The sequence below is a fragment of the Boleophthalmus pectinirostris genome, unplaced genomic scaffold (assembly GCF_026225935.1).
Source record: "Boleophthalmus pectinirostris isolate CB_2022bp ecotype Guang Dong unplaced genomic scaffold, ASM2622593v1 HiC_scaffold_2, whole genome shotgun sequence".
In the NCBI taxonomy this organism is placed as follows: domain Eukaryota; kingdom Metazoa; phylum Chordata; class Actinopteri; order Gobiiformes; family Gobiidae; genus Boleophthalmus; species Boleophthalmus pectinirostris.
Window position 1 is genome coordinate 4,947,254 of NW_026571152.1, and position 144,179 is coordinate 5,091,432.

General features: G+C 38.7%; 4 protein-coding genes across 4 annotated transcripts in view; 3 read left to right on the forward strand and 1 right to left on the reverse strand.

The window, feature by feature from the left end:
• Positions 1–9,321, forward strand: part of lamb4 (laminin, beta 4) — a 66,263-nt gene extending 56,942 nt beyond the window's left edge. Inside the window, exons 29-36 of the mRNA XM_055155370.1 lie at positions 154–356; positions 1,202–1,396; positions 2,261–2,405; positions 2,724–2,931; positions 3,862–3,997; positions 6,841–7,008; positions 7,195–7,348; positions 8,706–9,321. Of these exons, the coding sequence (XP_055011345.1) occupies positions 154–356; positions 1,202–1,396; positions 2,261–2,405; positions 2,724–2,931; positions 3,862–3,997; positions 6,841–7,008; positions 7,195–7,348; positions 8,706–8,842 (1,346 nt within the window). The 3' untranslated portion in view covers positions 8,843–9,321. The remainder of the gene's footprint in view (positions 1–153; positions 357–1,201; positions 1,397–2,260; positions 2,406–2,723; positions 2,932–3,861; positions 3,998–6,840; positions 7,009–7,194; positions 7,349–8,705) is intronic.
• A 12,671-nt stretch (positions 9,322–21,992) lies between these two features.
• Positions 21,993–91,854, forward strand: lamb1a (laminin, beta 1a). The gene is given in 33 exon segments (XM_055155827.1): positions 21,993–22,094; positions 28,607–28,812; positions 39,652–39,790; positions 44,776–44,849; positions 45,334–45,522; positions 46,347–46,410; positions 46,707–46,909; positions 47,510–47,630; positions 47,908–48,096; positions 48,524–48,700; positions 49,113–49,225; positions 53,733–53,812; positions 56,765–56,900; positions 57,360–57,518; positions 58,460–58,587; positions 59,580–59,700; positions 60,296–60,497; positions 65,700–65,843; positions 67,126–67,357; positions 67,817–67,980; positions 72,295–72,519; positions 74,117–74,334; positions 75,574–75,670; positions 78,912–79,284; positions 80,524–80,708; positions 81,559–81,800; positions 82,297–82,503; positions 83,052–83,196; positions 83,813–84,036; positions 84,537–84,671; positions 84,981–85,157; positions 89,127–89,286; positions 90,657–91,854. Coding segments are annotated over 33 exon segments (5,400 nt in total). The 5' UTR covers positions 21,993–22,063; the 3' UTR covers positions 90,797–91,854.
• Positions 91,855–93,318: 1,464 nt separating this feature from the next.
• On the reverse strand, positions 93,319–105,923 carry snx22 (sorting nexin 22). Its single transcript, XM_020928796.2, has 7 exons — positions 105,696–105,923; positions 101,182–101,265; positions 101,000–101,104; positions 99,545–99,639; positions 98,736–98,768; positions 96,457–96,524; positions 93,319–94,288 (listed from the first exon to the last, which is right to left on the reverse strand). Exons 1-7 carry the CDS (start codon positions 105,756–105,758, stop codon positions 94,194–94,196), a joined length of 543 nt encoding a protein of 180 aa, XP_020784455.2. The 5' UTR covers positions 105,759–105,923; the 3' UTR covers positions 93,319–94,193.
• Positions 105,924–122,277: 16,354 nt separating this feature from the next.
• Positions 122,278–141,965, forward strand: sh3gl3b (SH3-domain GRB2-like 3b). Its single transcript, XM_020928790.2, has 10 exons — positions 122,278–122,698; positions 124,094–124,162; positions 124,897–124,969; positions 125,110–125,256; positions 128,398–128,531; positions 130,327–130,485; positions 130,934–131,037; positions 133,038–133,156; positions 133,300–133,350; positions 135,083–141,965. The coding sequence occupies exons 1-10, from the start codon at positions 122,654–122,656 to the stop codon at positions 135,292–135,294; spliced, it is 1,113 nt and encodes a 370-aa protein (XP_020784449.1). The 5' UTR covers positions 122,278–122,653; the 3' UTR covers positions 135,295–141,965.
• The last annotated feature ends 2,214 nt before the right edge of the window (positions 141,966–144,179 follow it).

The following is a 144,179-nucleotide window of genomic DNA, read 5'->3' on the forward strand; positions in this document are numbered from 1 at the left end:
GTTCATTAATGCTATGTGCATTAATAATGCAAATGATAAATGATCTCGCAGCTGTAGAAACTATGTCAGGGTCTGCAGTTTGAGAGCCCTGCACTGAAGATATTAAATGAGTGCAGTAGAATAGAGGTTTAATTCCCCTGTGTTTTTCTGCAGATCTACTGGAGGACATAAAGAAGAGCTTTAGGTCGTTCCAGGCTGAGGAGAGTCGTGTGAGAAACGCCTCTAGTGCAGTGGAAGACTCGGCCGACACACGACAGGACACCAAGCGCAAACTGAGCACGTGCAGGGGCGAGGGGCTGCTGGGGCCGCTAGAGAAGAAGGTCAAAGCTCTGAGCGTCGTCAGCTTCAACAAACAGGTGAAATAAACAGCATTTAAAGGTGCTGTGTCACTTTTCTGGTCCAGGGTCTGTCTGTCTGCTCATGTTCAGGGACATGTTATTACTGAATCATTCAGTCTGATATTTCACATGAGATCCATGTTAAATAAACATGTATGTTTAATATTAGTCAAAGACATTGTTACTGGAAACAGACACGTCAGAGTTGTTCAGGGGCACATGCGCTCTCTAGTGGCACAGTTTTGTATTACAAGTACATAAAGGCATACAGAGATAGGGCATTTAAAGCACAACAGTTAGAGGCAGAGGGAGCCAAAAATAAAATAATATTACTCAAGAAGAAGTACAAAGTAATGGTCCAAGAAATGAGTAACAGTAAAAAAGTATTTTAGTATTAGCGGTGGGTTGAGTAACCAAAAATTGTACTCATGCAAGTTACTTTAATATAATTTTACTCAAGAAGAAATTCAAAGTAGTGGTCCAAGAAATGACTCAAGTATCAAGGGAAAAATACTACTCAAATAAGAGTAACTTCAAGAGTAACTATAGTAACATCTGATTTATAATTTAAAGTTAATATAATTGGAAGGACAAAACATTAAGTAATGCACAAAAGCTGCGATTTTCAAACGATAGACACACAAATGTAGTACAAGAAACACAGACAATATTTCATATTGTCAACATAAAGCTTACTAACATAAAGTCACTTATTCACAGTGGGAAGGGTAACTAAAACTTTTACTCAAGTAAGAGTACTGTTACTTTAAACAAAAATATTACTCAAGTAGGAGTAAAACTACTACTGAAAAGTACAATTTAGTTCTACCCACATAGATTGAGTGTGTGTTTGGTTGTTGCAGATCTGTGGAGGCTCCGGTCTGGACTGCTCTGCCTGTGGAGGAGCTCTGTGTCTGACCTGGTTCTTTGGCAGAAAATGTGGAGGTCCAGAGTGCGACGGCATCGTTTCCCTGAGCCAGAACACCATCGAGACGGCCAAAAAAACACAAGACACTATCAACGCTCTGCCCCTGAAGATACAAGAGGCCAAGGACAAGGCAGGTGCACGTTAGGGCTGTAGTATCACTATGATCTGACTGTGTATCTGACTCCAAGTGCACTCACAAGACTACAAGCGCACTGTTTATGCTGAAAAATATTGTATGTAAAAGGCTGGTTAAACGCATCATTCACTCTTAATCTTCTGCTACATCATTACATGCATCATATAGGCACTTATATAAGCCAAAACAGAATAATTAGCCGACAAATATAAAATTTTATAAAACTACTAAAGGACTATAGGCCTAGTTCACTTTACTACTGATGCATTGGAAAATCTCTAGTTATAACTCAACTCAAATACTCCAATAAGTCCAAATAGGTCCAAACCTTGATTTGAGCAAATGTTGGCTAGATTCCACTGTTTTAGATATTTGAATGTTTTTTTCTTTTGCTTATTTCGAGTGAAAAAATGCTTGTTTTTATTTTATGTGAAACAAGACATTTTAAACAGTCACAAATCAAGGTAAATATGATCAAATTGAAGCATTATTAAATATTTCTTAAGATTTCTGTTTGATTATACATATTAAAACTAGGCAAGGCAAGGTTATTTGTATGGCACAATTCATACACAAAGTGCTTTACAGAATTAGAAAAACATTAGAATCACAATGCAAACAAATCAATACAGAAATACTCATCAAATGAACACTAAATGAGAAGAGTGCAGAATAAAAACCCTTTAGTCATAGGCAGCTAAACAGAACAGTCGAGTCGAGTCCGACGAGTCAAAGTAGAATCCAGTCTCACATGTTCAGGAAGACTGTATCAAAACTAGATTCATTAGAACAAGCGTCCATACTGCAAAAGAAAACTACATTTACAGGTCAAAGTTGAGACTGTGTGCTGCTCTTCAGATGGAGAGAGTGAACCTGACGGCTCAAGAGACCAAGGTCCAGTCCAGAGACCTGCAGGAGCGGATCAGCTCCAGTAAAGAGTCCTACGAGAAAGACAAGAACCAAATCAAAGAACTCATCCAGAAAGTTAAGGACTACCTACTCGGTCAGTATAACAATATTCTTTTATCTCAAAATGGAGGGTCTGCCACCTTCAGTGTTTAATGAATACATATTTGTTGTAACTGTGACATCAGCCTGTCGGGGAACTGCAGGTGGAAATTAGCACCTATGTTAAACCTGAAACATGACATCTTTTCTTTTTTTATATATATTATTTTATTTATTATTATTTACATATTCAGATTGAGAAAAAAAGATTTTTATACCCTCCACCTATAAACTTCATATTTCCCCCTTACATTTAGGCGAAGGACTTCTGGTCCAACATTACATAGTTGTTGACTTCCTCTCTTGTGTGTAGATGATTTGCTTCCAGCTGAGGACATAGAGAAAATGGCTCGTGCTGTTCTGAACATAAAGCTGCCCAAGAGTCCAGAGCAGATTCGATCCATGATCCAGGAGCTCACTGATCTCATCAACAACGCCACCAACTCAGACAAAGACCTGAAGAAGCTGGAGGAGCAGGCTAATACTGCACAGGAGCTCAAGGAGCAGGCTCAGGAAGTCAAGTCAGTGTACTCATCTAAGCTTCATATTAAAGCCTCATTTGGGAATTATACTCAAGATTAGAGGTGCACTATATGACATTTATGGGATGTTATTATTTGTACAGAAATATTCCACAAATGACATCAAACTTTTTTTCAATTACAAGTGTTTTTGTACTTTGAAAAACGTGCTACTTACTGATGTGTTGTCTCTCTACAATTCTGACTAATTTGGCCTTCTTATCCTCATGAAGATAGATCAAATAAATGCCACACATGGTTAACACACAATCCTTGCATATTTAAGATCAGTGCTCCACTTTGTGCACCTTCACTAGAATCCTTTGGATAATTTCAGCCCTGGAATTGACAATCTCCTCTGAACAAAACGTAAAAGGTAGATTTTAACCTGAAAACGACCACTGCATGACATCACAAGGTGGAAAGGAGCATTTTGAGGTTTGAGAATGTGGACAGACTAATAATGCAGAATTACTCCAACATGTGTGAATGAAACAAACACAACGCCAGGTCTGTTTTTGAGGACGTCACTGCAGGGATGTAATTACACCTTCTTGTTTGCCCGAATTGTTCCGTACTGTGGCTTTAAACTTCAAGTGTGAAAGTGACAACAACTTTATTATTGAGGGACTTGCCTTAGATTTTAAAATATTGACAATGGCAAAACTGAACAATCAATCTGATGAGGGCTTTTTTTGCCATTTTAAAAATGGAAAGGCTTTTGGACATCGGCCATCTGAGTTTGCTGTGCATTTTTTCACTTTTGTCTTGCTGCTCCTTGCATTTGCACCTCTGCAGGAATTTTGGTGTTTGTTTTCTGTTTCTATTGAAAACTAAATAATCAGTCATAACAGAAAAATATGAATACACTATACATATTGTTAATGTTTAAAGTGTTTTTTGTTGTTGTTTTTTTTGTTTTGTTTTCAGGAATCGGACCAAAGACATAAATGTGGCTGACATCACGAAGGACCTTTACGATGCAGAGAAAGCTCAGGACAAAGCCAACGATGATTTGGACAATGCCAGCCAAGACCAGGACATGATCCGGGACCTGCTGCCAGAGGTAACCACCACAAGGATGAACTCACAGCTACACCATGTGCTAGGAAAGTGCATTTTCTACGTGAACTAGTTCAAAGTTCAGCCCACAAATTTCAAAATGAACTAGTTCGTTCATACTGTAGTACATAATTGTTTATAGTTAATAGTTCGTTCTCTTTCATAGTTCCAAAAAAACTGGTTCATAGTTCTTCTAGTTCTTTTTTTTTTTTTCCAGTGTGAGCGATTATTTTTTAGTATCTTTGCCAAAGCACCACAGAACCACAGACAGCAAATATTTGATCAGTTTTCACAATGAAACTCTGTGATAGATTTCATCTTCAGCAGAGCCGCTCCTGTACACTGTCAGTGGGATTTGGGTGGAGGATCTGTCTTGTCTTTTGGTTTCGTACATGCTTTCATAATCCTTGAAAGTCTCGCCGGGTACTTCAGTTCAATGTGTCATTTTAAGTTTACTGATGATGTGACTGAAGTGTGGGTTTTCTTTTGGAAAGCCCGTGGGCAAAGTTTGCACATACATGTGAGGTTATTCCCTTCCTCAGCTACCTCATCATAGAAGTCTTTTAAATGATGAATCTGTGTTGATCCTGGTACAGTTGCTTCCTTGCTGCTCTTTTGTTTTGTCTTATTTTGATGACACATGCAGCGATGCGATGCTGGTGGCTCATGTTGTTGCCAGATTGAAGGTTTTTCCACTAAATATGAAGGGCTCTTTATGGTGTGTTTAATTGTGTTTTCGCCTGGCATGTAAAAAAAATCTGGAACCCTATTGAACAAAGTTAAATAGATGGCTCATGTCGCTCACAGACACCACAATAAACGCGTTCACAGTATGTTTATCAGGCAGTAATACAGTGCAGTTCACGTTCTCCCAAAATATGAACACGTTAATTGAACGATAGTTCAACGCATTCAGGTACAACACTGGCTGTACCCCATCAGAAGTGTTGGGACATACTGGTGATAGCTGTTTTGGTTTGTCTCTGGTGATATTGTCTGAGTTTGTGACTGGAGGAGGGGATGGGACCACTGTAACTGAAGTGTTTTCTGTCAGAAGCAAATAGTCTTTTAAGCCTTGTGTGGGAAGGTTTATTTGGCCTTTTTTATGTATTTTATTAATGGTTTCACTGGACATTTTAGCTTTGATTTTTAATGAAGTTGAACTCTTCTAAATGTATGGAAATACCTTTGTTAGTGAGTAGTGCTCATGCTGGCGCCTAACAACAGGACACACATTTTAAATGTGACTATACAAAAATAATACAAATGTTTTCTTTTCAGCTGATGTCATCAACATTCATTGGGGGTGATGCTAACTGTAGACACTGCTCTGTCTGAAGCTCTGTTACTCAAATTAGACTTTAATCTGAGCTTTGTTTTGACCTGAAAGAGCTGAGTTAGTTGGAACTACATTAGGAATATGTCTGTGTGTGGTGGAACGTGTCTGTGTGTGGTGGAACGTGTCTGTGTGTGGTGGAACGTGTATCATGTCTGTGTGTGTGGTGGAACGTGTCTGTGTGTGGTGGAACGTGTATCATGTCTGTTGTGTGGTGGAACGTGTCTGTGTGTGGTGGAACGTGTCTGTGTGTGGTGGAACGTGTATCATGTCTGTGTGTGTGGTGGAACGTGTCTGTGTGTGTGGTGGAACGTGTCTGTGTGTGTGGTGGAACGTGTATCATGTCTGTGTGTGTGGTGGAACGTGTCTGTGTGTGTGGTGGAACGTGTCTGTGTGTGTGTGGAACGTGTCTGTGTGTGGTGGAACGTGTCTGTGTGTGTGGTGAACGTGTGTGTGTGGTGGAACGTGTCTGTGTGTGGTGAACGTGTGTGTGTGTGTGGTGGAACGTGTCTGTGTGTGGTGGAAACGTGTGTGTGTGGTGGAACGTGTCTGTGTGTGGTGGAACGTGTCTGTGTGTGGTGGAACGTGTATCTGTGTGTGTGTGGTGGAACGTGTCTGTGTGTGTGGTGAACGTGTCTGTGTGTGTGGTGGAACGTGTCTGTGTGTGGTGGAACGTGTCTGTGTGTGTGGTGGAACGTGTCTGTGTGTGTGGTGGAACGTGTCTGTGTGTGGTGGAACGTGTCTGTGTGTGGTGGAACGTGTATCGTGTCTGTGTGTGTGGTGGAACGTGTCTGTGTGTGGTGGAACGTGTCTGTGTGTGTGGTGGAACGTGTCTGTGTGTGGTGGAACGTGTCTGTGTGTGTGGTGGAACGTGTCTGTGTGTGGTGGAACGTGTCTGTGTGTGGTGGAACGTGTCTGTGTGTGTGGTGGAACGTGTCTGTGTGTGGTGGAACGTGTCTGTGTGTGTGGTGGAACGTGTATCGTGTGTGTGGTGGAACGTGTATCATGTCTGTGTGTGTGGTGGAACGTGTATCGTGTCTGTGTGTGGTGGAACGTGTCTGTGTGTGGTGGAACGTGTCTGTGTGTGTGGTGGAACGTGTCTGTGTGTGGTGGAACGTGTCTGTGTGTGTGGTGGAACGTGTCTGTGTGTGGTGGAACGTGTCTGTGTGTGGTGGAACGTGTCTGTGTGTGGTGGAACGTGTCTGTGTGTGGTGGAACGTGTCTGTGTGTGGTGGAATGTTCAGCAATGTTATTTTATGTGCAAGAGACATTTAACAGCAAAAATCAAATCACCTGTTGTAGTTCCAGTTTAATCAGCTCTTACGGGTCCGATAACTTTAACATTTAAAACAGCACTCAGATTAACATCTAAAAAGCCTCTGACAGATTAGTGCCTCTAGTTAGCATCACACCCCCAAGGAATGTGGATGACATCAGCTGCAAAGTATGAAAACAGTGCCATTGTTTTATATCTTTTTACTTTTACCCTGTCCTGTTCATTCCTTCCACAGGAAAGCAAGATGAATGAGTTGGAGTCAATGTTGATGGACCCAAGACTGGAGACTTTAAAAGACGAGATTGAAGCTGTGAAGAATAAAACTGAACAGAACCGAGAACAGGCAGAGGAGGCCAAGGAGGAGGCGGAGTCTGCTCTGAACAACGCATTGGACGCTGTACCGGTAAAAAAGAAGCAAATCATTTCACTATAATCTTGAGTGTTATCAGAACCCCTGCAGTTAGGAGTGAGTGACTTATATTCTATACAGTGATAACATCATGATTCTTCCTGCAGTCTGCCTGTTTTTCCTTATGACACGACCACCTTCCTTGTTCAATGTTGGTCACGTCAGTTTATCTCCTCTCAGGGTCTGGAGGACGTCCTGGAGAAATTTGATCTGTTGAAAAATAAAAAATCAAACCAAACACAGGACAGTGAAGCAGCCAAAAAATTGGAGGAGCTGAAGAAGGAGGCGGAGGCTCTAAAGACGGAGGTGGAGGACAAACTGCAGCAGATAGAAGGTACTGACTCCAACAAGCCTAGAACATATACAACATACAGATTAGGTCTATGAGGAAACAAGCCTACAACAGACAGATCAGGATTATCTATGAGAAAAGAGAACGTTTTTTTACTATTGTTGCTAAATTTCTTAGAATGATGATGAGAATAATGATGTTACAAGTCCGAGTCCGAGTCATTTGATTTTGAGGACCTGCCGATACCAAGTCCTGATCTGATACTTCGATAAAACATGAAATGAACTAAGAGCAAAGAATAAGATCCAGGATGTATGAGGGGATCAGAAAGTATTGATTTCAGTGTGTGGTATTTGGGCTGAACTTAGTGTGAAAAATCAAATGTCCAAAACTTTAATTTGATTAACTTTTCTAACCTTGCACCATCATTGTTGAAAACCTTGACTTTTCACAGTCTGGTCTTGGAATGTGTAACTTAGTAAATTTAATGAACTGGACAAAACAGGAACCAGACCAGAATCAGATCAGACCTGAGACTCGACTCTGCACAATCTACAGTTTGTACATTTGATATTATATGGAAGTCTGTGCATTACATTTGAAACATTTAGGCTCGTCTATAAAAGCCAAATAATACAAAATCTTACCAAATAAAAACGAGATGACAGAAGCCCCACAGCCTCTCTCCCCCGCACCACCACCACATCCACAAACCCACCGCGGAGCGCGCACCACAACATCGATCCCACTGCTCAAGAAACACTCCATGCTGCTGTTCCCACCCCCCTCCTCCAAAAGCGCCAACTCTGTTGCACAACATGCAAACAAACAGCACCATGCGACGACGCCCTCGGCCGCGCAGGTGTGAACACGAGCCACAGAACCCCAGGTAACAGCGCCCGAGCACGGCACGGCCCAAAAGTCCCAGCGTGAGTGCGCCGCTAGTACAGCAGGCGCTGGGATCAGTCGTGCTAACTGGACTGAACAAATCCCACGCCTCAGTTAAAAAACAAAACTGTTGTGTTCTGTGTGCACTGTGTGTTATATACATATATTATTTTTCCGATACCTGATCAGAACATAACGTCCGAGTCCGGATCGAGTCCGCAGTCATGTTATCGGCGCCGATTTCCGATCACATGATTGGATCGGGACAACCCTAGTTACAAGAAAGAAAAATGACATGAGTAGGATAAAATTGGATCTTGACTTGATCTTGTCTCCATGGAGATAGATTAGTTTAGTGCCATACTGTGGAACATTCCCTGCAAACTAATAACATCTCCATGAAAACAAGAGGACCCATAGTAATTCTACAAAACTTAATGAATTATGGACTGGCTGAACTAAACCATGGCTATGAAGTTGTTACTTCAAACTGGTTGTGTTTGTGTTTCAGACCTGGAGAAGTGGATCGAGGGTCTGAATCAAAGCGGCCTGGACAAAGCAGCAGAAGTGGCCGAGCTTCTGAAAAAGGCTGATTCTCTGAGAGAGGCCATCAGCCGCAAAGCCGAGTCCTACACCACGTGTACATGAAACTTTCCAACATCTTCTAGTATGTGAAACACCTACTGTATGTCAGGGCAGCAGTTTGAACAGGAAGTCAGTGATCCCATTAGGATTATGAAGCCATCTGACATCAGTGTTGTTCACAGTGAACAGAATGTAAATGACGATCTACGTGTGTTCCACTCAGAACCTGAAGAAAAGTATTGTCTGCAGTGTAGTGTAGTAACACTGAAATGTCACTAGAGGGCAGTACAGGAGATAAAATCACATAGAACCACAACCTCACTTGACCCTTTTCCCTTTTTTACAAACTCAGTATTTGTACAGTATTTTGTTACAAATGTGCATTTGTTTCATTTTTAAAACATACTCTTACATTTATGTACGTATGTGTATTTTTATTGAATATTTTGAAGATTCAGATTTAATTGTTTCTCTCTCCACTTTTTAAAAACTCCAAAAGAAACACGATCATAAGCTAAAGCTACAGAATCTTGGTGCTAACATGACTCATTATTATCTGATATAGTGAACATTTCTGTTTGCTTTTTTACATTGTTATTAAAGTGAACCATATTTTTTCACTATAGTTGTGTGTAATTGTGATTCTGTTGATCAGATTCTTTCTTGTCACTGCTACGACTAGAATAGAGACATCTCCAGTACTTTACAATAGTTTACAATACTTTATTCCTCTGAATAATAATACAGAGGGCTCACAGTGGACTTGCCAAATGACTTCTATAATGCTGGATCCATTGTGTAACTTTTCTGCTCTGGGCTCTCAGATCCTGCCATCTGTCTATGAAGGTGTTACTGCTTTACCTACAAATATCCACCACCAGACCAGGTTACAGGTCAGCTCTATGGAAAGGTGGAAGTTAATGTCCCTTTTTGCTTTTTCAGACTTCACAAATGGTCGTTATCCATCAATATTTACCTAAGTTCAGTTCATTAGGAATGTGTTAAAAGCCTCACTTGTAAATGATTGTGTGACTTCCTTTTGCTGCTCTTATTGGGACAGATGTGGCTACAGTAGAATCTTACCACCATCGAGTGTGGAGTGAATGAAGAACGCTCTGAAGCAGATCTTCGGATGTCTTGAAAGGCACTACACAAATCCAGTGCATTATGAGAATTATCATTAAACCAGAACAAAAGCAGACTACACAAGGACTAAGCAACACTAAACTTTTTTTTAACTAATGTGTGTCTAAAGTGAAATAATTCTAATTAAATCAAATCAAGGTAAAAGCAGGGCCATGCCACAGACACTTTCTGTTTAGTACGACTTCATTTGAGCTCATTTAACCCACGTGTGAGAAACAGGCCGAGAATGAAGACAAAGAAGACAGTACAGGTTTTGTAGGGCTGGGTATCATTAAGAAGATGCTGATACGATACATACCTTGATACATAGGCCACGATATGATACATATTTCGATACAGTGAACTTACGATTCGATACGATATATTTCAAATTGATTCGATACCGTTCAATAAAAATAAAGGCAAAATCATGGCTGTGATAGTAAAAGTCTTTGTTAAACCACTTCTTGTGCAAAGTGAATATGAAACACAAACATTTTAATCCTCAAAACTGTAAAAAATGTCAATTGTGTCACATGCACTGCAAAAAAATGTAATCTAGCCAAGTTAAGATGACTTGAATTGAGAAAGTTTTATCATGATTTGAGTAAATTCCACTTGACAAGTTAAATTATCTGTCAGTGGAATACGATTTTTTGTTCTTAAAATATGAAAATACAACTTGCTACACTTAAAAAAAGAAAAACAACAACCCTTAAAATAAGAAATGAAATTGAATGTCGCTTGAATTTAGAAAAACACTTATTCCATTGGTAGAGTCGACTCAGATAAAGTAAAATGTTCTAAATGTTCATTTTAACGAACCTTTTTGCTGTGTGAATGAGTTTTCTTCCACTAAACAAACAACAAAACTGTAGCGCTGTAACAAAATAATCTAGTAAAATACACAAAAAATACTCAATACGTAATATATCTATACAGCAGCCCACGATATCGATACTGTATCATTACATTAAACGATACGATATATCGATATTTCAATATTTTTGCACACCCCTAATGTTTTGTCCCACTTTAAACATATCTTAGCTCTGATTTAAACTCTAGAGAAATCACTACAGAAGCTGGAAACTGATGTTCATGTGAAATACACCAATACAACTGTCTCAAAATACATCCTGATCATTTTGTCCTGCCAAAACTCTGTTATCTCACACTCTTATTAACTGAGGTCCTGTATCTGTTCCCAGCCCCCTCCCCTCTGGGACCCCCTCCTCTTCCTTTGTGGCTCCAGGTGAGGGGCTGCGGTGGCTGACTTACCCATGGGGGAGGTGTGTGTCCGTGGGCAGAGGAATGCCTTTGTCTGGGTAAGCCTTAAGGCCAAGGTGGAGGGGGTCTGGATGTCTTTAATTCAGATTCCTACAAAATAGTGCCATGGGGTTTAGACCGGTTTAGGCACAGTCCTGGATTAGTCCTGGTTTGGCCCAAGCGTGGTCTTGAGCTGACGGAGATTTCAAATTTTAACGGGATTTTATTTTTAGTTTAATTAACTGATGATTTTATTCCTAATGATTGTATCTTTTGTTCAAATTTAGCCTTAATCCAGGTTCAGTTCTTGTTTAGTCCAGTTTTAGATACAGTTTTATATAAAGATGCCACATTATGATATTTTCTGATCTCTTTTTATCACAGTTTCCTCATCACAAACAGACCTGGAGTGGTGTTTTGTTTCATTCACATGCAAACCCTGAATACTGATTTAGACTTCTTTAGAGTTCTTCTCTCAAAACGCACTGTTCCACCTTGTGATGTCATGTAGCAGTAGAGTAAGTGCTCCTCTGTGTAGTCCAGTGTGGTTAATCTGGACTTCCGATAATTTATGTTATTAGGTTGTTTTTTCAGACCAAGAGTTTGTTTTTGTTTTGTTTTTGTTTATCATTAAGAAGTTGCCGATACGATACGTACGTCGATACATAGGCCACAATACGATACAGTGATGTTACAGTGAGCTTTTGGTTCAATACGATATATTTCAGAACGATTCAATAGGGTTCAATAAAAAATACAGGCTGACTCATGTCTGTGATAATAAAAGTCTTTGTTAAAGCACTTCTTGTGTAAAGTTCATATGAAACAGTTTAATCATCAAAACAGTGAAAATGTCAAATGTGTTGTATAAATGAGATTCCTTCCACTGAACAAGCAACAAAACTGCAGTGCTGTAAGAAAATAATTGAGTAAAATAAACCAAAAACTACTCATGGTGATATATCAAGACAGCAACCCACGATATCGATACAGTATCCTCACATTAAACAATACAATATATCGATATTTTGATATTTTTGCACACTCCTAGTTTGTTCTGCTCCCTGCGGTCTTCGTCAGAGTCATGTGATGTTGCTGTGACGTGTCGCTCCGCTGATTTAAACAGGTTTTGGTGCTGTAAGTCAGTCTTTATTTATAGACAGAGTCTATAGTCTATATGTATGTCACAAAGATGCTTTACAGAGCATTATAGATTCATTGTTTTTTCTCTCCACACTCAGTGATGGTAAGCTACTTCTGTAGCCACAGCTGTCCTGGGGCAGAATGACTGAAGCGCGGCTGCTATGCCAATCTATGCACCACATTCACTCACACACACACTAGGCAAAGTGGGTGAAGTGTCTTGCCTAAGGACACGACAACAGTTTTGCGACTTGCGCCCCACTGTGGCACCTGATTTTCCCAGTGTCTCCATCCAAGAAGTAACCAGTCCCGGCCCTGCTGAGCTTCTGACATCTGACGGGATCAGGCTTTGACAAACCGGTATGACCATGTGGAGGCAGGACGACAGCGCCACCTGCAGTCCCACTTCCTCAGGACAGTATCCCGGGTGTGTGAGAGTAAAAAAGCCCCTCGTCCCGGTTTATATTTTGATTGCCTCTTTTATCCAACGAAGATGTTTGTTGTTATAGTGTCGTAAACGGTCGATTTGAGTTGTTTCTGTCCGCTTTGTGTTTTGTTGCTTGTGTTTCTCCTTCGCTGTTTCCTTCTCATGTTCTGTTCTCTGTGCCTTTTTTTGTGGACTGAACACGCTCCCTATTTCCTCGACGTGTGTGTTATTGCTGGACATGCAGGGTATTTGGTATGGATATGGTTTATGTTTGTTGTTTTTCTTACCATTGCTGGTTTGTGCTGTCCATTACATTACTTGTATTTGTTGTTTCTTACCATTGTCTGTATCCTTAACTTTACCATTGTTGATACACTTATGTTATACTACCAAACTATAACAGTGACTCTTGTCTGCACTTGTAAATAGTTCATATAGTTTAATTCACAATGTCTGAAAAACGCAAAATAAGCTCATTGTGTTAGTAGGGGTGGGATTAAATACATTTTCTTCTTCCCACTCCTTTTTGGGCAAAAATAGTAATAATAATAGTTATTACTAGTTGTTGTTATTTTCATTTCTATTATGATTTCACTTATGTCATATGTTCCATTGTATATAAATGTAAATCTTTACTTGCCCAAAATAAAATAAAAAAAATAAAATTTTAAAAAAATGACGTTACATTTATGCTCAAGTTCTATTTTATCTTTTGGCTGGACGAGTAGTTGCCTGAGTTTTCTGTTCGGTTTCACTGGTGTGTTCATATTGTGTTTTCTCATTGCCCTCTGCACTTTTAACTATAAACCGGGATGAGGGGGCTTGTTTACTCTCACACATCTGGGAGACTGTCCTGAAGAAATCGGACTGCAGATGGCGCTGTCGTCCTGGTAACAATATGATAACATGACTTAAAGTTCACAAGAGTCAATTCTGAGTAATATAGGAGCTTTAAACCAAATCTGACAGTCATTCGGAGCTGGTTTCATCTCTGTTTTGTATCTCAACTTGGACCCTCATTCCAGAAGCGTCTCCAGGATGTTGTGTCTGAACGTATCCTCTCCTCTTTTATGTTTCATGTAGTGTCTCTCATTATGTTGGACTCTTTGCTCCTCTGCCCTCCCTCACATGTGTCTGTGCGGTGGGTGGGCACGGGGCTCTGTGCCAAAAGAAAGACGCACATTTTTCCTCTTGTATTGATTCATTACAATTTACTTTACATTTTATTTGTCACTCTATTTTTCACTCTATCCTGTGAGCTATAAAGGTGCACTATGTAACCTTTTAGTCTGTCATCTGCTTGTTTTTATTTATTGAATCACAGTTGGTTTAAAGCTCAAAAATACCTAGAAAATCAGACGTGCTGACGGGGTTGCATCTCCACAGATCTGACCTGTAACTTGGTCTGGTTTGAAAGATAGAAAGTTTTAATGCCATACTGTGAAACATTCCAGACAAAGCAACAGCATCTCCATGGAGAAAAGCATATGACGGACCCTCCACCAGAAAAGTTACGCAATGTTTGAATGTTTCCTCCTCAAAAACCAGAGTCTTAAAAGTCTTAAAATGGTCTTAAATTTCATGTTCCTACATCAAGTCCTTAAAAAGTCTTAAATTATGTTGTCCAAGTCTTATTTTTTTCACAAAGGTCTTAAATTTAATTTTTTAATATTTTTTTGTAAACTCAGAACAACAACAGTGTGAAATAACGTAACTTGAATGAATGTCTAATTTGTTGTTCGTTAAAAACGTTGGTTTTATCATTAGTTTTACATCTTGCTGGAGTTATGGGGAAGAGTCTCTCTACTCCCCCATAAATAAACACAAATTCAAGAATTTAGTTTTTCTTTGCCAGTAGGTCTTAGCCTGATTCATCAGACGGTTTCACTTTGTAGAAACCGTCTGACCTCGCAGCATTAGGATTCATTCACTCAACGGGCAGGTACTTTTTATCATTTAACCAATCGCTGATATTTGGTCATGAAGTATGTAATGTGCCGCTAACAGGGCTAACTGGTATATTAATACGTTTTTCCCAAATCCCATAGGAAAAAGGACAATAACGTCTTTCCCCTTGATGAAATTCACCAAACATTCTCTTTATTCCAGCTTTAGATCCTCAATCTCAGGAATCGTTCACAACACAGAATATATGGCTCTTCATTGATTGGCTGACGCCTGAACTCGCACTTCCGTATCGCACTTCTCCTCAAAAGTTTAATTTGTCAACCGCTATTTTTTATTTGGTTAAATAACGTCGCCTAAATAAAGAGCGATGGAGCCAATAACTGAGAACACAACGCAGCCCCGGGTCAAAATCCTCTGAACACATCACTGAAGATCACACGCTACAGCAGCACAAGCAACAAGCTAAACAGAAGCATGTAAAATCAAAGAAAATCTCAGCAGAACACAAATGATTGATGATTGATTAATGCTGTTATGTTGTTTTTAATGTTAGTTTTATATTACCGGGCGACACTTTTCATGCTGGAGTTATGGGGAAAAGTCTCTCTACTCCACCATAAATAAACACAAATTCAAGAATTTTGTTTTTCTTTGCCAGTAGATCTTAGCCTGATTTATCAGACGGTTTCACTTTGTACAAACCGTCTGACGTCACAGCATTAGGATTCGTTCACTCAACAGTAGGTGGATACTTTTTATCATTTAACCAATCGCTGCTATTTGGCCGTGACTCGTGACGTATGTAATGCTCCACTAACAGGGACTAACTGGTATATGAAACTTTTCCCAAATCACGTAGGAAGAAGGAAAATAACGTCTTTCCCCTTGATGAAATTCACCAAACATTCTCTTTGCTCTTCGCTGATTGGCTGGTGCCTGGACTCGCACTTCCGGGGTTTTTACGAACTGCCTAGTGCAGGGGTGTCAAACTCATTTTGGTCCGGGGGCCATATCCAACCAACTTTGATCCCAAAGGGGCCGGATCAGAAAACTCATGTCATATAAACCCCAAAAATAACAATAAATTTAAATATTTGTGCAGAGAAACACAAATCTATTACAGAAATCTTTTTTTTAATTGATGAACTCTTTTACAAAATATTATTATGAATATATTATGAACAACCTGAAACTTTAAGAAAAATACAATTTCAACGCAATGTTTTAATATGAACTTGTTTAACATTAACTTGTATAAATAGGAATAAGTCAATTTTTCTTGGAAAATCCTGCACTCGACGTCCACTTTTCTCATTTTTGACATTTGTCACGGTCAACAGTCAAAACGATCGTCCTTTAAGAGCATTTGGAAAGAGACAAATCTTTATTTGTGCTGCTCTGGTGGGAGGGGCCACGTACAGAGACGCTGGAGACGCTGCAATGCTCAGCACCGCAGAAAATTAACAATATTTTAATAAAAAATAGAATTAAAATATTTTAGTAGAAAATCAGCCGAGGGCCAGATTAAAGGTCTTGGAGGGCCGGATCTGGCCCCCGGGCCGCATGTTTGACACCTGTGGCCTAGTGTATTCTGATTCCTGACCTAGTCGCTGGAGAGAAATGAAATTGAATGGAGGCACTAGGTGGCGTCAGTCTGATTAGAGAGAACTGGGTGTGAATGATGATACAGAATTGTTATGATGCTCTGGTCATTATAAAAACATTCTGTTTGGATGTTTGATTTTATGAACGATAACTTCAGTCTTTCCAGGGACGACAGGTGGAAATGAACACTGGCGCTACAACCTGGAACAAAGCATCTCTCATTTTAAGGTTAATGTATATCAGGAGTCTCCAACCTTTTTACTCCAGTGAGATATTTACAAAAACAAAATGCCAGAGAGGTTCTAGATTTAGCGGTAAATATAAGAGCCATGGCAAGCCTTAGATGAGATATAGTTAGATGTCTATAAAACATAAATCATTATCCACAGAAGGGCACAAAATTAGGAAACATATAGGATAATAGGCATTTAATTAATCAAATTAGAATTATTCAGCACAATATGTGTAATTCAGAAATCCCTTGGCGAGCTGCTTGGAAGGGGGAGTTCCCGAGTTACAGGTTGGAGACTCCTGATGTATATTGTGCACTGTCTCTGTGTCATTAAAATAAATAAACTAAACTAAACTTCAGTTTGAGAGAAAAACTCATCCTAAATTTGCAGGGTTTGTGTGAATGAAACAAAACACGACTCCAGGTCTGAGGAAACAACATCAGAACATAGATCAATGAATATTTGAATAGTGCATTTAATGAGCAGACAAAACAAATCAATCTCAGAATCTGTGGTAAACTTTTACATTTCAAGAGCCCGAGTTGATCTCTGAAAACAATACAGCTCTGACCTTGAACCTGTGCCTGCCCTGGAATGTTCCACAGTACAGCATTTTGCAAAAACGCAGTTGAGATAAGGTTGTGTGTAAATTGTGTTTTACTTTTACACTCTACACTTCCTGTAATTTTCAACATATTTTTAAAAGTTTTCTTTGCATATTACTTCTTGTTTGGTGTAAAACTATGTATTATTTATATTTACAGCAGGTATTGTCACATCAGATTAAGTCCAAATGAGAAAAATGTCATCATACTTTCTTTCAATGTCTAGTTAAGTTTCTCTTTTGACTTGACCTTATAAAACTTCGTTAGTGATTCACTGAACATTGACTGAAACACGGTTAATGAGAAACGGAGATTTTGGACAAAGGGAGTGAAGAGTTTGACGTGAAGAGAGAGGGATGAGTGGACGGTGGGGCTCGCAGGGGGATTTCAAAATAAAAGCTCGGTATATACAGCTGCACAAACAGGGATGAGACAACACTTGTGGTATGGATCACTAAACGGGATTCAAACACAAACTGTAGACGCTTTCCTTACAATTTCCCGTCTATCTTTTTTGATTTTCACATTTAAAAGTGTTGACCAAGTTCTACTAATACATTTGTGAGCTTTAAATCATGTTAGAATGTTGTTACCTCCTCAGAAATACACTGTACCTGGAGTTGTGTTTTGTTTCATTCACACATGTTTGAGTAAGTTTATTATTAGTCTGTCTACATCTAAATGCTCAGAATGGTCTGCTCCACCTTGTGATATCATCAAGGGGTAGTTTTCAAGTTAACAGCTCTGTTATCTTTAGTTCAGCAGAAACTAGAAAAGCAGTCAGAGAGCGCAGACCTCCACCAAGGACTACCCCCATTTTTTATATAAATTGCGATAAAATCAGTCTTCTGGATCAGATCCGGATCAGCCTTTGGAATATGAAAGAGGATCCCATTGTCCATCCCTGAGTCAAATTTCATGGGGTTTGGTCAATAATTAACCGAGATATTGAGAAACAAAATTTTTGGCCCCATTTACCACAATGTTAACTAAAATTTCAAAGTGATCCAGAATCCAGGATTTCTTCCGGATCACCCCCAAAATGAAATCAGTTCTTCCTTTTCACATTTCCAACAAATCCTGAAAATTTCATCAAAATCGGTCCATAACTTTTTGAGTTATGTTGCTAACAGACAAACAAACAAACAAACAAACAGACAAACTCCGGCAAAAACATAACCTCCTTGGCGGAGGTAAATATCCAAATGATTCTACACAGGAAAAAACTGGGAGGTTAAAATTCCAGGGTAAAATATTTCCAAAGTGTTATTTGAACTATTTGAAAGTTAAATGGGGGTTGGAGTTGTGGTTATTTGCCAGAGTTGATATGGTTGCAGTTTAAATTTAACTTCCCTTAGTGTTAATTTGGCACCTCGCACCCACCACTTCAAACTCCTGTGAGAGAAGACCAGTTTGAGCCAGTTTTGTACAGAATTTCATCTTTGAGTGCGTGTACATGCACATGAGTATCCCGGTTATGAGGTTATGGTGCATGTATACTGTTTCAGTATCCCGGTTATGAGAAACTGGGATACTGTAGCTGGTAATTTCTGATAGTAACCGGGATACTGTGGCATGTATACGCACTCTTTTATAATGTGTTATAGAAAAGAAAGTGTTTACAAGCAGTGAATGTGCTTTTTTTTTTTTTTTTTTTACAGTGTACTTCAGGGGTCTCCAACCTGTACCTCAGGAGATACCAGTATCTCTCCACCCTGTTCCAAGCAGCTCACCAAGAGATTTCTGAATTATATGTTTTGTGCTGAATAAGTAAAGTTTATTTAATTAAATGTCTATCACCATTGTACATGTATCATTTTGAATCTTAACTTTGTGCACTAATAAGTGGATAATGGTTTATAGGCATTTAACTGTACTTCCTCTAAGGCTCCCCCTGCCTCTTATATACACTACATTTGTTGTGAGCTCTAAAACTAATAGCTCTCGGGCATTTTCATTTTGTAAAAGTAGCTCACCGAAGGAAAAAGGCTGGAGACCCCTGGTGTACATTCATTTACCCTTTGCAGTGTGCAGTTAGTACTCCCCAAATGTTAAATAAACTAAAATAAAGTGTAACCTCTGTGTGTTGTTTAGCTAAATCAGGATAAATCTGCAAAGTGTTATCCATTTACTCTCAAAATGTTAATATAACTCTGGATTTCAGGGTTAAACAGAAACTATGGTCCAGAGTTAATTAAAGGGACAGTTTGGAATTTTAGACATAGGGCCTCATTTCCTAGTGAGCCAGAGTGTTGGAGACGTGTGGAGACACTTTTTGAAATATTCCATCCAGTCCTTGTATTTGCAGAGGTCACTGGTGCTAGGCTAGTGCATGTCAATGGCCATAGTTCTCCTGCCACTAAAAACAGTCTTACCCACTCCACAAAACACACGAAGAAAATCTATTATTACACCAGACTGTCCACGTGAACGTCTGTGTCTATAGAATAATATTTGAAGTAAAACCAATCTTGCCTTTGAAGAATTTCTGTCTGAGCAGCAGCAGTGAGTTGTACTTCCTGACAGAAAGCTCAGCAGCAGGGGACTGATACATGAGAAAATAGTCCCTCAACATGTGACGATTCATGAGATGCAAGGTTAGTTTAATTTCAAGCATTATTCTATCAACACAGACATTTACATGGACAGTCTGGTGTAATAATAGATTTGTTTCGGGTGTTTTGTGAAGTGGGTAAGACTGTTTTTAGTGGCAGGATAACTATGGCCATTGACATGCACTAGCCTAGCACCAGCGACCTCTGCAAATACAAGGACTGGATGGGATATTTCAAAAAGTGTCTCCACATGTCTCCAACACTCTGACTCACTAGGAAATGAGGCCCTATGTCTAAAATTCCAAACTCTCCCTTTAATTAACTTTTCCAAAAATGTTAAATTCATATAAACCTTGAAAAAGGTTAAAATTGATTCAGTGAGAGTCAATTTTAACTCCACTTTATGCTGTGATAGTGAAGGTGTAAAGAGACTGTGGAGCACTTCCTGTATCCCCACATGACATCACAAACTGGAACAGAGTGTTTTCAGTTTGAGAGAAGAACCCAAACTAATTATGCAGGGTTTGTGTGTTAAACATGTGAGAATGAAACAAAACACAAGTCCAGGTCTGTTTGTGATGAGGAAATGACATTAGAACATAGATCAAACATGTTGTGAAACATGAGCCCTTTATTTTTTTACTCGAGTGGCCTAATAGTACTGACTGAAATGTTCCACAGTATGGCATTAAACTAAATGTATGACATTTATACAATTACAGGTATTGTTAAACTATACCTTAAAACCCACACTTTTATTATGAGCAGGATCGCCTCTCCACAGATCTGACCTCTTACTTTGCCTTATGGTGTCACCTGGCTGTCACAGAGGAGATAGATAGATAGATAGATAGATAGATAGATAGATAGATAATGCCATAGTGTGGATATTTCTTGGCAAAGCAGTAACATGTCCATGGAAACAGAAGGCAGAAATGTTACATAGTGCCACCTTTAACTAGTGGTGGATGAAGTACTAAAGTAATCTATCCAGCCATTCATCCATTGTCTTCCGCTTTATCTGGGGCCGGTCGCAGGGGCAGCAGTCTAAGCAGGGACTCTCAGACTTCCCTCTCCACAGACACACACGTCCTCCAGCTCCTCCGGGGGGACCCCGAGGTGTTCCCAGGCCAGCCCAGAGACATAGTCCCTCCAGCGTGTCCTGGGTCTTCTCCGGGACCCGGAACACCACCCGAGGAAGGCATCCAAGAGGCATATCCGGAGCAGATACCCGAGGGACCTCAGCTGCTCCTCTCAATGTGGAGGAGCAGCGGCTCTACTCCGAGCTCCTCCCGTGTGACTGAACTCCTAACCCTTGGAATCTAAAGTAAAAATATTAAAGTACCTGTTTAAAAATATACTTAAAGAGTAAAAAGTTAAAGTTTTAGCAGGGTTTTTTAGAACAATTAAAGGATGAAATGTAGTGATTTGAATTCAGAATTCATCTGATTGTGTTTAACTGATTTCTTCATTTTTCAAGCTGTTTTTGTGTTTTTGGTTTGCTCAAATTTGGGACAGAAACTCAAATTAAATGTGCTAAAAATTTCAAAGCATTCTTTACTTTTCAGTTCAGGTCTAAAATGTGGCGGAGTAGTAAGTACAGATACATGTTCTCAAATGTAAAGAAGTAAAGTAGAGTGACCGGACGTCCCTATTTACCAGGTACAGTCCCAGTTTTGAGCCCTGTGTCCTCTGTTCTGGCAGATTTATCCAAAACCACTGATTAGTCCCAGTTTTATACAAGAAACGTCCCAGGTGTCCCTTTTTTTGACCAATCTAATACCTGCCGACAGTAACGAGAGGCACAAACTGTGTTTGTTTAGGTAAAATTACAGAAAAGCTTGCCTGCAAGAATCCAGACTCATCGCTGGAGCTGTATAACAAATACACAGAAATATCCTTCTGGATTTCCAGGCAACAGAAAAGCTGCTTCAAAACGACAATTTTATTATTACCAACCACCACAAACCAGGGATGTCCCTTTTTTTAATTTTGAAAACCTGGTCACCCTAAGATGTAAAAAATATTTAAAAAATTAAATTAAGTAAAGTACAGAAAGCTAAAACTTGTACTTAAGTATTGTACTTTTATACTTGTACTGCTTAATTCTATGACCAATAAAAATAAATAAATAAAAAATTAGGACTACAACCATTTTTCAGTGAAGATGTGGATCCATTTGCCTTTTATTGTGAAGGTTCGTCCAGATGTGCGCTTTTGTTTTGAAGGGGCGGGGTCTTGGCTGGTCTGGGGGTCTTTTTTTTTTTTTTTTTTTTTTTTTTTCCTCGGGGTCTTCACAGGTTTCTCTGGCGGAGCTCAGAGCTGCTCAGGCGGACGCTGGAGCAGGCGTGTACCCCGGAACAGGAGCCTCTCTGCGGATCAGTGTGACGCCTTTTCCCCGGAGACAGAGAAGCATGGGGCCGCTGCGACTCGCGCTGCTGCTCGGTGAGTTCATTTTAAAAACAATTCATCACGTCAGTTAACTTAAAAAATAATTTAAGATGCAAAAACTACAAATACATGAGGTAAAAGTGAAAAAGACGTTTAATGTTCGCTGTGTAAGTGCGTTTCTTGTGAGTTTTCATTGTAAATCCGCTAAACCAAACAAAAGGTGAGACGTTGCGTTTAAATTATGATGGAAATTTTAGTTGTTGGAGAGTTTTATTAAAATTTTCACAAAATGGAGGTTAATAATATTGTAAAAATGTATGTAAACATTTCTTTGTAGCAAAATATAAAAATCGAAACGGCATTTTAAAAAATTGTTTGAGCTAAAGACTTAATATATTTTAGGGTTTACTTTTATGAAAATATTCCCTATATTCAGTGGTGGAACATAACGAAGTAAAAGTACTGTACTCAAGTATACATTTTACGTATTTGTACTTTACTTAAATACGTCTTAGAGTGGATACTTTTGACTTTTACTTCACTATATTTGAGAGCAGGTATCTGTACTTTCTACTCCACTACATTTTTGAACTGGAATGAAAAGTAAAAGTATTTATTATTGTTGTCACTACATTTGAAGCTTTATAAAATCTCTAAATCTGTGCAAAATCTTTTACTTTTGACTCTTTTGTAGTACATTTTTAATCAGGTGCTACTGTAATGCTTTTATCTAAGTGGATAGATTTTTTATCATGTGATACTTTGACTTTTAATTGAGTTTTTTTTCCCTCCTGTATTTGTACTTTTACTTTAGTAACCAAACTGAGTACCTCTTCTACCTCTGCTTGTATCACTAAGAATCCAAGTGAAGAATAGCCCGTGGACACAATAGTGGAGTTCTCCGGTCAGTGTAGATGGAAAGCAGACTTGCACAGCTCTTATCTCTTTAAAGTGTGTGAAAAATTCCCATTGAACAAAACAGCTACTTCCATGCTTTGGGAAAGAGGAGCTATTGTGAAAATATTTGTGGAGTGAATATTTTTGCTGATTTGAGTGAGAATATTGGACCAATTCAAAACAACATATTTTTCCAAGTTTAAAAGTCTTATATTACACCAAATGTACTCCTCTGAGCTTTAAGACGTGTTAAAATGTTGTTTCCTCCTCAAAAACAAACCTGGAGTCACAAATTTGATTATATGTCTACATCTCCAGAGCTCAAAATGCTCTGTTCCACCTTGTGATGTCATGAAGCGGTAGTTTTCAAAGTCCAAACAACTTCTTTTACCTTTTCGTTCAGTAGAGATTGGCAGTTCCAGGTTCCATTTTCATTCCTGAAATCAGTGAAGCGATTCTGGTGAAGGTGTATGGAGTTTAAAAACACAGTGGAGCACTTTCAAACAAAAATGTGGCTGTTTTCTGCAGGTTCTAGTCAGTGAGAACAGGTAGAGGGTGCTCTTGGAAAAAGAATCAAAACTTTAGATAGAAGGAAATCCAGGCTTTGTCCATTTAAAATCCAATAACGGCCTTTTAACAATACTTGTGTGACTTTTACTTTTTTGGATTTCGTTGTGTCCAAACTTCCTGTAATACCTCATGACATCACAAGGTGGAACAGAGTGTTTTCAGTTTGAGAGAAGAACTCAGTGTAAATGTGCAGGGTTTGTGTGTTGAACATGTGTGAATGAAACGAAACACACAGCTCCAGGTCTGTTTGTGACGAGGAAACTACATTATAAAAATAGCGTAACATGGGACCTTTACTTAAAAACTTGTTTATCATAATATATTGTAGAGTTGCAAGATGAGTCACAATCGAATTAAAACTGGAATTTGAATGGACGCAATCAGGATATCGCAAAGGCAGCAGTTTTTGAAGTGGTAGTAGCATAGAAAACTGCTGATCCTGTAGTTTAGATCAGTACAAACATGCTCTGAAATGTGATTCTTGTATTAGTTCTTTCACACTTTAGTCTTTTAGTCAAATCTAAACATGTTGATTAGGGCTGGGTATCATTAAGACGTTGCCAATACGATACATATATCGATACGTAGGCCACGGTACGATACATACTTCGAGACTAGGGATGTAACAATATCCAAAGCTCTCTACAATATTATCACGATATACATCTCACGGTACGATATTTATTGTGATATTTTGGAGAGGCTGATATAATTGTAGACACTTTTTTGCTCTTAAAATACCCTGACAAGATTTTGGTGTGAATTATTACTGCCATAATCCCAAGAATTCAAAATAAAAACATATCACTTTATGTTGAATCATGGGATCTGTAGTTCCCAATGTGTATTAGCTATTGCAGCTGGAAAACAATGCATTTAAGCAAAGGAACTTGTGATCTGATATATTGTGACGTCCCACGGTATTACTGTGAAACTTTTGATGATGCGATATCGCGATACTTCGGTTATTGTTACATTCGATTCATTTCGATATGATATATATAATGGCAAATCATGGCTGTTACTGATACTAAAAGTCTTTGTTAAACCACTTCTTGTGCAAAGTTCATATGAAACACAAACATTTTAATCATCAAAACAGTGAAAATGTCACACAAATGAGTTTCCTTCCTCTGAAACCAACAACAAAACTGTAGCACTGTAACAAAATAATTTAGTAAAATATACCAAAAAATACTCTTAGCGATGTATCGATACAGCAGCCTATGATATCGATACTGTATCATCACATTAAACAATACCATATACCAATATTTTTATATTTTTGCACACCCCCTAGTGCTGATAATGTGAATCACAGACTGTGTATAGACGTAGGAGTGTGTATTGTCATGAGTCTGGCGATACGATACATATCACGCTATGCATGTCACGATACGATACAGTATATCCCGATATATATCACAGTACTAAAACAAAGGACAATATATTGCAATTGATCAATAATTACTTCTGATAATATAGTCATGTACAACTTCACAAGCACAAAATTGTATTGCATGAATTTGTTTATAAATCATGAGAACAGTAAATGTAACTCGTTTTTTTTCTTACACCCCTATAAAGAAGTGTGATGTCGCCCACAATGTTCTGGTCCAGTCAAATGAACCTCATTGAGGCTTGCAGTAATAAGAGCGAATTTGGAGGAAAATTTCATAGCATAGGCACCTGATTTGTCTGTTATTAATGTTCATATTTTGATTTACGAACAAAATAGCAAAATAAAAACAAAAGGATCACATAGAGACGGTTAATACGAACATTTTAAGACCAAAATGAGGAGCCTGACAGCAGCAGTTACACAGAGAGGGGCGTCATTTTTCAATGCAAAGTGAAATGGAGCCTGAAGCGCGTCCATGCTCACTTCCTGTTTGGAATGTGGTGGCTAGCAGGTTAGTCAAATAGTCTATGACCTGGGCATTGTACAGCTCTGGGGTCACATGTGGTTCTTTGTTTGCCTCTGCCTTAAATTACAAAATAAACATATTTTTTTAATTTTACCTCATGCATGGACTAAAGCTGTATTGCTTTTATTTTACGTTTCTTTTTTTTCCACAATATTTTCTGTTTCTCATGTGTCCCTATGGAAAAAATAATTGCCCACCCTGGTCTATGATGTGAACATCGGAACAGAATCCTATTATTAAAACATACATTGGAATTTTGTCCTAAAACAGTCACAGTTGGATGGTTTTCTTGAATGGATTCAGCCCATCTATAGTCGTACTAGTATTGAATTTCAAAGTAGGCCTCTATGTGTTGTCTAAACTTTTGTAGTACCTTTTGATTTGAATGGAGCCGGTCGAATCAAAGCTGAGAAGTGAAATGTGATCTGGAGTCGGCTCTCGGAACATAAACACACAGGGTTTAATTAAATCGGCCAGTCTCTGCGGGATCTCAACACCTCGGCATTAAACCTCTATGTGTGCGACCATGGGGGGTCTCAACGTGGGGTCCACAAGTGTGACGTCATCCTGAAATCTGCTCTTTGGTCTTTCTCTTAGCCTGGCAGCTCTTTCTACTCATGTACTGTTTTCCCTGTCCCTCCTCTGTGCCATATATTCACTGTCTGTACATGTGCAAGTCTTCTCCATCTGAATAATGATTTATGTGTGTGCACGTAAATATTGTGTAACATGTGTAATGATGTTTTGCTGTGTGGTTTGGATGCAGACCATAGAACACATCAAACGCTCATCTGTAGCATGTGTCTCTCAAACGTCTCCTTTCAAATGTCCTTGTCACATTTCGAACAGTGATTCTCAAACGTCTCACATCAAGTTGTACCACCAACCAAACAGGTCTATATAATTTCTTTAGCCAGGCTGGCGACACCTAGTGCCTCCGCTCGGTTTAATTTCTCTCCAGCAACTAGGTCAGGAAAATACACTAGACAGTTCGTTTAAAAACCCAGAAGTGCGAGTTCAGGCACCAGTCAATCAGCGAAGAGTCATATATTCTGTGTTGTCAACGATTCCAAAGATCGAGGATTTGAAGCTGGAACAAAGAGAATGTTTGGTGAATTTTATCAAGGGGAAAGACGTTATTGTCCTTCTTCCTACGGGATTTGGGAAAGGTTTAATATACCAGTTAGCCCCGTTAGCAGCGCATTACATACATCACGACCAAATAGCAGCGATTGGTTAAATGAAAAAAACCTACCCATTTACCGTTGAGCGAACGAATTCTAACGTTGCAAGGTCAGATGGTTCCTACGAAGTGAATCCGGCTGATGAATCAGGCTATATCAGCCTTTGCCTTAGATTCACAAATTTTAGTGCATCACTTGTTGATTCTGCTGAAATCCATGCTGTTTTTTATGTGTTTTTTTTATTTTTTTTTATTGCGTGATAAAAGAGGATATTTTTTTGTTTGCACAGGGCTTTATATCACTTAAGTAACTGCAGCCTTAATTGCTTTAGGGATGCACTGATTAGGGATGGGCATGATTAGTCGATTAATCGATAATTGATCATTAAGAATTTCATCGATTACATTCATTTTAATCGACAAACCGAATGTGCGTAGCGTAGCGTGCCCAAACATGAGTCCGTACATGTCGCTCTCTGCATCAGAAGGAGCGAGACACAAACAGTCGGTCAGTCTGCAACGTACTGAAGTGCAAATGCGAACGATGTGCAATGATGACTTGTACAAGAAATTCCACGCTTTCCGATTCGGGACAAGTGTGAGTCCATGTGCACAGTGTATAAAGCAGCACATATGTTTCGGTGTCCAGTGGGAAAAAGTTTTGCCAGGTGAGAGTCGCGCAATGTCTCCCTCCCCCCGTACGGTGTCCTGGTTTTGACAAATGCAAATCTGGTCACACTAACCTGTATTCCACTGAGTCATGTCTTTTAATCCGACAGAAGTTGACCGCATCTGTGCACAAGAGCTGTATTTTTATCTTTGCTTAGTTTATGCAAATTAGCGATGCGGTTTTAAGTTTCGTTTCTGTGAGAGTTGCGCAAAACTGAATTAAACACATTATAATCTAAAACGGATTGATGTGGCTCTAGAGTCGTTACGGTTTATATGTCGTAAAGTTGAATTTATTTATGCAGATTAGTTGTGTAGATAGTAATAATAATGATGATCATTTTAATATAAAAACGTTAATGATTAATCGATAATCGATCGTTAATTCTTCCGACGATCGATTAAGAAAATTTCGTCGAATGCCCATCCCTAGCACTGATCCAGCATTTTCACTCCCGATACTCATATCAATACTTTGACTTTAAGTATCTGTGAATAGGAACAGAGAATGGCTCATTTCCTTAAAACACAGTTAACTTATTCCACAAGAAATCAATTTGTGTTATGTAAATGTCATTTATTCTTTAAATCAGGACAGAACGGCTTTATGTGAAGAAAAGTTCTGGACCAGGGGTCTCCAACCAGTAGCTCTCAACCCCCTTCCAAGTAGCTCACCAAGGGATTTCTGAATTATACATATTGCACTAAAGAACTAAGATCTGATGAATTAAGTGCTCATCATTATTATTTGTAAATGCACACTTTTAATGTGTAACTTTGTGCACTAATAAATGGATAATGGTTTGTGTTTCATAAACATTTAACTGTCCCCATCTCAGGCTCGCTGTGGCTCTTGTATTCACTCAATTTCTACCAACCTCAAAAATCTGCAGCTCTTTGGCATTTTTTTTTGTAAAAGTAGCTCACTGGAGGAAAAAGTTTGGAGACCCCTGCTCCAAACCAAAATCTGCCTGTAACTCATCTTATATCCAGTTAAAGGCCTAACCAGGATATCTGCTGAACTGATATCTTGGTACCAATTCATGATCCAGCAAATTTCTCAGTATAACCACCAGTATTTAATACCAGTATCAGTATCGGTGAATGATTTTGCATAGTATTACAACCTTTCAAATGCCTTTTCGGTTTATTGGCGACTACTTAATTTTAGTTGATTAACCTGGAATCCTAACAACATGCTTACATCTTTTAAAACCCATTTTGAAAGTCTCACCCGTCCAAATACCTCCTCTACTTCACCCTGGATGACCTCTGTGTGACCCCTCTTTGACCCCTGTGTGACCCTGCCTCTCTCTCAGCCCTGCAGGTGTGTGTGCGGGCGCAGTTGGACTCAGAACAATCCCAAATTGAGATCCTGGGCCCGGAGCTGAGTGACGTGTGCACAGAGGGGAGCTGTTACCCGGCAACAGGGGACCTCCTGATCGGCCGCGCCCACCAGCTCTCCTCCACCTCCACCTGTGGACTGCACCGACCCGAGCCCTTCTGCATCGTCAGCCATCTGCAGGTGAGACGCAAGGAATCATGGGAGAATGAAACTGGAATTTGGCTGTCTTGAAGTGGCTAAACTATTCACTGACTTTCATGAGCTTTTAACTGTATTATTCTCTTTAATCGTTGGTTTTCTCAGAACTGTATTTCAATTGATTCGTGCATGTTTGAGTAATCCTGTATTGTCCTGCGTTTGAGGCTTGAGTGGTAAGAAAATTACAGTTTTCACTTAACCCCGTTCAGGGTTCCCGCGGTCTTTAAAAAGTCTTAAAAACACAGAATTTATGAATTTGGAAATAATATGTTTGAAAAAAGTCTTGATTTTTAATATCTGGGTCTTAACATTTGTGCAAGTTGTAACTTCTCCGTATCACATTTCTCCTCAAAAGTTTAATTTGTCAACCATCATTATTTGGTTAAATAATGTAGCCTAAATAAAAAGTGGCCAAACCAATAATTCAGAACGCAACACAGCTCCGGGTCTAAATCCTCCGAACACATCACTGAAGATCACGCGCTACAGCAGCAAAAGCAAAAAGCTAAACGCCGTTGTGTTGTTTTTACATTACTGAGCGACACATTTCATGCTGGAGTTATGGGGAAAAGTCTCTCTACTCCCCCATAAATAAACACAAATTCAAGAATTTTCTTTTTCTTTGTCAGTAGGTTTATGAAATAGGCTGTGAAATGGGTGTTAAGTTTTTATATAAATGATCTTAAAAAGGTTCTAAAAAGACTTGAATTTAACTTGAAGAAACCTGTAGGAAACCTGTTAATTATGACTATTTGATAAACATTGGGTTAAACAACTGATGAATAAATGCAAGATAGGAATATTTATTGCCATGCTGTGGAACATTCCAGACAAGCAATATCATCACCATAGAAACGGGCAGCAGGTGGACCCCTGCCAGAAAAGTTCCATAGTTCACCTTTTATTTAGGGCAACATTTGATTTGAATTTCTTTTTTTCATTAAAATACAAATTAGTGTGTATTATTTAATGTGTTTCAGAGTGCTGAAAATATTTAACCATTCAGTATATGTATTTTTTAATTGTAAAAAGTCCTTAAAGGGTTCTTGTTAGGCTATTGTTTGGATCCATGTTCTAATGTAGTTTCCTCGTCACAAACAGATCTGGAGTTGTGTTTTGTTTCATTCACGTGTTTAACACACAAACTCTGCACATTAATGCTGAGCTCTTCTTTCAAACAGAAAACACCCTGTTCCACCTTGTGATGTCATGTGGTAATACAGGAAGTCCTCCACTGTGTTTCTAAACACTATACTTCTTTACTAGATTCATTGGGATAATTTCAGCCCTGGAATCTCTCCTGAACTAAAGGTGCTATTAACTTGAAAACTACCACTTCATGACATGGCAAGGTGGAACATTTTGAGCTTTGTAGAGCTAGACAGACTAATAGTAAAGAGTTACTCAAACACGTGTGAATAAAACAGCCTCAGGTGTGTTTTTGAGGAGGTAACAGCATTATAACATCAGACAAGCTCACAACTCTGGACTTTAAATGTCAGCTCTAAACAGGAAGTTGAACCTCATGAATAGGATATTATAGGACACACATGATTTCAGGCACATTTACAGGTATACCAGATTTCTTTTGCAGTCCTTCCAGACAAACTAATTACTGAGGCTGATCTAACATCTGCTCCACAGCTGTTCCACATCATTTTCATTTGTTTACAGTTGTTTTTGGATGTTTACTGTGAAAATGGCTGAATCACGGCATCCACCGGAGCCCAGCTGTTTTCTTTTATTCAGCCGAGACACATCACACAGACGCACCAATAAACAAGGCTCTCTGCCGCTCCTCGGGCCTGTGAGCACGGAGCCATGTGATTGGCCGAGGGGTGTGTTTGAAGTGAGGAGAGAGGAGGAGGAGGAGGAGGGGGGGGTGTAGATGGAGTCTGGGACATTTCCTGTGAAGCCTCTACCCCCTAAAAGGAAACAAACACAGGGTTTAAGGCTCAGATGTTTGTCCTTATGTAGATGTGAGCAGCTGGATCACACGGAGGCAAAACACTAAAGAAATATGTAAAGTTCTGTTTGCATTTCATGTGATTATAGCCTTCCTATAGTTTAAAACTGAACTGGAGGCTTGGTAATAACTTTTTGTTTATTGGATTATTGTCATTGTACAAAATCCAATGAAACTTTGATTGAGCGAAACTGCAGCAGCAAAAAATGAATAAACATAAACACGTTCTCACATCTTTATCAATAAAAACACATTAAATAAATAAATAGATCTTTGCACTGAATCCCATCAGGCCTTTTATCTGTGTCTGTGTTCCTGGAGCACATCCATTGCTGTGCGTGTGAGGGAGTCTGAAGTCTTTCCGAGGGGAGAGTCCAGAAGAGGCTGTTCCCAGAGTGTGTGGAGTCCTGCAGGATGCTGGAGGCCCGTGTGAGGAAGAGATGTTTGAGGCACATGTGAGAAGTTTAGGTTTTAGGCCCTTGTGCAGAGGCGTGAGGAGTAGATGTTTGAAGCCCTTGTGAGAAGCGGATGTTTGAGGCCCGTGTGCAGAGACTTGAGGAGTAGATGTTTGAGGCCCTTGTGCAGAGACTTGAGGAGTAGATGTTTGAGGCCCTTGTGCAGAGACAGAGACTTGAGGAGATTGAGGCCCTTGTGCAGAGACTTGAGGAGTAGAGTTTGAGGCTTGTGAGAGACCCTTGGCCCAGCATCCTCTCAGCTCTCCTCACCACTCGCTGCAGGTTCTTCTTTTCAGCAGCTGTGATTGTAAGGTTTCCACTTTTTCCAATACAGTTCTCCTTATCTGAGGAGTGTCTTAAAGAAAATGTTATTCGTTCCATAACCTGAATTTCATTGATTATGTCAATCCATTCTGAAAGAGTAGGCGGTTTGTCCTGTAGCCATTTTCCTGTGATTCTTGTAGTATCTGAAGAAGTTATCTGTTTTTTTTTTTCAGCCCAGTTGCTAGGTTTCCCAAATAAAATACAAATACAAATTTTCTTCCAGTTGCACTCGTGTAATAAGCTTGATGTTTTGTCATGAGTGAGTTTTGTGACGGTGTTGGAGTTGTGATGTGTTACAATCATGTTTGAAGAGGGAGTAGAGAGCCCCTGAGGCACACTTGTTCTCACAGTGATGGTGGAGGAAGAGTACTTCGAGTCACAAAGTCCTGTATCTAGTGATGTGGGAGGGTGAAAGGCCAAGAGTGAGCAGTTTTGTTGGGCTGATGGAGTTTCGTGCAGAACTGTATTCTACAAAGAGCATCCTGATGTTTGAGTATGCAGTTTGCAATAAAGATGTATGGAGTTTAAAAACACAGTGGAGCACTTCCTGTATTAGCCCATGACTTCATAAGTTGAAGTGTTTTCTGTTTGAGAGAAGAACTCAGACTAAACATGTAAGATTTGTGTGTTAAACATGTGTGAATGAAACAAAACAAAACTTCAGGTCTGTTTGTGATGGGGCCCTTTAAAGGTGCACCATGTAACTTTTCTGGTGGAGGTTCTACCATACGATTTGAACTCTAACTTCGTCTTATCACCAGCCTGTCTCCATGGAGATAGATATGCTTAATGTCATACTTTGGGACATTTGTCTCCATGTAGCCACGCACTACTTTTAAGGCTATGTTTATGATGACGGTCTGAACAGAAGACTCTAAAGTGGCATCGCATCTTCACTTTTTATTCCGTGTTTAGACAAGTGTTTTCGGGAGGAAATCTGCCTGCATATGGTGACGCAAAAGTGTGTGGAATTCGATTGGGTATACATGCCAGGCGGTGACACATGTGGTGATGTATGTGACTTAAACATGTACGCAACGTGAGCAAATCTGACCAGAGTTTTGCATCTTGGGCAGTGTAGACGGAAACTGCTGAGCGTATTCAGCTTTTCCGCTCTGGAGGGTGGTTTCAGATTTCTGTGTTTTTTTTAAGCCCCAAAAATGCCATCACCATCTAAACAAAAGTCACTTCTGATAAAATATTTTGTTGTTTTTACCCGCAAGCATTCTCGTGTAAACCTTACACCTTAAACCTTAATAGGCTCTATTCACACTTGCGTCACAAACCAGGAAGACGTTTGGAAAGAAGCAATGACATCTTCTGGTGTAGTTTCTGACACTGAACTCACCAACTGATTGTGATCAAACCCACTGAAGTAAATGTGATCAGACACACCATTCCACACCCACGCTGACCATTGGTGCTTTCCAGGTTTTAGAATGTGATGATGTCATACTCCCAGATGAGGGGCAACAGCCAGTTTCACCTACGTTGGCCCCATCAAACACAAACCTAAACAAAAACTATGTCAATCGTTTGTACTGTTTTGTGCTGCAGAAAGTTTGTTTGTGCTGCTTTAGTTTTTGAGATATTAATGATTCTTTTATAGGTCAAATTGGGGTCAGTCAGCCCCCGGGAAGCTTCATAATGCTCTAAAACGGCACAAAATGAAGTCAGTCGTTTGTGCTTTGTTTGTGCTGTAAAAAGTTTTCTTTGTGCGATTATGGCCTCAAAATGGAAGAAAATTATATGAAAAGTTTGCATTGTTTGTGCTGTTTTGTGCTGTGACAATTTTAATTTGAGTATATTTCTAAAATTATTAATTATTATTTTTGCGGAAATTATATGACGTAATTTCCGCTTACTAACCTTGTACTTTGCCATGAAATCACAAACATTTAACCTGATCATTTCAAATTTATCTGCCAGTAACTGCAATTGTCAGCCAGAGCACGATCAAAGCTCTGCAGGACTGTCTCAGGGATGTACAGACCTGGCTGAGCACAAACTTCCTGAATCTAAGTCATTAAAAAAAAAAAATGAGATTGTGGTGTTTGGGCAACTAACCCACTGCTTGGGCAGGACACTGTGATTGTTCCTCTGTCCTCCTGTTGTCTCCCTGCAGTGAGGAGTCTTGGGGTGATTGTGGACTCCATGTTCAAACTGGACAAGCACATTAGCTATGTGATTAAGTCCAGCTTCTTTCAGTTGAGGCTCCTCACTAAAGTAAAGCCCTACTTCCTACGGGCAGAGTTCGAAAGAGCGATCCATGCTCTTGTAACATCATGCCTGGACTATTGTAATTCTTTGTATGTAGGGTTAGACCAGGGCTCCTGCAGCGCTTACAACACGTCCAGAATGCTGCAGCTCGTCTGCTGACAAATACTAAGAAACGTGAACACATCACACCTGTTCTGTGTGACCTGCACTGGCTCCTGTCTCATATCGGGTGCAATTTATAATGTTATTAATTGTTTTCAAATGTTTGCACTCTATGGGTCCAGTCTATTTGAGGGAGTTACTGCAGCCCTGTCCTCCGCCCAGAGCCCTGAGATCAGCCGACCAGCTCCTGTTGGTCGTGCCCTAAACCAGGCTCAAGGCGAGAGGTGACAGAGGCTTTTCTGACTGTCGAACAACCTTCCTCTTCTTGTCAGATCCTCTCAGTCTATAACATAGTTTAAGACGAGACTGAAAACTCACCTCTTCTCCCTGGCATTTAGTACGAGCTAGTCAGGTTATCTTGGTGTTTTTATTGTAGTTTTCACTTGTTATTTGTATACATGCATATATAACTCTTTCTTCTATTTTGTTGAGATGTATGTGAAGCACTTTTTTAGCTGAAGTTGTTTTAAATGTGCTATAGAAATTAACTTGAATTGAATTGAATTTGCATCAGTGACTAGATGTATTTTTATTTGTATATATATTTATTTGCTGCCCCATCTTTATTAAATCTTATTGGTCTATAGAATGTTGTGATATCATCTGAAACCCACTAATTGGTCATCCTTTTTGCCCTGAGTGAGTGACAGGTGCATTTAACCAATCACAGTAAAGTTTGAACTTGCAGAAATTCTAAATCATGATCTCTGCTTCACCTCAGCATACCAGACATGATTTGATTTAGTTAATACGCTCTCTAAAATTCGCTTTGTATACATTTTGTGGTTATAAAATATTTGAATGAAGTGTTGTAATAGAGTGAAAATCCGCAGCTACATTAAACACACGTTGAATGTTTAGAATAATGAGGGAGCTGTAATTAATGATGTACTTTACTGAGAGATGTTATTGCTGCCAGCTGGGTTCAGTCACACAAGTTTCAAGTCTATGGTTTACTTGTAAATCTCTCCACAGTGAAGTTCTTGGAAACCTCATTTGGTTCGTCTACACCACTTCTGACCCTCTCCTCTGCATCCTCGTTCCTCCCTCCTCTAAAACATGCGTAAATCTGTTTTAATTACAGCGAGTGTTTGTAATAAAACTCAATGTCAAAGCAAATGGAGGTGCGTTCAAGGACACATTCAAAAGTCCGGATCTCCAAAGACTTGCATGAGGAAGTAACGTCAAACTGAATCAAAGCAGATGAATTGCTCTGAAATTTTACTACATTTCTACATCATGATTAGAGGATTAACCAGAATGTCCCTGAAATTATATGGTGGGAATAAAGCTAACCAAGCATTAAAAAACAAAAAACAATAGATTTTTTTTAAACTTTTTTTACCAGGTGGTTCCAAAAATTATAATTTTTTTATATAATGTGGATAACACCGAGCTCCTCTCTGCAGATATAAGGAAGTGTCCACCAGCATCTGACCAGAACTGAAGAAGCAGCTTGGATGAGCAGCGAAACGTCTTCAACCAAACTCTTTTGTCCACTTGACAAACTGAATTTTCTCCTCCCCATATTTTTTTGTTTAACTTTTTTGCCATTGGTGACTCAGCACTCAATAGGCTACTGATTCCAATATCGCATCATATTAAAAAAAAAAAAACACAATGTGACTTTTTTGGTATTGATACCTGCTCAAATGAGTGTCTAGTTTCGATAGTAGTTATCTGATTTTCGATACAACCCCAATATTTAGACAAATGTTATTAACACCCTAAAAGGAAAATGAGTTGGACACACATATATCGCAATATAATAACAAAGAACTAACTTGAATATTTCTAGTATTTGCTAAGTTAAAAAGGGAACACTTGTTTCAATTAGGCCAGGGGTCTCCAACCTTTTTTTTTTTTTTCTCTGGTGAGCTACCTGTACAACATGAAAATGCCAGAGAGCTACTAGTCGTAAGAAATTGAGTACCGTATTTTTTGGGCTATTAGACACGCTCTTAAGCCTCCAACCCCATCAAAAAACGGCCGCGCGCCCTGCAAGCCAGAGCGCCCTATACACAAATCCACTTGGGTGTCCCATCGTGACTTCAGTAAACTACAAAGCCGCACCACCAGCAGCGCACGCAAATGCCACACTCACCACTCCACGCCGACGAGGAACGGAACACAGAAACGAACCGAAAAAGCGAGTGCAATGTGCCACTTCTAGACACAACTGAACAACTGAGTCACTGCGAACACGCCGACAATCCAGCGGTCCCAGACAGCACCCTCCCTACACGCCACAACTGAACAAAGCCCAGAGTCACCGTGAACGTCCCACTGACCCATCCAACTGTTGTGTTTCCTTTAAAGTCCGGTGTGGTTTATTTGTGAAGAAAAGTTTGAAAACAGACCATTTAATGACAGTGCATCTTATAATCCAGAGCGCCTAATAGCCCAGAAAATATGGTAAATATAAGAGCCATGGCCCCTCAGATGAGGTACAGTTAGAGGCCTATAAACCATTATCCATTTATTAGAGTACAAAGTTAGAAATCAAAATGATACATGTGCAATGGTAATAGGTATTTAATCAAATTTTACTTATTCAGTACAATATATGTAATTCCGAAATCCCTTGTCGAGCTACTTTGAAGGAGATGGAGAGCTACAGGGTGCATCTGTATGTCTAGATCTGTATACACTACTGGTCACAAGTTTTAGAACACCACACTTTTCCAGTTTTTTATTGTTTATTGTGTCATTGCACTTTGAAATGAAAGCATAGAATAAATAAACAATTTGAGTTGAAAAATACATAATGGAATACATTTGTAGACCAAAACGTATTCTAAACTTTTGATTGATGTGTGTGTCCACCTTTGGCAGATATAACAGCTGAACACACTCGTGGCTCGTTCTTTTTACAATAGAAATTAAATATTCTTCAGAAAGTTTTTCCCGAGTCTGTTGCAGAAGTTTCCATAAATGTGTGGCACTTGTAGGTTGCTTCACTCTTCTGTCCAGTTCATCCCAAACCAGCTCGATGGGGTTTAAGCCTGGACACTGTGCTGCTGCTGGACACTCCATGTTTTCAAGTTTTACCATCTTGTTCTTTTTTCCTGAGGTAGTTTTGGCAGAGCTTGGGCTTGTGTTTTGAATCGTTTTATCTTTTATTCTAAAAAACCTCTGTCTGTTCAGTTCTTACCTTTATACCATTTCAAGCTCTTCATTGGACTTGCACGACTTGAATTGCAATAACTAAGTGGAAAAATTAGGGTGTTCTGAAACTTTTGACCAGTAGTGTATGTACAATTTCTGTAGTATCCATGTGTTTCGAAATGATTGAGAATTAGGATCGTTGCAATAGTGATTAACCATTTAAACCAAAAATCACATCTTTTGACTCCTCCTTTGAAATTGTGCATCAAACAGAAATCCCTCCATGCAGCCCTTGTGTGAATGAATGCATGTTTTTAGTGACCTTATAAAGTCCTGTCAATCATCATATCACTGTTGCACTGTTTTCCTATGACCTCTTGTATAAAGCTGTGATTTTACATTTTATTACTTATCTTTCTATTTTACTTTGACTTGTACATTTCTATTTATATAACAATGTCTTATTTCGCTCCTGTCTCTTGCTTTGTTCTTTTTTGCTACTTGTATAGATTTTATTATTACCATTTATATTTTTTGCTCTTCGTTATGATATTATATTGTGATGTGTGAGCTCCCGTGTCCAAATTATTTCCCTCGTGGATCAGTAAAGTTTGTCGAAGTCTAAAGCGGTCAGAGAAGTCCCCTCCTCATTATGAGCTTGTTCCTGTGATGGCCCTGAAGGCTCTTATCTTCACACAGGAATCTGAGGAATCCACGGACCCCCACCTATCACCCCGTCCCGCCTCACTCCCCCGTCCCCCGCTGGCCTTATCTCTCGGGCCTGTGTCCTCACCATCATCACCTCTTTGTTTAGCTTCACTTAAAGGTGTTCCGCAGTGTGGCATTAAACCTCTCCGTCTTGCCTTTGTTCAATTGCAGATGTGTTTGTAGCTGAAAAACCTTCCTGTGTGGCTTGTGCCTCCGCAGAGCTGATTCGGCTGTAACTTGACCTGGTGGCGTCTCCATGGAGAGGAAGAAGTTTAATGCCATACTGTGGAACATGTTGTTTCCTCCTCACAAACATACCTGGAGTTTTGTTTTGTTTCATTTACACATTTCTAACTCACAAATCCTTCATATTTAGTTCTTCTCTCAAACAGAAAATACCCTGTTCCACCTTGTGATGTCATGTGGTAATACAGGAAGTGCTCCACTGCATTTTTTTTAAACTCTATACACCTTCACTAGAATCAGATAATTTCAGCTCTGGAATTTCCAATCTGTTCTGAACAAAACGTAAAAGGAGCTGTTCACTTGAAAACTACTGCTTCATGACATCACAAGGTGGAACAGAGCATTATGGAGATGTATACAAACTAATAATAAAGGATTAAACAAAACACAACTCCAGGTGTGTTTTTGAGGAGGTAACGGCATTCTAACATGACTTAAAAAGCTCACAGAAATACATTTTGTGTAATATAGGACCTTTAATGTCATACTGTGGAACATTCTCATCAAATCAATGACATGCCTATTACGTAGACAGCAAAGCCATCTGAGTAAAACTACTATTGTTCTCACTGTCAGTTCTTTTAAATGTTCTGCTGCTACCAAAGTTTCTGCAGTACTGCCATATTACCATATTTTTTGGACTACAAGTCTCTCCAGAGTATAAGCCAAAAAATGTGTAATAAAGAAGAAAAAAAAACATATATAAGTCACACTTTTTCGGGGAAATTTATTTTATAAAATCAGAGACCAGGAACTGACATTTCCTGTTGAAAGTCAAGTTCTAGTAATAACAATAGAACAGAGAACAACAGACTGTTAACGTCACATATGAACAGTTCTTCAGATAAACTATAACATAAACAACAGAACAGAACAAGTTTACCAAACTCTCCATCTCACTCCAAATCACTAAATCCATTCAATTCTTCATCCTTGGTGTCACTTCTGAACAACTTGACCTCGACCTCCGGAGGTAAATTCAGCGCCGTTTCCTCTTCTGTGTAGCTGTCGTCAGACTCAGCATCAGTTTCAGTTAGAATTATTCTGGCCTTTCTGAATCCCGACAGGATGGTTTCGGTGTCACTGAAGTCCAGGCTTTGTCCATCCATCCAGTGACTTCAGGAAAGTTTCATGGTGCATCCTCACGGTGTCACAAGTTTCTCTCTCACTCCAAACTTTCTTTCTGCTGCTCAATTACTGTTTTCAGCTGCAGATTTCGTTACTTGCAGCTTGAAATCTGCAAAATATGATTTCCTTTTTGGGGGCATTTGTTGTCTTCATAAGTTTGTTTAAATGTTAAATGTTCAATGGTTCAGAAATAATGGTGCGATCGACTGACATGATACAGACAGGACAGAGGTTCTTTCTGCAGGAGACATGTGCAGTAGAGCCAAGTGACAGTGGTACAGGAGGAACAGGAGCAGCAGATACTGACACACAAGACTAGAGCGCCCTCTCGAGGCTTTCGGTGTGAACATTTTAATATATTAGTCTTGCCAGAGTGCAAGTCGCAGGAAACGCCCACACCATGAAAAGTGCAACTTATAGTCCAAAAAATATGGTACTAGTTTAACTTTTAATGTAATGTATGCATTTTAACTGATTCTTGTTTATCTTTTTTTTTGGTTTCAGGAGGAGAAGAAGTGTTTTGTGTGCGACTCCTCGGAACAGTACAATGAACTGAACAATCAAACCAACAACCACCGCATCGAGAACGTGGTCACAACCTTCGCCGTCAACAGACTCAAGACCTGGTGGCAGTCTGAGAACGGTGAGGGCGAAAGGCAGGACAGAAAAATGTTGACAAAAATGAATACTTATTTGGCTTGAAGTACAGATTTTTAATTATTATACCTAATTTTACCGTCTGAAAAGCATGAAAAACAGGACCACTGCGAACCTTTTAAAATGAACTAAGTTATTCTGTTTTGTGCATTCTGAGCTTCCTAATTATTCACCGTGATGAGTTTATAAGCACAGAGTTTATAAGTTTTGCCGTCATGGTAATGCTAACAACAACTGGCATGCTAACTGCACACTTCCTGTTTATCAGACAGTACGTTTTTGTCTGTTTGTTTTAGCTTTTTGCCACTGAACAATACTACTTAGTGTTGTCAAGATACTCAATACTGATTCTGATACCACAATCATTATAAAAAACACTCTTTCTTTTGACAATAGAATGTGATTTTCAGCATTAAATCAGTAATTTTTTTTCTATTTCAATGTGTCCTTATATGTGTGTAATCCCTCAGTGGCGTATACTAGTCTATGTGCTCTTATACTTATTCTATACTTATTCTTTGCGACCTGTATCTGATCTTTTAATGACAGTCTGAACAACACAGATCCAGTTATGTTCAAATGCGACTCAGACCACTTGGATATGTGCTCCTGAAACTGATATGTATCCGATCTTTTGACTGTCACATTCATCCCAGCTACACGTCAGGCTCAGCGTCTAGTCAATGGAGGGAAAGCGAGGATGGCGAGTTTATTAATAGTTGGGGGGATCACTGTATTCAGACCAAATTGGAGGAGTCTTATCACAACCGGGTGGTTTTTTTAAACGATTGCCAAAGAAATGTCCGAGCGCGGCTACAGACGGTCCTGGCTCCAATGTCAACAAAAAATAAACATCCTGCGAGCCAAATACAAGGGGGCTAAAGACTCAAACAAATGAAGCGGCCATGGACGTGTAACCTGTCCATTTTACCAAGAACTGTATTTTGGGAGACAAGCCCAACGTTTATAGCCTGTTTCATCAGCCGGTTTTACTTTGTTTCACTTCGTAGAAACCATCTGACCTCGCAGCCTTACTTTTCATTCGCTTGACCGTAGGCTGGTACTTTTTATCATTTAACCAATTGCTGCTATTTGGTCATGATGTATGTAATGTGCAGCTAACTGGTATATTAAGCTTTTCCCAAATCCCGTAGGAAGAAGGGCAATAAAATTTTTCCCCTTGATGAAATTCACCAAACATTCTCGTCATTCTGGCTTTAAATTCTCAATCTCGGGAATCGTTGGCAACACTGAATATATGGCTCTTCGCTGATTGGCTGGTGCCTGAACTTGCACATCCAGGGTTTTTTGAACTGTCTTTTGTATTTTGATTCCTGACCTAGTCGCTGGAGAGAAATGAAATTGAGCAGAGGCACTAGGTGGCACCAGCCTGGCTACAGCGTTTAGGCGAATTCCATAAACAGAGCATGCTCCCTGTGTGTGACGTCGTTGTGTCCTCCAGTGCGCATGTGGGACACTTTTGGGGAGTTTAAAGTTCACACTGGAGATCACATACAAGTCGCACATAATTGGAAATGTGAACAACCTCGCAAAAAAATCGTATTTCACCAAAAAATTCAAATTGAGCATTAAGCCCTGTAGTCTGAACGTAGCCAAAGACTTTTAGTATAACAGCCATTATTTAGCCTTTATTTTTGATTGAACCATATTGATCGATTTTAAAATTTTAATATTGCATTGAATCGTATCAAATCGAAAGCTCACTGTATCGAGAGATGTATCGTATCGTATGGTGGTCTATGTATCGAGGTTTGTATCATATCAGCAACTTCTGAATGATACCCAGCCCTAGTTCTGATACGGCTCAAGGTGTCATTTCTGCAGATGGTACACAGCAGACTTTTTTGACCTCAAGAAGTGCTTATACAATATATATACAAGACGCACTTTGCTTAAAAACTTGGATGAAATCAGGTACAGTTTGAGATATGTTTCAGTGTTTCTATTTGAAAAGCAGAAAACAGCCCAGCCCCACCCTGCAGCGCTGGGCAGCTGCTCTGTGTAGTACCTCTGTGGTAATGAAAACCTGTACTTAAAGATGTTTTTCTTTTTTACATCTGATGGATCTCGAGCCATGACTGCAGAAATGTTTTAAACGACTTCCAGCTGAAGTCTACTAGTTAAAAAAATACTGTTTTAAATATGACCATTACTATTCTTCTTTATGGTTCTTGATAATGATTGCATCTTAGGAAGTGAGTTACAGTACAGGAGAAAATAGAAGGAGGACAACCTTGAATCATTTCCTTAAAGGGCCCATATTAAACTATCTCTGATCAATGTTCTAATGTTGTTTCCTCATCACAAACAGACCAGGAGTTGTGTTTTGTTTCATTCACACAAAGCCTGCATATTTAGTAGGGATGTAAAAATATCCAATTCTCTTGATACGATATTTTCACGATATGAATCTCACGGTACTAAATTTATTGAGATATTTTATGTACAAAATTGTGAATATGCTACTTTTGTCTCATCATAATCCATATAATTAAGATTTAAAAGTTAGTTAAAAAGTTAATAACCGTTGTTTCAGTCCAATCTACATGTTGAAATAATGCAAAGGATCATGGTCTATATAGTTCCCTCTGTTTTTTAGCTATTGCTGCACCGTAACAATGAATTTAAGCAAATAAATTTGTGATTCCATATATTGTGATGGTCCATGATATTACTGTGAGACTTTTGACGATCAGATATCACAGTATTTCGGTTATTGTCATATCCCTAATATGTAGACAATTTTTAGTTCTTTTCTTTTAACCTCCACACACCTTCACTAGAATCTTTTGGATTATTTCAGTCCTGGAACTGCCAATCTCTACTGAACTAAATTTAAAGCTGTTAAAATGAAAACTGCCACTTGATGACATCACAAGATGTAGGCAAACTACCAAATTTCCAGACTATACCGTATTTTCTGCACTATTAGGCGCTCTGGATTATAAGGCGCACTGTCATTGAATGGTCTGTTTTCAAACTTTTTTCACAAATAAACCGCACTGGATTTTAAACGAAACACAGCAGTTGGATGGGTCAGTGGGACTTTGTTTGGCGCGTTCACGGTGACTCTGGGCTTTGTTCAGTTGTGGCGTGTAGGGAGGGTGTGTCTGGGACCGCTGGATTGTCGGCGTGTTCGCAGTGACTCAGTTGTTCAGTTGTGTCTAGAAGCGGCACGTTGCACTCGCTTTTTCGGTTCGTTCCTCCGTTCCGTTCCTCGTCGGTGTGGAGTGATGAGTGTGGCTGCGGGTGCGTTTCGCTGCACGGTTGCTGTCTGCTCCGTGTGCGTTTGCGTGTGCTGCTGGTGGTGCGGCTTTGTAGTTCACTGAAGTCGTGCTGGGACACCCGAGTGGATTCGTGTATAGGGCGCTGTGGATTGTGGGGCGTGCGGTCGTTTTTTGATGGGGTTGGAGGCTTATGAGCGTGCCCAATAGTGCAGAAAATACGGTGAATTGCTTCGGAGTATAAGTCCAGGACCGCCCAAACCATGAAAAAAAGTATGATTTATAGTCTGAAAAATACAGTAATACTGAAGGATTACTCAAACATGTGTGAATGAAACAAAACACAACTCTAGGTATGTTTTTGAAGAGAAAACTACATTCTAACATGGCTAAAAGCTCACAAGAATCCATACTGCGTAAAATAGAACCTTTTATTATTTGTGTGTGACGCCTTCTCCCAAGTGTCACTGAACAGGTACTGTGTCATAGAGGGGAGTGGAGGGGAGGTCCCAGTCCCCTTTAATTAAACCTGCCTGAGTGGGGTCAGGAGACTTGAAACCTCAGGGGTCAGAGGTCAGAAACGCCCCTTCCTCTTCACGGGGTCAGAAGCAGGTCACATGACTCTGCTAAAAAGGGTTTAATTCTGATTACAGATTTGTGCAGGGTAGTTTAAGACTTGAGTGAGTGATGAAGAGCCCCTGAGGAAATACTGTGTTTTTTCATGTGATAAAGAAAAAGGTTTGCCTTTGGAAAACTGGAAAACACCTCTTTGGTCAAAACGAGACTGCTATGTGCTGTCTTTAGATAATAAAGATTCTTTATAATTTGATAATCAGGATGTGCACTGTTGGCATGCTTGTTGTTCTTTAGCTTTACAGTGACAGTAAGGACAGTAAGGACTTTTGTTTTAGACATTTTTTTTTTTACTTTAAAAATCTGAAAGTTAATAAGGACTAAAATATCATTAAACAAACATACATGTATATTTGTTGCTTAAAAAAATAAATAATAAAAAATTTGGTGATTGACAGAGCAACCTCCTGGTTAGGGGGTCATGTCATGTGACCTGAGTGACTATAATCTAGATCAGGGGTGTCAAACTCAAATTCACAGAGGGCCAAAATTAAAAACTGGGACTAAGTCGTGGGCCAAACTAAACATCTGCATGTTTTTTCTTCTTTTGAGCTATGTAATGTTAAACCTTTTATTAAATGTTTAATAATAGTTTTGCTTAAACATTGAATCCAGAACAAGCATCATATAAAATAATAACAACATTTTGGTAACACTTTATTTTAGGGTACACTTATTAACATGTAATTACCTGCTAATTAGCATAGTTGTAAGTTTATGTAGATTTATTTGTCATTCACTAGTATTTGTTCAGCCTAAATAATGTCTAATTCCCCATTCCCCCAAATTATGTCTCTATAGTCTATCTGTAGCCATTGGACCAGCTCTAATACATATTTGATATTATCTCATGGGCCAAATATAATTATATCGTGGGCTAAATTTGGCCCCCGGGCCTGAGTTTGACATGTCTGGTCTACATGGTACAATTAAACTTAGTCTATGATGGTAAGACTATTTCTATCGTATTTTTATCCAGATTAGTTCAAATGTCCAAATAAATCCAACTTAATTTTATATTTTTTGCCTAATTAACTTGATCGTCGTTGAATTGTTGTATTTCCTGTTTATTTATTGTTTATTTCCTTCTCAGGTGTGGAGAACGTAACCATCCAGCTGAACCTTGAGGCGGAGTTTCACTTCACTCACCTCATCATGACTTTTAAGGTAAGGTACACTGCAGCACGGCATTCTGGGTAATGTGACTGTCATATGTTGCAGGGGAGGGAAAGTGAGTATATGGTACAGAGGAGGGACACTGCTAGGAAACACAAGACCTGTTGCTGGTTTCAGATAACATCGCTACATTCTACAGACCAATATTATTGAATACAGATGAGGGCAGATAAAATTTATGTTATTCAACATCTCAAATTTTTGTTGTAATATAGCATAGTCTTGGGTCTGGTCATGAATAGAAATGATCAGGTTTGATATTAGGGAATTTACCTTTTTGATATTTCATGCAAAATAGAATAGAAATAGAATTAATAGGAAATACTGGCTCTTGCCCCATCTGGAAGTATGACATCTGAAAACCACCAATAGGAAAACCAAAGAGGAGGTTTATGAAATTGGATTGTGTAAAATAATTTGTTAAAAAATACAAAAAAATCATACCCACAACTTCTTTTGTCCTTTCTCTCTTCAGACTTTCCGTCCAGCTGCCATGGTAATAGAGCGTTCCTCAGATTTTGGCAAAACGTGGCAGGTTTATCGCTACTTTGCGTACGACTGTGAGAGCTCGTTCCCCTCAGTGTCCCAGGGCCCCATGAGGAAAGTGGACGACGTCATCTGTGACTCCAGATACTCTGACATCGAACCATCCACAGAGGGAGAGGTAAAGAGACTAAACTTTATACTAGAATATATATGCCTATAGTTTAAAGGGTCCATATTACACTGTTTTCTGATCTGTGTTGTTTCGTCAATTTATTTCGTTGTGTTTTTTTCATTCACGCATGTTTAACTCACAAATCCTGCACATTTAGGCTTCAGCATTCTTCTCTCAAACTGAAAACACTTCGTTCCACCTTTTGATGTCATGTGGTAATACAGGATGTGCTCCACAGCATTTTTAAATTTCATACACCTTCACTAGACAATCTCTACTGAATAAAAGATAAAAGATAGCTATAAACTTCAACTATGATTTCATGACATCACAAGGTGGAACAGAGCATTTTGACCATTGGAGATGTAAACAGATTTATAATACAGGATTACGCACACATGTGTGAATGAAACAAAACACAACTCCAGGTCTGTTTGAGGGTTGAAACAACATTCATAACATAGCTTAAAGCTCACAAGAAACAATTTTGTCTAATGTTGGATCTTAAATGGAGCTGGAGACAGGTCAGAACTCTCAGGTGGACTTCTGTGTCATAAGAGTATTATGGCAAGTTTGTGGAGCCAATACCAAATGAATGACATGAAACATTTGAGTGTTTTTCATTCAGACACTGTTTTATCGATTAGTATCTGGGTGTGACATTTTTGACAGTAATAGCCACAATTCAAAACAGATGTTGAGCAAATGGTTGGTGACTCTTTTTTTTGGTATAATCTGTATTGATATTGTGAGAGGCATTCAATCACTAAAATTTGAACTTAATTTAAAATGTATGTCATAATAATTGTATTTATATTTTTTCCCTTCAGGTTATCTTCAGGGTTCTGGATCCAGCTTTTAGGATTGACGACCCATACAGCCCCAGAATACAGAGTAAGCCACTTCTACTACACGACTAATCACCAGTTTGGACACACCGTCTCATTCAATGTTTTTTTTTTTTCCCCTTTATGTTTACTACTTTCAACATTTTCGATGCACATGAAAAACACTGAATGAGAAGTTGAGTCCAAAGTTTTGATCAGTGCATGTTTAAACTGCACCAGTCAAAAGTTGGTGTACTTGTACTGTAACTGTTGGACAGTACAGATATTCCTCCAGCAAAATCTTATTCAAATGACTAAAAAAGAGATGAAAAATACTATATTTGTTTTTATTCCCTTTGTCAGACATGTTGAAAATCACAAACCTGAGGGTGAAGTTCATAAAGCTGCACACACTCGGAGACAACCTCCTAGACTCTCGGATGGAAATAAAGGAGAAGTATTATTACTCCATCTACGACATGGTTGTCAGGGGCAACTGCTTCTGCTACGGACATGCCTCTGAGTGTGCGCCCATCGAGGGTGTGGGACAGGCCAGGGAGGGCATGGTCAGTCCTGACACACACTTACTACTGTTTTATTTATTATTTTTATGTTCTATTCAAAAATCCTATTTTATCCTATTATCACCACATGGTGCTTGAGTGGTTAGTGTTCTTAACTCACAGCAACAAGGTTTAGGTTTAATTTTCAGGCTCTGTGATTGCCTACTGCACCTACAGATTAACAGCAAGAGGATTTGTCCAAATGTGTGGAAAGCATGGTTTGTTTTTACAGCTGGGGACAGATCTTGAGCCTTAAACTATAAACATGCACATGGAAGCCATCAGAGTTTTACATTAAACATATTTTTTCTTCCTTTCTTCTTTAAAGCATGTGCCAAAAGTAAAGGGTTTTCCCTTTACTTTTTAAATGCTCTCATGATGCTGTTAATCCGTGCGAAATAGAACACAAAAATGATTTCTTAAACTTAGTCATGTATTGTGTCTTTAAACTAAACCAGATACATTTTTGTATCTTAAAGACATAGAGGCCAAATGCACTCACCTGGTGAATTGCCCAAATAACCATAATCCTTTATTGTTCCGTACTGTGACAGAGTGTAGTATTGGTTATATTTGAAGTTTTCCATACATGTGTTTGTGTAGGTCCATGGTCACTGCATGTGTAACCACAACACTAAAGGACTGAACTGTGAGCAGTGTCAGGACTTCTACCACGATCTGCCCTGGAGACCCGCTGAGGGACGCAACACCAATGCGTGCAAGAGTGAGTCTACTCCTATTTGTGATTAATACATGTTATTAGTCCAAACATCAAAGTATTTGCCATACAGATATATATTATACTAATGTATTACATTTTCAGGTTAGAGTTCGATTGCATTCACAAAGTTTAGGGGGCTAGATAACTTATTGGGTGAATTATTTTTCAAGGAAACAGAGGAAATTCCTGCCAGTTAAAAACTTTTAAGCTCATATATTTGAATAATGTGACGATTTTAAACGATATTATGCACCAACTTAAATATGTGTTTTCCTTACAGAGTGTAACTGTAACCATCACTCTGACTCATGTCACTTCGACATGGCCGTGTTTGAGGCGTCTGGAAACGTGAGCGGAGGCGTCTGTGAGGACTGTCAGCACCACACTGCCGGACACCAGTGTGAACTCTGCCAACCCTTCTACTACCAACACCCAGAGAGGGACCTGAGGGACCCCAACATCTGCCAACGTGAGTACAACACAGCACCCATGGGACCTGAAGGGCCCTAATATCTGCCAACTTGAGAACATTAACAAGGTGTTCAGCACTACTGAACTTTTGGACCTCAACTTAGAGATTTGGAAACATAGAGACAGTTACTGCAGCATCATTATTTGTGACAAAAGACATGGATTTTAAACATATAGGCTGTATAATGAAAAATAAAAGTATATTTACATACAGAAACATAGGTATGTCATTTATAGTTCAATTTTCTATTCAATTGTTTATTTTTTTTTTGGTCAAAGTAACTAAATCTAATGAAGTGTACCTATTGGCCCTACAAGAAGAATTTGTCTAATAAGCAGTGTCTCTGAGTACTAAATTGACTTGGGCCTTGTCAGTTCCCATCATGCTATTTGAAGACCATCTAACCCTGTGTTGTGTTCCTCAGCCTGTAACTGTGATCCGGTGGGCTCTCTGAACGGGGGCATCTGTGACGGTCTGACAGACGTTCGGGCTGGACTCATCGCTGGACAGTGCAGGTGTAAAGTGAACGTGGAGGGAGAGAGGTGTGAGCGCTGCAGACAGGCCCACTACGGCCTCAGCGACCAACCAGAGGGCTGCACACGTAAGAGACTGTAACTGATTTTATCCTGTCCTACATTATTTTCAAGAAATAATATTGAAAGACATTAGATTTTTTGTAATGGAAGAACTTTTTAAAAACACAAATTGCCACTAACACCAAAATGTGTTCCCATTTATTCCTCCAAACTCTGATCTCTGCCCCAAACCACATGTCACTTTTTTGGTGGTGGGTCTGACACCTGCTCGTCTCCATTAATATGTTTGCCCTCCATACAAAGCAATAGCACTTTCATGACAACCAGCAAGACTGATCACTAGAAATGACTGAATTTCCACTAAACTCTGTTGTACTACACTGTACTAGGCATGTAGAGTATTATCCCACGTTGTATTTTTAAAAGAACACCTGTCGTCCTGTCTGGATGTGTCTAAATGTTTGTGTCTTGTATCAGCGTGCACGTGCAGCCCTCTGGGGACTCTTCCTGGAGGAAACCCCTGTGAGAGTGAAACGGGAAGCTGCTTCTGCAAACGTCTGGTGACCGGACGAGACTGCGACCAGTGTGTGGTGAGTCACATACGCACTGTCTGTCTTTGTGTCTGTGAATGCAAATGTGCCACAGTGAAGGGCTTTGGGAGGAGGTGGTTGTAGTAGAAGCAGCTCTCCTCTTCTTCCCCATCAGTGAATAAATGAACGAATGAATAAATGAATGAATGAATGAATGAAAGGGGGGCCTACTTAATGATATACAACTGTCTATTGTTGAAGTTTTCAGCTTGTTCAAGAAAGGGTGAAAGTAAAAAGCTGGAGACCAACTAGATGTCTTACACAGGAGAAGTTTATTTACCATCAGTAATACGGGGCCGGAGGGACTGGAAAAGTCAACATAGTATGATTTCAAAAGTGAACATCTTTGAGTGTTCAAGCCCCTTTCACTGTGCTTCCAAAGGACAAGGTTTATAAAGCAAGTGTAGTGAGCCTATGAAGGCCAGTAGGCACCAGTTAGACAGCAATATGCCACAATTTAGATAATGGTATGCCAAGGGAATATCATGGTGTAAATATAGCTGTTGTGAGTCAATGTTAAACTGAGCTGTACATGGAAGATAAATTACTTAAATTCTCTTACAATTTATGGTTTTGACTGCTTTATAAAACTCAGTCACAGACTTTTAGTTTTTGTTTGTTCAGTCTAAGGTGTCTGCCATACTTCAGAAAACAGCTGAAGTTTTGGAATGTCTCAACAGTAAACATGACTCATGAAAATGGAGTTCACGTTGTACATGGTTTTTATGCCAGATGCCATCCCATTCATTCAGACTTTAAAAGTCCTATATTATACAGAATTGACTCTTTGAGCCATGTAATAATGTTGTTCTGATCTCCTCAAAAACATACGTGGAGATGTGTTGTTTCATTCACACGTTTAAGTATCGCTGGATTATTAGACTGTCTGCATTCTCAAAGCTCAGTTTACTCCGTTCCACCCTCTGATGCCATATACTGGTAGTTTTCAAGTTAACAACTCCTTTTACCTTTTGTTAGATTGAGATTTGCAATTCCAGGGTTGAAATCATTCAAATTATTCTAGTGGAAGTGAAGAGTTGAAAAAACAGTGGAGCTCTTTCTTTATTATCACATGACATCACAATGTGGAACAGAGTGTTTTCTGTTTCAGCATATGAATGCTAAATGGATGTGAATGAAACATAACACAACTCTAGGTACTGTGTGTTTGTGATGAAGAAACAGAACATACATCAGAAAATGGTGTATTAAGGGCCCTTTAATTTGTCATTGTGAAAGTTTGCTTTTCTAAGTCTGCTCACAAACTGGAGACATGACATATAATTGAGAATACCGTATATTCCGCACTATAGGATGCGCTCATAAGCCTCCAACCTCATAAAAATATGACTGCGCGCCCCACAATCCAGAGCGCCCTATACACGAATCCACTCGGGTGTCCCAGCACGACTTCAGTAAACTACAAAGCCGCATCACCTGCAGCGCACGTAAACACGCATGGAGCAGACAGCGACCACACAGCGAAAAACACCCACAGCCACACTCATCACTCCACGCTGAAGAGGAATGGAACAGAGGAATGAATCAAATAAGCGAGTGCAATGTGCTACTTCGAGCCACAACTGAACAACTGAGAAAGCAAGAAGGTTCTGGGTTCGATCCCCGGGTCACCCGGGCCTTTCTGTGTGGAGTCTGCATGTTTCTCCCCGTGTCTGGATGGGTTTCCTCCCGGTGCTCTGGTTTCCCCCATCAACCCAAAACATGCTACAGGTCTCCATGAACTGTTGATAGTCAAGGTTAAATACAATCAATCAATGAACCTGTCCAGGGACTACAGGTGGAAATTAGCACTGATGCTACAACCTGATGTACAATGCATCTCTCCTGTTAAGATTAATGCAAAAATTGTGCGCTGTCCCTGTCTCAAATAAATAAATAAATAAATAAGTCACTGCGAACATGCCAACAATCCAGCGGTCCCAGACAGCACCCTCCCTACATGCCACAACTGAACAAACCCAGAGTCACCGTGAACGCGCCAAACAAAGTCCGACTGAGCCATCTAACTGTTGTATTTCGCTTATGGTCCTGTGCGGTTTATTTGTGAAAAAAGTTTGAAAATAGACCTTTCAGTTACAGTGTGCCTTATAATCCAAAGCTTCCTGTAGTGCTGAAAATACGGTAATCATAAAACTGTGATGTTTCTTTTCACAATAATCCTCACAGATAATCATGACATTCCTATTTCTAGCTTCTTACACATTTGGTAGTGGATTGTTCTGCTGTATTTGAATCTCAGCTTATCTCAAAATATAGGTCCCATCTTTTGGCCGTGTCTCTGAACCTCTTCAGAACAGAACAGTGTGAAGTGTCCTTACATGTGCCTGCTCCTTTGTTTCCTGGCTCTCCTGCCCCCCTCTGTCCCTCACACTCTGAGCCTTCGACTGTATTGTTTGGAGTGGGACATGTGTTTGCACTGTCCTGTTATAGGACGTCCCGTTTAAAGGACTTCAAAGCTCCGGTGACTTCCCCCTCACTCAGTTTGACAGACACTAACTCTCTGGGTGGCCTGAATCTTCTCACAGGCTTCAGACTATGGGAAAGTACATGGATTTTAAGACTGTTCAGATTCTCATATGAATAGATCTCAACTATATGATAATTTGTGTAACCATTAACATTAAAACACTAACTTAATTATTTATCCTTGTAAATATAGGGATGTGGTAAACCTCATCATGTAGTGGTTTATTTGTATTGTACATACAAATGTACGTGTCACGAAAAATACTATATCATACTATATCAACATACGAAAGCTAACATTATCCAATCCACTTTATTTTTATAGCACGTTTCACAAACAAACAGTTTCCAATGTGCTGTACCAATACATAATGACAACAATAATGATATAATGATAAAATAAATGCTCAGATTTGATCATACTAGCCTTAAATTAATAAAACCAGTAAAATAAAATAAGCAAAACCATAGAATAGCAATAAATAAAACCAATAAAATACATAAAAAATAAATCAAATAAATAAAAGACACCAAGGAGCACACAAGTCACGTGGTGTGAAAAGCCAGAGAATAGAAGTGGGTTTTAAGACGAGACTTAAAACTCTTCACTGTGGGGGCTGTTGGGACGTGGGGGGAGCAGAGGGTTCCAGAGTTTGGGGCCGGTCACAGAGAAGGTCCTGTCCCTCCTGATTTTAAGTCTCGTTTTTGGCACCACGAGCTGGAGCTGGACTTCGGACCTCAAAGCGCGCTGGGGAGTAAATTTGGATGAGGTCCAAGACGTACTGTGGGGCCAGAACATTCAAAGCTTTAAAAACAAACAATAAAATCTTAAAATCAATTCTTAAACAAACAGGAAGCCAGTGCAAAGGCGCAAGGATTGTGGTAATGTACTCTTTCCTTTTGGTTGCTGTTAAAAGTCGTGCCGCAGAGTTTTGGACTGAACTGTAATCAGTGTTTTTTGTGAGATGCTGAAATAAAGTGCGTTACAATCGTCCAGATGTGATGAAATAAAAGCGTACACGACTTGTTCAAAAAGTTTAACTATGCGACTTTTATCCAAAGTCAAACCTTTTTTATCTTTTATATTTTGAGGCTCAATATTTATCATATCTACAATTTCTTTGCAAAAGTGGTGAGGTCATTGCTATTTTTGTTGTGATATGATACAGTCTGCTTTAGAGCCTTGAAAAAATAACTTCAGTGGCTAATTATTGATCAGTTGTTGTCTACTGTATTTGCTGGAGCTCACTGGTATTAAATAGGGATGGAACGAGACACAATTTCCGCATGATGATACAAGACTGAGATTGAAGATGAGATTTTAACATCTATACATTTCATGATTCAGTTTTCAATTTTGTCCTCTCAACATTTTATTTATTTGATTTCATATTTTTGCTTCCATTTTAGTACTGCTTTTTGAAACTGTAAGAGATGTAACTCACCAACATGTAACCGTTTTTTGTCATATCCAAATCTAAACAGATGGATAAAAAAAATCTCAAGATTTTTTTCTCATTTTTCCCATGTGTGCAGGATCTTGTGGCAATTTTGTCTCACGAGATCTTGTGACACGAGATGATACTGTCTATTTAAAATGATCATTATACTGTCTATTTAAAATTATTTACTGACATTATCTTGTTTTATTGTGACAGAGGCATAAACTAGTTTCAGTATTATCATTTATCGTAATATTTCTCTGTAGCAAATCCTGTATATCTTGCTTCAAAATTAATTATCGTACAAATGATTTAGATACGTTTTTGTAGCGTGTTATGCACTTTAACCTCAGCTGCTGTCGTTCAAAAGATTTGTGTGCTCAAAACTAGACACTTCAAGCTTTTTGACACGACAAAACTCTGACACTGCTTTGTTATAAGGCTTTAAAGTTCTGTACATTTAAGTGTCACCCACAATACATTTTTTTTCTGAAACCAATACAGTAATGTAATGACTGACTTGTTATATATATATATACTATATATATTATAATAACTAGTTTTGTGCTGTTTTTCAGGCTGAACACTGGGGTCTGAGCAACGACATGGACGGATGCCGACCCTGTGACTGTGACTTGGGAGGAGCCGTCAACAACCAGTCAGTTTATACTTCACATTTAAAGGCCCATATTACTCTATTTTCTGATTTATGTTATAATGTTTCGTCATCACAAACAGACCTGGAGTTGTGTTTTGTTTCATTTACACATGTTTAACACACAAACCCTGCAGATTTAGGCTGAGTTCTTCTCTCAAACAGAAAACACTCTATTAAACCTTGTGATGTCATGTGGCAATGCAGGAAGTTCTTCACTGTGTTTTTAAACTCCACACACCTTTACTAGAATCACTTGGATGATTTCAGTCCTGGGATTACCAATCGCTACTGAACAAAAGTTAAAAGGTAGTTGTTAATTTTAAAACTACCACTATATGACATCACAAGGTAGAATAGAGCTTTTTGAGCTTTGGACATGTAGACAGACTAATAACAAGTGGAATGGGGGCAGTTCATCACCACAGAAGCAGTTTATGAGGAGTCCAGTCCATATTACATGATCATTATATCCACAATGTAATGTGTGTATCTGTACAGGCCCATGAACACTTGTGTGATATTGGTCACACATGAGAATGTCTGTGTTTACTAGTGTGGAACCAAAATGTCATTTTTCATGAGTTGTGTATATGTTAGTTGTGTGACTGTAGATCAGTGTGTTGTGTATCACCAGAAAAACAAGAAATGAAAATTATTTTCGTTCCAATTAGAATTTTAACGGCATAAACTGAAAGAGAAAGGAACTGTTACAATTAGTGATTATCTTGAAAACTATTAATATTTGACTATACAAATGCATAGAATTATAAATAGATCATAATTTTTCTGAGATTTTGAGACGTTGCTCTACCTCCATCCTTCACAGAGTTATGACCAAAAACACATATTTGACCTTGGTTACCTTGACCGATTTCAACCTGTAACATCCAGTGTACCCCGGTTATGTGTGTGCCAACTTGTGTGATGATTGGGTGAATATTTTAGGCCGCAGATGGTTCAGAAATTGCCAAAATTGCCTGTTCTTTATAATGGCGTGACCTTTCAATTGACCCCTGTGACCTCAAATGACCTTGGATCGCCACCAAACTTTTTTTGCGGCATTGGGCACGGGGACTTGACCCATGTACCAAATTTGGTGACAATCTGTTCATAAATGGCAGAATTATTGTGGGTGGACAGACACACACACACACAGACACTACAAAACCTGGTCAACCCTTTGGGGACCAGGTAATAAAGGGTTATTCAAACGTGTGAATGAAACAAAACACAACTGTATGTTTTTGATGAGGTAACAACATTCTAAAATGACTTAAAACTCACAAGAATCTGTTTTGTGTAATATAGGACTCAAATTCCCTTTCACCATCACCAAAAACTCTCAAAACATCAAAATCCCTGCTAACTCCTTTAGATGGACACCTTTTGTATTTTTTTGGCAAAACATTACATACTATTATGGCTTTAAACCCCATGGAACATTCCACACAAAGCTATACAAAGACAAACTAGTGTGCCTTTTAAAATAATGTTCTTGTCTGATTATAGGCCTGTATTTGCAGCCTAAACAAAACAACTGCATGTGAAATTCCACTTTCCACAATTCCACAGAAGTTACCAGTCAAGTCCCATTCACTTCACATACAACACAATGACGACGTTTACACTGAGTTCACGTCAAACAGAGTGAACCCAATGTGACTTTAGATTTAAACCAAGCCAAACAAAAGAGAATAATGCAGGAATGCCTCTAAAACCACAGCTTTTATCACCCAGAAACAAAAGAAATGTCAAACAAGAGACAAAGGGAAACAGCTGGTGACCGGCAGTGACAAATGTGGGCAGATTACTCTTTATGTTGCCATAGATTTGACTTTTAATGGTGCACTATGTCAATTTTCTGGTGTCTGCTTCTATGGAGATGTTATTGTTTTGCCTGGAATGATTCACAGTACGTTTATTCAAAGACTGGTGTTTTATTGATCAGAAATGCTTTGAAAAACATGATTCTTACTGTGTGTGGGCTCTGTACCCTGGTCTGGTGGTGTCATCTGTTTTTCTCCATGGATACAGATATGTTTAATGCCATACAGTGGAACATTTTAGGCAATGCAAGAAAATCTGAGATGTCTCTATGGTAATGCTTCATAGAGACAAGCAGACCTTCTGTTATGATAAATATCTAGGCTGTTTTGTATAATCACTTCTGTAGTTCATTATTGTACCAAGGTCATGTGAAGATATGAGCTCTGATCACAGCTGGGAGACTCATAGATATATGTCAAGACAAATGCAGGATATTCCAATCTATCTAATAACAAACAAACTAAATAGGACAAGACCTGCTGATAGGGATGATGTCATGACTTGGTAGCTGGATAAAACCCCGGATGGAGTCTGACTGGATTGTGCTACACGCCAAGAGACCTGGCTGACCTATGCACCAACGAAGAGGCGCTAAATTTAAACCATGGTCGCCTCCGACTATAGTTTGTGTATAAAAGTCAATGTATAGGCATAAAACATTAGGCCTCTGCATGTGAATGTCGGCACAGACTCCTTGTACAAGTATGACTTTCTAATATTGGAATAAGTAAATTATCTGGACAAGTGCAATTTTTATCAAAGTAGAAACTAATAAACACGAAAGGAAAAGATTGTTTTCCTCAATACTTTATCAAAAGTTGCAGTGTTTTGATCCTAATTTGTCAGGTTGTTTTATTGTAGTTTAAAGCATGTAATGTACTTGCATTAGACAGAAACAATGTTAAAAAGTAAACAAAAGTGTTATTGCTGCGTCACTACCAGTAAATGCATTTATTCTATTATAATGTTAGAATAAGTTAAGTTTCTAAATGCATAACTTTCATTAAACTCTCCATTTTACTGCATAGGAGGGCACAAACCTGTTCTCAGCTCAAGGCTCAGGAGTCAACCATATTAGTGTTTACTTACTTCCTGTTTGCTGATGTCACTTCCTCTCCCTGTCAGGTGTGATCAGGTGAGCGGGCAGTGCGTGTGCAGGCCTCACATGTTCGGACGTCGCTGTGATCAGGTGGAGTCTGGATTTTACTTCATCGCTCTGGACCACTACACTTACGAGGCCGAGGACGCCAAGTTTGGACCCGTGAGTGTCACTTTTCAACTCAGACGGATTGAAATTTCAATTTGAACGGATGCCATTAGCAAATCACAAAGACCACAGTTTTTTTAGTTGCCTAATTTTCTCCACAAAAACAAAAAGTCCTGTTTTATTTTGCATAAAAACTCCTAACCCTGTAGTTACAAGCATGTCCAGAAATGCATTGTATTTCTTATTTGTCAGTTCATATTTCAGACTTTTTGTCAATTCTTGTGGACATGTTTAATTATTATCAAAACATACATTGAAAATCTAATTACTATCCCAATGTTTCTCAGAAAAAAATGCAATTAGATGTTTTTCCCAAATTGTTTAACCCTACAAATTTCCTTGAACAATGGAGCCTAGTGACCATATATGTTTATCACAGTAGCCTAAGTATCCTGTGTGTGTGTGTGTGTGTGTGTGTGTGTGCTTGTGTGTGTTTGTGTATGCTGTGTTTAGGGTGTGACGGTGGTGCAGAGGCCACACCCCTTGGACCGCAGCCCCACCTGGACAGGTATGGGCCTGGTTAACGTCCCGGAGGGGGCCTACCTGGAGTTCTCTGTGGACAACATCCCTCACTCCATGGAGTACGACATCGTGATTCGCTACGAGCCACAGGTTAGATTCAAGCCCCTCCCACAACCTCCACACTGATTGGACGATATTCTCTATAAAATAATTTGGACCAACACTGGGAGTATGAGCCATATCTAAACCAGGAACAAATCATATCTATGGTCAAATTAAGACTAAACTGGTACTAAAGTTGAATTAAGGTATTTGGACTATACACGGACTAAACCATTAGTCAGGCTGGCACCACCTAGTGTCTCCGCTCAATTTCATTTCTCTCCAGCGACTAGATCAGGAATCAGAATACACTAGGTGATTCACAAAAACCTCGTAAGTGCAAGTTCGGGCACCAGCCAATCAGCAAAGAGCCATATGTTCTGTGTTGTCAACGATTCCCAGGATCGAGTATTTAAAGCCGGAACAAAGAGAATGTTTGGTGAATTTCATCAAGGGGAAAGATGTTATTGCCCTTCTTCCTATGGGATTTGGGAAAAGCTTAATATACCAGTTAGCCCTGTTAATGGTTACATTACATACATTACATTACATACATAATGACCAAATATCAGGGATTGGTTAAATAAAAAAAGGTCAGACGGTTTCTACGAAGTGAAACCGGCTGATGAATCAGGCTACTAAACCATGGCTATACCTTTTTGTTTACTCAGAGGGTCAGGTCATCAAAGTAATAATTTAAGACAATTAAATAGTAAAAATCCCAAATAAATGACTGGTGGAAAATAGATATGGGAATATTGCCATAGCTGATTTTTGACTTTTTTCTTTGCCCCTCAGTCTTAGATACATGTTCTGACTTCTTTGCCTCCTGAGACTTATATGTTACATCTCTTTGCCCCTTCAGTCTTATACGTTATGTCTCTTTGCCCTCTCAGTCTTATGCATTATGTCTCTTTGTCACTTCAGTCATACACGTTATGTCTCTTTATCCCTTCAGTTGTATATGTTATGTCTCTTTGCCCCCTCAGTTGCCGGAGCAGTGGGAGGAGGTGATTCTGACGGTGATCAGACCTGGTCTGATCAAACCCGACAGCCGCTGTGTGAACACTGTCCCCGACGATGACAATCAGATGGTGTCCCTGCACCCGGGCTCACGGTACAACCTCCCGCACCAGGAATCTGACGAAATTCTATAGGCCAATAATACCTAATACAAATGGGTGCCACGAGTTAATAAGTTAATATAGTTAAAATGCAGATTTATGTTGCAATACAGTTTGGTCTTTTGTTTTAGGCCTTATAGAAATGATCAGGTTCAACATTTGTGAATTTAGATATTTCATGATAAAATACAATGTAATCAACATGAAAATCTGGCTCTTGCCCCCATCTGGGAGTATGACCTCAACACATTCTAGAATTTGAAAACCACCAATAGGCCAATAATATCTAATACAGATGGGGACAATTAAAATGAGTATTGTTAAAATATGCAGATTTGTTCTTAGGTCTACTCAGTAATAGAAAAGTTCAGCATTTGGAAATTTGCTTTTTAGACATTACACAAAGTGTAAAATGTAATCGATACAGAAATCTGTCTCCTCCATCTGGGAGTATGACATCATCACATTCTAGGATTTGAAAACCTCCAGTACAGGAAATGTAGGTCATATTTGTTTTATAGCGCAGCAGAGGGTTGAGCTGAACAGATGGTTTGGACCTAGTGCAACTAGTTTTGATTGAATGGGCCACTAAGAACTTTCTACTATCCTAAATATTTTATACTTTGCAGTAGATAAACTCAGAATCATTTATTAGTTATGTTTAATTGGGTTTTAAAAGTCACTGTAGATTGTGGGTGCTTCAGGGTTTGTGGGACAGAAGAAGCATCTTTATCAATTATTTTTTTAATTTCATTTCATAATGCTTTGACTTTATGGAATAGTTCAAAAAATGGAAAAACAATAGAAAATGTTTTTATTTCAAGTTTAATATTTCTAACTTTTTGTGTGCTTGTACCATTGCATATTCTTAATTTTTCCTTCAAAATGCTGAAAATTCTGCTATGCTAAAAATCTAAATAATAGTGTAAATAGTGTTATGTTGGTCTGTTATTTGTATTGATGTGTTGTCTGTGTGTTTCGTCAGTCATGTTGTGCTGCCGAGGCCGGTCTGTTTTGAGTCTGGTCTGAACTACACCATCCGCCTGAGCCTGCCTCTGTACTCTGCTCTGAGCGACGTGCAGTCGCCATACACACTCATAGACTCGGTAAGACACCAGTACCAGTGTTTACCGTATTTTCCGCACCACAGGGCGCACTCATAAGCCTCCAGCCGCATCAAAAAACAACTGCGTGCCCTACACGAATACGAATAGACAAATCCACTTAGGTGTCCCAGCATGACTTCAATAAACCACAAAGCCGCAAAGCATGCAAACACACACGGAGCAGACAGCGACCACGCAGCAAAAAAACACCCGCAGCCACACTCATCACTCCACGCGGATGAAGAACGGAATGGAGGAACAAATCGAAAAAGTGAATGCAATGTGCTACTTCTAGACACAAATGAACAACTGAGTCACTGTGAACATGCCAACAATCCAGCGGTCCCAGACAGCACCCTCCCTACACGCCACAACTGAACAAAGCCCAGAGTCACTGTGAACGCCACAAACAAAGTCCATCTAACTGTTGTGTTTCATTTAATGTGCTTTATAGTCTGGTGTGGTTTATTTGTGAAAAAAGTTTGAAAATAGACAATTCAATGACAGTGCGCCTTATAATCCAGAGTTCCCTATAAATACTGAATGAAAATCCACCAAATGTCAATCTTTTTGTCTGTGTGGTTTCCATCTTCAGATTGTATTGATGCCAAACTGTAAGAACCTGGAGATCTTCACAGCGTCAGAGGGCGCAGACTCCATCGGGTCCAGTGAATGGGACACGTTTCAGCGATACAGGTGTCTGGAAAACAGCCTCAGTGTCGTCAAAACTCCAATGAGCGATATCTGCACAAACTACATCTTCAGCATCTCCGCCATGCTGCACCAGGGAGCCAAAGGTACACACCGCCTTAAATCACATCACATACATAGGTCCACCTTAAAGAGGTTAACCTGGCTCATGCCTGACTGACGTGTGTAACTCTGAATTGAGTACTGCACATTATGAGTCTGGAACGGCTGTTGAAACTGATCAGAAAACTTTTGTTACATCCATTTGAGAGAAAATTTTCCCTGTCTACAAATGCACAAACAAACAAACACAAAGTAGTCCGTATTTAAATGTTTGTTGGCGTCAACATGTTTGTTTTGGTTTGTTTGTGTGCTTAGCCTTTTATCCTCTGTGAACCATGAAGAAGTGCTGTTAGCATGCTAGTTGTTGCTATCATTACTAGGCGTGCAAGGATAGTTTTCCCACGATTTGATACATGTCTCGATACACAGGTCATGAGATCAATTCGATTACAAAACATTTCAAGACATGAAAAAAAAAAAATCTCATGTAATTTTTTTTGCTAATGAGTATAATATAATAACACTATAATGTTAATGAAACATTACGTACAGTGCACACTACATTACAGTAGAACTACTGTAAAGTTATAGTTTACATGTGAAGTGTTTTAGTTCATTTGGTTCAGTGATTTACAGCAATTTTATTCAGTGAAAATAAGAACAGAGTTTCTCAGGCTATTTTATATGTTATAATATTGCCAGTCTACTCTTAATATAGAGTGGTATGAAGAGTAGACTTTTCCTTTTTTGATGATGATTTGAGGATGTCTTTTCTTTTCCTCCTGAGTCTGTCTCTCTTCTCGCTGCGTTCACACACACTTCTGTGTTGGTGCTGCTCTGCCTCGTCTCCAGCAGCAGCAGAGACAGCAGCTCCTCCCACACTGTCCTGCTCTTTTAACACACACTGCGCTCTCCCATCTTCTTTCTGAACACTCAAACTATATTACATGCCATTCCAACAGACCAATTTCTGAGTAAAACTTATGAGGTAGAGTTTGAGAAAAAGATCACGTATATAGCGAGTTACGTCACATGTGTGAATACAAGCGCATTTGATTAAAGCCGATGTAAAGCCAAAAGTGAATATCTTTGTCATTCCTGTGCCTATCAATGTAAAATAAAAAGTGACTGAAAGATAAAACCCTCCTCTGTTAGAATATTTCAGTCATAAGTCCGTATGGGGCTGTTTTCTTGCTGCATCTGCAAAGGACACAGCAACAGCAATAACTCTTTTCCTTTTGGGCCAAAATAAATGACAACACTGCGTGCACGGAAGGACACGTGTGTATCGACCGAACATGTGTATCGAATCGTGACACCGGTATCAAATGATTTGGATATTGTTCATCCCTAATCATTACCAGGATGGCAAAAATTCACTCTGGTCTCTAAAAGTTATGAAAAGCTCTTATGAACTCAATTTAGAAGTCATTAGGAATGTGATGAATAAGTTTAAACTGTTTAAAATGAGCTAGTTGTGTTTTTCACTTTTTTAAGATGGTAAATATCAGATAGTGTGCCTTTTAAGTCCCTGCTTAGTTCTGGTTAAGTCCAAAATAATCCTGGTTTAGTTCTAGTTTATTTCATTTACTCTGACATGACCTGATGGTAAGGGAGATACAGTAATATTTTTGGACTCTAGCCCTAAACTCAATTTCCTTTTTATCTTGTATTAATTTAAAACTAGTAGAAACTGCGTTGGCCCATGTGGTCTCTCTGCACGGCTCTCACCTTTGACCCCACAGGAATGAGACCAGGAAGCAGGAATTCACCCCCGAGCTTTTAATAAACAAACAGAAAGAAAAAAAAGATTAGCTTCGGTCAGACGCTCCAAAATCTCAATGAAGTCTCCAGTTGATCCAGTCTAAAGGGATTCAGGGGAAGTGAGTTCAACATAATAAGGACACAGGACACAACAAAAGGAGACAAGGACCCTGGGGTTAGAAGGCAAGGAGGGATTAACTAGGAACAAGTAACAATAGAAGAAGAAGAAGAAGTCAATATGGCAGTCGCTGGTGATAGGTAGTAGTACGAGTTGGTAGCATTAAAGCCCCACCAGGCAACTTTTGACCTAAAACGTAGACTAAAATAAATGCATGTTGTTATCTTTTTTATTTGTCTTTTATTGCCCTGAGAAACATGGAAAAACACGTGTCCTTACTCTGAGCTGGCTTGCATCTCCATAAACGTGACTCTCGTATGGCTTCCACCACCTCTTTGGAAATGTTGTTCATTTGGTTGTAATATTCCACAGTATGACATAAAACTCCTGTCTCCATTAGGGGTGTGCAAAAATAATCATTTAATTTCATGGTACTGTATCGATATCGTGGACTCCTGTATCGATATGTTTTTTGGGGGTTTTTTGGTATATTTTTATTTTGTGAAAGAGCTACAACTGTGTTGCGTGTTTGGAGAAAGGACACTTGTTTATGCGTTACATTAGACATACTCACAGTTTTGAGTAAAATTACCTTTTTTTTTCTTCACATTAACTTTGCACAAACTTAGTGGTTTAATAAGAACTTAATAAAACTTAAACTTAATAAAAACTTGTTTTTCCTGAACCGTATCGAATCGTTTTGAAATACACTACTGGTCAAAAGTTTTAGAACACACTAATTTCTCCAGTTATTTATTACAATTCAAGTCATACAAGTCCAGTGAAGAGCTTAAAATGGGACAAAGGTAAGAACTGAACAGATGGAGGTTTAAAAAAATAAAAGAACAAAACATAAGTCAAAGCTCTGCCAAAACTACTTCAGGAAAAAAGAAGATGCTAAAGCTTGAAAACCTGGAGTGTCCAGCAGCAGCACAGTGTCCACACTTAAACCCCATGGAGCTGGTTTGGGATGAACTGGACAGAAGAGTGAAGCAACCTACAAGTGCCACACATTTATGGAAACTTCTGCAACAGACCTGGGAAGAACTTTCTGAAGAATATTTGATTTCTATTGTAAAAAGAACGAGCCACGAGTGTGTTCAGCTGTTCTATCTGCCAAAGGTGGACACACACATCAATCAAAAGTGTAGAATACGTTTTGGTCAACAATAAACAGTAAAAAAACTTGAAAAAGTGTGGTCTAAAACTTTTGACTGGTAGGGTATATCATATCAAATCATATTGAACTGAAAGTGCACTGTTTTGAAAAACATCATATCGTGGCCTATGTATCGAGATATGTATGTATCAGCAGCTTCTTAATGATACTCGGCCTTAATCTCCATGGAGAGTGTTCTGAAGTATGGTTTGAACGAAGGATGTACCGCTTGTCACATGCCTCATCCAGAAAGTTACATAGTGTTGTAGGACATGTATTCTATTCTGCTTTTTTTTAACTTGATGTACATGATAATATAGCTGCATAGAGGACTAATTCACTTTCAAAATAATACCAGGCTAGTGAATAGGGCTGAACAATTTTAGATTTTTATAATTTTAATAATTTAAGGGTCATATTTTAAACACGTCCAGAAGAACTGACAAGAAGACTGAAATCTGAGCTGAGAAACTAATACAAGAATCACCTTTTCACATGTTAATAGCATTTTTTTGCAGAATAAAACCAGATATTTTGTTGTTTGTAAGGGAAATTATAGTACTACAAAAATTGCAGCTTTTGCCATTTGCTGATGCCTCATTTCAGATTTGTGAGCACAGACCACTTAAAGATGCATTGTGTAACTTTTAGGCTGGCGTCTGTCACCTCTTTGATTCTATGGATATGTCATTGCTCTGCCTGGAATGTTCCACAGTATGACTTTAAACAGCTCTACCTTACATTTGTTCAATTCCAGGTGGTTTTATAGCTCAAAAATACCTAGAAAAACAGGAATTCTGACTGTGAGCGGGGTCACCTCACCACAGATCTGACCTGTAACTTGGTCTGGTTTGGTCTCCATGAAGATAGAAATTTTTAATGCCATACTGTGAAGCATTCCAGACAAAGCATTAACACCTGCATGGAGAAAAGCATTTGACTGAGCCGCCACCAGAAAAGTTACACAACGCACCTTTAAACTAAACTGAAGTCATACCATCATTGCGTTTAGTTTAAAGCTAGCGTAAAATCCCTTTGTTGATTCGCCCCCCTCCTCCTCCTCCTCCCCTCCTCCGAAGCTCTGTCCCTCTGATCCCATCTCTCTTCCTTATTGCGGTGTCATCCTTTCATTATCTCTGTCTGAGGTCCGTTTGAACAAGTCCGGACTGGAGCGGGCCGACTTCACAAAACCACATTCGCAAATCTCTCATCACCTCCATCAAACCGACAGGATCTCAGACACTGCTCATTTTGTGGTGTTCAAACTTGTGCACCTGATTTTCTGTCTAATTTAATCCTGGTTTAGTTATAATGTTTATGTCTGGCTTAGTCCTGGTTTATCTCTTGTTTCATCTCATTTAGTCCTTATTTAGTTCTAGATCTGATTTTAGTTTTGGCATAATTTCATTTTTAAGTCCTGGTTTTGTCATCATATTTTTCAATTTGGTCACCTTTTTAGTCCTGGTTTAGTCCTAGTTGTGTCTTAGTTTAGACCACATTTAGACCTTTGCCTTAATTTAGTCCCTAATGAGTCCTGGTTTAGTCCTAGTTGAGTCCTAGATGAGTCATCGTTTAGTCCACACCGAGACCTGGTTTCGATCTGGTTTAGTCTTGGTTTAGTCCTTGATCCATCTTGGTTTATTCTACACTGAGACCTGGTTTAGACCTGGTTTAGTTCTGGTTAGTCCTGGTTAGTCTTGGTTTAGTCCTCGATGAGTCTTGGTTTATTCTACATTGAGACCTGGTTTAGATATGGTTTCGTCTTGGTTTAGTCCACATTTAGACTTGGTTTAGACCTGGTTTAGTCTTGGTCTTGTCCTGCTTTTGCCCTTAGTCCATAGGTTAAGTCTCGGCTCATTGGTTGGTCAGTTTTTGTCCTTGTTAGCCCTGGTTTAGGCTTAGTTTAGGACACGTAGAGTACATTCCTATTTTAGACCTGGTTTAGTCTTGGTTTAGTCCCAGTGTAGCCCTCATTCATTAGGTTTGGCCTTTGTTTAGTGGGGAGACCTTGATTTTGTTCTTGTTAGTCCTGGTTTAGTCCACAATCCAAGTCCTGCTGCAGTCACATTTTAGACCTGGTTTAGTCCTGATTTGGTCCAAGGTTATAATAAGTAAAGTCCATATATTGCTGTACACAATGTAAATCAAGTTTGACATAGTTTACAGACCTGTTTTCACCTGTATCTTTTGTACTCCATTTCCCAGAATGCCAGTGTGACCCCCAGGGCTCTCTGAGCACTGTGTGTGACCCCAGCGGAGGTCAGTGTCAGTGCAAACCTAACGTGGTGGGACGAAACTGTGACAAATGTGCTCCAGCCACCTTTCAGTTTGGACCCAACGGCTGCAGAGGTGAGAGACCTGAGAGAAACATGTGAGTGATGGTGTGGGTGATTGATGAGATGATTGAAATTACCTTAAAACTGAAAAACCTTTTACAGTATTTACAACAGTAGTGATTTGTTTATCATTACACAATTCAAATAAATACACAAAATGACAAGTGACAGTAAAAAAACATGTATGGGCTATATGAGTTCGATGCAGATGTATTTCTTTGTCCTATTAAAAACCAAACAGAATACAGACTCCAAAACTGAGCTCGGAGTTTGCACAGACAGTCTTCTCTTAAGAGGGGCTTATAAAAGGGAACAAGCTCCAGACAGGCTTAAAGGATTTCTCTCATAATGTTAGAAAAGTCCTTTTAGCGAGTCAGCTCTGTCAACACTCTTTCTGTATTTGCAAGTACTTGTAATGTTAGGCTTATATGGTCATTTCTGACTATTTGAAATGTGGAAATGTGGAGTGTGATGTTTGTAAATGAAAAGAATGGGAGCGTGCAGGTTTGATTGTAAATAAATGGACACTTGGATGTATTTGAATTGTTTGTTAACCTGCCTGATAGAGAAATTTGGTGTTAGTTATGATGGCCAAAATAATTACGATTAACGATTATATCACAATAATGATTAAAGTTGCTGACAGTTTAAAAATGTTATGGATGTGAATAATTATAATTTTAATGTTATGAATAAGTTCCATGTTTAAACAACTTTTATATAATTGTACTTTATCATGAGTTTAAACACTACGATGTAGCAGAGATGATGATGCATAAAGACCTTTTTTCTGCAGATTCTGGTGATAAAATAGTGAGATATTTTAAAGAATCGTGATAATCGCCAGCAAATGATTGTTGTCTACCCTTTTTATCATGATAAATGATGATATTGTTTATTGTCCAGTCCCTAGCCTGGACCGCAGATGAAAATGAACTTTAGCAAACTCTGGTGTAAAGCTTCTCTTCTTTTATCAGATGAATCAGTTTACACATGGGCCCTGTTAAAATAAACCAATCAACTAAACTAAACTAAACTAAACTATTTATTTAGTAATGAAATGAATAATTGTCATTAAATACAAAAACAAATTCCTCCTCAAAAGTCCAAACAGCCAGTCCATTAAGAAGACCCAGATTGTTTTTTTGGATGAGCAGAAGCCATAAGTGACATTTATACGACCTGGTGTCATTATGAACCTGTCTGAAACACCACAGATAACCTGACAGATTTTTGAAATGAACTAAAATGTCTCCTCTCTCCCTCTCTCCCTCTTTCCCTCTTTCCCTCTTCAGCGTGTGAATGTGACGTGCAGGGCTCCCTGTCCCCTCTCTGTGACTCCCTCAGTGGGCAGTGTGGGTGTGTGCCGGGGGCCTATGGGCGTCAGTGTGACAGGTGCCTCCCTGGACACTGGGGCTTCCCCACCTGTCGCCTCTGCAGCTGTAACGGACACACAGAGGAGTGCCATCCACAAACAGGACAGTGTCTGGACTGTAGGGACCACACCACGGGGCACAGCTGTGAGAGGTGACACTGTTCAGACTCATGCTCTTAAAGATGCACTGTGGAACTTTTCTGGTGGAGGATATGTCTCCTGCTTTTCTCCATTGTGTGTGAAACTAAAATGATCTATCTTTCATTCAGTTACATGTGTTATTCCTACCTTGAAATCATGCCTTTTTAAAGTGAGCAGGGTCACATCTCCACAGATCTTACCTGTAATGTGTAAGCCAAACTATGGAATCTTTACTAAGAAAAAAGTGGGTGAAAAACCTTGTACCAGAAAAGTAGAGTTTTTTAAAAGAAAATGTTTTATACAGTTTTGTATGTATGTATGTATCAGACTGAAGGTTGTCATTTCAGTTCCACAAACTACCTCTCTATATATTGACATTGTGCCACTGGGCAAGTAACTTACTCTAATCACTACATGGCTAAATTAGATGTTTAATTTCTTCTGTGATCCATCTCCTCCTCTCTCCTCAGGTGTTTGGATGGTTACTATGGTGATCCTGTCCTGGGGTCAGGTGACCACTGTCGGCCCTGCCTCTGCCCTGATGGACCTGGCAGCTCTCGGCAGTTTGCAGGGACCTGTTACCGTGGAGACAGCTCTGTACAGGCCGTCTGTGTCTGTAACCAGGGCTACAGAGGTAAGACCACAGCTTCAGAAAGTGTATGGGCTTTATTACAGGGCACATTTAAAATAACCACAGCCTGGACAAACACTCCAGTCTGGGATGCAGACAGCACACACTCTCATTTGGATCCTAATTATAAAGCATTTTATTCTGAGAATCAGGAAATGCACTGTTGGCCTGCAATTGTTTTTAGCTTTACCTTCAATAATTCACAGCTAGTGCAATTGTTGACTCATTGCTCTAGGGTGACCAGAGGAGACTGGCTGAAATTCGTTGTGGGTGTAGGGTAGGGAAACGTGTAGGCTCAGAAATGTTGATGACTTCTAGTTGCTTTTCTTTACAAACCAACCAAAATCACATTAACTAATAAAAACACTGAGTCTTAATAAATTATTTTGTTTACGCACAAAATGGAAAAAAGAACAAAATAAAAAAGTAAATGCCAAATCAGGGTCTTGAATCTGGAGCGTTCCGCATTAGAGACAAAGGATTTAATGTAGTGAGCTGAACTACATGATGTTGGTTGTGGCACTGCCTCACCTGCCTCTCCTGAGCACATGTTGCTGATACTCCATTTCGCTGTATCCCCTCAGCTCTCCACTATCCATTGTGCCCTTTCTGCCGGTGCCTTCAGTCAGACGCTCTTCCCTGGTGGCAAATGTACGTCTGTACATGAACAGAGCGTCTAGAAGCCGTCAGGGGCCCTTTACATACAGTTTTTAATGTTTATCAGAAGATAACTATTCAGTATTCTGTTTTTCTGAACATTTAGGGCAGGATTCGGGATTTGGGAGAACAGCTTAGATTTCGGGACTTTCCAGAATTTTTCAGGACGTCTGGTCACCCTATATCTCTGTGAATAATTAGGATGTGTTAACTTGTGTTAAAAGCTGGTGCAAACATACTTTTAAGCTAAGTATATGAAAGTGAAAAATGTAAAATAATGAAAGAATACAAAAACTAAATTGGTACAGGGGTAAAGTTTGTGACAAAAATGAAATTAATTGCAAAATATCTTAAAAGTTCCTATATTAAAAAAGATGTAAGCTTTTACCTATGTTAGAATGTAGTTTCCTCATCAAAAACATACCTGCAGTTGTGTTTTGTTTCATTCACACAAGTTTGAGTACCGGTAATCCTTTATTATTAATTTGTCTAAATCTCCAAAGCTCAAAACGCTCTGTTCCACCTTGTGATGTCATGAAGCTGTAGTTTTCAAGTTAACAGCGCCTTTTACCATTAGTTCATTAGAGGTTCCAGGGCTGAAATGAACTACAATAAATGATCCTAGTATGTAGGCCTATGGAGTTTAAAAACTCAGTGGAGCATTTGCACTGTACCTGTATTACCACATGACAGCGTTTTCTGTTTCCGCAAAGAACCCAACCTGAATATGCAGGCTTTCTGCATTAAAAGTGTGAAAGAAACAAAACACAACTCCAGGTATACTTGTCATGAGGAAACATTAGAACATAGATCAGATATAAATAGTGTAATATTGGCCCTTTAATATCCCTATTTGAAGGATTACACAGCAGAATTGTTTTATTAATGTGTTTAATATAAAGATATAAATACTATTATTTATATGAGAGACTAATTTTGCACATCTCCAAAACAACATTATCTAGACTACACCAGACAGGCTGCATTAGACCTTTTGCTTTTTCCTCTGTCCTTACAAACCCCATATACACTTCTATAGTCTGGACTGTACGCCTCTGGGCATGTCAGATCCACAGCTGTCGCGTACAGGTTTCCCTCCCAGCTGATCACACTGCCCTCTTCTCTGTCCTGTTGACAGATGGACGTAAATAAATGTAATCAAGTGACAAAACACAATGGAAAAGCTGAGTCGGTAATTATAGTGAGAGAATACACAGCCCCAGGACAGGAAGCTCTTGTCCGGATATGTCTTAAATAAGAGACATGTTGTAATATGAAGGGGACAGGAATGCACTGTGCCAGCAAAACGACTGTGTTATTTAGAGCAGGTAAATATACAGTGAATCATACACTTTCTCCTTTGTTTAAACGTGAGGAAGAGGTAGTGAAGATTCCAGGACATCTGCACGCAAAGCTCAAACACAGAACTGCTGATGGCATCACAAAGAAAGGACAAAAATCACAAGTACAGTTTTCAATATGAGTCAAATAAATCTAACATTGCAATGATAAAAGAAAGAGGCTGAATCAGGTCAAAACCAGGTTAAAAAGATCTAAACATGGTCTGAACCAAGTCCAAAACCAGAACTGAACGATGATCTAACTGGTTTACACCATCTCTGAACCAGGTCTGAACCAGTACCAAATAAAAGTCACAGAATTAGAGTGATGAAGAACAGTAATAAACCAGGTCTAAACTTGAACTAAACCTTGTCTGAGTCAGGGCTAGACTGAACCACGTTAACATAATTTTATAAAGAAACTTTCACTTGAATGGGAGTGAGTTGAATGAGAAATTGTGTAAAATCATAATTACACAAATCAGAAATCTAAATCAAATTAATAAATTAGGACTAAACCCAATCTAAAATCAGTCTAAACTAGGTCTAAACCAGGTCTATAGATCTAAACCATGTCTTCAATAGGTCTACTCTAGGTCTACTCTAAATCTGCCCTAGGTCTTCATTAGGTCATCATTAGATCTTCATTAGGTCTACACTAGGTCTACACCAGGTCTACACCAGGTCTACACCAGATCTAGTCTAGGTCTAGTCTAGGTCTATTCTAGGTCTACGTGAGGTCTTCACGAAGTCTACACTAGGTCTAAACTAGGTCTATTTTAGATCTAAACCAGGTCTACACTAGTTCTACACTAGTTCTACACTAGGTCTACACTAGGTCTACACTAGGTCTACACTAGGTCTACTAGGTCTACACCAGATCTAAGACAGGTCTATACTAGGTCTACACTAGGTCTACACTAGATCTACACTAGATCTACATTAGATCTATACTAGGTCTAAATCAGGCCCATACTAGATCTAAATCAGGTCTTCACTAATTCTTCACTAATTCTTCACTAATTCTTCACTAGGTCTACACTAGGTCTACACTAGGTCTACACTAGGTCTACACTAGGTCTACACTAGGTCTACACTAGGTCTATACTAGATCTTAACCAGGTCTACACTAGGTCTTCACTAGGCCCATATTAGGTCTACACTAGGTATAAACCAGGTCTAAACCAGGTCTATACTAGATCTAAACCAGGTCTATACTAGATCTAAACCAGGTCTATACTAGATCTAAACCAGGTCTATACTAGATCTAAACCAGGTCTATACTAGATCTAAACCAGGTCTTCCCTAGGTCTACACTAGGTCTACACTAGGTCTACACTAGGTCTACACTAGGTCTACACTAGGTCTACACTAGGTCTACACTAGGTCTACACTAGGTCTACACTAGGTCTACACTAGGTCTTCACCAGGTTTTCACCTGGTCTGTACCAGGTCTGTAGCAGTTTAAAAATAGAACTAAAACAAGTCAACATTGGGCAAAACTACAACTAATTCAAAATCTGATCTGATTTGGTCTTGATCTAAAGTTCCTGAAAGCAGCTGCAAATCTACAAATGACAATGATGTGAATTAGGCAGCTCCAGGGTTTTGCAGAGGTGTTTTTAAATGCAGTCTGATGAGGAGCCAGCGGAATGCAATAAAATCATTTGTGGTTGAGGTTGAAATGATGCAAAGAACGTTTCCTAAGAGACATTGCATCAAGGGTTTGGTTATGTATTGTGTTTCTGTCTGGTTTGGTTATTTAGGTATTTTTTAATCCTAAAGGGCTCAAAATCTAATCTTTATGTCTCTACTGAACTAAAGTAAAAGATGGATCTTAACTTGAAAACCCCGGCTAGATGACATCACAAGGTGGAACAGAGCATTTAGAGCTTTGGAGATGTAAACAGACAGGACGGCATCCGTCACAAGACTAATAAAAAAGGATTACTCAAACATGTGTGAATGAAACAAAACACAACTCTAGGTACAGTTTTACATTTGCAGCTGCAGTACATTTTTTTGAGGAGGTGACAACATTCTAACATGGCTTAAAGCACACAAGAATCCATTTTTCGACCTTATAGGACCTTTTTAAAGTTTCCTGTACAAAAGAGTCTTTGTTTTCAATTGTTCAATAGTCTAATTCTTTATCATTCTGAAGTTATTTCTGCTCTACCTTTTTAATTACTGCCTCCATAATAAAAAGCATATATTAAGGCCAATATATGTTGCTGACAAGGTTTTCATCATGAGCTTATATTAGTCCCCAGTGTTTTAACCCCCTGTCCCCCACACCCCCCTCTCTGTGTGTGTGCAGGTGCGCGCTGTGACGAATGCTCACCTGGATACTTTGGGAACCCTCACGAGGCGGGGGGGCAGTGCCGTCCCTGTGATTGCCACGGCAACATCGACATGCTGGATCCCGAGTCATGTGACGCGTCGAGCGGGGAGTGCATGCGCTGCCTGTACCACACCGAGGGCAGGAACTGTGAAGTGTGCAAACTTGGTTACTATGGAGACGCTCTACGGCAAGACTGCAGGAGTGAGTACATCACAAGGACACATATTGGATTGATGTTGGGTTTTGACACAACATTTTAACAATTTTGCATTTAAATATTCATTTTTACATTACATTATATTATTAAGTCATTCCCAATCTGTGGGTCGGGGCCACAATTTGGGTCCCAAGAGATTCTCAGGTTCTTCGAAAAGTGTCCTAAACTAGACTGTATAACCAGAAACTAATATTTTTCCTTTTTATAAAAAAAATTGGTTGGGAACAAATATGTTTTTTTATTAAAAATACTATATTCACAAAAAATAATAATAGCAGAAGTCCATTGTAAAAGGCCTTTTGGTGGGTTAGATGGCGGCGACAGTAGCGCAGTTGGTAGGGTGTTTGTTCACTGATACGAAGGTTGGTGGTTTAAATCCCAGTCTCGACATAAACATCATTGGTTGAATGTTTAGATCCACTAACCCACAGGTTGGTGGCGTGGTTCCAGCTCCCACAGATGAATGTGGTTGTTGTGTCCTTGGGCAAGACCCTTAACCCACCTCGTCCCCAGTGTCTGTGTACATATGTGTGTGTGTGTGAATGGGTGAGTGGTTTCTTGATGTAAAGTGTCTTGAGTGCATAGAAGGTGGAAAAGCTCTGTATAGAAATGTGACTCTACCATTTATCACAGATCAAAGGTCTTCAATAAGGGGGTCGTGAAATCTTTGGTTGATGAGACTTTTTTTATATATATATTTGAAGGATGAGGATGGTTTTCAGTGGGTTCTGTCTGTTCTCTCCTTCATCACATCTGTCTCTCTCATCATTCCCTCATTTCTCGCTCCCTGTCAAACTGCAAACACATCAGCACAGATTTTATCATTTCTTCAAGGCTACATGTGAAGAGTTCTGTTACAGCTTTATTTTTATGCACAGCAGAACTTAAAACTCCACAAGTGCTCAGGCAACTTCATTCCCCGACCCATGACCGTGAGAGTAAGGGGAGTGAACAGGAGAGAAGGAGTCGTCGTGTTTTTCCTCTCGTTCCTCAGATCAGAATGATCAGAAAAATTCAGTGTCCTCTTGTCCGTGCGTGCTGTCGCTCCTCTCTCATTTAATTAGATCATTAAAAAAAAGTCACACTTTGAGCCCATTTTGCAATGACAATGGAGCAATAACATCCGTGATGTTACTGCTCCATTGCTTTGGTCTTCTCAGAGTCACCGTGAGCACAAAGCGCATCTTAAACTTCAGGTCTGAATTAGTTTTGGTCAGACATAGGCTTATTTCTGTCTTGGAGTTGAGGATTAAACTGGAGATGGTGCTAGTTTCAGCTCAGGATTTCAGGATAAGCCTGGCGAAACACAAATGTATGCCTTAGTAGGGGGGCCCTGCTCCAGCTCTCCATCAGTTTGGGGGTTCCTGGCCTGAAAGATGTTGAAGAGACAGCAGAGTATGTTTGGAGATGAAATATTAACATATTGAGATGGCGCAGAGGAGGGACAGTGGATATATGTGTAGAGGGATGCTGAGGTTAGAGGAAGCCTAGAGGAAAACCAAAGAGATTTATGGATGTAGTGTTTTAGTTTGAGAATATATGATCAGAGATATCTGGTCTAACGTGTGTTCTCTCCTGCAGAGTGTGTGTGTAACCACTTGGGCAGTGTCCCGTCCAGCTGCCATGCCCCGGGGGAGTGTGAGTGCCACAAGAGCAGTGGGCAGTGCCAGTGTCTGCCCAACGTGGAGGGTCAATACTGTGACCGCTGTGCCCCCGACACCTGGAACATGGCGAGTGGAGCGGGCTGTGAGAGCTGTGGATGCCACCCTGAGCACTCCTACGGGACGTCCTGCAATGAGGTACAAGAAGACATGATCAGAACCAGAAACGTGACTCATCCTACAGGGGAATCAGGTGTATTTGTAGAACAACTTAAGCACACAGGAAAATTATACCACAAAAAATTGAAATACAGAAACAGTCACGTTTATGTGTTAAAGGGCCCACAATATTTTCTCATTTCTCTAATAATGTTGCTTCTTCATCAAAAACATACCTGAATTTCCAGTCTTTACTGAACTAAATGTAGAAGGTTGATGCCAACATGAAAACTACCACTACATGACATCACAAGGTGGAACAGAGCATTTTGAGCTTTGGAGATGTAGACAGACTAATAATAAATGTTACTCAAGCATACTGTAGAGGTAACAACATTCTAACATGTCTTAAAGCTCATAACAGTCAATTGTATGTTTTGCGCACTATAAGGTGCTCTGGATTATAAGGCGCACTGTCATAAAATGATTTATTTTCAAACTTTTTTCCACATATAAACCACACCGGACTATAAGGCGCATTAAACGAAACACAACAGTTAGATAAGTCAGTCAAACTTTATTTAACGCATTCACAGTAACTCTCAACTTTGTTAAATTGTAAAAAAAAAATACTGTCTGAGACGCTAAATTATTAGCATATTCACAATAACTCATAATTGTTCAAACAATTATCCCTCTCGTCATTATCTGAGTCAGTGTGGTTACTGTTCCCTGGCAGTTCAGTGATGGTTCCGGTCTTGGTGAAAGCTCGGACCACAGTTGATACTGATCCTTAGCCCAGGCGTCCACGATCCGTTGGCAGATCGTGGCGTAAGTGGCTCGGCGCTGTCTCTCTGTCTTGGTGAATGTGTGTTCTCCTTCTCTCATCCACTGCTCCCACGCAGCTCGCACTTTCACTTTATAACAGCCTTGAGTTTAAAGTCAGTGTTGTGAGCATGTCTCTTGACAGGAGCATTTTGATATTAAAAGGAATCACAGTATGTATTACGCCGCGATGCTCCTGGCTACGGAGGCCATAACGCTGCAAGTGTTGCGGCTTTGTAGTTTACTAAAGTCGTACTAAGACACTCCAATAAATTTATATATAAGTCTTTTTTTTTGTATGAAATTAAAGGCTTTTAAGTGCGCCCTATAGTGTGGAAAATAGAGTAATTGTGTGACCTTTAAGTAAGAATTCTATTGTTATTAATTCTATTATAATATGAAATGACATACCAAAGGACTCTATTGATCTTTATTCTTGTGTGTGGTCCTCAGATCAGTGGACAGTGTTCATGTAAACCCGGGTTTGGGGGCAGGACCTGCAGTGAGTGTCGAGAGCTGTTCTGGGGAGATCCAGAGGTCAAATGTCATGGTAAGAATCACACACACATTTGAAAGGTTTATGTTACATGGAGGTTTTGTTATGAAAATGTAATCTGCTTTATACCTGCATGAGCTGTGTTTTTTGGTAGAAAATAACTTCACTTCATTTATCATATGTAGAGGAGTGGACCTGTATTTGACTTTAGCCCCTTGTATCCTCGTTCTCAACAGTGTCATTTAAAGATTGTTGAACCCTAAAGTCCTGCTCAGTCTCTCTGTGAATCTCTCTGAATGGACGGAGTCTGTGGGCTGCCCTCCTGCTGCATCCTGGGAACATTCCTCTTTCTCTCTCCTCTCTTCTCTACTCTCTCTCTTCTTAAAGTCTCTCCTTTCTCTCTCATCCCCCACTCTTGTTTCTAGTGTTTCTCTCCCCTTGTCTCTCTCTCACCCACCCCCTCTCCGTATCCATCTTTTACCCCCTTTTTTCTCTTTTTTTAATTCTCTCCTCCCCTCTTTCTCTCTCACTCCATTTAGTCTCCCCTTTGTAATCTCTCATCTCTTTCCTTTTCCCTCTTTCTTTCTCTGTTTCTCTTTTTCTTCCCTGTGCCATATTGTCTCCAGATGTGTGTGTGCGCGTTCCCGGGGCTCACACATCGACTGGCTGATAGAATGGGTTTTTTGTTTGTAGTTATTGCGTGTGCCTGGTGTAGACACGGGGAAAGAGGAAATTAAAAAGGTGCACTTACTTTTCTAGTGGGGGTTCACAACCTGATATCACGCCGCTTGAAATGTTCCACAGTAGGTTGTTAAACTCACTGATCTTCTATTATCTACTCTTAAATGTGTTTTATATCATCTTGAAAAACATGCATTCTTACTGTGAACAGGATAGTGCCTCCCTGTCTCCTTGGAGATAGACAAGTTTATTGCCATACTGAGGACCATTCCAGGCAAAAGTGACAGACCCTCCACCAGACCACAAAAAAAAAAGTTGATTCACTCTTCTGCTTCAGGGACTAAACCAGGGACTATACAAAGTCAAAATCATGGTTAAGTTCATTAAATTGCCACTTTTCACACTATTTTCTAGAGCAAATCAAATGTAAAGTCCACCTTAGAACATTTCATTTGGATAACCCTGACTCCTTTGCCGAACTGTGCTGCTGAATTTCCACATCTGGATTTAGGATCAGAGCCAAACTCAACACGGTCCAGATGTTTTACACTCTCTTTCCCAAAGAAACTTAAGTCTCTCTGATGTTCAGACCACTGGGCTCTGACCTCGTGCCTAAAATGTTTTCAGTGTAAACTCAATCCAGAAAATCTTTTCAGGCGTTCTATGTGTTTCCTCTTTATGTTCCACGGGTCAGAGACTAGAGTGACAGTGTTAAGAGAGACGGATGGCACTTTTGACAAACTACTACTAGTACTGCTTATGTAGTATTACCAACGCACTGCTACTACAACTACTACTGTTTCAAATACCGAAACTACTACTACTTCAAATGCAAAAACTACTACTAGTGTACTACAAATGCCACTACTACTAGACTCTGGTAGATTACTACACTACACTAATAATGCATTTGATTTATATAGCGCTTTTTTGGACACTCAGACTCTTTCAAGCAAAGCTGCCAATCTACGACATCAGCCCTCTGACAATCACCAACACACACACACACACACACACACTTTCTTACTAGGCAAAGGGGGGTCCTGCTTAAGGACACAACAACAATTTCGCTATTGGCGCCCCACTGTGGCACCTAATATTCCTACTACTTGTACTACTTGTACTACTTGTACTACTATTCCTATATCCCCACCTCCCCATAGACAATTACTGTCATCGTCTGTGATAAGAAATGTAGCAAAACCATTTGATAAAAATCTAAGCAACAGGCCGTGTGTTTGTTCAAAGGTTCTTTCACACTCCATTCACACTTGTGTTAGTTGATGATAAACAGTTTGAGGCTCATTTAAATCAAGATATTTGTTTTCGTCCATATCTCCCTCCCTGTTTGGGCATCTTTCTGAAGCCTTTAAACCTTAAGTCACTTCTCCGCTCTAGATGATTTAAGATGATTCATAATCGAGCTGGACTGTGTTTATGGGTTGGAGGAGAAGGAGGAGGGGGGAGGAGAGGAGGGAGGAGATGGAGAGGGAGGAGGAGAGGAGAAGAGAGAGGAGAGGGAGGAGGCGAGGGGTGGAGAGGGGAGAGGAGAGGAGAGAGGAGAGGGAGGAGATGGAATTGGAAAGAGGAGGAGAGGAAGGAGGAGAACGAGGGGGAGGACGAGGAGGACGAGGAGGAGGGGGGATCGTGGATGTTGAAAGTTTCTGTTGAATAGTTGAGTCGTGGGTGGTCTCTGAAATGTGAGACCATCTCCTTCAAACGTGTGGGAAAACTCAACTGTTTGCGTCCAAATAGAGAGGACAACCAGCTAATGATACAGAATACAGAAGTGAAAGCAGGTATTTAACATTCTTCAGTGTAATATGATGAGAATTGTGTTGGGTGCCACCAAACCATGCTGCTATCTTGTTTTGATACAGGTTTTAGTACCAGTTCGTATTCTCATATACATTTTTTTCACAGCCTGAGCTTGTAGTGGTGACCTGCTGATACCGTGGCCAGCTAGAGATTTATGAAAATAAATAGCTGTAGTACCCACTGGTCAAGCCTCGTGCCTGCTAGCCTAGTACCCATACTTGAGGATTCACTACTAAGCATATGACTATGAAGTGAATGAATTAGTGCTGTTGGCTGAGTGGGCAACACTCCTCTGGGCACTCAGATTTCTCCCATCAAACCAAAACATGTAGAACTAAGGTCGTCCTGATCATATACTGTATACATGAACATGGCTAACGTGCTAGCTGCTGCATTCCAAATAGGAACTGAGCATGGGCTCGTTTCCGGCTTCATCAAACTCACTTTGTATTGAAAAACACTGTCCCTCTCGGTTGCTGTCACACTTCTCATTTTGGTTATAAAATGTCCATCTTAACCACTTTACATGATCATTGTGTTTTTATTTTGCCCATAACTGCGGCCTTGGTGAGCTTCATTTGACTGAAGCCAAATGCTGTGGGTGATGTCACACTCACTTAGTCAACTTCTATATACAGTTGATCCTAATCAAGACTAACTCAAGATCTGGACATGTGTGGCAAAGCAGCACCCAAAGCCCCTGATGGAGTGGCTTTGGGATGGGCCAAATACAGAACACAAAATGTTCTTTAAACTAACAAACTCTCCTCTGTGTCCTCTGTCCTCTGTCCTCCAGCGTGTGACTGCGACCCTCGCGGTATCTCTCAGGAGCAGTGTGATAAATCCTCTGGTCACTGTGTGTGTGTGGAGGGAGTGACCGGACCCCGGTGTGATGTTTGCGCTCGTGGTTTCTCTGGGACCTTCCCTGATTGCCACCGCTGCCACCAGTGCTTCAGCGAATGGGACGCCATCGTGGGGCAGCTAACCAATCAGACGCACCGACTCGTGAACAAGGTGAAGGCAGTGAGGCAGAGCGGCGCGGCCAGCGGCCCCTACCGCAGCAGCATGGACAGTATGGAGCGCAGCGCCCAGGGCATCAGGGCCATTCTCAACACCAACCCAGCATCACAACCTCTGAGCGAAGTACAGGAGCTACTGCAACAGGCCAGGTATGTATACTAGTCCTATTAGTACTACTACTGCAACAGGCCAGGTATGTATACTACTCCTATTAGTACTACTACTGCAACAGGCCAGGTATGTATACTACTCCTATTAGTACTACTACTGCAACAGGCCAGGTATGTATACTACTCCTATTAGTACTACTACTGCAACAGGCCAGGTATGTATACTACTCCTATTAGTACTACTACTGCAACAGGCCAGGTATGTATACTACTCCTATTAGTACTACTACTGCAACAGGCCAGGTATGTATACTACTCCTATTAGTACTACTACTGCAACAGGCCAGGTATGGATACTAGTCCTATTAGTACTACTACTGCAACAGGCCAGGTATGCTTAGTACTCCTATGACTGCAACACCAACCCAGCATCACAGCCTCTGAGTGAAGTACAGGAGCTACTGCAACAGGCCAGGTATTGTGATAATAAGTGCTACTACTACTTCAAGAGACCAGGTATTACTAGTACTACTGCAGCAATTGCTACAGGTTAGGTATTGTGACTATCAGTACTACTACTGCATCAGGCCAGATACTGAGACTATCTATACTACTACTACTACTGCTGCTGATATCAAAACTCCTACTGTAACAGGCCGATTGTTATCAATACTACAGCTGATATTACTACTACTACAGTACTACTGGTTGGGGCTTAGTAACCGATGATGCAGCCCTGGGGCAGCTGGGGCAGCTGGGGCTGCTGGGGCAGCTGGGGCAGCTGGGGCAGCTGGGGCAGCTGGGGCAGCTGGGGCTGCTGGGGCTGCTGGGGCAGCTGGGGCAGCTGGGGCTGCTGGGGCAGCTGTGGCAGCGCTATGAGAAGCTTCCACAAGCCTATAAAGTGCATGATTATGATTTCTGAGTTTTATTATCATTACTTTTTGCGCATACTGGGTGCATTTACTGCCATAATTGGCTATTCAGTTTAGCTTTGTAGTAACTAGTCTAAATCATGCTTCCAAAACACTGGCAAGATGCACACTAGGATTGTAGTATTTATTCAGATCGCAATATAATTGTACATACTAAAAAATAAATAAATAAATAAATGTAAAGTGATTTTTATTTTTTTTTTAATAATCTGTTTCTGTCATGCTACCTTTACTTTCTAATTTAGACATTTTATTAAAACTGGTCATACTTTAGTAAAGGTAATGTATTAGACCATGTGAATGAATGCGAGTGAAGGATGTCTGATGTTTGATCTCTCCTCCACAGTGAGCTGATGCAGTCCCTGGCTGAGTCTCTGAACTCCACAGAACAGGCTCTGGTCCAAACCTCTGACCAGGACCAGGAGGTCCAGAGCAGACTGGACTCTGTGAGCTCTGACTCTCACAAACTGGAGCGCACCGTCCAGGAGCTGCTGGACCAAGTGGAGTTCATCAAGAACTCAGACGTCAGAGGTGAGAGCTCGTGTACAGGGGACAGGGACTGTGAGTCTGAATATTATCATCAGTAGGACTCTGGCAACAACACAATTTACTTTATTTACTTGAAACCAATAGTTTATTTATTACTTGTATTATTGTTGATTATTATTATTATTATTATTGATTCAAAATGATACTGCAGCATTTAAGCATTTAACTGTTGTTCTTTGTCTCCCTCTAGAGACAAACTTTAAAAATACAATGAACATTGCAAGTCAAGTTCAAGTGAATGTATTTATACTGGACCTGACAAATGATTTTCTATTGTTGTAACCAAACTAGTCCAACAGACAGAACACTGAACTTTCTTGCTATGAAATAGCAAGAAGAAATTGCAGTTCAGAGTTTGAGGCCCAAACCTTCCTGTGCAGTTTGTGTGTTTCTCCTCGTGTCTGTGTCTCTGGTTTCCACCATCAACCCAAAATATCAACAAGAGCTCAAATCCTCCAGCTAAGACTCCAAATCAGGAGATGGGTCCCTCAGCGCTCTACTGACGCTCCTGACAATTTACAGCAAGTTCTCCACTATGTTTTTAAACTATACACCTTCACTAGAATGATCTGGATCATTTCAGCTCTAGAATTACCATTTTCTAACCTAATAATACAGGATTTCTCAAGCATGTGTGAATGAAACAAAACACAACTCTAGGTCTTTTTTTGAGGTAACAGCATTATTACATGGCTTAAAGCTCACTGGAATCTATTTTGTGTGATATAGAACATTAAAAATCAGGTAAATCAAACAGACTTGGATGATGGGTCACATGCAGAGGAAAAATAAAGTGTACATTAACCTATACATCTGTCTTTCTTCTCTGCAGGAGCTACAGCCAGTGTGAACAAGTACTACCTCCAGTCACAGGCGTCTGAGGCCCGAGCAAACGCCTCCACCGTGGATCAGAACAGCACCGTGGAAACCTCCGCCCGACTACGGCAGCTGACGGAGGACAGACTCAACCAGACGAGCCAGGACTTCCTGAAGAATCACACAGAGAATGCTCAGAAGCTTGATGACCTCGCTGGAGAGATGCAGAGTCTGGACCTGTCAGAACTCAGTCACAAGGTACAAGAGTAAAGCAGGACTAAAGCAGGACTAACTAAGAAATTATACCACATTTACATGACTAAATTAGACTCAAGATTTTATAATTCTGAACTAAAGGAACGACTAAAGCTCCACCTCGGGTCTAAACGTGGTCTAAATGTGATCTAAACGTGGTCTAAACGTGGTCTAAACGTGGTCTAAACGTGATCTAAACGTGATCTAAACGTGATCTAAACATGGTCTAAACGTGGTCTAAACGTGGTCTAAACCAGAAAAAAAGACCAAGACTAACACAGCATATTTATGACAAGTCCAGAACATGGAACTAAATCAGACCTAAATTTATTACCAAACCAGAACAAAACCAGAACAAAACCAGGATATGACCAGGGCAAAACAAGAACTTAATAAGGATTTCAAAAACTAAACAATGCCATAAACTGGTCCTGGTTCAGTCCCAGTTTAGTCCACTTTACTCTCTTAAATTCCTGCCTGTTACTGTCCTTCCCTGCAGACTTGTGGCAGTGGCGTGTCCCGGGATGCCTGCTCCTCGTCCCCCTGTGGAGGTCTGGGCTGTGTGGACTCAGAGGGACGGCCCAAGTGTGGAGGAGAGGGCTGTGGCGGTTTACTGAGCACAGCCAAAAACACCTGGATCAGAGCACGAGACTCCGAGCAGGAGATCATCAACGCCATCGAGGAGGTGGAGAGACTGTCCAAGATGGTGAGGATCTAATGGACATGTGCAGGCTCTTTTCACTCTCTTTAATGAAAATGTTTTTTTTATCAGTTATCACTTATTTAAATGGTGTACCTCAGTGTATATTCTAGAGCTCTGAAAGAAAAGTGCATTATAAATAAAATGTACTATTATTACTTACAAAAATACCAAAATGGCTTCTGTCATACAGTTCGAATGGCAATAACTGTAATATGAGCTCCATTTTGTTTAGATGCTGCCATTCAGTCACAACTCAGTGTAGGAGACCATTAGCTGAGGACATTTTGAGTTTATGGGGCTCAACAGTAAAAGCAAGCTGAGGTTTGGGAGGTTAATTGTTCATAAATTTTCGCCATAGACTTTGAGAAAAGTTCATAATTGCAATACCATGCTAAAAAAAACTATTTTAGGTTCCAAAATCATTCAGGCCTATTCAGAATATTCTCACACTAAACTACTAAGTGTTCATATGTTTTAGGTCTCATGACTTTGCACAGTTGATGTTGATTATGTGTTCTATGATGTTATATATTTCACCTTGTGTGTTGTAGGTGTCTGAGGCCAAAGTGAAGGCGGATGAGGCCAAACTGAGCGCTCAGGACGTTCTTCTGAAAACAAACCGAACCAAACACAGAGTGGACCAGAGCAACGAGGAGCTGCGCAGACTCATCAAACAGATCAGGGACTTCCTCACACGTGAGTCTGACCACACGACAGGAGCAGAGCAGGAGCAGACAGAAGCAAAGCCAAAGACGTCTGTGCTGTTTGGTCAGGATGAGAACAGATACAATTCGGACAGCTCGTATTCTAATAACACAGATTTATTACATTTTAATCAGGGCAGATTGTCCAACCTATGGCCCAGGGGCTCAAAGCAGCCAGTTTTTGTTGTCCCTCAGGCCTTCTACCAAACTGGCCTAAATGATCATGACAGAGCTTATTACAGCAAATGTACATCATTCTCAAGAACATCACATCACATTGTTGACACACAACCTAAAACCTAAACTTTTCAAACCTTATCAAAAGTGCGGTGTCTCTGACGTAGGCCTAGATAAATGCATCCATCTGACTGACCTGCTGTACTGACCAGTGCTCTGTGGCCCTCACTTGATGTTTTCATTTTAGGGTGAAAAGTTAAGACACATGTGATCTAAATCAATGTCTGCATTAATTCAAAATTAAAATAAAGAATTTAAAATTGCACTAAAATTTCTGCTGTAGTGTTTATTCTGTAATGATGTACACAAGCAGCCATGTCTCAGGATGCAGTTGACCCATTTCTGAATTGTACATTCTTTATTGTCTCCAGAGGATGCTGCAGACCTGGAGAGCATCGAGCTTGTTGCTAATGAGGTGCTAGCGATGCAGATGCCCACGAGCCCGGAACAGCTCCAGAACCTGACGAAGGAGATCCGGGTGAAGGTGGAGGAGCTGGGCAGTGTGGGCCACATCCTGGAGCAGAGCAGTCAGGAGATCCAGAGAGCAGAGAGTCTGCTGGAGCAGGCCCGACAAGCCAGGTACACCACTTAAGAAGTACTAATACTCAAAATCATGATTCAGATGACACTTTAGGCTACATGTTTCACTAAAACATAGTTCATGTATTATGTTTAAGTTTTTTTTTACTAAAAATCTTGTCTGTTATTTTTTTGTATTTATTTTGAGGACGTTTCCTGGTGTGACATACGTCGAGATAATTCCATGACTGTTGACCAGCATCCATAATGTTAACAAGAGGCAGAACTTGTCTAAATGACACAATACTTATGATCAGACTAATACAAATAAATGACCAGACATAGCTTGTCAAATAAATGTTAAAATTGTCTTCCCTGTGCTGAATTTGTCCTGCATTTTTCATGAAATGTTCCAGGTTGATGACATGGGTAGAGGGATTGGGTTTTAGAACTCTGCTTCCTGTATTTGTTGTATATTTTTTAACTTTCTTCCACGATCTGCCACTCAACTCATGTAAAACTATGACAAATATTTACCATACTCATGTTTCCCGTTTCCCTGTTTCAGTTCTGAAGCAGGCTGATGTGAAGGACTCGGCAGAGACAGTGAAGAAGGCTCTGGATGAGGCTCAGAAGGCTCAAACTGCAGCTTCTAAAGCAATAAACCAGGCAACGCAAGACATCCAGACCACCAACAAACTGCTGTCTACGGTCAGTCCTGGTCTAGTGCTGGTCTAGTGCTGGTCTAGTCTCAGTGTAGTCTTTCTGTAGCTCTGATTCCTTGATTAGCCCTGCTTTAGTCCTGGTGTAGTCCTGGACCGCTTTAGGCCTGGTTCAGATCTGGTTTAACGTTAGTTCAGACCTTGTCCTATTCTGGTCTAGCCTTGGTTTAGTGCTACTGTAGTCCAGATCCGGTATATATTTCCACTCCCTCTGCCTGCTGTCCACTGTCCCTCCTCTGTGCTATATATATATTCACCATCACTGTATTAAACATGATTATGCTCGTGTTGCGTTCAGGTGGAGTCAGAAGCAGAAGAAGCAGAGCAGAAACTGAACGAGGCCGCAGAGAGAGTCCAAAACCTGGAAGAAAACGTGACTTTACTGAGAGACAAGGCCCTGAACATCACACAGACCTCAGAGCAGACCAAAGAGGACGCAGCCACCATCGAGAAGATCGCAGACCAAGTCAAAAAGGTGAGGATCCAAATTTACATTTACCACAAATACCAATTTTACTGTAGTGACTTTTAAAGGACATAGTACTAAATTTACTTTTATCACAACCAGAGACTGTATGGACATGGCTAAGCCACTAGCCTCCATGTTCCAAATAGGAAGTGAGTATTGGGGCACTTCCAGTGTTCTGTCGAAATGGGCTGCCCCGTCAAAATGAGCTTCCAGTAGACCAAACCAACAGTGACATCTATTGATTCACGCAACCACGTCAAAATAAGCGACCTTATGTTTTTCTGTTTACAGTTGTATAGATCCAATAAAACCTGACCCTAACCTGAACCCTGACCTCCCCAGTTTTACAACATGTTTCTTTAGATTAGAGATGCAGGTTTGATGCTGTTTGCACACGGTGATTATACTTTTCACCTTAGTTATGTCAAATTTCAACTCATTTATATGAATTTATATTAGGCCAGACATGTCAAACTCAGGCCCAAGGTCCAAATTTGGCCCACGATATAATCATATTTGGCCCTCGAGATCAAATCAAATATGTGTTAGAGCTGGCCCGCTGGCTACGGATAGGCTATAGAGACATTATTTATTAAAAATTCCCATTATTATTTTATATTTTGCTTGTTCTAGATTCAATGTTTAAGCAAAACTATTATTAAACATTTATTTTAATAAGAAAAGGTTTAACATTATATATCTCAAGAGCAGAGAAAACATGCAGATGTTGTTGACATTTTTCAATAAATATTTAATTTGGCCCGCAGCTTAGTCGTAGTTTTTAATTTTGTCCCTCTGTGAATTTGAGTTTGACACTAGCACATATTGACAGGCCAATTTAGCCATCAAATAATGCTCCCACTGTTGAATCAACATTTTTCACTCATTTATATGAATTTGGACAAGGTATCTCACTATATAAGAGAAAGAATTCACTGGAAACACTGAAAACTTTATATTAAATAGTAATAATACAATGTTTAACACTAATATCACAGGCTACAGTGTGAATTTCCTATTATAATATTATAATATAGTGATATTTTATTAATACAGCGCCTTTACAAACAAAGTTACAACATTTTCTACACATGGAAACAAAATAAAATATGATGTAATGAAAATGCTAACTAAATCCAAACTATTCAATCGTTTAATGTAGATATTCTCCCTCAAATCTAACACACACGTCATTGCTTAACCGATCAAACATACAATAAAACCAATACACTTTTAAAATGTGACATGTTACTCCACTTCAGCCTCGGGAGCTCAAATCAACGGCATTTAAAGTGGGACTTTAAATACGCTTTGGGTAGCTCAAATCGACAGGTAGTTAAGATCGACAGGGCACCAGCTCCATCGACTCAGAAGTCAGTGAGCCTTGTCATAATTTTGAGCTTAAAATGTTTTAAAATTTAAATTTATAATTTAAAATTTTGCTGTTTTGTCTGTAAATACATTAGACTGGAGCTGAACTCTATGGGTGATGTCACATTCCTTCAGTTCACTTCTTCACACAGTCTGTGATTATAACATACTTTTACTTCAGCTTGAGTTACACAAGAAAAGACCAAAAGTGACTTCAAAATGAAATATAAAAGTGTTGAGTAGTGTTCCCACTGTGAGTCCATAAATCAGATTACTATTTTATTTTAGTATTAAATAATAAATTATAAACAACATACATACATGCATACATTCCTGCATACAAGTGATTTCTCTATCTTCATTAAGGTCATCACAATTGCATTAGACAAGCCAGATGTATTGCTTTGAGTGTTTTAGCACAAGTGCCAGTTTTCAACACCTGTCCGTATAAAAAAATATATAAAATACACGCATAAAAACAAACAAGACACATAAGTTACACACAGATACAGCATTATTACATTTTCAGTGAGAGGATTTTTAGACCCCGTTTACACTGAAATGAATCCGCACATCACCGTATCGGAAATAATCATTGTCCAGACACGTCGTTTCTGTGTCCACAATCCTTCCCTATCCACACAGCTTTGAGCATATGTGTTTACATTTTACAGAAACAAAACTTAAAACCACATGACTCATTTGCATAAACTGAGTGCTCAAAACAACTCACTATTGTGCTGCTGATGCGGTTCAGCCTCTGTCTTACTAAAGGACACGACTCAGTGGAATATGAGTGTTCTTTCTGTGACAGAGGGGTGTTCTGCTGATGGTGAGTCTGTTCTGTGCGTCTATTGCGTTAGAGATGGTTTATGTTAAACTTTTCAGAGATTATACGTCTGCGGGTCATACGCATAGACCGTATATATGAATATATTCTAGCCTCTTAGTGTTTTGGTGGTGACTTGCTTCATGGTGCACAGACTTACATCAGAGTATCAGCGTTTTCAGGCGTCCACACGGTGTCGGATCAGATCTGTACTCAAATGAATTCGTGGGAGCTGGTGACATCAGATCGTTTCATCTCTGGAGCCATTTTCAATCGGATTAGTGTGAACGAACACTGTATACGCAACAAAAACAATTTGTTTACGTAATAGTGTGGACGGGGCCATAATTGAACAACATACAACATACAATAATTTTAATTTGCTTTTAAATTTGTTGCTATTGTTTTCCAATTTTAAATTGGCTGCAGTTACACACTCTGGCCCCTTTAGCAGAGAAAGAGACTGGCCCACAGTTGCCCTATAACACAAATACCACTAGAAGCTCCTCCTGTATTAGCTCTGTGTGTGCAGTTTATGGTCCTGGTAAATTCTGAATTCAGTGGTGTATCAGAGATAAGACATTTAGCCCTAACTACAAACGATAAGAACACAACTCTAACAGTGAAGGGGAATTGGGAAGAAGAATTGAACATAAATACTGAAGATAAAGATTGGTTAAACATGTGACGGCATCACCATAGCACCACCTGCTCTCGAACATGGAGGGAGTTTGCCTGGAAGAACCTAATTTGATTCTTTATTACACCTAAATTAAAGAGTAAACAGTTAAAGATGCATCAGATGTGTTGGTGGAAATGTGGAGAGATTAATGTGGACCATTCTCATATATTTTGAAAATGTTCAAATATTACTGTATTTTGGGAAATGGTTTGTGATGTACTGGGGCAGGTGCTGGGATATTCTGTCCTCTTGTCACCTGAACTGGTCTATCTTTACAACTTCTCAGAAAACATTATATTCACCAAAGCATATTACTTTGGTGAATATAATGTTATATACCTTTGAATATATCTTTTCAAAGTCATGTCATTAGCTGCCAAAAAGTCAATAAACTGGGGCACAACTTCTGTGCCTTCAAAGGATCACTGGACATCTACAATAAAAGACATCTATTTAATGAAAAAAATAACTCATAGACTGAGATTGCAAGAGACACAAATGAAGAAGAAATGGGAAAAATGGACGTTATTTATGCAAAAGTAGTATTATTCTAGTAGTCACCTAGGCTTCTGTTCTTGTTTTTATTTCCTTTTATTATTATTTTTTTTCTTTTCTTGTTATGTTTATAAATTGATCATATCCAATAAAAAAGTGACAAAAAAAGAGTTAAGTCATTTAAAAATAATTGAAGTGGTGCCAGTGTCTAAGCTTTCTGTCAAGGGCCAATTTGTATAATGAACAAAGTGCAGATATGAACTCACACATACCCCCAGTGTTTTCCATTAATAGAAAACACTTTGGTGGCCCCATTGTTTAAAACAAGCTGGACAAAAATGACTAAAATTGGTTATAATGTTGTTTTAAACGTACAGAAGTAACTTTATTTAATCTGTAATGTGTCTGTTTTTTGATCAGAGGAAGTAATAAATGTCTTTTATTCTCCATCAGTTGTATTAAATAAAAGTTTCAAATATGTGCTACCGTAGCTTCAGTTAGGACTAAACCAGGACAAGACTATGATTAAACCAGGACTAGACCAGGACTAGGTGTAGTTTTGGTAAGGTCTCACTAGTCTAAACCCTCTTCTCCCCAGGACCTGGACTCTGAGGTTAAGGACAAATATTCGACGGTGGAGAAGCTGGTGGATGAAAAAGCCGTGGGTTTGTCCGATGCAAAGAAACGCGCCGAGTCTCTGCAGAAAGAGGCCAAAGATCTGCTGCTCCAGGCCAGCAACAAGCTCCAACTGCTCAAAGGTCAGAAAGGTTCTTTACCATCCACACGGGGCACAGTTCTATGGTGGAGTTTACTGTTTGGTTTAAGGTTCTCTGTAATTATTGGGCCTGTCCACATGAAACAAAAACTGACACCAACTTCAATGTCCTCTTTGTCAGTGTGGATATGTAAAAAGTGAAATTATTTGACCACAACAGATTATTGGTTATTTCTAATATCTAAAAACAATAAATGGTCCCATAGAGTTATATAAGCCCTGCCTCCATCTGACATCATGACATCAAATTTTAGAATGTGAACACAGCCAACAAAATGATTATGATGTTTGCACACCATACAAATAGGAAGAATAGAGTCAAGTCAATTAAGAAATGCAGGTCCAACTTGAAAAAACAGGAAGACAGACACAAGGCTCAGCTCAGCTTGAAGACTTTTATTGAAATTTTTAAGTTTCTTCAGCAGTTGCAGATCGAAAACCTTTAAAGTAAACAAATATGTTGAATAATGAAATGAAATTTGTTAGTAAATTAATCTATTTGTATTATAATCTATGAATATACCTTTTACAGATTAATTTAAATAGGCTACAATTTTAAACAATGTAACAATTTACCAATTAATTTTTAATCTTAAATATATATATATTTTTTTTATTAAACTTTAAATAACTAGATATATAAAACAAATTGAATATTTTATTATTTTATATAGATTTTTAATAACTTTTCTTTTTTATATTAGTGCTCCTTTAACTTGGTCAGATTAATATGTATTACATCATTTACCATAAATTGGAATATATTTAAACAATCAAATGACAATTAGATTCAATTATTCAGTTTAGCCTTTAACAGTTTAAGAACTTATATTAAATTACTATTTTTTGAATTTATTAATCTACTGTTAACTTTAATTTATTTCATTAAATAAATGAGCCAAATGCATTTACATTTTAACTAAGGCTTCTAATTGTGCTACTTAAATTAAACAGAATATTCATTTTATTTATAAATTAAGACACATTATTTTTACATTATTGTGTGCTTTGGGTCTTAACACCATTTTCACCATTTTAACTATACTTAAAACTTATTATGCTGGTAAATTTCCTCATGGTGTCTGTGTTTTTCCTTCACATTCTTGGGTTTGTTTGGCTGTCTGCTCGCCTGGATCTAATGAAACAAGCGCTTACCTGTATTTTCTGGCGCCATCTACTGGCCAAACTAGGAATAAACTAATAAACTAACAAAGGGGGAAGGAGAGAAGAGGTGAATGGTCTTAGGAGTGCAGGTGAAGACTAGAAGCAGAGGGGCTGGACTTTTTGACTTGCCAAATAGTAAATGGTGCAGTCTGTTTCAAGTGTGTCTTTATGATTGGTTTGTTGTTTCAGACCTGGAGAAGTCTTACGAGGACAATCAGAAAACTCTGGAGCAGAAGGCGGAGCAGCTGGTGGAGCTCGAGTCGGCAGTCAAAGAGTTACTGCAGGAAATCAGCCAAAAGGTCACAGTCTACAGCACCTGCCTGCTCTGATGGACCTGCCCACAGCGCCTGCCTGCTCTGATGGACCTGCCCACAGCGCCTGCCTGCTCTGATGGACCTGTCCACTGCACCTGCCTGCTCTCATGGACCAAACATTGTCAAACACACGCAATATACAACAGGAGTGTCTCAATCTGAAAACAGTAATGCATTCAAAGGATGGGCAATATCGGTTTGATAATGAAGATTTTGCCGATATGTGACCGATATTTACCCTAAGCTGCCCCAGTGTCAGATTTGTCTACAGCACCTGTCTGCTCTGCGGGACCAAATACTGCAATACACCTGGACTTTACACCAACACGAGTGTCACAATCTAACAATACATATTAGGGACGGGCAATATCGGTATCGGTGATATCGGAGGATTTTCCCCTGTTATCAGTATTGGTTTTATGTTGAAGATTTTGCAGATATATGGAATCAATATTTTCCCTAAGATGCCCCAGATTTGTCTTTTTGAACAGACTGAGTAAAAATGGAAGCAATTTATGTATTAATGTATGTCATTTCACCTGTCAATTCACCCATTATTTCACCTGTCAATTCACCCATCAGTTCACCTGACAATTCACTTAGGCTTAATATTATTTGTATGTTTCACAATCATGCCAAAAATGTTTACTATCCCACATAGATGCATACTGTCGTTATCATTTTTACTGTGAACTATAACTTATACATTTGTAGGCATTGCTTTTGTGGGAAAATTTTAAATCTTAACCGATCTTTGCCGATACTAATATTATCAGGCATGGCAAGATCGGATATTGTCTTGACTCAGAAAAAAACAGTGCATCGGACCATATCTAATGCATTCCCTTTTTAGAACATAATCAAATTCAAGCTTTGTGGGTGTTTTACAATTACTTGAACAAAACAATTACAGATTTGTCTTTTGAAATGTATGTGACGCTCAAATACTGAAATGCAAAAAGATCTACCAAAGATATTGTCAGTTTAGTTTTACAAATGAAATGAAAGTTTATTTTTTATTTTTAGCAGTAATAGTAATAAAATGCCATGTATGTGGTAAATGGAATGTTTAAACCAGGTGCCTTTTATGTGCCTTTTTATTTGATCTTTATTAAATAAAATAAAAACTTTTTTCATACGTTTGTTGTTGTCTTTAAATGCCATGTATAATGTGAGAAACAGAGTTTTAGCAGGTTTCAGGTATTCCACAGGGTTATGAGGGCAGGAATACAATTATACATTCACCTGATGCATATACCTAAACTCACAGCTTTAGAAATCATTTGGTAAATAATGTAAAAAGGAATGGACATTGGAATTCTTATTGTAGTTTTACATCGATTTGAATCAGTTTAAATAGAAGGAAACTTTTTCCACTTTTTTTTGTCAGTGATGTAATTCCTGGGTTTTTGATGCTATCACAACATTCTATAAACCAATAATACAGAAAGTTAAAGGGTCAAAACACGACAAATAAAAATGATCAACATGTATGAATCTGTATATGCCTGGAAGATATGAATGAGATGTTTCAGAACATATATATATATGTATATATGTGTGTGTGTGTATAAGAGGTGGGGACTTGCAAGTCATGACTTGACTCAATTCACAACTTGAGTTACTATTTTTATTTTTAGGACTTGAGACTTTACTTGATAAAACAGACAAAGACTTAGGACTTGACTTGGACTTGTGCCCTGTGACTTGAGAAGACTTTCTATTCTGACTGTAATGTGATCTGCTCAAAGATCTTGACAAAACATTTAAAAAGGAAAAATGTGCTCTTCTATAAATACTCACATATAAATATACCATGACTTTTTAAGTACAGTTAGTTTAAAATTCATATAAATTGCTAAAATATAAGCTATTTGGTATTTTGGTTTAAAGACTTGAAATGATTTGAAGCTCAAAGCAGACGACTTGGACTTGACTTGGACTTATGGGCCAGTGACTCAATACTTGACTTGGACTTGTCTTTCACTTGGAACTTGACTCGGACTTGAGGTCAAAGACTTGAGACTTGCTATATTTTTTATATATATGTGTGTGCGTGTGTGCGTGCATGTAGTATTATATATATATATATATATATATATATAAAGAGTAGACAGGGTAACTGTAGCTCAGTTAGTGTCCTCTGATCTGATCTGGCGGTGTGATGCTGTTGTTGTGTCCTTGGGGAAGACACTAATATCAGGCACCAAGTTTCTTTGTAAATGTTCACATAAAACTTGAAAAAGAGCTTTATAAAAATGTGACCATTTACCATTTCTTTAAAATAACAAATATGACAGAATAGAGTATATTAAAAACATTTATGAATTTACCTTTTAAATATTTCATGGCAAAGCATAATGTAATTACCTGGATAAATTGGCTCTTGCCTCGGTCTGTGAATATGACAATCTGAAAACCACCAATTAAAAGCTCATCCAAAAAACATGCCACATGCCACACGCTTTATTAAAGTGAATTAGGTCAAGATTCACAGCGATGAGAAAAATGTCATGAATAAAGAGAAATTTGCATGGTAATTTAGTGAATGTAAAATTTTACTAAAAGTTAAATTAGTAAAAAGAAAATGGACAAGTCTTTGTTGATTGTTCCCAGTTTAATATGAACCATAATACAGGAGGTGTTCAAATTCACTCAAATTCTTACAATTAAAGTAAAAAAGGCAATATAAAAATATGTCTCTACAAGTGAGGCTGGTCCATAACTCTTTGTGTCAGCTCAAAAGGAATAAAACAGCCATCTAAAAAGTGAAACTGAATCACTAAAAAAATATCCAGTGTCTCTTAACAAATATTAAACACAGTCATATGTTCATTTTCCACACACTGTACCCCGTCTAATAAAATACTACATTTAGATTCAACTAAAAATAAGTTAAAATGACTCCTAGAAATATTTAAGGCCACAGGAAAAATTAAGCTACTTCAGTAACTTAAGATGCAGTAGTGTGGTTGCAGATGTACACCAACTAAACCAGGTCTAAACCAGGTCTAAACCAGGTCTAAACCAGGTCTAAACCAGGTCTAAACCAGGTCTAAACCAGATCTAAACCAGGTCTAAACCAGGTCTAAACCAGGACTAAAGCACCACCATAGATACTGACCAATGTAGACCAGGAAAGCTGTACTAAATCAGAACTAGACCAATATCTGAAATACTCTGACCCAGTAGTCTAGTCAATACAATTTGTTGAAATGTAACAAATCCTTACTGAATTCAGCTGCTTCTACTATTATCAACAAGTCTGTATGGCACTTCACCTGTCAGTTGTCATAATGCTACGGCTGATTAGTCAAAGTTTTATGTACCTCTAGTTACAAATGAAAAACATACTACAAAACTACAAACCAAAAGCAGTCCATGTGAAAGAATAAAACAGATTTGTTGTATATTAAAGCAGCGGTGGAGTGGGGTCTCGAAAACTGACTCGGACTTCTCGGGTGTAAAATCCCTGTAAGACGCCGTCCACCACCACGTCAGGCAGGTCTGCAAGAAAAGTGAAGTGGAATGAATAACACTGGCCAGTAATGGGGTCAGAACCATAGACTGTATAAAGACGTGGACTAAGAGAATGAGAAGTCACTCAGAGTGTTCGGCTCCAGTGAAGCTCACCGAGGCTAGAGTTACAAGAGCAAATCTGTAGCCAAATTCAGATTAGGAAAAGGAATTTATTTATAAATTTAATAGTGAAATAAAAAACCCAGGATCATGTAGAGTGGTTAATACGAACATCTTAAGACCAAACTAACAGTCTAAGAGAAAAAGTTACAGAGAGAGACGTTTTTTCAATTAAAGGTGAATTGAAGCCAGAGTTGATGGAGTTCAAAGTGTGGAACACAAATATCCATTTACAGATGTGGACAAAATTGTTGGTCCCCCTCTGGCAATGAAAGAAAATTCAACAATAATCACTGAAATAACTTGAAACTGAGAAAAGCAATATTAAATAAAAATTTACTGAAAATTGTCCAACAAAAATCAAACATTGTTTTTCACCTGTGGTTCAACAGAAACAACAGAAAAAACAAAATAATGAAACTGGCCTGGACAAAAATGATGGTACCCTTGACTTAATATTTTGTTGCACAACCTTTTGAGGCAAATTCCGCAAACAAATGATTTCTGCAACTGTCGATGAGACTTCTGCCTTGGTCAACAGGTATTCTGACCGATTTTTCATGACCAAACTGCACTATTTGTCTCAGGTTTGAAGGGTTCCTTCTCCAGACAGCATGTTTCAGCTCATTTCACAGATGTTCAAGAGAATTGAGATCTGGACTCACAGACCGCTGCAGAACAGTCCAATGTTTTGTTCTTAGTCATTCTTGTGTGTTTTTAGCTGTGTGTTTTGGGTCATTATCCTGTTGGAAATCCCATGACCTATGACTGAGACCAAGCTTTCTGACACTAGGCAACACATTTTCTTCCAAAATACATTAATAGTTTTGAGATTTTGTTGTATTTTGCACAGATTCAAGACACCCTGTGCCAGATGCAGCAACAAAACCAAGCCTCCTCCAGGCTTCACAGTAGGGACAGTGTTCTTTTCTTGGTGTGCTTCATTTTTGCCTCCCCTACAACTGTACAACAACTCACCCTCATGTAACAGATAATACTCCCTACAACTGTACAACAACTCACTCTTATGGAACAGATAATACTCCCTACAACTGTACAACAACTCACCCTCATGTAACAGATAATACTCCCTACAACTGTACAACAACTCACCCTCATGTAACAGATAATACTCCCTACAACTGTACAACAACTCACTCTTATGTAACAGATAATACTCCCTACAACTGTACAACAACTCACCCTCATGTAACAGATAATACTCCCTACAACTGTACAACAACTCACTCTTATGTAACAGATAATACTCCCTACAACTGTACAACAACTCACCCTCATGTAACAGATAATACTCCCTACAACTGTACAACAACTCACCCTCATGTAACAGATAATACTCCCTACAACTGTACAACAACTCACCCTCATGTAACAGATAATACTCCCTACAACTGTACAACAACTCACCCTCATGTAACAGATAATACTCCCTACAACTGTACAACAACTCACCCTCATGTAACAGATAATACTCCCTACAACTGTACAACAACTCACCCTCATGTAACAGATAATACTCCCTACAACTGTACAACAACTCACCCTCATGTAACAGATAATACTCCCTACAACTGTACAACAACTCACCCTCATGTAACAGATAATACTCCCTACAACTGTACAACAACTCACCCTTATGGAACAGATAATACTCCCTACAACTGTACAACAACAACCCTATGTCCTGTCAAACATCACATCATCTTTGCACTGTTTTCCTGACCTACTCTTGTATTTTGCTGAGATATATTTGTATTACTTAATTTCTATATTTTTATTTGTATGTATGAAATTATACATTTATACAATTATGTCTTATTTGGCACCTGTCTCTTGCCCTTATTTAGAATTTATTATGACCATTTATATTTTTTTCTCTTTGTTATTCTATTATATTGTGATGTGTGAGCTGCTGTGTCCAAATCATTTCCCTTGTGGATCAATAAAGTTTGTCTAAATAAACCACAGTACACAGTTGTCTTTGTGCGAGATTGAAAAGAGGGAGTGTTTTGTACCTGAGGAGTAATCGGAGAGGTACGGGTCACGGTAGAAGGCCAGAGCGCGCTGCTGTGGAAACTGATAACTGTGAGAAAGGAGAAAGGAGATTTGTGTTTGGCTTAAGAGCTACACTTAAAGCAGCATTGTGTAACTTTTCTGGTGGAGGGTCCGTCAGATGCTTTTCTCCATGAAGATGTTATTGCGTTGTCTGGAATGTTTCACAGTATGGCGTTAACCATTTCTATCTTTGCGGAGATCAACCAGATCAGGTTACAGGTCATATCTGTGGAGAGGCGACCCCGCTCACAGTCAGAATGTCTGTTTTTCTAGGTATTTCTGAGCTTTAAAACCACCTGTAACTGAATAAATGTAAAGTAGAGCTGTTTAATGTCACACTGTGGAACATTCCAGGCAGAGCAATGACGTATCTACAGAAACAAGCAGGTGACTGACCCACATCTGAAAAGTTACACAGTGCATCTTTAAGGTTCAGACATTAACCACTCAAAAGTTTGGACACACCATCTCATTCAATGTATGTTTTCTTTATGTTTATTGCTACTTTCTACATTTTATAAAACACACAGAAGACATCAACTGCATGAAGCAAGATATATGGAATTAAAGAAAAAAATTAAATAAGAAAAAACATTAAATAACTCAAAAGTCCTCACAGTATCTACCCTTCGCTTTGTTGACAATGCTGCAAACCGTGAGCCTTCTCACTGAGCTTCTTGTTGGATTCACATGAAATGGTTTTCACTTCAGCTCAACATCAGGAAATACCAAAAGTGCAAATCTTCAAAGCAAAGGGTGACTATTTTTATTTATTTATGTATGTATTTATTTTTTAATCTAAGTGGAGTGATTTTGAGTTGATTTCTTGTTCACTACATTTCTTATGAGTTTTGATGCTGATTCATCATCCGCTTTCACTTCATGGAAACCGTCTGACGTCGCAGCATTAGGATTCGTTTGCTTGATGACAGACGGGTATTTTTTTCAAGTTAACCAACCACTGCTATTTAGTCGTGATGTATGTAATGCTCCAAATCCCATAGGAAGAAGGACAATATCGTTTTTCCCCTTGATAAAATTCACCAAATATTCTCTTTGTTCCAGCTTTAAATCCACAATCCTCTGAATCGTTGCCAACACAGAATGTATGTCTTCATCTACATCCATCTCGACCGCTTTGTTTACTGTTGTGCTGTACCACAAAAAGGACCCAGACAGGTGTGACAAGTTTGATGTCATGGCTTCACAGCTCACAGCTGATTGGCCGGTGCGTGGTCTACAACTTCTGGGGTTCTAGTCGCTGGAGAGAAATGAAATTGAGCAGAGGCACTAGGTGGTGCCAGCCTGCATTCCACAATATAAATAATCATGAACTAAAGAAAATGAAATAGAATGGTGTGTCCAAACTTTTGGCTTGTCGTGTAAAACTCAAGTGTTGGTTTTCATCATGACTGGGGCTGCAACACTAAAGTGAATTTTAGTGACAGTGATAATTGTCAATTACTGAAATAGTTGTTGACTATTTGAATAATTGTTTGGAATAAATAAACAGGTTTTATCACAATGACAGCTCTGTTATTAAAACAAAATGAGACAAAAACATAATATAATCAGATTTTCCATTAAAATTCACTTATTCTGTATGTCAATCAAATAGCCTCCATTTGGCACAGTATTTAGCAGGTTAAAAGGTCCATATTATGTTATTATTTTCTGATCTATGTCAGAATGTTTCCTCATACAAAACATACTTGGAGTTGTGTTTTGTTTTATTCACATATGTTTAACACACAAACCCTGCACATTTAGGCTCAGTTCTTCTCTCAGACTGAAAAAACTCTGTTCTACAGTGTGGTAATACAGGAAGTGCTCCACTGTTTCTAATCTCCAACACGTCTTCTCTAGAATCATTTGGATGATTTCAGTCCTGGAATTTCCAAACTCTACTGAACTAAAGGTAAAAGGAACTGTTTACGTGAAAACTGACACTTTATGACATCACAATGTGGCACAGAGCATTTTGAGGTTTGGAGATGTAGACAGACTAATAATAAAGAGTAACTCAAACATGAATGAAACAAAACACAACTCCAGTCTGTTTGTGAGGAGGTAACAACATTATAACATCATTTAAAGCTCATGAGAATCTATTTAACGTAATAGGGGAGCTTTAAACTTTTATTTTTTTATCACCATGTCACCATGAGTTTGATAGAGAACGACTGAAAACACATTAGTTGCAGCCCCTGTGATGTTTCTGACATTAAAAACACCTCACCTTCCTTCTTGACTGTCAAGGTCATCAAGAGATCTGAAATGAAACAGAACACAGCTCACTTTAGGACAAGACTCAAATGTGTAAACAATTTAGAACATTTCAAGATTTAAAATGAACATGGTCTAGCTAACTATCGGGACATTGCTGCTTCTTGTTTGTAGCTTACATTGAAATAAGAATATACCTGTAAATGTATTATTGGGTAAGTGTGTATGGGCCTGGGTTTGAGTCTTTCTTATTTCTTTTGCACTAGTTGTAACCAAACCTGTGTGTTGAGTGTCTTTCTGCCTTTGTATGGTACTGAATGTAACAGTCACACAACTTTATTCTGCTAATGTTCCATGTGAATGAGGTTAAAGTCAAATAAGATTTTGCTACAGCCTGCTCCTGTTTGTAGTATTCTATTTTTAAAAATGCTTTCTTTGTGTTACACTGTGCAACAAATTGCTCAAATAAAATAAAAATGAATGAGTTTTCTAACTCTATCGTGGTAACATACTCATCATATCAAGACTAATCTTCAGAATGCAAATCACTAAAACAAATGAGTCCAAACCTTTTTCACCCAGAGCCACATACTGAGGTTTGACTGAGCCACTGAGTCAGCTTAGGTCTGAAAAGTTTGAGTTAAGTGTGTAGCACACCAAATTGTTTGATATTTATGTTATAATCTCAAAAATGTTAATTTGCTATAAAAAGTACTACTTTTGTTGATTTGAGGTCATCTGGGGGCCGTATTTGACCCCTGGGCCATAGTTTAGACTCCCCTGCTCTAAAAATGTGTAATTGTTCAGTTGAGTAATACTCACTCCATGCTGTAGGCCTTGGTCCCTGTGTGGAAGTGTTTGAGATGTAGAAAGTCCAACAAAACCTGAGGCACATCTTCATTCTGATAAATAATGTTCTAAAATGGCAGACAAGAAAGAAACACATGACAATACAGTGAGGGTACAGTGACAGTGGTTCAGAGGAGGACAGTGAGTATATGGCATTGTTTCCCAATGACTGGGTCGTAAGAGATTATTTTTGGGTCGCCTTGTCACGATCTGCATGTAGATCTGCAATCTACAGTTCTGACAGTATTTCTATGCTTTTTCTTTTCACTGCTACATATATGTGTGAATTGGGATTTTCTGTGCTCACAAAAATGAAGATGAAGCACAGAAACAGACTGAATGCTGCTCCTGATCTGCTGCTGCGTCTCCTCCTGCACCCGGACTGAACACGCTACAAAAACACAGACAGGCCCACCTATCTCATTAGAAATGTTGAAATGTTGAAGACATGTTTTGTTTAATTTCTAATGTTTTTGTATTATTTTATTGACTATTTTATTCCAATATTTTTGGTTCAGTTGAATGTTGAAAAGAAAACGTAATGGGTTACATTCAGTGTCCGAATAGGTGACTTATCAATCCTTTTATTGCTGCTTCAATGACTGTTTTTCATTGTTTCAAACTTGAGTAATACTAACTGTTCTGAGCGACACGATCACTCAGTCAACAATAAAATATCTTCATTAATGTTCAATAATGGTCAAATCCACCTTTATTTTACGATTTACCAATAATGTCTATTGACTTGGGTCGTGAAGGTTTGTGACTTTTGAAATATGGTCCCCAGAAAAAAAAAAAAAGGGAAACATTGATCTATGGTTCAGAGGAGGACAGTGAGTACCGTATTTTCCAGGCTACAGGGCGCGCTCTTAAGCCTCCAATCTCATCAAAAACCGACTGCTCCCCCCGCAATCCACAGCACCCTATACACGAATCCACTCGGGTGTCCCATCACGACTAAAAACTCTAAAAGCCGCATCACCCGCACCGCACGCAAACACGCACGGAGCAGACAGCGACTGCACACAGCGAAAAACACACACAGCCACACTCCTCACTCCACGCCGACGAGGAACGGAACGGAGGAACGAACCAAAAAAGCGAGTGCAATGTGCCACTTCTAGACACGACTGAACAACTGAGTCACTGCGAACACGCCGACAATCCAGCGGTCCCAGACAGCACCCTCCCTACACGCCACAACTGAACAAAGCCCAGAGTCACCGAGAACGGCACAAACAAACAAAACCACTCACCCATCCAACTGTGGTGTTTCATTTAAAGTCTGGGGCGGTTTATTTGTGAAAAAAGTTGGAAGATAGACCATTTAATGACAGTGCACCTTATAATCCAGAGCGCCTAATAGCCCGGAAAATACGGTATATAGTACAGAGGAGGACAGTGAGTATATGGCACAGAGGGTCTCACCTGTATATAGTCCTCGAGCTCCTGTCTTCTCTGCTCTGGAGGTTTGGTTCTTAAATGTTGGTTTCTTTTACTTGGGAAGTCTGGAGTCTGGATCACCTTTCTCAGCTGTGCACAAGACACAAGTACATTTACTCAGTGTTGTAGCAAATGAAAAGGATTTAAAATGTTTTATAGACTTTTACTTTTCTGTGCAGAGTTTGGAACTCGCTGGTCTTCCTCAGGACAAAATGTTTTCTCCCATTGAACAAGACCTCCACCCTGAAAAGCTGCAAAACACAGTTACACACAACTGTTAAACAATATACAGTAATACAAGTGACTAGATGTAGATGTTGGTCTTTGAACACTAGGGGGCAATGTTGCAGCAGACAATTTAGGGGTAAAGTGCAACAGAAATATAGTTTGGATCATTTAAACTTGAAATGTGCGATTAAAAAAAAGTAAAGGTAATATATTATACTGTTTTCTAATCTATATTATAATGTAGTTTCCTCATCATAAACATCTCCAGAGTTGTGTTTTGTTTCATTCACACATGCTTAACACACAAACCCTGCATAGTCAGGATGAGTTCTTCTCTCAAATTGAAAACAAATCTCTGTTCCACCTTGTGATGTCATGTGGTAATATAGTAAATTAGTCAAACATGTGTGAATGAAACAAAACATGACTCCAGGTCTGTTTTTGAGGAGGGAACAACATTTTAACATGTTTTAAAGCTCACAAGAGTCAATTATGTGTAATATAAGACCTTTAAGGCACTAAGCTACTCCCAAAAGAACAGCTAGGCCTGTCCTGGTTTGCAAGAATTTTTTTTTGGGTCGCCTTTTCTGCAGGTAGGTCTGCAATACACAGGGCTACATTTAATGTCCAAATAGATGACTTATGGAGACCTTTGATTGCTGGTTCAGTGGCTGTTTTTCATTGTTTAAAACTTGAGTAATACTAATTGTTCAGAGAGAAATGATCAGTCTTCAACAATAAAATATCCTAATTAATGTTCAGTAATGCTCAAATCCACCTTTATTTTGTATTTTACGAATACTGTATTTATTGGACTATAATGAAGAAGAAAACACATATAAGTCGCACCGGACTATAAGTCGCATTTTTTGGAGAAATTTATTTTGTAAAATCAGAGACCAGCAACCGACATTTCATCTTGAAAGGCAAGTTATAGTAATAACAATAGAAGAGAGAACAACAGACTGAATAGGCATTAATATATTAAACGTCACATATTAACGGTTCTTCAGATAATTATAGCATAAACAACAGAACATAAGTTTACCAAACTCTCCATCTCACTTCAAATCACTAAATCCACTGAATTCTTCATCCTTGGTGTCACTTCTGTGCAACCTCCGGAGATAAACCGTAGATCCATGAGGTAAACTGTAGCTGTACTCTCCAACCCCACTTTCCATCTTAATCACAAGTTTCTCGTTCACTCCAAACTTTCTTTCTGTTGCTCGATTACCGTTTTCGGCTGAATATTTCACTATTTGCAGCGAGACAGTGGCTATTTTACAGGAGGCATGCACAATAGAGTGTGAAGCGACAGTGGTACAGGAGCAATAGAAGTACTAGATATTGACACACGAACCTACAGCACCCTCTCGCAGCTGTTATTCTGAAAATGTTAGTATATAAGTGTCACCGCAGTAAGTCGCAGGACCACCCAAACCATGAAAAAAAGTGCGACTTATAGTCCGAAAAATAAGGTAATGTCTATCGACTTGGGTCACGAAGATTTGTGACTTTTAAAATATGGGTCCCCAGAAAAAAAAAGTAAATTTATGGTTATGAAACTTTAGCAAACAGATACAAGTGTTCGATATCAGACCAGAGCTGAAATATTAATAACAATAATAGTTTTAAGTTGGGATGCAACAATAACAGAAATATTGTGACATCGTATTGTCAAAAGTCTCACAATAATATCGTGGACCTTCACAATATATCGAATTACAAGTCTCTTTGCTTAAATTAATAGTTATGGTGCAGCAACAGATAAAAAAAAAAAAAACAGGGAACTACATAGACCATGATCCTTTGCTCCATTTCAGTGCAGACTACAAGAAGAAATAACAGTTCTAATACTTTTAAGTCTTAGTTCTTTGGATTAAGTCTTGTCAAGGCATTTTAAGAGGAAAAAGTAGCAATATTGCAATATTTTAAGCTCATATAATTGTAGACAGGACATGTTTCTGCTTTTAAAATACCTTGACAAGACATTGGTGCGAATTATTTCCATCATAATCCCAAGAATTCAAGTCAAAAACATATTTCTTCATGTCGTCTGTGCTGAAATGAATCATGGGATATGTAGTTTCCGATGTTTATTAGCTGTTGCTTCTATAAAACCTGCATTTAAACAAAGGAACTTGTAATTCACATTATCACGATATTTCGGTTATTGTTACATCGATAGCAATAACCAGATCTGTCTTAGAGATGTGTGAATGGAAATGTTGAGTCAGGGGGGAGGCGGGTGGATTGTGAGTGTGATTAAATTATGTTATTTTTATCGATACCTCAAGAAACGCAATATCATCTTTCCTGCACTACACTTGTATGTGCAGCAATATGACAATTAAGACTGATTTGATTTGATTAAATTAAAAATACCCCAATTTCAATGAAACCATGTTGCTTTTAAGAGATCAGATAACTACACCATACTTCCATGATCTATGTTATAATGTTGTTTCCTGTACACCTTAACTAGAACCTAGACTTGAGGATGAGTTCAGCTGATCTTGACTGAACTAAAGGTGAAAGGAGGTGTTAACGTGAAAACTACCGCTTCATGACATCATAACATGGAACAGATCATTTTGAGCTTTGGAGGTGTAGACAGACTAATAATAAAGAGTTACTCAAACATGTGTGAATGAAACAAAACACAGCTCCAGGTCTGTTTTTGAGGAGGCAACAGCATTACTACATAGTAAAAGTTTTAAGAATATAGTGTATCAAGGTTTTTTTTGTACTTATAAAAACCTGTAATTGAATAAATGTAATATAGCCTACAGAGGTGAGACCAAGTCGTTGTTTTCCAAGTTTCAAGTAAACCTCAAATACAAATCAAGTCAAATACAGGCAAGTCCAAGTTGAGTCTTGAGTCACTGGCCCATAAGTTCAAGTCAAGTCCAAGTCAAGTCCAAGTCAAGTCCAAGTCAAGTCCAAGTCAAGTCCAAGTCAAGTCCAAGTCATGTGCTTTGCGCTTCAAAGTTGCTTTGATTTTTGCCATTTTTATGAATTTTAAACTAAAGTGTACTAAAAAAGTCATGGTTTATTTATATATGGGTATTTATATAGTAGTAGAAATGCAAATTTTTCCTTTTTAAATGTCTTGTCAAGATCTTAGTGTGAATCATTACGGTCACAACAGAAAGGATTCATATGTAAAAGTACTCAGATGTAAAAGTATTTTGTCATGTCATCTGCACTCAAATGGAAGGATCATGTTCTAGTTCCCACTGTTTTACTGTATTGTACTGTTTTTAGAAGAAACGCTCCCAAACCATGAGAGTTTCTGCAAAAAACAAGAACTCCCTGAATCATTTGGTTAAATGGGCGAGTAAAGTGACTGTTCATCCTCAGAGCAGTCTGGACTCTCTATACAGTTACAGAGGACGTCCCAGAGTATTATAAAAAACATGCAACATCCACTAAACTCAGAATTTCAGCTGATTCCCTCTGGTCCGAGTCTTTTAGTCCCAAGATCTAGAACAAATTGTTTGTTTTAAAAGGAGCTTCGTTCCAGCTGCTATTGGACTTATGAATAAATTGTAATCTATTTATCTATCAATTTTAGTGCGTTTGTCTTGGAAAAATTGTGTGTGTGTGTGTGTGTGTTTATATATATATTTAATATTTATTGTGTTTTTAGCCAAGTGTGATGGATGAATTTAACTAACTGTTTATGGAACAAACCATTCTGGAGCTCTGTAACACTTTATTTTGTAATGAACAAATAAAGCAACCTAATCTAACTTAACCTAACTGCACTGTATATTACTGAATAATACTGTAGTACATTTGAGGATACCATATCACAGTACTTAAGTTACATCCATGTGGAGGATGGGGGGCAGTCAGAGTCAAGTCCCAAGTCACTGCCCTTCAAGTCCAGGTTGAGTCCCAAGTCCATTTTATCAAGTCAAGTCTCAAGTCCTGAAAATAGTGACTCAGAAGTCAGACTCCAATCCAAATCATGACTTGCAAGTCCCAAAGTCTGATAGCCAGGATGCAGAAAAGTTGCATATTGCAACTTTAACAAAATAGCACTTGACTATGATTGGTCAAATGCACCTGTCACTCAGCTAGAGCATAAAAGGGTTCAGGTATTTCATTCACAGCATTATTGTTTCGAGCTGTAAAAAAGTATAAAACAGAAACAAGCTAAAAGTGTTTTATTTACGCAACCGCACTTTTGTATCTCGTTCACTCACTCGTGACATTTGGCAGTGATAAGCGAATAGTGAAAGTCATTTTGCATAAAAGGCAAAAGCGGAAGTGAGCGCGCAGGTAAAGCTCACCTGGTCACGCGCTCCTCTCTGTAAAACCTAAAAAAAAAAGCTATGTTTTTCAAGCACGAATCACGCAAAAATGTAAAAAATCACGCATATTTTGGCCTTAGTGTATTCTGAAGCATGTTTCAGTCAATATAAATCAGAATTATCCTTACTTTTTTGGTCTTCCCCGCCTCATCTTCCTCTTGCTCCATTGAAGGTATCGAAACTTCAATCATTGTAAAAACAGTTCAGTTACGAGTATTTGGTTTCAAATCCTTTAAAGCGTAGCCCCGCGCGCTGTTGACGCACAGAAGCAGGACTTTCACCTCAGTGGATGCGAAAATCCAGTGTATGAGCTGCACATATGGGTCTGCAATGAGATGTTCGGTCCAGTGTGTGTACCAAGACACGCCCACAGAGCACTGGACACGCCCACAGAGCACTGGACACGCCCACAGAGCAAACTACTGCAGCCTATTAGATCACAAGCCTCATGTCTGACTCACAAATACACGCCTAGTACTCTAAAGGAAGGAACTGTCAAGAAATATACAGCTTGGTTTTTACAGTGGACTTTGTAAAGAAAGAAAGAAACAAAAAAGTATCATTTACTTGGTACATGATTTGTCTGTAGTTTGCTTTTTCTGCATTTAAAGACAAAGGAGCATGGAGGGTCTAACTCTAAAAGTTTTAAGCTTTATAATAACTGTAATAACTACTACTACGACTAATACCACCCTAGATTCCAAATATGCCTGCAGAGAATTTCGTTTTTTACTACAAGCAAAATATTACATTAAACTATTACTATTACTTTTACTGAAAATATGTTATGTTATTATAATTTTTTGGTTGTGTTTATTGCACTGAAAAACATAGAAAAACATGTGTCTTTACTGTGAACAGGCTTGCATCTCCACAAATGTGACTCTGACTTGGTCTCCTCCTTCTTATGTCCATGGAAACGTTGTTCTTTTGACTGTAATCTTCCACATAATGGCATGAAGCATATATATTTCCATTGAGAATGTTGAAAGTATGGTTTTACCTTTGTGTTTCCATGAAATCAGGCAGGTGAAGTGACATTTGATAGTATTTATTGGGTGTGCACTTTCTCCTCTGCAGATAGAGATGCTCCACAAAACTTTAACGGTAAAATAAAGTGGCTGTAGATGTCATGTGTGAGTACGTATGGTCTGAGGGTGGAGAGTTTGTGTGTCGTTTTGTGTACAAGTTGTTTAACCAGTTCACATTGTCATGTAATCAAGTTTAGAATAAGAGCACTTATTGTTGTAAATTGAAGCCATGTGAAAAGCAGCAGCCCTCGCTTCAACAAAGGACCAACAGCAGAAGTTGTGCCTTTTCAAATCTCACTTCCTACCGAAACAAGCAGCAAAAACCAGACAATATACAAGTGGTGAGTAGGTACACATCTTAAGCAAAGTGGCCAGCAAACAAGCTTTGTTACAAGCAAAATAATATGAACTATATCATTAAGAATACAAAACTTACCTTTTTTTATTGCTATTTATATGAGCAAAGTAAAACAAAATCAAGAACACTAACAAAAAAACCAAAACAAAAACAAGGATATGTACATGTACATATTTGGGACCTGGTGCTCAAAAGGAGTAGTATGAAGTTTTTTTTTTTAAAAAAAACTTATAATGTCCTACCTCAATTTTTTTACATAATCAAATGGTTGACACTTTTTATTTCACCTTTGGAGTGCTTACCTGTCGTATGCATTTCATAAATATACACACGAACATATATGTACACAAATGCATAAATATGTATACACACACACATATACTCATATGTACACACACATGCTCACATGTACATACATACATACATATATACATACATACACATACGCATCTATGATATATCTCTGTCGCAGTTAAATAATGAAGATATGTTGCTGCATGTATAACCATTGTGTTGTAGTCCTGTCTCTATTTCTCAAGTCCAAGTCAGCCACTATTTACTCCAATTCCCACTTAAGAAAAAGTGAAAAAAATCATCATGATCTAAAACATGGGTCCCCAAACTTTTCTAGCTGTGACCCTAAAATAACCATGCCCGGGATCTCCACTGCAAAATTAAATTAACATCTGAAATAATTTCAGTTTGCAAAAGTCAATCAATTTCAAATCAGGTTTGAAATTGACTGAAAATGTACTTAAAATATGCATGCCATAAATAAAAGTACAGTTTCATATTATTAACAGTGTCAATGGACTCTCTCTGGACTATAATGATATTAAAGGCCCATATTATGCTATTTTCCGATCTCTGTTATAATGTTGTTTCTTCATCACAAACAGACCTGGAGCTGTGTTTTGTTTGTTGCTGCAGATTTAAGCAGAGTTCTTCTCTCAAACTGAAAACACCTTGATGTCATGTGGTAATATAACTGCTCCACTGTGTTTTTAAACTCAATACACTTTTATTAGAATCATTTGGATCACTTCAGCTCTGGAATCACTTTTGAACTAAAGGTGAAAATGTAGCGGTTAACTTGAAAACTACCACTATATGACATCACAAGGTAGAATAGAGCATTTTGAGCTTTGGAGACATAGACAGACTAATAATGCAGGATTTACTCAAACATGTGTGAATTAAACAAAACAAAACACAACTCCAGGTCTGTGTTTGATGAGGTAACAACATTATAACATGGCTTGAAGCTCACAAGTCAATTATACATAATATAGGACCATTTTGATAAACCTGTTTTGCAAAGGTTGCTTGGACTTGTCCTAGTCCAATTTCAAGTCTGGAAAAATGAATAGCACACCTTTAGAGTACATTTAGATATGATAGTAGTAGTAGTAGTAGTAGTTAGCTCTTGATACTTTCTTTATGACAAGCCTCTGCACAGTTTCCTGTTTTCTGTTCCTGAAACAAACCGATTCTATCTTCTTCCCGTTGGCATTCACTGGATAACTGGATTCATGAGTTCAGGGTCACATGGTCACCCGGTGGCCTCTGCGTTATGTTGAATGGAGTGACAGAAGAGCTCACGGCAGCAGCTCGCACAGGAAATGATCTGCGTTTGTTAAAAATAAATCTCCCAACGTGCGGATTTCAGGGAGATGTGTCATGGATTCACTGCGGCTTCACTCACATGAGCTTTGGCCCGGTCGCTGTCTGCATCAGCAAAGACACACACACACATTAACAAAAGGAAGTGCACGGGCAAAGGTGGAAGGACTCAGCTAAAAGTAGTGCCCAAAATATGGCACTGTACCTGATGTTTACAGTCTTTAAAACATGGAAAACAGAGCTAGTTCTTTTGAAACGGTTTACAATGGTCCAAAGTTATTCCTCACAGCATCCATCTAATTATTCACCGGGATGAATTTATGAGCGCTTTTCCCAACTTTCATAGACTAGAGTATTGCAGTTGCAGTAAAGCTGACAACTAGGATGTTAACACACATTCAACAATAAAAAGGTGAGTAATCAGATGCAGACAGCACACAATAGACATATATTGACGTCAAGAGCTTCACATTTTGATTAAATTTCCCTTGTGGATCAATAAGTTTGTCTAAGTTTTCTAAATTTAAATGCATGGGATACTGAGTTCAGAACCTTTCACCATTATTCGGTTAAACTGTAATTTAAATATCTTAACATATAATAGAAATAACTGACTGGTTGACTAAAAGAATCGTCCATTGAAACCCTGAAATCTACAGTGAGATGTACCTCTACCAGCTTGAAAATCACCACACTGACTGACTGAGCCCAAAGCAAATCCACATGACGGTCCCTGTGTGGAGCCCGTGTCCCAGATCAGTGGATAAGTGTGAGGAATGTGAGGCTTGTCTGTACAGCTCAGTCTCTGTCTGAACACAGCACTGGAGCACACTGTGTCAAAGACAGCACTGTCGCTGTGGACAGGACAGAAGCTACAGTCCACCTGGAGCATACAGGCAAGAAGATCAGATCACAACATTCTGTTCTGATAGTTCATACAGATGAGGGCAGCTATAATGAAGATTGTTCAGATGCAGATTTTTGTTGCAATACAGTAAGTTCTTGGGTTTAGTAGGTTCAGATTTGTGCATTTACACTTCTGATTTTGCTTTTGAGAATGTAATATAATCAGAAGTGAAAACTGCCCCCTCCTTCTCATTATGAAAAGTGAAATGGATTCTAAGATATGCAATAAAAGCTTCAAAAGACCAGGTTTGGGTAGAAATATTAGGGGAGGTCAAAATAACTTCAAAATATTTTTTATTGGAATTTTACATTTAGTTAACATTTTTCATTTAGTTTATCTTCTACATTTGGGAAAAAAGCCGCAAAGACAGATTTAATTCTTGACTAAAAAAGGAGACTACTCCCTCTAGTGGTCTGACATTAAACTACACAGTAAACAAATGTCTGAAATCTGTATCATAAGTGTAATACAAATAATATTAAACATACATTTTGATAACAGCATTGAAATATTTGTAGCATATTGTACATTAAAATCTTAAACAAACGTTGAGTTGAAGAAAACTTGAACATTCAAATTAAATAACATTTTCTAATTTGACGACCTGAATAAGAAAGAAAGTCTATATTTATCAGCTTCTTGTTGATTTGATTGATTGCATAGAAAATATAATTATGTCTGAGTATTGTTTACCTGTCCGTTGTCACCCACCCTGAAGTTGTGGAGCTTGTGAACTTTGACCTCTCCCTGTGCGTCTCCCACGACGACTGCATCCGCCTCTGAACAGAATCGCACCGAGGTGAGCTTCACAGCCCCAGCTCTCAGCACCAGAGTGGGCTCCAGACTGAAGAGGGCAGAGGAAGAGGTTAAATTCATATTCTAGAACTTGATTTGGAATGGTGGACAAGGGTCTGTGCAACACTATGGGAGAACTAACCACAGTTTTTTATTGATGAGCTCTGCAAGCTTCTCATATTCATTTTATGGCTTAAAATAAGTTTACATCCAAGAATACTGGTTAGAGATTCATCAACATCTGCAAAATGTTTTTTAATTTGTTATCCCCCTATCATTTGAAACCTTGTACCTCGGTAACTTAATATTAGACGGGTTTAACAACACAAACAAGAGATTACTTTATATTCTATTGACAGCAAGTAAAATGCAATAACAAGGAAGTGGCTTAAACCTGAGCGACTAAAAATTGAGAACTGGATTGATATGGTACAAGAGATCTACACGATGGAAAAGGTTTCATTTTTATTGAAAGTGCAGCTGGACTTTTACAAGATGTGGTCTAAATGGACAGAGTATTTAAAGTCGGTGAGATCAGACTTCATATTTGCAATGTTCTGTTAATTTGTGGAAAAGGTTCCCTGGCTCCCCAACCTGTTCCGAGTTTGTATATGTTTCAAAAAAAATTTAAAAGAAGGAACTTGTGATTTCATTTTACACATTGCAAGGTGTAATCTGCTTTTTCAATAAAAAGCAAAAAAAAAAAAAAAAAAGATTACATGAAGCACATATTTGGGTTTGAATAATAGCACCACTTTGTAAAGCTATTGTAAAATCTGTTTTGTTTATTTATACTGACAGAGATGTTGAACTTTGTGTAAATTTTTTCAGATATTTATACAAGTAATTTCAGCGTGAAAACAAGTGGTCGTGGTTTGACACCCACTCCAACAAGAGTGTTCTGCCTTTGTGTCCTTGGGCAAGACGCACTTCATCCACCTCCCCCGTGAGGTGGGTGAAGTGTGTTGAGTAAGTGATTCTGCAACTTTTCACACCAAGTATCACACTAAAATAATATAAGGTATTCCAAGTACCACCAGATGTGAAGTCAAAGTACATAAGGCCTATTAGGGTTAGATGTGGTGTTAGATGAGACTAAAACCATGGATCAGGTGCTTCTAAACAATGTTAAACCCAAAGACACAGCTTAGCATCTCAGATAACTGCATTATCATTTCACTACACCATTACTGAATTCTGAGCTTTACACCACCAAGCTCTCACACACCACATTCATACTGAGGCAAGGTGGGTCCAGTGTCTTGCCCAAGGGCACAACAGTACACACTAATCAGAGCTGGAATCAAACCACCAACCTTCAGATTTCTGGGCAAACAACTGATAACATAAATACATGATATACATGATAATATATCACCAGAGTATTCTGTAACTCACATGTTCATTTTTAGGTCCCATATCTCCAGTTGTTCTGCCTTCAGGACAGTGAACACAGTGGGCCATTTTGGGGACCACTGGACCCCGTAGACCGCAGTCTGTGAGGACATGAACGATCGCACTGGATCTGGACTGCCCCGCCTCCACAGCTGCACTGTCCAATCAGAGGAGCAGCTCAAGAACAGGTCTGGAGAGAAGGGGGACCAATCGATACCGTTCACTGGACCCTACGGACAACACAGAATTAATGACAAATCAACTAATCCAGACTTCTGTACTGGGTTAGCGAATAAATACACACTAAAGAGTGAGTGAAATGATTTTACTGGGTGTGACAAGAGGAAAACTGTGATGATTTTAAGTTCATATGACAGACTACTCTTTTCACTAAAACATAGTTACTTTATGAAAAATAGATTTTTTGTAAAATCTTAAATATAAGTAGTGTTTTATTTTTGGTCAAGTTTATCATTTTACTTCCTTGTTGGACACGGGCAGCAGATATGGCATGCACAGAGGTAATAATATGCAAAAGGGCAAAAACCTTAACTGCACAATAGTCATGATTAGATAAAAAATAAAACTAATGACAACATGTTTATTTTTGTTAAAAGTTGTTTAAACTATCAGAAACTTTCCTGTGTGTAAACTGTCCCTGCATATTGGATGGAGATCCCGGGTAGAGGTATTCTGTTTTGGGACTCATGCTCATGCCGCATGCTGTATTGTCCCTGGAGACTGAGTTCATTTCATATCAGCAGATGTAATTGCTGCAAATATGAAGATTCAGAGACACTAACAGTATTTTTGTGATCTGTTAAATACAGTTAGGCTAACTAATATCTTTATTTATTTATCATTTTCTTTTGTCTATGAATGACAGCTCAGTTTTGCCAAGACCCAGTTAGCAAACATGTCCCAAAACAAAAGACTTACCTGTTCCTAAAACCAACTTTGATCCTAACCCTAATGTTAACCTGACTGAAAAAATATATTTGTGAGCCTAACCACTAACACAAATTTGCTGTGATTTTGCATAATTTCAGGTCTAAATTAATCTTGGTCTTTTCAAAGAGTTTCTTTTTTTAGACCTGGCTCAGGTGAAAAGGAAAACACGGAATAAAAGTGAATCCTACCTCTTTCCCCTTTACGAAATGCCAAGATTTCAGGAAGTTCCTTTCTGTTTTATAGATTGCCACTTAACTCATATGTTTCATGTCTAAATTCTTTGTATTTTATATCATTGTTATTATAGTAACTCTCTATCTGTAGAATCCTGAAACAATTCCATAATGTCTCCAACTCTATGTGGAAGTGAGAGTAAACAGTACGAAGAGAACTCATTTCATCTGAATGTGAGCGTGGCCATTGACATGCATTTCTTCTCGTATAAAATCATTGAATTGAATATAAACTCTTGGACTGGTTCATTTACACACTGTACTTACAAAGTGCTTTTCATAAGTCTCCAGCAAATGAAGTTTGGAAAACATGTGGATAAGGCCGTCTCTGGTCCCAACTAAATAAATGTTTGAATCCTGCAGAAAAAAAAACAAATCTAGCATCAGTATTAAACATATATTTGTGAAGTAACTCTTATGTGTACTCAAGTCAAGTTAAATGGCTGAAAATGCACTCAAGTACTGTGCTTAAATGCTGTCAAACTGGTACTTAAAGTGCTTATAGCAGGTTTAGATGACTCATTTCACTAAAACATTAAACATAATTAGATTTAAGATTTAGCTAAAAATCTGAATCTTACTTTTTATGTCACACTAGGGAATAAACAACTGTTACCTAACAACCACACTGTAGACTATCAAAACTCCTTTAATGTACACACAAATTATTATTTGACAAATCAAAATATAAGAAATTTTGTTATTTTGTTGAATTCATGTTTTTCTCTGAACTCTCTAAAATAGAACTCATTACTTCCTGTAATTTTCAAAATATTTTTCAACAACTTTTCTTCACAAACGGTTTCTTTGTTGGTGCAAAACTATAAGTTATATTTACAACAGGATAAGTCAAAATTAAAGAATCTTCAAAACCTGTCAGACACATTTAAAAGGTCCATGGCATAACTTTACTGGTGGAGGGCATGTTTGGTTCCATAGAGATGTTGGTTCCATAGAGATGTTACAAGTTACAGGTCAGATCTGTGCAGAGGCGACCTACCTCACAGTAAAGATGCATGTCTTTTATGGAGTTTTTTACTTTAAGCAAAAAACACATTTGAAATGAAATAAATGCAAAGACTGTGTAATTTCATACTTTCAAAGATTCCAGGGAAAGCAATATCATCTCAATGGAGAAAAGCAGATAGCCAGAAAAGTTACACAGTGAAGCTTTAAGCAAAAGTATGCATAAAAAATACTACTCTTTACTATAAGTTCCTTTCTTATGTAATTTGTAATATAATGTAATATAATTATGAATCAAATCGGCACAGAGCGGTTCAGTGTGTCTGAAGTGTACTCATTAACTATGATTTGAAATGTATGTAGCTAATTACAATTACAAAGCATGTAGAATAAAAAGGGCCGATATTACATTATTTTCTGATCTTTGTTATAATGCTGTTTCCTCATAATAAACATAACTGGAGTTGTGTTTTGTTTCATTCACACATTTAACACATAAACATACAAATTACATTACATATTTAGGCTGAGTTCTTCTCTCAAACTGAAAACACTCTGTTCCATCTCGCAATTTCATGTGGTAATACAGGAAGTGCTCCGCTGTGTTTAAGCGCCATACACCTTCACTAGAATCATTTGGATCATTTCACCCCTGGAATTTCCAAATCTCTACTAAATTTAAGGTAAAAAGTAGCTATTAACTTGAAAACTCTCGCTTCATGACATCACAAGGTGGAACAGATCGTTATGAGTTGGAAATATGGACTAATAATAAAGAGTTATTCAGAACAAAAAACAACTCCAGGTATGTTTTTGAGGAGGCAACAACATTCTAACATGACTACAATTTACTAGTGTAAATTGTGTGTAATATAGGAGCTTTAATTATTAATAATAGTACAATTCTACAAAAAACTCCCAGCCCTGATTGTAGCTCACCATTGGATGGAAGCTGAGGCAGAGGCCTTGATCCACGGCCTGAGCCACGGCCTGTCCCATGACGCTTTCAGACTTCTTGGTCGTTAGACGTTTGCTGTTTGTCTCATTTTTGAGCTGAAATAAATCTAGATACAAAAGTAAGGAATACATTGATATAATGTTCTACACTAGACATACATGTCAGAGTGGTTTGCTTTGACACCTGTGCATTCCAGGCCTTTGGAGACCAGGGACCAAGTCTTAATGAGTCCATTCAACGACAGAGAAATTAAAAGCTTTGCATTCCAGCTCAGCTGACTCACCCGCTCCAGGTGCCTCTTAGAGCACTCTCTGTAAAATACACACAATATATCTGAAGGAGGACAGTAGCAATGTCATTATGCCGTCTGTGTGAGAAATTAAAAAATATACATGAAAAAAAATATGCTGACTATTTGGTATTGCTTTTCTATGTTGTTTTCTCATCAAATTACCTTGAGATGCCCTCAAAAATGTATGTATAATATAAAACACTTACAGCAGGTTGTACCACACAATATGGAAATAAAGTTTTTTAGGAATGAAAAAAATTAATTGTCTATGTGGTATTTTCTTTTCTTTTCTGGTTCTGTGTTTTGAGATATAGAAATAAAGTTTGATTTGACTTAAGAACTGCTTAGTTAGATTGTACTCACGAGATGCATGCCAAACAACATCTGCTAGCCACATTATAGACAGCCACTGTTCCGTCCATCATTCCCACACCCAGATGATGGGGGACAGTCGGAGAGAAATCCAGAGTGGTCACTGCACTGTGGCTGTGAATGACACGCTCCAGCCACTAGAGGGAAGCAAAAACACACATTTCAATAATGCATTTTTTTATTTTTATGTTGAAATACATAGGTGGTGTTTCGTACCATGAGGTTTTTCACAGACCAGACACAGATAAGTCCAGGTGTATCCTTCTTACAAGCAGAACAGTCGTAGCCCACTGCCAAGATGTCCTAAAAAACAACAACAACAACAGTACAAAAATATTGACACCTAAAGCACTGAATGTTGCCCTGATTTGAGCACATTTAAAGCTGCACTACTTAACTTTTCTTGTGGAGGGTAAATTACTTGCTTGTTTGCATGTCAATGTTAATTCTCTACCTGAAATGTTCTGCAGTATGTCATTAAACTTATCTCCATGGAAACAAGGAGAACACGCCAAGTAAGTATGCATGTTTCTTCAGACTTTTTTGAGCACTAATTGAATAAATAAAGATTGATTTGATTTGGTTTAATGCTACACTATGGAACATTCCAGACAAAGCAAAATCTTCTATTTAAAGAAGAGCAGGTGATGGACCCCCCAGCAGAAAAGTTACATAATCCACCTTTAAGACTTCTTGGTTTAAACTTATTCTGTTTAAAGTGTCTGGTGGGTTAATACTTGTGGTAAATATAAATTATAGCCAAATTAAGAAGCAATTTATAAAGAAAATCAATAAAGGGAGAATTCTATACAAAAGTTTGGCACATTTTACACAAGAAACACTTTTGAGACTTCATTATCTAAACAAAATAAAAGGTGTTTTCTTATATTTTTATTTGTCAAATAAATAAGTTTTGGCCCAGTTATGAAATTCCCTAGCATGATGTTTTGATTTCCAACCAGGGAGTAAAATTTTAAACCTAAAAATGTTTTGTGTTTTTGTAAAACCTTAAATGATCTTAACTGTGTTTTGGTAAAATGAGTAGTCTGCTATAGTCCGGGTTCAGTCCTCATTTTGACCTTTATTTAGTCTGTTTAAACCTGGTTACTCGTGGCATCGTCTGTGCCAGCCATGAACATTACCGCTTTCTCCTTGTGCCAGCACAAACTGGTGACCACACAGCCTCTAGTGAGCTCACAGCTGAAGGACCAGAGCAGACTCAGAGCTGGGGCCTCAGACACAGCAGCTCTCTCCTCCTCTTTCTCCTTCTCTTCCTCCAGGAGACCAGTATCTGCATGGTATGGGTCTGACAAAACAAATACAACATTGGTTTATTTATGTACTAAATAATTAATACTCACTCAAGTTGTGTCTTCTCATAATTTAAATAGGGTTGGAATCACAGGACACTATGAATTATACATACAGTTACAGTTGATATACTGCATATGATACTCTGTGATTGATTACTTTTTTTTAAACATTTGTTTTAACAGTATCGTGCATTCAGAATAGTTTTGTGGTTTTAAACCTGCTCTTGGGTGTCAGTGGCATAAATTAGTTTCAATATTATGTTTGCATTTACTTCAGCAATATATCATACTACTACAGTCGCCAACAATAACAGTATTGTTTCAACAAATTTGGGATCACACTATATCTATATTTTAGTACACCCCAGAGCAAAAAAACTAAAGAAAACGTCACATAAACCTGACCTGGCAGAGGAGGCAGCTGTCTGTAGGAGGCCAGTTGTGGTTGGAAGATGTTTGCCACGACGTTTCTCTCCATGACCAGGAGCGAGTGCATAAATTCCTTAGAGCTCATCACAGTCTGAGGCTGAGGGCCATTCTGAGACCCGTCCATGTTATAGTCGATAACAGATAGAGAGCTCTCTGTACTGTCTACCACACACAGGAATCAATAATTTTATAAGGCTGTGGAACTAATACAATTATTACAACATTTACAATTATGGTTCAATAACAAAACTGTACCAGCTTAGACTGCTGCCCCAGCGACCTGGCCCCAGATAAGCGGAAGAAAATGGATGAATGGATGGAACAAAACTGTAACTATGATTATCAGAAAATGCGATACTATTCAGTACTAAAACTAGTACTGAAACTAGATTCAGCAAGTATCAACACTGAAAATAACCCCATCCAGTCATCTTTTTCTGCTTTATCTGGGGTCGAGTCATGGAGGCAGCAGTCTGAACAGGGAGGCCCAGTCTTCCCTTGCCAGGATCCCAAGGTGACAGCTGAGAGACATACTCCCTCCAGCGTGTCCTGGGTCTTCCCCAGAGCTTCTCCCAGTGAGATATGAAAACCTCCCCAGGGAAGCATCCAAGAGTCCATTATAATAATAATAATGGATCGGACTTATATTGTGTTTTTTTTTGCCACTGGCACCCCCCTGTTGCCTGGTATTCCCAAGGTCTTCAATCCAAGTACTAACCAGGTCCGGTCCTATCCAGTTAGAGAAGTTCAGGCTTTAACAAGGGAGTACGGTCAGAATCTATAAATAAATATCTATATATTTATTTTACCTGTGCCTGTGCCTGTACTGCTGCTGCTACTGGTGCTGGTGCTGTTGCTGTTGCTGTTGCTCCTGACCAAACTCTCTGTGATTTCAGACTCCTCAATGTCCAACGCAGCAGTGGAGTCACTCACACAGTTGTAGATCTCCCAGTTTGTCACCTGCGTACCTGTGAACACAACAACAAAGAATTCTTCACTCACAAAGTTTTTACATTTGCAAAAACAAACAGACAAAAAAAACAACAACACCTATAACTTTTGACATTTTATCTAGTGTAAACTGCAATTTCACCTAGCAAAACTTTGTCAGAGCAGCATTTTGACTGGCACAAGCAGCTGATTTTCACTTGCATGTTTTTATGATAACAAATGTCAGCCTTAACTTAACTTTCATGTAATTAAGCAAGAGTTTAAGATTTGCTTACTTGTTAGCCAAAAGAGTACACACACTAACACACTTAAACCTTATATACATTATTAATAAACTGTCTAACCTGCTTCAGCTGTGAACACTGTGTCTGTCTGGATGCTTTTAGTTTTAGGTGCGTTGTCCAAAGTCTGCATCTCTCGCTCCATAAACTTATAATTTCCATGTTTAGTTTTACACAACTCAATGGAGTGACGATTACTCTCTCTGGAACAAAGCAAGGGTACGCTTGAGAATGAGAGACAGTGTACAGCGGAGAGAGAGTTATTGTATGATACAGAGGGACAGTGAGTGTATGGTATATATATGGTGCAGGGCTATAGGAAACAGGAGGCATAAAAGAAAACTTGTATATACTATTTATACACAATACTATTTTTCATGTCATTGCTGTTGTATCCCTGTAAAAGTAAAAATACATGATTTAGTAGTTTTCTCACTTCTGCTGCTCGGCCTCCTCCGCGTAGTCAGGCAGCACAGTACTGGGGATGTCCAGCAGAGTGATAGTGTCTGTCTCTGTCAGCCAAATGTCCACCAACGTCTCCGAAATATCCTCTGCCATTTCTTTAACAGTCTCTGCTTCCTCTGACAAACAAACCACACCATATCTTATTATCACAAATCAGATATTATATTAATTGATCCTAAAAATAGTATTGAAGCTAGATACTCATTTGAGCGAATATCAATAGTAAAAAAGTCACATTCATAGGACAGAAATTAACCTTTCCTGAATAGTTTGAATGCATAACACCACAGAGACTAGTATACGCCCATGGTATCAGAATTGGTATTGAGTATCAAGTCTATTACTTAGTATCACAATAAAACTTTCAGTATAGTTACAAACATAGACTGTATAAAAAAGTGAACTAATGGAGTGTGATGTCACTCATAGGGTTTGGCTCCAGTCAAATGAAGCTCATTGTGGCTGACAGTTACAGGGGAAAATTTGGAGTTTTATATTTGGAATTTTGACCAACTTTCAAATTGGAGCCAGAATTGATAGAGCGCGGTGGCTAGCAGTGTGGCAATGTACATTTACAGTCTATGGTGACAACATTGTATCACATCGACCATAAGCTTTAATGCTAATGGAAGGTCGTTCATAAAAGGACACTCACCTGCAGTCCTTTGCAGATCAAAAACAGGGAGACTTTCCTCTGGCTCTAAACTCAGGTAGCTCTGGATGTACTGGGTTGTGGTGTCAAAAGGGAAAGTGCTGAAAAAAACAGTTAAATCCACACATCACTGTCATTGGTTAAATCCACCTGTCACTCACACAGGCTAGTCAATAGGAAGAGTGGGTGAACTGTATTTGAAGAGCTTCAGCACAGAGAGCCAAGTCCACTTCTTCAGAGCAACTTATCTTTTTAGAGAGTCGTTGTTTTTGGGGCACAAGCAAGTCCTAATAGCTGAGTATTTTAGCCTTTCAGTTTGACTTTAGTTTCACAATACTGAAATTCAACCTGTTAGTCTTTTAACTGTGTTAATAATGTTAAATGTGTGATTAAAGATATGCAAATCTCATTCGAACACACTACGTTTTAACTATTGATACTTAGCAGTGGCATCACGTGGGAAGGGGGTGGTGGGGGGGTGGGGGGTCTACAGAATGTTCAGCAGTTACCATGAAAATTTGCTTTTTAAATCCATTTTCTTCTTGAGTTTTCTGACTAAAGTGTTTGCCATGAGCACCTGATGGTTTCGTTTTGGCCCAGGTCTGAATCTGAGACGCTGCCTCCATCCTGAAAAAACATGCTTTGTTTTGAGGCGTCTGGGTCAAGCAGAGTGAGCGGCTGAGGAGTCACGTCTGCACCATCCTCATCCAAAACCTGCAGGAGATAAGATTATAAATTAAGAATTCATACGTTAACCATTTGAAAGTAAGTAGTAACTTACAGTACTTCAAGTAGTACTAGTTACTTGCTGTGTTAGTAGACACATTATTGTATTTCATTGGTAAAATGAAACATTATATCCTACAAGATGTGTAATGACAGTTCGATGTCAAATTGCTTTTGCAGGAGTAAAAAATATATAAAGATTAGTATGTAATTTTTGACCACTCTTCCAGAAGCACCTTTGTGAGGTCACACACTGACGCTGGATGAGAAGGCCTGGCTCTCAGTCTCTGCTCTAATTCATCTTCATCAAGCTGGCCAAAGGATGAGATACAGACCACAGATGTTAAGACACAAAAGCTCCTGACCGTGCATGGAGGGTTCCATCCCAAATCCAGCACCCTGAGACTGAATGTGGCCCAGAAGGAAGGAGGCCAAAGACTAGCGAGTGTGGGAACCACCGTCCAGGATGAAACATCCAAGCTCCCGACAGATGAGGTGCTCAGAGAATGTCTCAGAGAGTGCGGACAGAGGAAGAGGTGCTGGAGGGACCATCGTGGCAGGACAAGCCCCTACACGGGGCATACCACCGAAACAGAACTTAAGTGGCTGATATCAAGAAATCCTCCCAATGGCTTGAGAGGGCTGTCTGAAGGACAGCACAGAGGCTCATCCTGGAGCACAGGAGCAGGCCCTGAGCACCTGAGCAATAGAGGCCCAGATCTACCACACCAGACAAGGGCCACAGTGTAGACTGTGCAAAGAGGCTCCTGAGACAGTCCAGCACAGAACTGCAGGTGTAAGACGCTGCAGGGAAAGCATACATGAAGCGCGACATAAAGTGACAGGCATAGTGTAAAGAAACATTTGTGCAGAGTACGGGCTGGAGGCCCATATGCAATATCAGGAACATGAGAAATTAAAGAAATACCAGGGGCTCAAGGAAGAGCTGGAGAAGGGCTGGAAGGTATATATATATATATATATATATATATATATATATATATATATATATATATATATATATATATATATATATACATTTTTTTCCCCTCTGATTTCAGTTATTTTCTAATGAGTAATCTGTTATTATTCTAAACTGTGATAGTTTAAGGCTGTGTGAATATAATAAACACACAGATGAACAGAATTCCTCACTTTGAGTTCCCGTTTGTCTTCATCTGAACCGTACAGTGTCTGACGTGTCCGCCTTTTGTCCCTAAAACACATGTGAAGACGCTCACGTTAAACACACGCTAACTTGAAGAATATTGTAACTAGCCAAGGTTATCTTCATTTAACTATATATATATATATATATATATATATATATATATATATATATATATATATATATATATATATATATATATATATATATATTTTTTTTTTTTTTTTTTTTTTTTTTTTGCTAACAATAAATTATTATACCTTTTTTGCTCCACATAAATGCTCATTTTGTAGATTTCGATATACCCTATGACTTAAAACTGAGACAGAAAGAGAGTTTTTCCCTTATTGTTTGATAAATGTTCTGCATAAATTAGCCTCACTTTGAAACTAACGGCTGAAGCGGGCATGATTTTGTTGCCATGACAGCGTGTGAAAGACGTAGACAGGAACATACAACTTTGTTCAAAATCCTTATCAATTTAAAGATTATACTGGCATTGTGACTCTAAAATAGGCAATTATATAGACTATAGTCGTTACAATATTGTAATCTGCTTGTCGTTTAAACATCAATCTACTGTCTATAGATGTCCAAGATCCAGTTTTTGACGGTGACATAAAATAAAAACTGAAGGCCAACAAATTGAAATAGCATTGCCACAGGCGCCACTTCACTTTTAAGCAGCCTCGAGTGTGATTTTATATCGTGTGCTGCTGATAGTAACTCAAATCCAAGGCCTTGTTTACATTACTTCAGACCCAGACACTTGACACATACTGAAAACCGCTTCTCTAATCTGGCAACCCGCGTGTCCTGTTTTGGGCTGTTTGGATTACATGCGCTCATGTTTGGGTGGGAAGGAGGCGAGATCTGAGATTTGCGCGTTTTATTTAGGAATTTTGGACAATTTGACTGCAGTAACGTCAATTTACGGTAGTTTTGCACGCTAAAACATGCAAATCTATTCATGCTAGTGGTTTTCATTGCGCTGCAGCTGTGTTGTTTATTATTTCCCCTGTTGGCATTGGTCCGATAAGGATAATCCGAAGGCTGTATAGTGATTTATTATGAGCTGCTGGGTGTTTTTCTGTCCATAGTCCAGGGGAGGTGTTAGTGTGCGGATCGTAGCTTTGTCCCGCGCCGAATGGAAGCGATCTGTCCCCGGGTACTGCTCCTCATCTGCCCGCCTGACCGCGTCCCTTCTCCAGATAGAAATCATGTCGGTGTCCGGGATGAAGAAGCAGTTCCACAAAGCGAGCCAGGTACAAGCTACAGACCTGCACATTTTCACTGTTGTGTTTGCTCTTTGCTATCTAAGATTTTATGGGCTATTTCCTCTTTCTTCATGGTCAGACTGCGCCACATGGCCTGGTTTTTGGCCAAACACTTACAGCACTTAAATACCTACTGATTTCTATTCTTCCCTTCTTCTTCTTCTTTAAAAAAAATCTAAAACAGAAAAAAGAACAGAATTAAAGTTTAGTGCTATCAATGACATTTTTAACTTTTTACTTTGTTGTTTGGTTGATTATTATTATGTTTAAACATGTTAAAGTCCAGTTTTGCAATAATATAAATTCAAATCGAAATTGAAACAAATTCTCAAACTATTTTTAGTTAGGAATTACCCTTCTGTGCATTAGTCTTAGCTAAAGAAACAATGTAGTTATGTGATCATATCTAATGAATGTTGCTCTCTGGCCAGATTACAAAGAGATAAAAAAAATAAACAAAGTATGAGTTTTTGAAAATGTTTTAATTTTGTTTCAATCTAATAATTTAACAATTGGCAATCTGGCCTTAAGTAATACTAATTAATACTAGTAATAATAGCATAGTAGTAAACAATAGTAGTATTTAGCAGCACCTGGTCAGGCTTGTTTATAAAACCTTATATGAAATTCAATAGAACAGAAGTAGAGTCAATGGATTACACTTTGAAAGCATCAAATATTTGTACAGTGCAATTGCAGACCAACAGCTGTTTTATAGAATAACGAAACAAAAGTTTGTTCTTGCTCCCGTTTGCACCTCCTTATTGGGCAAGACTGTTTGAGTTTGAGTCACCTACTTAAAGAATGTGACCTTAAAGTGTCTCCAGTGCACGGTACAGTACAGACATGCAGTGTTTGTGTAGTGTTTATGCAAGTAGTCTGTCTTGTCTTACTAGCTCCTCTGCGAAGAACAAAATTACCTGCCTAATTTGGGTCATATTATTATTTATAAAAACTGCAAACACTGTAGTTTAGTTCAGAAATGTATGTGATTCTTGTATTAGTTTAGCAGCTCATATTTCAGTCTTTCAGTCTCCATCTGTAGTTCCTAGGAAGTTACACAACAATAAAAAAATGCAGTTTCATTCCTAGATATTGAATTACTAACTAATTATTAACATTAGCTCTGTATGATATCCAGTACTAAAATGACACAATTTTAAACACATTAGATGGTCTCTTAAAGATACAAATATTTAAAATCATTTGCTGGTTTTACAGAAAGTATTAATTTAATTTCATCATTCGTAAACAATTTAAAATCAAATCTCAATTGATAGAGTTAGACAAATTACAAATTGATCTTTAAAGTTCTTTGTTCAGCCCTGTGAGCTTCTCAGAGGCTAGTGGCTCTGATCTTTTTGTCCACTCGAATGTTTGCAGATGCTGAATGAGCGGCTGATGGGAGCTGAGGGAACCAAGCTGGACCAAGACTTCCTGCAGATGAAAAGGGTAAACAAAACAGAAACCACAGCAGAAACATTTTTCTAACTTTTACATTTCTAAGTACAAGTGTCAGTGCCTGAAAAAACTCATTGGAAAGCTTTGAATTTAACTTTGTGAACCATATCATCCCACTTTTAAATTGTACTAAATATAAAGAGTTTAACCAACCTAGAACCAGGTTTAGAGTTGACATGGTAGGATTATTAAAACATAGATAATATTGTCAATGTTGTTTTGAAGGCATGTATAATTGGAATGTCTGTTGTAAATAAGGCCAAAAAAGGACATAAAGTGATATTTCTGCACAGTTTTGAGGTCATTTAGTTTATTTCATTTTTATTTGACAGGGACCATGTGTAGGAGCATTAATCAAATAAACATTGAAGAGATGCTTTGTACCAGACTGTAGCTCATGGAACTAATTTCCATCTGTAGTCTCTGAGCCATGCAAAACACAGAATACACGCATAGCATAAAACCATGTAAACTATATACAAATAGTGATAAAAAGTACTATGACCCACCCACCCTGCTCCCTCCCTGTGCCCTTACTCAGGTTTAATTTAGTTGGCACTTAATGTTGGCACTTCTGTGTTGTTAAAACATATTTTCTTAAGTCAACACTGAACTTTTTGAAGTCTTTGCTTAGTTTTATGCATGAATTTTTCACGTTTGTCTGATGCTTAAACCTTTACTTTAGCATGTAACACAGTTCTGTTGGATTTGCCTTCTCTCATTAGAATGTTGCTGTTATTCACCACATGCTTCATGAGCTCCTGTCAAAAACCACAGACTTCCTCCAACCAAACCCAGGTAAAAACAACTAGATAATAATAAGCTTAATTCAAATGTATCGCTATTAAAAACAAGAAGAAAAAGTCTAGGCTTATAATTTCACAGCTCACATCTGTTTTGTATTTGTTTTGTATCATTGTTTTCCGCTCCTGTCCCAGCGCACAGAGCCAGACTGAGTGTCCTGAAGACCATGTCCAGGTTGCGGGGACAGGGGTCATCAGAGGGGTCGTACCCGCAGCCAGAGGGCATGCTGGGAGATTCCATGGTGCACTACGGCCATGAGCTCGGACCAGCCTCAGAATTTGGTAATTTTTGATAAAACTAAGAAATAATAAACTACTCTGTGTCCACTCAACAGTAGCACATGTTTGAAATATGTGTATAGCGTTACATTTTGTCAAAACTGTCAAAGGTTCAACATTTCTTATTACTTCTATTAATTCTGAATTACTTATGTTAATTCAAACTCACTTTCATTAGCTGTTGCCCCAAACTATATATGTATAACTATTCCAGAATAGTGTAGTTTGTTTATTTTATTTTATAGGGGCCATGTACAGATGAACAGTGAAGGGATGCTTTGTACCAGACTGACCAGTTCTCAGAGCTAATTTCCATCTGCAGCCCCAGAAATATACAAAACATTGAATACACAATTAAATATCATACAGCAATCTGTAATCTATACAAAAAGTCCAATTTGTCCTGTTTATGTTGATACTAACTCTAAGATCAGTTGTTATTATTATTGTTAGAGGTAGTAGTAGTTGTAGCTGTAGTTGTAGTAGTTGTAATTATAGTAGTAGTTGTAGTTGTAGTAGCAGTAGTTGTAGCAGTTGTTGTAGTAGTAGTTGTAGTAGCAGCTGTAGTTGTAGTAATAATAGTAGTACTAGTAGTAGTAGCAGTAGTAGTAGTAGTTGTTGTAGTAGTAGTTATAGTAGAAGTAGTAGTTCTAGTAGCAGTTGTAGTAGTACTAGTAGTAGTAGTTGTTCTGCTACTTGTAGTTGTTGTAGTAGCAGTTGTTGTAGTAGTAATAGTTGTTGTAGTTGTAGTAATAGTAGTGGTACTAGTACTAGTAGTAGTAGTAGTTGTAGTAATAGAAGTAGTAGTAGTTCTAGTTGCAGTTGTAGTAGTAGTAGCAGTAGTAGTAGTAGTAGTAGTAGTTATAGTTGTAGTAGCAGTTGTCGTAGCAGTTGTTGTAGTTGTATTAGTAATTGTTGTAATAGTTGTAGTACTAGTAGTAGTAGTAGTTGTTCTACTACTTGTAGTTATTGTAGTAGCAGTTGTTGTAGTAGTAGTAGTTGTTGTAGTTGTAGTGATAGTAGTCGTACTAGTAGTAGTAGTAGTAATAGAAGTAGTAGTAGTTGTAGTAGTAGTAGTAGTAGTAGTAGTAGTAGTAGTAGTAGTAGTAGTTGTAGTAGTTATAGTTGTCATAGCAGTTGTTGTAGTTGTATTAGTAATTGTTGTAATAGTTGTAGTACTAGTAGTAGTAGCAGTAGTAGTAGTAGTAGTAGTAGTAGCAGTAGTAGTAGTAGTTGTTGTAATTTGAAATAAGAGCTAAATGACATCAAATATGTGATATAAAATTTCAGTAGTTAATCTTTGAAAACAAATAGTTGAGCTGGAACAATTGGAGCATCTCTCTTCCATTGTTTGGTTACTGGAAGACTTCTAAGTGTGACATGTAAAAATAGCAAGAGGAAGGAAATCTATTGAATGACTTCACATGGATCTCCGGCACAAACAGACCCTGTGTCCTACTCCAGCAATATCACAGACTGTTACTGCGCCAAAGTTCTCCTGTCTCCTCCTCTCAATAAGGAGGTTGTGGGTTAGACTCCTGATCTCTCTTGAGTGTTTCCTCCCTGTGTTGCTGTGGCAGAGTGGTTATCCTGTCTCCTCCTCTGAGTAAGGAGGCTGGATTGACTTGATTCATACTTTGCAGTGACAGCACGCTGGGGGTGTTCTATATGCAGCTCTACTGGCAGCAATGTTCAGTTATCATGGAGATACAATGTACACAGAAAAGTTTTAAGACAGTCTGAAAAGTTAAGAACAAACACAAAATGGATTCAAAAACATTTTCAGGAGCCTGTGATCAATACAAGTGTTCATCTGGTCAGAACCTGCGTGAAGTTGCCCCCCATCAAACGCAAACCTACACAAAAACTATGTCTATTGTTTGTACTTCGTTTGTGCTGTTTTATTCTGCAAAAAGTTTCATTTGTGCTGCTTTAGTTTTGGAGATATAAAGATTTTTTTATAGGACAAATTGGGGTCAGCCAGCCCCCAGGAAGCTTCAAAATACTCTAAATGATGCCCGAAATGATGTCAGTTGTTACTGCTTCATTTGTGCTGTTTTGTGTTGCAAAAAGTTTGGTTTGTGTGATTATGGTTCTTAAGATATTAACAGTTTTATTTCGGGCTGATGACGTCATCCAGCCCCTCAAAATGTTAAACAGCCTCAAAACAGCAGAAAATTATACAAAATGTTTGTATTTTGTTTGTGCTGTTTTGTGCTGTAAAAATTTTCATTTGTTCAAGTATATTGCTAAAATTATTAATGTCATATACATCATTTCTGCTCAGCTGCAGCGGCTTTAGCAAAACTCCTCAAAACTAATGAAGAGAAACAATCTGAGGCTGTGGAAAAGTCTGTATCAGTCTTTAGTAACTTGCTTTTTTGATTCATATTTGATATAATAATACAGACTTTTACACTGTCTGAGATCATTTCTCTTCACTAGTTTTGTCGAGTTTTCCGCCGTCAGCTGAGCGTAAATTACATCATATAATTTACACAAAAATAATAATTTTAGTTTAGAAATCTGCTCGCTCAAATGAAAAATGTCACAGCACAAAACAGCACAAACGAAATAGAAACGTTTCATATAATTTTCTGCTATTTTGAGGTTATTTAACATTTTGAGGGGCTGGATGATGTCATCGGCCAAAAATAAAACCGCTAATATCTTAAGAACCAGAATTGTACAAACCAAACTTTTTGCAGCACAAACGAAACACGAACGAATGGCACCAGTTTGTCCTGTTTTAGAGCATTTTGAAGCTTCCTGGGGGCTGGCTGACCACAATTTGACCTATAAAAGAATCTTTTCTATCTCTAAAACTAAAGCAGCACAAACAAAACTTTTTGTAGCACAAATGATTGACATAGTTTTCGTGTAGGTTTGCGTTTGATGGGGGGGCAACTTCACGCAGGTCTGGTCAGATTGTGCAAAATTCAGATAAAACTCTAACTTGAGAAGCAGAGGTTCTAACAGAGTAGTGCTTCCAGTTAGCTTCACACTCCCAGAGAATATTAATGACATCAGCTTCAAAGTGTCATCATCATCTGAATATTGTTATCAAAATTTGGTCAGTATCACACACCTCTGTTTTTCTTATGTTTTCTGATTGATTATTTTTTGATTACTTTGATTTTCCAGGTGGAGCTTTGACTGGTGTGGGTGAAGCTTTACAGCAGATTGGAAAAGCCAAAGAGGATCTGGACACAAACGTCAAATGTACTTTTATAGACCCTCTGCAGCATCTCCACAACACTGAGATTAAAGGGATCAAGGTAAGACAAATTTGATTCACTGTCCAGCCCTCGTTGAACACATCCCTTCGTCTCATGTGTCCGGTCTCCTCATAACAACAGATGAAATAATATGGAACACACTTTGACTGTCTTAATTAACTGACAACTAAAAGTAAAAAGGTGTTCATACTTACTAAGCCCTCACCTCTGCCTCTGATCAAACCATTAAAACCAGTTAGAGCTGCTGAGGTCACCCTCTGGTGAAATAGTTTAACATAAATCCAAATGTTTTCATCTATTTGTGAATGAGACGCAGTATTGATCTTTAAAGTGCAGCATCCTCCACACTGTTTAGCTCCTTGAATGAGACCGCTGATGCGCGATGTGAAAAAGAAAATAAAACAAGACTTTAAAAGAGGTTAAAGATCAACTATTGAAGACTCACTCACTCTGTTTGAACTTAAAGGAAAAATAAATTCTTAAGGTTATAAAATGAACAACTTAGGTAAATAGGTATTAGTTCATTATTGCTGAAATATAATTTAGTTTATTTTTTGTCAATTTTTGTGTTTTACCCAATAATAGGGGTGTGCAAAAATATTGAAATATTGCTATATTTTATCATTTAATTTCATGATACTGTATTAATATCGTGGGCTGCTGTATTGATGTATCATCAAGGGTGGTTTTTTTGGTATATTTTACAAAATTATTTTGTGTTGCATGTTTGGAGAAAGGACATTTGTTTATGCAGTACAGTAGACATACTCACTGTTTTGAGTAAAATGGACATTTTTCATATTAACTTTGCACAAATTAGTGGTTTAATAAAAACTTTTAATATCATGGCAATGATATAATGTAACCTTTATTTTTTGTACTGAACAATATCAAATCTATTTGAAATATATCATATTGAATTGTATTGAATCGAAAGTGCACTATATCGAAAAACATATTGTATCGTGGCCTATGTATCGAGATATGTATCGTATTGAGCAGCTTCTCAATGATACCCGACCCTACCCAGTAACCAAGTTATTCATTTAGCCCTTATTGTGAGGCAATTTAAGGACAATATGTAATGATTAGCACGCCCAATTCATGTTCTGGTGCAGCCAAATGAAAATGTCAGTCACACTGGTGCACTCATCTCAAACTGTCTGGAGTCTGGAGCTCTGCGTGTAAGCATAATGCACACTCTCATTTCCTTATGAACTACATCCTCTTTGACATGTGATGCTAACTTGAGTCTTGGGATGTCAATAAATGTGACATTTTTGAGGCAAAAATAAGTACTTTGAGTTCAATGTACACTTAAAAAATATTTATTATGTCACACTAATACATAACAGTCAGATGTTAGAAGTTCATGTGTTGGATCATGTGAATGAAGCATTTCACTGTTGTTTTGCCTTTCTGCCTTTATGCTCCCTTACAATACACACACACACACACACACACAAATCTGATATTGTGACATCCCTCCTGGAGTCAAGCACTGGAAAACTTTTATTCTTTGTACATTACATGTATTAGAAGTAGAACGGAGCAACTGATCAACACTGAGCTTCAGTCATTTCTCATGGTCAGTGATCAGCTGGGCTCTTTTTAATTGAGGCGTCTACAGCCAATCCTCTGTCAGTAAAAGCATGTGTTCTTTGACGGAAGAAATCTTTTTCTATATAAATGTCAATAATTAAAACTTTGTATTATCCAGAAGTCAATACTGAAAGCTATTTTTATTTAGTTTTTGATGTAATTGAATAAAAATAATCTAAAAAAGCTAAGTTATATTTGCAGTGTTGAATGTGGTGTGTCCTTGTTTCCTCAGTACCAGTTGAAGAAAGTGAACGGCCGACGGTTGGACTTTGACTACAGGAGGAGGAGGAGGGGGAAGAGCTCCTCAGAGAAACTGCACACAGCCTGGGACAAGTTCCAGTCGTCTAAAGAGCTCGCAGAGAGGAGCATGTTCCTGCTGCTGCAGAACGACGTGAGTGGACGTCAACATGAGTTTATTCAGCGATAATAGTGATTTTTGTCACACTATAATCTGAGTACAAACTGCTTCTTTATACACTAAATATATGTGATGATCATGAGCTGATTTCTGGTGCTTTAAGATGATTGAAATGAAATGAAACATGAGCAATTGCATCTGATGTCCACATGTGCAGGTTTGATATGGACAATTCTGCAAAAAAAGGAGCAAACTAGGAGCAAAGACAAAAAAGATGAATTGTTAATGACTGAAATGTATTTTTAACTTCATTGTACTTTATCTTCCAAATACAACAGTTACAAAAAAAACCATGTCACCAGGTGTTTCTGTTGCTCCTCTAGCTCCTGCACTGAGCCAACAAAACAAATCTATATGGCTCTATTAGTTTGTTATGTTCCTGACTCCTCTCCTGTGTGTGTCTCTCTGTCGACGGCTGCAGGTGGATCACTTGAATAACCTGTCAGCTCTGGTCACGTCTCTGTTGGACTTTCACAGAAACTCACAACACATTCTGCAGGACCTCCAGTCAAACCTCCAGTCCAGGTGAGTCAGCTGTAAACTCATATATTAGGAACCAAATCAAAGCAAAAGAAAGATTGTAAAATATATAACATATCATATTTTACATAACATTCTCTTGATGTGTTCATTAAGCACACTGGTATCCCCCTGGATGCATCTTTGGGCAAATGACCACAAGTCATAAAACATAGGACCAACTTTGGGGTTGTATTCATTGTCCATAGACATTTTGGAGATGTGTAGGAGTGTAAAACTAAAGTGATTATGCAATACAAGACAGAATGCACTTGAGTCTGGTCACTGGTGAATCTCTCAGTTTTAGGCGTGATTAACTAGCCTGATTCATCAGCTGGTTTCACTTCATAGAAACAGTCTGACCTTGCAACATCAGGATTCATTTGCTCGACAGGAGATGGGTACTTTTTATCATTTAACCAATCACTGCTATTTGGTCATGATGTATGTAATGCACTGGTATATTAAGCTTTTCCCAAATCCCGTAGGAAAAAGGGTGATAACGTCTTTCCTCTTGATAAAATTCACCAAACATTCTCTTTGTTCTGGCTTTAAATCCTCAAGCTCGGGAATCGTTGCCAACACAGAATGTATGACTCTTCGCTGATTGACTGGTGCCTGAACTCGCACATCCGGAGTTTTTGTGAACCGTCTAGTGCAGGAGTGCTCACACTTTTTCAGCATGCGAGCTACTTACAAAATGACCAAGTCATAATGATCTACCTAATACAAAGCCAAGCAAACTGCACTGAAACACTCTGTGCCCCTCTGTGACCCTCCCCCACAGTTTGAGAACCTCTTCTTTAAGAGAACTTCCTCTGGGACTTTACACAAAACTGTGAAAAAAGTGAAGGAAGATTTTTAAACCTGTTTTTTAAAGTTCCAAACTGGAGTTTCATTCTTTTCTGGTTTTGCAGTGATATTTACCAGCCTCTGCACATTTACCAAACCAAACGCACATCGTGACAAACACAGATGCATTTGTGCACTTTTGTTAGACAAACTTCAGCCAAATGTGGCAGTAGGTCTGTTCTGTAGATCCGCTCTATGCTGTAGACCTGCTTTGTGCCAACACTGGAACACAAATTTAGACTCGTTTTTGCTTCACGTTTGGTCTTGCTCTTCTAATCAGCCGCACTGTGGGAGGGGCTTGTGTTCGCTGTACGCAGGAAGGAGCGAGAGCGTGAAAAGGCGAGGGGCGGCGTGCTGACGTGAGGCAGATGGACAGGTAGGATGTTTAGGAAGTTGAACCTGCCCTGTGATGCACGCTGGTACACGAGGGCACACGCTGTTGCAGACGAGCCGTGCATAGGGAGCGTGTGTGTTTGTGATGTGCCGTAGAGTCTCCGCGGGTTTCAAATGAGCGCACAGGCTGCACTGAGACGCCCCACACGCTCCTGCACCCCGCTACAAGTTTATTACCAACAGCAGCGGCCGTAATGAAATATGATCACACTTGTTGAGTGTCAGACCTTGAGTGAGAGACAAGACCGAGTCCAAACGCGAGTCCGAGACGAGACACGGCGATCTACCCACACGACCTTGGCGATCGACTGGTAGATCGCGATCGACGTATTGAGCACCACTGCTCTAGTATTCTGATTCCTGACCTAGTCGCTGGAGAGGAATGAAATTGAGTGGAGGCACTAGGTGGCTCCAGCCAGGTTAGTGATTGACAGGTGAATTAGTCAAAAAGGGACATGCATTGTCCATCCATACCGGAAGAATAAAAGAAAAAAAGGAATTAAACATGTCAGATTTCTGCAGAATGAGCAAAGCACTAAATTGTTAATCAGAGGAGAGAGAAATGTGATTTTATTTGAAAAAACAAAATCTAATGGCACAATCACATTTGACCAGGCTCCAGACACGACAGAGGGTGTGGGGACCTGACTGATACCAATCTGTATAAAAAATACAGAAAAGGATCATTATGGATTTGACAGGCAAATTTTGACTTAAAATTACAGGGAGCTCAAAACTGACTATTATGATCTGTTTTCTAGACTGACCTCAGCGAGTAACCAAACAGAGAGGAGGTACCGGCCCCGAAAGTCCAGGAGCCGCTCACAGAACAGCTTCAGGTTTTACCAGCAGCCCTCCATCACCTCCACCGTATCCTCAGGTAACACTGGACTCTTTACAAGATCAGGCAAATTAAGCAGACTTTAACAGTATAACAGTATTTATAGATAGAAAACTTGGTAAACCTTTTGAACTTGTTCTGTTTGAATGAATTCTAATATGCCACTTGTTTGTACGGAGCAGATCAGGTGATTGAGATCGCGTCCAGACCTGGCAGCCCCATCACATGTTACGGTAAGAATGAAACTCCCTCTACATTAAAATGTGTCATAATCATTGAAATAAGACTTATAGGTGCACTGTGTAACTTTTCTAGTGGAGGATACACCACATATGTTTACTTAGAGATTATATTAGTTTGCCTGGATTGCAGAATATGTCAATAAACATCAAGCAAGCATCTGTTGAAATACAAGCCAAGTGTTTTTAAATGTCCATTCTTATCCTGACTTTTAAAAACAGATCGGACTTGTAACTTGGCCTGGTAGCTCTACCTGACTCTTGGCAAAGCAGCAACATCTTTATGGAGAAAAGCTGGTGATGTACCGTCCACCAGAAAAGTTATACAGTGAACCTTTAAGTTTACATCAAGTTTACGTAGTCGACATCAGCATGTTAGCACTAAACATTATAAGCATGTTAGGGTCTTTTCTTTGTTTTGGACACAGAGTTCAAATCTTTTCAATCTTTCCAAAAGTGTCTCCTCTGACATTGAAAAGTTAAGGACGGTATGGTGTTTTGAGAGAAAGTTAAAGTAAAACTTAGGGGTGGGACTTGTTTAAAAATTGGCTTTGTGATTAATACATCTCAGTTTATCCCATAACAATATTTGATCCAAAAGCAACATTTATTTTATGTTGATTCATTTTAATGGATGACTTCATCAAATAAAACACACAGAACTTTTAAACTCAAACTCCAAGTCTGGAGAAATGTCTTGAAAAAATAAATTACATTTCATTTCAAAGTAGCAGACAACTCATTACTCATTTTCTTCCTGAAGCCAGTCATGTGTTGGAGTTTGGGCAGACACCTCTTGTTTATACTCAGACCAGAACTGCTCCTGCCAACAGCTCCAGTAGTTTCTGTGCTGCTGTCACATGTTTTCATTAAATGGTGTTGTAGGGTTGAGGTGCTTCTGTGATATGATACTCTTGTCTACTCATTTTGCAATAAACACCGCCTTTGGCAATACTTCCATTAGGTTGTTTTTTTAATAGAAATGTACCGTCCAGTAGACCCAGAGCATTTTCATGCTTCACTGTTGTTGTAGTCAGAACTGTGTGTGTCAGTGTAATTGTCGTACCATGACATGGTGCACTGATAAACGTTCTGTGTTGTTTGGCAAACTGTGGTATTATGCGTCAATATTTTTTATGCATTATTTTCTTTGTAATTACTGAATCATAATGAACATGTTAATGCCACACCCCTAGTAAAAATACTACACTACCATATATTCACTGTCCCTTCATATTCATATATTTAGGGGTGTGCAAAAATATCAATATATCATATTGTTTAATGTGATGATACAGTATCAATATCGGGGACTGCTGTATTGATATATCGCCAAGAGTATTATTTGGTATATTTGTTTATATTTACTAAATTATTTTGTTACAGCTACAGTTTTGTTGTTTGTTTAGCGGAAGTGAACTCGTTTATGCGACACATTTGACATTTTCACAGTTTTGATGATTAAAATGTTTGTGTTTCATATGAACTTTGCACAAGAAGTGGTTTAACAAAGATTTTTACTATCACAGCCACAATATAGCCATTATTTTTTATTAACCCGTATCGAATCGATTTGAAATATATCGTATCGAACCGAAAGCTCACTGTTTCGAGATATGTATCATATCGTGGCCTTGTATCAAGGTATATGTCATATTGGCAACTTCTTAATGATACCCAGCCCTAATTATTTTCACTCATATATTAATTCTCTTCCTCTGTTCAGCTGACAGCGTCGTGCCTCTGGACCAGCCCTGCTGCAGAGCGCTGTACTCCTTTAAATCTGAGCGAAACGAAGAGCTGAACTTTGACCCCGGTGACATCATCATCCTCACAAACCGCGTCGACGAAAACTGGTTTGAAGGATCCATCGGGAGCCGGTCCGGACTGTTTCCCGCCAACTACGTGGACGTCCTGGTGCCACTGCCCTCACAGTAAAAGCACCAAACACAAAACATCAGCCATGAGTCTGTTCACACTGGATATGCAACATTTAGCTTCTCATTTGCACTTTGGAATTGCCTGGGATCCTGAATACACACAATACTTTACAAAGATGTTAGTCTGGTCACCTGTGAATCTCCTTGACTGACAGGTGGATTCGCCGAACAGGGACATGCATGATTTGCCCGCATCCAAACAAGTATGGCTGCTTATGAGGAAAAAAGAATGAAAAAAATATCACAGAGGACTAACAAACATTGCAGATTTGTGCAGAGTCAACGAGAAAAGCACTAAACTCTGTTAATATGAGGCATGAATCTATAATAAGAACTGGATAAGACGCTCCCCCTCTGTTCGCAAACGAGATGGAATAGTGGCATCCACAACTTTCACAAAGGGATGATTTTGAAAGGATTCTTCTGTATTTTTACAATACGAACTTCAAATCCTAAAAGTTAACTGTGTTAGCCTAGCCCTGCTCTGAGCCCGCATTAACTCCACTCCATAGATAATGAACGGAGATCTCACATTGACGACCGTGTCTATTGGCACAAATGAGTCAACAAAGCCGTCATCTTGGTACAGATACCCCCCCCCCCCCTTTATTCCTTGAATAAATGTATTCCTTGACATTCAAGGAATACATTACAAAAAAAAACAAGTAAATCTTGAGGTTTTTCTTTCAGTTACTTAACTCAAGACCTCGCTCAATTAATATGAATTGTTCTTATTAGTATTAAACTTTTTTTTTGGTTAAACATTAAATATTATAACGTAACAATTATATAATAATGCAAATTAAATACATAAAATGCTATATAAACCTAAGAAATGACTAAAGGTACAACGAGGCGACTAAATGAAATACTGAAACAGAATTAGCCTATTTGGTGCTGGTTCAGTCCTGGTTCAGCTCTGGTTCAGTTCTGTTTTAGTCCTGGTTTAGACTTAGTTTAGTCCTGGTTCAGTCCTGGTTTAGACCCGGTTTAGATCCTGGTTCAGCTCGGGTTCAGTTCTGGTTTAGTCTTGATTTAGTCCTGGTTTAGACCTGGTTTAGTCCTGGTTCAGTCCTGGTTCAGCTCTGGTTCAGTTCTTTTTTAGTCCTGTTTAGACCTGGTTTAGTCCTGGTTAAGTCCTGGTTTAGACCTTCTTTAGTCCTGGTTCAGTCCTCCTGGTTCAGTCCTGGTTCAGTCCTGGTTAAGTCCTGGTTTAGACCTTCTTTAGTCCTGGTTCAGTCCTGGTTTTGTCCTCCTGGTTCAGTCCTGGTTCAGTCCTGGTTTTGTCCTCCTGGTTCAGTCCTGGTTCAGTCCTGGTTCAGTCCTGAGTTTAGTCCTGGTTCAGCATCTTCACTCGCTGATACTGTGAAAAACCTTTGGTTAAATGACGTTCAGTGACTTTAGATCATGGAACCCTGTACCAAGATGGCGTGGTATTACCGCACGCCAAGCGGCTGAACGTGAGATCTGCCGTTCTACATCTATGGCTCCGCTCTAGCAGCTGGCGCTCTGATTGGTCAGAACTGCACGTTTCTGACATCACACATTTGGTGGTGTAAGGCAGTATTCAGGAAGTAATGTGGAAGTAAAAATCTTTTTTGCAGCCAATAAGCACAGGCCATTGAAAACAATATTTCGCCATCACAGATTCATCTTCCAGATCTTGTTATACTTCCATGACCTGAGATGAGAGAAATGGGATTTGTTCAGAATGGTTCCTTCGCACGAGGAATCCAGGGAGAGGAGCTGGCTATGACGCTCAGCTAATAGGGATCCTAATAATAATAACTGAAAAAAACAAAACAAATGTGATTGCACAAACATGGAGGGAGTGGGGACCAGACTGATATCCATGTGTATAAAAAGTACAGAGATCATTGTGGACTTGTCAGGCAAACTTTATAACACAATATTCTACAGTGAAGTTTGAGCCATAGTTTGAGTAACTTTAGAGCACTTTAGTTGCTGGAAAGTCATATGGACAAATCAGGAGTTTGTAAATACGTTTTTGGGAGGTTGTTTTCAGGCAAAGCACACGTACAACAAAGCAAATGTATTATTAGCTGAAAAAAATGATATTTTAATGGTTTAATGGTGCCACACGATGATCCACTGTGTGTGAAAGCAGTGAAGTGTCGTCTGCAGGTCGTCGAGCTGGAGTTTATCAAAACAAAGCTACAAAAATGTGATTTTAAGGAGTTGTCTAGTGACTACAGTAGTGGTTTAGTAATAGATTTATTGATAAAAGATGCATTTCTGTAGACTCGAGCTTCTAAAAATAGTACTGAGATGCTTCCAACCAAAAAGATGAAAAAAGTTATATATTCTACAGACAAACCAGAATTTCACTTTTGTTTTGCTTGACACAGCAAGTAGAGTTGTTAAAAAAGTCAGTAATCAGATAGCAGTCAATCCTAAAACTAGTGTGTAAACTAGATACTCGTCTGAACAAGTGTCGATACTGAAAGTGAAATCACAGAAATGGGTCAATAGCTCAGTGATGAGAAGGGTTGAAAAGAGTGTAACTGTAGCAATGACTCTATGACAATGACTAATAATACAGAAAATCAGATACTAATCAAAACTAAAACTAGTATTAAAACTAGATACTCATTTTAGAAAGTATCGATACAAAAAAGTGGAACCTACCTGAACCACTGAGGCATTACACAGATATAAGAGCACATGGGAATAGAAAAGAACAGGGGGTGGGCAATTCTTTTTTCCATGGGGCCACATGAGAAACAGAAAATATTGCGGAAGACTCAGTTCTGCATAATATTAATTGTATTTCTTTATAAAAAAAAACAGTAAATAGTGTTATTCTGACAAGCTGGTCAGACTGCTGCTAGTTTCCCCCTTGTGTCAGCATACACCATGTAAAGTTTTAGGATTATTTGACCATTTATGCAGTTGCAGTACCTTAATATTTACAGTTATATAATTTCACCAATAGTTTTTCCTAAATAGGGTGTTTTTGGGCCCTGAGACAAAACGGGGCCGAGTTGAGGTTGGTCCCTAACAACTTGTGATGGCCCAAGATACAAGATAAATAATAGTCAAAAAAGGTAGCAAAAAACATCCTGAGGAGAGGACCTGACTCCCGGCCTATAAGCAATGAAAAAGTGAGGCTGCCTTACAAAAAATGTCACACCTCTTAAATAAAAGCAATGTAGCTTTAGTCTATGCATGAGGTCAAATGATAAAATATGTTTACTTTGGGATTCCAAATTATCTTAATCAGGCCGGAGCTGGACAATGCCCAGGTTTGGAAAAGAAAGTACTATTATTTAAAGTTGAAAATCACATTGAGTATTGAATCTATTCCTTAGTATCGAAATCGAGTTTGAAATCTTAGTATGGTGACAACAATAACAAATCAAGCATTATTTAAGAAGTGAGTTTTCTTACTTTAATCCATCAATCTGCACAAATGAAATAAATGATGTCATGAAGTGTTTCAGATTGTAGTGGCACACGGGGCTCATTTCTACTCTAGATACAAATATAATTCTAGATGCACAGCTGTACTGAAGAGTGCTTTTGCTGAAGTATTGTAGGCACATAAGCTTTGAGAGTCTCAGGTTAGATAGAACTAAATAACTGAATATCATGATTGTATTCTGCCTCTGAGCTGCATGAAACTACACTAATGTGAAGTTCTTTTAAAGCATTGTAAAGCTGTAACATACAAACTGTTTCATATAAGGCTGTGGTCCCCAAACTTGCTGAATCTGGACTAGCACTGAAACAAACTGTGAATAAAATGTGTAACTAAACCCTGGACTAGATCAGGACTAAACCAAGACCAAAACACAGGGGTCTACTGAGCGTGGCACATCCTGGTTTAGTCCTGATTCAGTTTTAGTTTAGACCTGGTTTAGACCTGGTTTGGACCTGGTTTAGTCCTGATTTAGTCCTGTTTTAGTCCTCCTGGTTCATTTCTGGTTTAGTCCTGGTTTAGTTCTGTTTTAGTCCTGGTTTAGTCCTCCTGGTTCAATCCTGGTTTAGTTCTGGTTTAGACCTGGTTTAGTCCTGGTTTAGTCCTCCTCATTCAGTCCTGGTTCAGTTCTGGTTTAGACCTGGTTTAGTCCTGTTTTAGTCCTCCTGGTTCAGTCCTGCTTCAGTTCTGGTTTAGTTCTGGGTTAGACCTGGTTTAGACCTGTTTTAGTCTGTTTTAGCCCTGGTTTAGTCCTTCTCGTTCGGTCCTGGTTCAGTCCTGGTTTAGTTCTCATTTAGACCTGGTTTAGTCCTGTTTTAGTCCTGGTTTAGTCCTCCTGGTTCAGTCCTGCTTCAGTTCTGGTTTAGTTTTGGTTTAGACCTGGTTTAGTCCTGGCTTAGTCCTGTTTTAGTCCTGGTTTAGTCCTGGCTGGGCAGGATTCATCACATCGATGACGTCAAGAATGGCGTACCCCCACTTAAAAAATCCCCACTCCATCACTGCCTAAACAGGTTTACTACAAAGCCAGGATTAAACCAGGACAAGTGACTAGATCAGATCAAAATGAAGTCTTGAGTGGGAGGTTTTTCATTTCACACTTGCATGAGCACGACTTCAAAACTGAGACTAAACTCAGAACTAAACCTGGACTAAACCAAGACTGAAACTGAACAACAAGTCTACATCAGGACTAAACTGGGCTCAAAACAAAACGCATCTGGTCACAGTTTAGTCCTGCTTTAGTTTCATCAAATCCAGAGTTAGTTTTAGGTTTAGTCCCAATTAGTGGACATACAACTATGGAACCTACCTGGACCACTGAGGGATTACACAGATATAAGGCCACATGGGAATAGAAAAGACACACAACCACTATTCACATCTTAATTTAAACTTGACTAAAAAGGTTTAAAATAGTCCATAATTTATACAACAAAACAAAAATAAAAAAATGTCAACAACTGTTCCCCAATACCATTACTGTTGGATCCAGATTGTGTTCCACAGTTTGGGAATCACAGTATTATTGTAAATGAAGCCTAAATGACTGTTCCTCTGAATGTGCCCCTTTAAAACTCTGAACTAAGGCCTTGTGTTTTATTTTGAAAATCGTGTGTGGTTTCCTTTTTACACAAGTCAATGTAAATGAATGTTTCCCATTTTATACTTAGATTACACATACTTTCTATGTTCACTGGACCTAAAACGCACTTCTGATGTTACTGTCAATTGTGTTTAAATCATTATAATTTTAACCATAGACTGTATATATAAATGGACATAGTGTGAGCATGGCTGCACTTCTGACTCCATTGGCTCGAATTTATTTTGTATTGAAAAAATGTCACTCCTCTCCGTCTGTCAGGCTCCTCATTTTGGTCTTAAAATGCCTGTATTAACCCACTTTCTTGGTGCTTTTTTTGGATATTTTGTTCATGAATCAATTTCTTTTCCTAATATGGAGCTCCAAATTCACTCCATAACTGCTCCGGGCGACGTCACACTCCCTTATTCCACTTCTTTATACAGTCTATGGTGGTAATAAGCTACGCCCTGAGGAACATCAGATTTGAAATTCTGATTTCTTTGGTGTAATTGTAAGGAAAGTAAAGCTGCTGTTTGCAATGACAGTTGAGGTGACAAAAAGTAAACAGAACATTTGTTGAGTCGTGACAATTCCCATTTCAAAGCTGAAGTCAATATAACTAAAAATTTGATTCCTGAACTTGTTATAAACAGCCTGTTAAGAATGTTACAAATTAGGTCTTTTTTAAAACTTGTGTTTTGTTTACACACTAATATTGATTCCAGAATGGTTGATTTGACCATCTATGAGTTTCAGAATGATGAAAAAATGTGGACTGTTGCCATAGTTATTGACAATTTAATTAACAGTTGACCAAATAATATACGTTGAGTTTTTACTGGTTCATTTTTAGTAATAATAATAATAATAATAATAGTAATACATTTTATTTATATTGCACTTATCTCAAAAGTGCTAGAGGTAAAAAAAAAAAAAAGTGAATAAAAGTGCATCAAACTAAAACTATTACAACATAGAACCAATAAAATACGTCTAACAAAAGGCTTTGGTAAAAAAAAGATATGTATTAAGATTTCGTTTAAGTAATAGTAGTGAAAACATAATTTGGCGACATCTAGTGCTGAGTATTGGGAGTAACATGGGTTCTTCAACTTACAATTTTATTTTTCTAAATGACAGAAAGCTCAAAAATACTGTAGTATTATGCTGGTGGTGGCAAATACAGGTGAATAGTGACCAAGTATAATTACTCACGTGAATATTGTACATTTTGGGAGAATATATGCATTGTTTTGTAGAATATTACAAAAATCATGTAACTTTCCCTTTTACAGAAATCGGTGTAAATGAATGTGACACAATTTGTAATATCTTTGTTTTTTAATTTTGTATTATACTTTATATGTATATTTTTATTTCTGTGCTCACTGGACCTATGAAATATGAAGCACTGGGGAGTCTTACCTTTTATATTCACACTGTAACATCATTTTAAGGTAATAATACTTTGGCTAACATTAACAATATTAGTGTTATGATCATGGTTTATGTACAGCATTTGTGTTGAATCAGTTGTTTATAAAATCATGTTTTATTTTCTACATTTTCCTTTTTATATGTTTTGGAAATGATTGTACAAATAAAAATGTTTAGTGCAAAGATTCCATAAGCAATAAATGTTCAAAATCAGAAGGGTGCCTGCTCCTACATTTGTATGGTTTGCCTGATTGAGAATTGATCTGAAGACAGATGTATTTATATTTTTTATTAAATGCACCTCTAGAATTTGATAGCATGATCTTAAACTTAGACAAACTTAATTGATCCACAGGGGAAATTATTTTCCCATTTGGAACTGAAATACATGATTTTAAGTGCTGAAACTTCTGGGAAAAACAATGAAAAGTGTATTCAAACTCAGACAGACTTAACTGATCCACAAGGGAAATTACTTGGACACAATAACTCACACATCACATTATATTACAATAACACAGAGTAAAACTAAAAATTAAATGGAAATAAACTTCTAAATAAGTAGCAATAAAACAATAGCAAGAGATTAGTATCAATAACAGACTTAGACTTGCACTTAGACAAATTTTAATCCGCAAGGGAAATTATTTGCATACAGGAGCTCACACATCACAATATAATATAATAACAAAGAGTAAAAAATATTAATGGTAATACTAAATTCTAAATAAGTAGCAAAAAAAGACAGCAAGAGACAGGGGTAAAATAAAACAAATGATATGCATGTATGTACAGTAAGTAAAAAAGTATGGTAAGTAAAAATATTATGTTACAAAGATTAGATGGAAGTCAGTAAATCAGTAAAATCAGTAAATAAAAAATAAAACCCTCACAAAAAGTCATAATTATGAGTTTTAAATTCAAAATTAGTCATAATTATGACTTCCATCTGTCCCTCCAACCACCACCACCACTCACACACACACCACTTTCATACTAGGCAATGTGGGCAAAGTGTCTTGCCTAAGGACACATCAACAGTTTTTTTTTTGCAACTGGCACCCCCCTGTGGTACCTGAATTTCCCAGTGGTCTCCCATCCAAGCACTAACCAGACCTGGTCTTGCTTAGCATTTGACATCTGACAGGATCTGGCTTTGACAAGCCGGTATGGCCACCAGACCTGGTTCAGCCATGGTTTAGTTCTGGGTCAGACCTGGTTTAGCCTGGGTGTACTTCTGGTTTGATGTGTTTCAGTCCTGCTTTAGTTCTGAAATAGGCCTGGTTTAGTTCTGGATAAGCCCTGGTTTAGTCCTGGTTTAGTTCAAAGTAAGACCTAGTTTAGTCTTGTTTTAGTTCTGGGTTAGACCTAGTTTAGTCATGGTTTAGTTCTGGGTTAGACCAGGTTTACTCCTGATGTCCTGTTTGACTAACAATTTATTACTACTCTGTTTACATCTCCAAAACTCAAAATGCTCTGTTCCACCTTATGGAACCGCTTCATACCTGATGTTATGAAGCGGTAGTTTTCAAGTTAACAGCTACCTTTTTTTTTTCTTTTTTTCTACCTTTTGTTCAGTAGAGATCCAGATTAGAGATTGAGATTCCAGGACCAAAATTATCCAAAATTTTTCTAATGAAGGTATGGAGTTTAAAAGCACAGTGGAGCACTTCCTGTATTACCACGACATCACAAGGTGGAACAGAGTTTGAGAGAAGAACTAAGAAACCTTAATATGAAGTATTTGTGCCTTAAAAGTGTGAATGAAACTAAACATAGCTCCAGGTATAAAAATAACAAAATTGGAGTGCTACACTGGATCAAAGAAAATTAGGCATAACAGGTGCTCATCATACCGGAGGGCTAGATTCACGTAAAATAGAAAAATGATGGCAGAGGCTCTGATTTGCGGTGAATTTATTAAAAGTCACGCCAATGCGTTTCGACTACTTGGTCTTCATCAGGGCTAATTGAATCAACAGCAGGTGTGACCATTTATAAAGGGTTGCGAACCCAGAACCCAGAAAAAAAAAAAATATATATATATATATATATATAAAAAATAATAATTTTCAAAACTTTTACATGTTGAATCCAAGTATATTGACAACATACCATTCATAACACAACAGGTAAATCACACTGTTCTGTAAAGATTGGAGTATAGTCAACGATACATAATCCCTCAAGTTGCATAGTGCACTTCAAAAATGTTTTCAATAAATCATGAAGAAAACACCAGTGATTTCAAGACAAAAGTAATGGAAATACCTGGGTATTTAATGGCCAATTGTCAAGAGGGAAGAGGGGGGGGGTTAACCAATCCCCTCTTGCACTATGCAATTTGAGGGATTATGTATCGTTGACTATACTCCAATCTTTACAGAACAGTGTGATTTACCTGTTGTGTTATGAATGG

Excerpts from the sequence above, each read along its gene's own strand:
- snx22 (XM_020928796.2), bottom strand. The coding sequence starts at position 105,758 with ATGATTGAAGTTTCGATACCTTCAATGGAGCAAGAGGAAGATGAGGCG. Across the intron at positions 99,640-100,999 it reads AGCTCGAGGACTATATACAG|AACATTATTTATCAGAATGA; the intron begins GTGAGACCCTCT and ends CTGCCATTTTAG. Across the intron at positions 98,769-99,544 it reads ACCAAGGCCTACAGCATGGA|ATCTCTTGATGACCTTGACA; the intron begins GTGAGTATTACT and ends GTTTCATTTCAG.
- sh3gl3b (XM_020928790.2), top strand. The coding sequence starts at position 122,654 with ATGTCGGTGTCCGGGATGAAGAAGCAGTTCCACAAAGCGAGCCAG. Across the intron at positions 131,038-133,037 it reads CAGTCAAACCTCCAGTCCAG|ACTGACCTCAGCGAGTAACC; the intron begins GTGAGTCAGCTG and ends TCTGTTTTCTAG. Across the intron at positions 133,351-135,082 it reads CAGCCCCATCACATGTTACG|CTGACAGCGTCGTGCCTCTG; the intron begins GTAAGAATGAAA and ends TCCTCTGTTCAG.